The sequence below is a fragment of the Lytechinus variegatus genome, chromosome 2 (assembly GCF_018143015.1).
Source record: "Lytechinus variegatus isolate NC3 chromosome 2, Lvar_3.0, whole genome shotgun sequence".
Classification (NCBI taxonomy): Eukaryota; Metazoa; Echinodermata; class Echinoidea; order Temnopleuroida; family Toxopneustidae; genus Lytechinus; species Lytechinus variegatus.
This window is the reverse complement of record NC_054741.1, coordinates 6,055,355-6,172,186: the sequence shown is the minus strand read 5'-3', so window position 1 is coordinate 6,172,186 and position 116,832 is coordinate 6,055,355. Positions and strand designations below refer to the sequence as shown.

At 35.8% G+C, this 116,832-nt stretch overlaps 5 protein-coding genes across 6 annotated transcripts; 3 read left to right on the top strand and 2 right to left on the bottom strand.

The window, feature by feature from the left end:
* Positions 1–17,510: 17,510 nt before the first annotated feature.
* On the bottom strand, positions 17,511–31,595 carry LOC121409353. The gene is made up of 6 exons (XM_041601289.1): positions 31,322–31,595; positions 22,657–22,701; positions 20,241–21,661; positions 19,746–20,012; positions 18,826–19,320; positions 17,511–17,894 (listed from the first exon to the last, which is right to left on the bottom strand). The coding sequence occupies exons 1-6, from the start codon at positions 31,467–31,469 to the stop codon at positions 17,511–17,513; spliced, it is 2,760 nt and encodes a 919-aa protein (XP_041457223.1). The 5' UTR covers positions 31,470–31,595.
* Positions 29,981–46,724, top strand: LOC121407158 (histamine N-methyltransferase-like). Its single transcript, XM_041598101.1, has 3 exons — positions 29,981–30,138; positions 34,554–34,877; positions 45,907–46,724. The coding sequence occupies exons 2-3, from the start codon at positions 34,769–34,771 to the stop codon at positions 46,257–46,259; spliced, it is 462 nt and encodes a 153-aa protein (XP_041454035.1). The 5' UTR covers positions 29,981–30,138; positions 34,554–34,768; the 3' UTR covers positions 46,260–46,724.
* Positions 46,725–50,099: 3,375 nt separating this feature from the next.
* LOC121409373 (tripartite motif-containing protein 59-like) lies at positions 50,100–52,679 on the bottom strand. Its single transcript, XM_041601309.1, has one exon. The coding sequence runs from the start codon at positions 52,422–52,424 to the stop codon at positions 50,595–50,597; it is 1,830 nt and encodes a 609-aa protein (XP_041457243.1). The 5' UTR covers positions 52,425–52,679; the 3' UTR covers positions 50,100–50,594.
* Positions 52,680–60,942: 8,263 nt separating this feature from the next.
* On the top strand, positions 60,943–76,150 carry LOC121407157 (regulation of nuclear pre-mRNA domain-containing protein 1B-like). The gene is made up of 7 exons (XM_041598100.1): positions 60,943–61,159; positions 69,312–69,441; positions 69,678–69,790; positions 70,450–70,646; positions 71,013–71,139; positions 72,496–72,671; positions 74,621–76,150. Exons 1-7 carry the CDS (start codon positions 61,009–61,011, stop codon positions 74,771–74,773), a joined length of 1,047 nt encoding a protein of 348 aa, XP_041454034.1. The 5' UTR covers positions 60,943–61,008; the 3' UTR covers positions 74,774–76,150.
* An 8,514-nt stretch (positions 76,151–84,664) lies between these two features.
* On the top strand, positions 84,665–115,247 carry LOC121407155 (b(0,+)-type amino acid transporter 1-like). Of its 2 annotated transcripts, none has more exons than XM_041598099.1 (13): positions 84,665–84,770; positions 93,424–93,580; positions 94,571–94,736; positions 95,108–95,353; positions 96,664–96,789; positions 101,604–101,709; positions 102,551–102,595; positions 103,145–103,268; positions 106,020–106,123; positions 110,638–110,734; positions 111,256–111,405; positions 112,047–112,215; positions 112,878–115,247. In XM_041598099.1, exons 2-13 carry the CDS (start codon positions 93,473–93,475, stop codon positions 112,991–112,993), a joined length of 1,557 nt encoding a protein of 518 aa, XP_041454033.1. In that variant the 5' UTR covers positions 84,665–84,770; positions 93,424–93,472; the 3' UTR covers positions 112,994–115,247. The 2 variants fall into 2 exon arrangements, with proteins under 2 accessions (XP_041454033.1, XP_041454032.1); XM_041598098.1 differs by lacking the exon at positions 106,020–106,123 and adding an exon at positions 104,038–104,141.
* The last annotated feature ends 1,585 nt before the right edge of the window (positions 115,248–116,832 follow it).

Genomic DNA, 116,832 nt, shown 5'->3' with positions numbered 1-116,832 from the left:
GAAAGATGGTAGTATTATGTACATGGTCATACATGTCATATACCCCACTGTAAATACATGTAGCCCTTTGTATGGGGATGTCCCCAAAATTTCGAATTTTCAGGTCAATATATTGCTATCATCCCCCACCGCTCGGGCCGGATTTACACCACTGAACAGAATACTCCCGAATTTTATGCATAATATCGCGTCTTCTTTTACGGAATTACAATTAGCCAACCAAAACGAGTCTCTCAAGTTTTACTCCCCTACCCATGTGCACTTGGCATAGGTGGCGATTTCGTGAATATTTGCAATTTTGCATGGTCATGGGGGAGACTACCTTCTCACATCTATACGCACTTGTACAAAATTTGAAAATCAGGCGGGGGGGGGGGGAAGTCCCATCACCTTCGTCACCACCAATGGCCCCATTGATTTGTCCCCGGTATAAGATCAGTCCAGTGAGGTGTTGGTAGAAAAGGTTTAACGCACCTAATCGTCCTTGTTATGGTAGAATAGAAGTCGGTGGAGCATTCAGCATAAAAGCAGATTCTATAGACATTTTTTTTGTCTGTTTCTACATATAAAAATGATATCATATTCACGCCCAAAGTCTGCGACCAGCACCAAAAGCTGTAACATAAATCAGTCAAATACGTCAAAACTTGGGAAGTAATTATTATTATGTCTGGTCTGAAGATTTTAGATGCTGATCTTGACCGTTATAGAGATGTTTATATCAATGGTTTTTCTAAAATTGCTAAGAAAGATGTCGTTCTTCAAGAAGTTTCCAACTACTTTGACAACACCCTGATGAAGAAACTGACTAACTCCTTTCCAGCAGACGATCAATTTAATCTTCTCGGAGTGGGTGTGGGTGAAGGTATGTTTCTATTTTCCAAATAAAGTCTTCTCTTTTTACACCAAAGAAGGTAAAAAAAAAAGTGGATACATGTATGTATTGCACCTGGAATGTTTCTGTTATGCGCCGCGAATATCATTTCCACGAAAATGACAGGAGAGTCGTATATCACCACTTGTGTTTAGGGCTTACTTGATTATATATATATATATATATATATATATATATATATATATATATATATATATATATATATATATATATATTTATATATATACTTATACCCTCAACCCTAAATATACTGGGCTATTTCGACGCCTAAGAAGACGGGGGGGGGGGGGGCTGATTCAGCCCCCCTTATGATCTCGGCCGTCGATCGCGCGATCGCGACGAAAATTGGCACACGCGTTACCCATGGCATTATCTACAAAACTATAACATCAAATTCTGCAAAAAATCTCATGTCTCATTAATTATGCTAATTTATGCGTTAAATCATAAGTTTGCTCTAATTAATAAAATAATGCCCATGAAATGCTAATTTTTGTTTCACATACTCTAGATAGGCAACTGATCAAATTGGTTTAAAAAAATTTCAAAATCACATTTATTTTCTTATGTATTCTATTGTTTTCTAAATTTCTTATGTATTTCTTTGTTTTTCTACTTTTTGTTTTTTATTGTTTTTTTCAATGGAAATTGTTGGGGACTTTATTTTGACCATAAAAAAGATAAAATTAATTGATTTTAAGCAGTAAAAGGAAAAATAATGATGCATTTGTGAATATTGGCTAAGAACACTATTTGCATTGGATTTGTACACAAATTCATGTTTTTGAGTAATTTTGGGTCTACATGCACTTACGAAATGTTGCGTAATTTTGGAACCGCGTACCCGGGGTCACAATTTTGGTCTCAAAAGTTGCGCGAGACTTGAAAGTAAAAAGTCAATGAGCGACACGGTCAAAAAATTTCGCGCGGCGGATTTATCGCGAAAAATGTCCAGGGGGGGGGGCTGAATCAGCCCCTCCCCCAGTCTTTTTGGGGTTAAACGTCTGCTATCGGCGGTTTCACGCCCGGACTTTTAAAGACGTTTAAAGGTATGAATATATGCTCTGCTTTATATAGCATTGAGCACTTTGCACAGTCATCAGCTATGGATATATATATATATATATATATATATATATATATATACATATATATATATATATATATATATATATATATAATCTATTTATATATTTATATATACATGTATTTATTCAAAAAAGGCCTCAAAGCCGGCGGCCTTAAACTCTAAAAAAAGAAGCAAATCATTAAGGTAATGTTTTAGAGAAATTTGATGAAAAACGGAATAACGGAGGTTATGTAGTGTTAAACAGTGGTGACTCTAGGATTTTTTTTAAAGAGACTCATTTTGTTGTATGGACATGATGGATGTTGTAATGAATATATAATTAATGAGCTGATAGAACCATTTCATCTTACGGAAGTTGGTATCTGATTGTCTAATGATAATGTACCACATTGAATAACCCAATTTTGTCTACTATTTACTCATTTGATTCTTCATTTCATCCGGTTTTTTTTCGATTTGGCATTTTCTTACGGTGGTCCTTAAATTTGCCGCCGCCTCATGTTTGTTGCGACATTCTTTTTAGATAAACGTTTACAAGGTTTAACAATATACACCGGACTCAGATCTTGTATAGAAAGGGTATAAGCTCGCTTAATAGGGGCGCCAAAGTTATCGGTTATGGGAGGCATAATGCGATTAGGCAAAGCGACTGAGCTAATAATTTTGATAAAAATTATACTTGTCCTCAAATGGGGGGGGGGGCAATTGGGTAAATAATGAGGATGTAGTTTGCTTAGCAAGATTCCCTTGATTATGGCGATTTGCCATTACCATGGCGACATAGGGACCTCGGGGAAGAGCAGATGGGCTATACGTGTATTATTTTTAGCCCATCTGTAACGAGACAGTCATCCCTACGATATGTATAAGTTTTATATGTTGTATTTATATTCATTATTTATGTTATGATTCTGTTATAATTTGATCTTAAAATGAATATTTTGTTTATATTAATATATATTTATCGTGAATAAACCAAACCAAATCAAAAAACGCAGTACCAGTCAGAAAAAAATCTTATTGCCCAATGTCATCTAACTTCATGATCGGAAAATAATATAAAATCAGCAATGGTTTAAGTTTTGTTCCTAAATATGCGAAAAGACCAGGCAGATCAAATTTTGATTGTTCATTTTGATAACAGGAAAATCCCGTTATAGCTATGAGTACTACCAGCACATAATTATGGTTATAGCTACTTGACAAAACATGTCGTTATACCAACACAAACAACTATTGTACATTTTTGACAAATTATCGTTTTTTCTTATTTAACAGAGCATAATATGCATATGACAGACTCATCTCTTTTTATGTTTGCATCCAGTAAGAATACCAATATAACAATTTTGGATGATTGTAAGCATTTATTTTTAGTCAGGTCCAGATTTAAAAAAATGTGCTCAGAAAAAGTGTTTTAGGCATATTTGTGTTAATGCTGATTTATCAATTGTTTTAAGGTAACTCAGGAGTGCTGAATCCAAAAATGCTGTTTGCTAAACTTGATTCCGACGTTTTTATCTTCAAATCGGCAAAAAACAAATTGGCGGCATTTTGAATGCGGTTTCCCATATTAAAGGATTTCTATGGGTGATTATATTTCAGAAAATGGGGTCTATGGTATAATTTTGACGCCCAGGATTGCAAGCATAAAGCATCCGTTTGATTTGTCAGCCACAGCTGCTGATTGATATGAAATCGGCGCTTCGCATGTGAGACAAATTAACAATCGTGCATGGTTCCAAGGAGAAAAACTATATAACGACAGTTTCAAGGTTTTTCAGTGGTAGTTTGGCCAAAACTCATGATGGCTAAAAATATGGTTGCTGTTTCTTAAAAATATGGCTACAAAGTGCAATATCTACCTAGATACATTTTCGGTCCTTAATTCCAATGATTTCAAGGGTCAAATAATTTTAAGACGCATTACAAGGATATGATGTCGTCCATTTTGTCCAAAAATTGAAGGCTCCCAAATTTGCATTCGAATTGGCCACCATTACACAAAAATTGCAATACTTCATATAGGGTTTATTTCACAAGCAGATAAAAAGGCTCTTTTTAAAAACACCATAAATACAGTATAAACAGTTCAAAGATGACAACGTAGAGCTGCTCATCACAGAATATGTATGCATGTTCCATAATGCATTCAGGTATAAAATACACGCTAGCTAATCATTACAGTGAACAGGAAAAAAATACGTGTTCTAAAAATAATGAAAGGCTTGTGAGGCACGCCTAAAAAAACCCAGAGGCCTGCAGGCAAGGTAGCCTGAATAAGAAAAAAATAGGTATACATAAAAGAAAAGAAAACAGGGTTGGAGCAAGAGGCTGAAAAAAGGGGTCAAGTAAAGAGAAGAGAGAAGAGTCAGGAGAAGAGGTAGATGTAAAAGTAAATAAAAGGGAAAGTGAAAGATAGGAGAGAAGTGAAGAATAAAATCAGCTCCTAAGTAGAAAAGATGAGCAAGAGCGACTGGATAAAAATATGCAAATATATCATAAAATGAGACATTCCTTAAGGCCACACAAACCCAGCACAAAAACAACTACATACGCAAATGGATACCCTGATGTAATGTGCTATTATTCAATGTGACCTTTTAGAAATATATGAAGGCATTTAATAAAGGTAAATTCTTTAAGTAGGATGGCGTATCAGTTATTCCAAAGCTTTGAACCATTCACTGTGATCGAGTTTGAATAAAGCATGTTTGATTTCAGGAATGTGGCGAGGATATGTTTTTTTATGTCTTGTGTAGTAAGAATGAAAGAAGTGTGCTGTAGAAAAAATGTTGCCAAAACTATGTGGTAGAATTTGTTTGTGGTAGTTATACATGAATGAAGCCGTTTTGGTATTTAACAATGTCTAGAAGTCGTAAAATATTCAGCTGCTTATATTGAGGGGGTGTGTGAGCACGGAAATCTGCATGCATGCGTGAGAGTGCGAATGACCTTATTTTGAGGGTCGGTGTACCCTTCAAAGCTGTGGAAGATGCTCTGCCCCATGATGTTTCCATAATTTAAGTATGGCAAAATCAAAGTATATGAAGTGTTTTAAAGGTAATACATGCGACGATTTATAGATTATACAACATTATCTTGACAAGACCGTGATTAAGACTGTCTATGTGACTTTTCGAATTTAAGTTCTGGTCAATAATCACACCAAGAAATTTAATACAATTGACTCTATCAATAGTATTCGAATTAAGAGCTATATCATTATTTTTTTCTATTAATTCTTGATGAAGGCCAACATTCATGATTTTTTAAAAATATTAATAGAGTTTATTATCTTGAAACCATTCTAATATATTGGCAAGATTAATGTTAATATCTTCTGTGAGTTTTGCAGAATATTTGTTACTAAATATTAAGTTTGTGTCATCACTCATTAGCATACAAAACAGTGTCACAATGTGTTAAAGATTTAGTAATATCGTTCACATACGGTATAAAAGAAAAACAATGGGCCAAGGATTGACCCTTGCGGAATTCCGCACTAACAAATAACAGAGGGGAGAGATAACTATCAACACAACTGAATTGTCTCCGCACTTGATTAAGATAAACTTTCTATAAGATCTAGGGCGGTACCTCGAATACTATAAAGATAATTTTTTTAATCATGAAATCGAAATCTTGGGTGTCGAAAGCCTTGAAGAGATCAATAAGAATGCTTGTACAAAGTTCTTTTTTATTCAAGGCATCCGACATCCTATTTATGAAATATAAAAGTGCATGTTCAATGAAATGATTTTTACGAAGGGTAAGCAATTAGCTCGGATGTAATAACTGATTTTTTTTCAATAAAGATTATCCCATTTAGACCCATGATATTGGTGTCTCTGCTATATTTTAAGGCTCATGAAAATAGATAGACAAAGTAAGTGACATAATTAGATGGTGGTGCAACAATATGTAAACTTCCTAAAAACGATCTTTAAAAATGGGGTACACTTTTACCTTAAAAAGTACCATAATTCACTGATATTTCAAAACACGTAATTATAGTGCTTAGGACTATCCTATATGGTTTCATGAATAGGAGACAGCGGTCATTTTTACCCAATTTTAGAAGTTGCCTAAGGTTTTTTTTACAACGAAAAGGAAAAATGGCCATCCTGATTACTTGTCCCGATGTATTATTTGAGTCTTCAAACTACAATAGTATAGATCTTGTACGCATAATTATAACTATTTTTAAGTGATTGGAGTCTTTTTATACGCATTTTGAAAGCCATCTTTGAATTTTTAGGCAAAATGGACAGATCCATACCAATGTAACTAATCCAAAAGTATTATTTAACCCTTGAAACAATAGTGTAGACACAAAATCATATCTCCCAGGTGGATTCTAAATTGACTCTGTCCATTCTATAACAGAAGCCTTTTTAGACTCATTTATTGGAAGCCATCTTGGATTTTTAGACATACAAGATCATTGATTGCCCTTGTAACTTATCGCAATGTATTACTGACAAAACAAAGGGTTAGCCAACATAGTCATAATACCCCAGGCGGATATTAAACAAACTATGTCAATTTTTAGGTATAACAACATCCCTTTTAGACTCTCAATTTTGGAAGCCATCTTGGATTTTGGACATGCTGGACCACTGACGTCCTTGTAACTTGTCCTAATTTATAACTTGACCCTTTAAACCATGGGTTAAACACCCAAATCATATACCCCAGGCAAATATTAAACAATTAACTATGTTAGTTTTTAGGTAACAACAGCCATTTTAGACTGCATTTTTGGAGGCCATCTTGGATTTTTAGACACTGGAACCACTGACCCTCCTTGTAACTTATCCCAAAGTATTATTTTACCCTTTAAACCATGGGTTATACTCCACAATCAGTCATTAAACAAACTCTGTCGGTTTGCAAAAACAAGACATTAATTTATACTCCATGTTTGCATACGATCTTGGATTCTTGGACATATAAGACTGTCTTTGTTACTCATTCAAACATATTACTTCGCTTGTTGAAATCATAGGTTAGACACCAAAATCATTTTCTCCAAGGCAGATATTAACTAAACTATGATGGTTTTTAAGGTTTTTAGATAACAACAGCCATTTTAGACTCCAATTTAGAAAGTCATCTTGGATTTTGGACATACATAGTGGACCGCTGATTGTCCTTTTAACTTGTCCCAATTTACTACTTGACCCTTAAAACCATCAACGGATAAGACCAAAATTAAAGACACTGAAATAGATATTGTGAAGTTTTAGGCTATGGCACCCATTTTGACGCCATCTTGGATTTCCAGGAACACAATGGAGTGCTTATGTTCACTCTTTCCTGCGACAGTAGACTTTTAACCCCCTATACAATTTGAACGCACCGAAAAAAGATAGGGTGGATAAAAAGTCGGTTATGTTACTTTTCAGTACATGACGTATTCTTAAGCGCCATCTATGGCGCCATCTTGAAAATAGCAACTTTCCCGGTTTTGGCAGATTTTTTGCATGTTATTCTTGAGATCAAATAGTACCAAAAAAAGTTGACAAACATTTTTGTTGTAAGTTGTGGGGGTCAAAATAGAGCAAGAAAGGTGTAGAAATGGCGGCCATATCGTCCATTTAAGGAGTTTAACCTCTAATTCACGGTTGGCAAACAGCATATTTGGACTCGGCGCCCTCAATATGACTAAACACTGTTTAATTAAACACACGATTTGGCTTAAGCAGTCTACTTTTCTCAAATCTGGACCTGACTTTACGGACAGGAGAGTTTTCGCTCAGTTCAAGAACAGAGAAAATGCATAGGCCAATTGTCAAATGTCCTTCACGACAACGGACAACCAAGCAGTATTTGTCGAAAATTGGTGAAACAAAACACCAGTTTCGTCTTTGACTCTGTATGGACAAATGACACAATTGCAACTTTCCGTCAGCTCCGAAACTGAGGACGATTCTGTTTCTCTGGTTCAACAATTTTCGACAAAGACCTCACAGCTATTCTTTATCATTTGACGGGTATTTGTAATACATTTACTGTGTTCTTGAGCCCTCCCTAGTGTTGAAAGCGAGTACGGTGGTACAAATTTATTGATTTTTTAAAATGAAGACCGAAAGCCTTGCATGGGTTTTATCGCCGAGAGCCAATAAAAAAATGTGTCAAAATATGACACCCAACCCTATTAATCCATAGAAAACAATTTAATGTTCTTCGGTAGCTCAGAAATTTGATGGTAGGTTTTCTGACATGCAACAACTTTTTTTTTCATAAACCGAACAACAAAATTAATCCGGAATGGAGATAAACCTATTTTTAAAATTCGGGCAGCATTCGAGAGAAGATTATAAATGCATAACGCAAAATTGTCTTTGGTGTAACCAGACGGCCAATTAATACAGAGGAGACTTTCCAACGCTGTAATGACGTCCTGATCAATATAGGTTCTTGCTCATCTCGAACAATCCCGATTGTCTCTTCAATAATAATAGTTTCTTGAATGTCGTACGAATATTTCTAATTCATTCAGACGACATAAAATGCTCCTTAAAAAATACCATCTGAATTTTGATATGCCTTTTCCCCGTTTCGAATGTACCTCAATAGCTTTGAGAAAAACCGTCACACCCAGCTCACAAAGAGAACTTGACAATCGGAATTCTTTCAGATTGAATGTATTCGGCGTATTTAAAATCAATTGAGGATAATGGATCCCCCACCCCCACCCCCTACCACCCCCCCAAAAAAAAGTCACTCTATCCTCAATCCAATTTATTGTGACTTATTAAAAGTTATAAAAAAGACAAACCATCATGATATAGCAAATATACAATATATTCCAAATTGTACCAAGATATAAAATCATAAGGGCAATGGCATTCTTTAAATTATTATTTTTATTAATCCGATTTTTACGATTCGTCATACCATTCATGTAGGTTTTGAAATCTTGCAAAGGCAATCTCCTTACTGAGAAATTTACATCGATATAAAGAAATATATTTTTTATTGAAAACAGAGATAAAAAGGTTGCAGACATAATTATATATTTCGGTCAATGTGAGAGGAATACGAAATAAAAAGAAACGAGAAAAAAATCTTCAAATGGTTAGGTTTTCAAAAATACGATATCGTTTTGATGCAAGAAACTTTTGTAACCAAGGACCTTGAACCAATATTAAATACAGAAAGAAAATGTTCAATATTTTTTAACAACGGTACCAACCATTCAAAGGGTGTTTTAATTGGAATAAAGGATGGTTTACCTATAGATATCATAGAATGTATTAGACAACCCGGTGGTCGTGTGATCGGTATTCGATTATCTTACAGCAATAAGTTTTATTTTATTGTAAATGTTTATGCTCCGACAAAATCATCGGAAATGTCTATTTTTTTTCAGAGGTTTACTCTCATGGCTGAAAGCACACGTATACATAAAGATGATTTGTTATTGTTGGGTGGAGACTGGAATTCAGTTCAAAGTTCATGTATGGACACCCAGGGTATTAGTTATGCATATAAACCTAATGACCTGTTGCAAAATATATGTAAAAAGTTGAACTTAGTAGACATCTGGAGAAAATGTCACCCTTCACTCAAACAATTTACTTGGCGGCAATACTTACTTGGTTATTACTCCCGATTAGACTATTGGTTGATTTCATATGATTTATGTTCATTTGTACATTCCGCAGATATAAGACCCATTCTGAAATGTGATCACAATGCTGTGTCCTTAAAACTTACAATTTCATCTTCAGTCAAGGGTAAGGGTGTATGGAAATTTAACAACTCACTTCTTAGAGATGACATATTTAAACAAACAATCAGAAATATCATAAAGTAAAACTAGAATATAAAAACTATAATGATCAAATGTTATGGGATTATGCAAGATTAAGATCAAATAATATTCAATAAAATACAAATCAAAGACAATACAGAAGGAAAGAAACCAAATATATCATATCTTGCAAAGTAAACTTGAAATCCTTTCGAAAGCAAATGATGCTCACCCGAGTGACAATAATCTTACTGAACTTAACGATGTTACTACGCAGATTGATAAATTAATTGAAGATAAATGTAAAGGTGCCTTTGTGAGATCCCGTGAAAAATGGATGGAAGAAGGCGAAAAATCATCAAAATATTTTCTCAACTTGGAAAAAAGGAACGGTATAAAGAAACATCTAGACTTTTTGAAACGGGAAAAAGATGTCATTTTTGATGAAGAAGCCATTTTAAAGGAAATCTACGAATACTACCAAAATCTATATTCAAATAAGAATAATGTCCTTGTAACAGAAATATATGATTATTTGAATGATGTGAGTTTACTACCCTGTCGGAAGAAGAAGCTGACCTTTGCGAAGGTTTACTTACAGAATCCGAATGTTACAAAGCATTGAAGTCAATGAAAGGTAACAAGACTCCAGGTAGTGACGGACTATCAGCAGAGTTTTATCAATGTTTTTGGCAAGTTATAAAATATACGGTTATCAATAGTTTGAATGAAGGCTACAGAAAGAATAAGTTGTCAGAATCTCAAAAGCAAGGTATTTTAATATTGTTACATAAAAAAGGTGATAGATGTTTACTTGACAATTGGCGTCCTATATCACGTCTAAACATCGATTACAAAATTGTAGCCAAAGTCATTTGCTCACGTCTTAATTCAACGTGTTATCGACAAAATAATTTCTATGGATCAAACTGGTTATCTCAAATTCCGTTCAGCTTCAGAAAATGTTCGTTTAGTTGAAGATGTTACATCTTCAACTGATCTTTGTTCGCACCTAAATCTTCCAGGTTATTTCATTTTTTAGATTTCAAAAAAGCTTTTGATAATGTTAACCATTAATTTTTTTTTAGTTATTACGTAAATTAAAATTCAAAGATTCACTTATCAACTGCATTAAAGTTTTGTATAATGATGCTTCCGGAAGAGTGATTGATAACGGTTGGATGTCACAAAATTTCAAAATAGAACAGGGTGTAAGACAAGGCACCTCTTATTGTTTTTATTTTGCTGATGTTATGGCAAGGAAAATAAAACAAAACGATAATATCGAAGGAATCATTATTCCAGGAGAAAATGGAACACAGTGTTCATAAAAAGAAATAAAAATATCACAGCTTGCTGATGATGCAGTAATTTTTGTGAGTTCTGTTAATTCTGGTAATATTGCGATAGAAGATATAAGCCAATTTGGAGAAATTGCAGGCCCTAAACTTAATTTTACAAAAACTCATGCAATGTCCATCTTCCCTCAAGATGAAACATTAAGAGATATACAATGGACAAATGATCCAGTGAAATACCTTGGAATTTTTGTAGGTACAGATAAACGTAAAAAAGAAAGAATGAATTGGGATACAAAGTTAGTTAAAATTCAATCTATAATGAACATCTGGAAAATGAGAAATTTAACTATGGCAAAAGAGTATACTTAAACCTTTGATAATATCACAAATTGTTTATCCTGCAACTGTAATACACGTACCAAACAACCTGGTATGTGAATTAGAGAAAATGAAGTATACGTTTATTTGGGGCTCGAAAAAAGAAAAGATAAAACGAAATGTTTGAATTAAATCATTTCACAAAGGAGGATTAGAAATGATAGACTTGAATTCAAAATTATCTTCATTAAGACTTTCGTGGATTTCAAAATATTTAAAATACGATGGTCAACCATGGATGTACTTGTTTAATTTTTGGGTATCAAAGATAGGACCGATGCACTTGTGTCTCCGTTTCAATTGTTTGAAAAAAGATATGTTAATTGTATGTATGAAAAAGCAAATTCCATCCTTTTATACAGATCTATTATGTTCATGGTATGACATACGATTTACTGACTATCACAATATTAATAGTATAAAACACGAAATTTTATGGTATAACAGTCATATAAAATTTGAAAGAAACCTTTTATATTTCAACAGGTGGTTCGACCACAATATATTTTATGTTAACCAATTATTACGTAATCATGCCTGGAAACCTTCCGAAGAAATTTTTGAAATAGTAGCATGTAAATCTCTTTTAGTCGAGTTTGAATATTCAAAGCTAAAAAGAGCTGTCCCAGCTGAATGGACTGACAAATGTGACACCTTATCTCCAAAGCTTCCAGAAGATCTTTTCGAAATTAGTGGAGATATTGTAAATTTAAAGAATATGAAATCAAAAGATTTTTGTTTTACTTGTAACCCCCCAAAAATCCGATCCACATATTATACAATACTGGCAATCCAAATTAGGATTACCAGTAAACTTTGAATGGCAAAATGTTTTTAATTTCAAACTTAAGTATTTAAAGTATAACATGATTCGACAATACAACTTGAAAATGCTTCATAATTTATTACCCTTTAAATACAATTTATGTCGCTGGAAATTAGCTAATGACACATCTTGTATGTTTTGTGAAGCAGACGAAACTTTTGTTCATGTTAGATTGTAATCCTGTTGCTGATTTTTGGAAAAGGATAAAGAATTCTCTGCAATTTATGTTTAAAATCACAATTCCTATTGACGAAACGACGTTGTTCATTGGATACAAAATTCACGATCGCAAGTTTACGTTAGTTAATTTGTTTATGATATTTGCACAGTATGCAATATACAAAACCTATGTCATGTATAAGATGCATCAATTTGGTATGAGTTCAATAAATAGATACTGTAAAATTGAGATTTAAATCCAATGTTCATTTAATTCAAATGTTCGAAGAACTTTAACCTTACAGAAAAAATAAATCATTTTTATTACAATTTAGCTTATTTAAACAGTTGATGTCTATTACATGTTTATATGCAACTTGTTATGTAACTCTATACGCACTGTGTTACGAAAGAAATTGTTAAAATGAGAAAGGAATATGAATAATAAAGTACCTCTGAACGAGGAAAAGAAAAAAAGGAAAAAAAAATATATCAAGTCATGTTAAAAGAAAAGAATGATCAGATACTGATGATGTTTCATTTGATAATTATATGCAGTATTGTTTCAGAGTTATGTTTCAGTGTACAATGAATACAACAATTCGTTACTTTCAGTACAGACTTCTCAATATGATACTTTATATGAAAAAGGATCTGGAAAATTTAATATGATTCTAAATACACATTGCTCATTTTGTGAAAGAAAAGTTGAGGATATTATGCATTTTTTTTTATACATGTAACGTGACCATATTAATTTGGAATCGTTTGATTGGTTAAATGTAGTTACTCGCTGTTGATTTGAGTTCTCTTTAAGGCCCGGTCCCAGTGACATTTAGGATGGATTGCGCATAAATTGCGGATAAAATTTGATTACAGACGCTAAACATCCGCAATATTCGTAAAGTATGCTGTTTTAAGACGGTTATTTTCCGCACATGTCCGTAATCATCCGCAAAGGCACATTTTTCCGTTCCCAGGAGTTTTGGGCTGCCCAAAACTCCTGGGAGCGGAAATCATCCGGTTTATATGCGCAATGCATACTCAATGTATGCGCTGAATTTTCGCAGTTATCCTGTGATATCCGCAACGGACATGGGATTGCGGATAAGTAGCGGACTGGGATAGAATGCGAAACGAATGCATAGCGTGCCTAATACGACTTTATATCAAGCTATAATAATTCCTAAAGAATGCTTACAGACTGGTCACGAATAGTGCGTTTGTATTACGACTGTTTCGCGAACAATTTGCGAGTACACAGCAAACATTCATCGTAAACCCAGATTACTATATAAATGTAACAGAAAATGAAATTTGACCGTCATTTTAAGAACAGTTGTGTAGAATATAGGATGTTGCCATGGATCATCACAGACATTTGATAGTTGCAGCCATCCAACAACATAACAATCTTCTCTTCCAAGTTCAACGTTTGATCCAAATACAGAAAAGAAAGCGAAGGAGAAATCAAAGAGCTGTCTGGGTGAGACCTTGGATTGGCAGAAGACTAGATCTGGGCATGTACGATAGATTGATGGTGGAGCTGCATAACGAAGATCCACGTGCCTTCCAGAACTTTGTGAGAATGCCCCCATACATGTTTGACGAACTGGGGAGCGTTTCATAAAGGACTTGTCGGACGTTTTATCTGACAAGTTAAGTTTTATCCGACAGTTACTATAGTTACAGGGTTTCTCAGCCAATCAAAATCAAGGAAAGTTGTCAGATCTGACAACTTGTCAGACATAAATGTTGATGAAACACTCCCCTGGTGAACCGGCTCACTCCTCGACTGCTCAAGACACAGACCAACTTCAGACATGCCAGAGCGAACTTAGAGCCTGGACTCAAAGTAGCCATAACCCTACGCCATCTTGCCTCTGGTTCAAAATACAGGAACATGCAGTACGGTTGGAGGGTCCCTCACACACAATCAGCAAAGTTGTCAGAGAAGTATGTACAGCCATATCAGAAGAGTACCTTGATGAACAGATGACTTGCCCTACCAACGATGAAGAATGGCGTGAAATTGCCAATGACTGGTTGCAGAGGTGGAACTTTCCTCACACAATCGGTGCGATTGATGGCAAGCATGTGGCATGCAAAGCTCCCCCAAACTCAGGCTCGGAATATTACAACTACAAGAGTTTTTTCAGTATCATTTTAGTTGCCCTGGTCAGTTCTGACTACAAGGTTCTTTGGGCTGGCGTATCAGGAAACGGTTCCGCATCAGATGCTCAAATATAACAACCAAAGTGAGCTGAAGAAAGGTCTCGAGAACGGCGACATTATGGGTTGGCCAAATCCAGATCCCTTACCCAATGACACCCAAGATGTCCCATACTTCATTGTGGGCGACGATGCTTTCTCTCTGAGAACATACCTAATGAAGCCATACAGTGCAAAGGCCCTGACCAGGGAAGAACGTATCTATAACTACATGCTGTCGAGGGCCAGGAGAGTCGTCGAGAACACATTTGGTATCATGGCGAATAGATTCCAAGAAGTCCTTCTCACCACCATGCAGCACCATGCCGACACAGTCAGGCTGATACTGAAGACTTGCATTCTGCTCCACAACCTAATGCGCACCCGCTACCCAGTCCTACAGAACAGGCTTGTGGACCGGCAGCTGGAGAATGGACAAATAGTTCCTGGAGAATGGCGAAGGGGCCAAAACCTTGTTGACACAGAGGAGGTTCAAGCACCAAACACAGCTTCAAGAGATGGCAAGAGGCAGCGTAACCTCATCAAGCATTGGTGCGGTGAAGTTTAACGTACCAAGTATGCATACCCCGCCACCATCCCTGTAGATGCTCTGATGTTATCTCAAGCTCAGTGGCTTTTTCTTCCCACAAAGCTTTCTTTCTGTTTGTGTCTTTAAACATCCTACTTCCCCTTCTCCACAAAAGCTCATTTTCTGCTAACCATTCGAAGGCATTATCTTCTTGGTCGGGTTTGAGGGTAAAGCTCTTTCGTGGCCTCTTCTCTTTCTCTTTACAGCTTTGTCATCTCTAGGCTGACTTGGACCAGGGACCTCATCGGCGCCAGGGAGGTCTTCTGGAGGTGGACTCGGTGACCTTGGGGATTGTGGAGGAGGTGGTACTGGTGACGGAGCCCTCTCTCCAACTTTGCTTGTCTTTTGTTTCTTCTTTCCTCTTGATTTGGCTCTTGTTGACATGTTGCTACTTTCTACAATGTTGATAAAGATAATGACGCTGAAGAGTGGAGTGCTCTTCTTTTATATGGTCTCGATTCAAATGTATCACATTCGCAATGCGACCGTTGTTTCCGCACCACGTGCGCATTGCATTCTCTATGCATACGTAATACTTCCGCAATAATCGTTTAGCATCCTATTTTTGTCCGCAATACATGTGTTATACTTCCGCATTACTTTCGTTACATTTTCGCAATGTCTGCAATACATTCCACAATTTTACAAGCAATATCCCTCGTAAAATAGCATTCGCAAGGTAATTCGTTTTTATTCGTGATATTTCCGCTTTTAATCGTAATTTGTTCGCTGTACATCTTTTATGTATCCGCAATTTTAAAGCGGATTTTTATTTTTTTGCCAAATTTAATGCGGATGACAACGAATGACCGAAATTTGTATTCGCTATTCATGCGTAATTCAACTTCCCCCCAGTGGGACCGGGCCTTAAGTACATGTTTTGTTTGGTTTTTAATGAAAAGATAAACGATGCTTTAATCTGTGTGATTATTTGGACTAAGCAACAGTTATATCTATTTCGAATACAAAAATATCCTTCTTTCAAGGTGATTAAGCAACGGATTAGGAAAAAAGTTCACAAATGAAAGGCAAGCCAGCATACTTGCCAATAAAACTGATAAATTTGATTTAAAAATTGCTAATTTTTGAGAGATTATTGATCGTTTAGTAAGCTTCTATTTCTTTTCCCAAACCCTTCGCATTTAGTATGCTTTATTTATTGTTTATGTTGTCTATAATCTAAGTTCTAATATACATATACTACAAGATTTTTAATACCGCTCTGCACGATTTCTTTGTATGTCTTTCGATGATGTTAATTGATTATTATTCATGTTATTTGTATTGATATGTTGTAACTACGTTGTATGCAACTATTTGTACAAATATGTATATGGACTTAATTCAATAACAAGATCTTTGAACAAATTATATATACACGTAGATGCCCCACCCCAAATAATCTGATGTCAATTTATTGCGATAATCAACTCATACCTACACCAACCTGCATTTTTTCATTTAATGTCAGATATTAAAGCTCTGTGGGATGATGTTTTGTTTAAAAAGAGCATGGCTGATTTCATATTATAAAGGGTCGGCATCTCTGGTTCTACAAAAAAGTTACTTATACCTCAGTCACATTTCCCTTACGGCAGTCCAACGGCGAGTCGAAAACAGCCGTTTTAACCGGATGTTTTGACTCGCTTTAAGGCGCCGTAGAGCAAATGTGACTGAGGTATTAGTATATCATTGCATGTTAATAAAAAGGACTATTCACCGGAAAATCAAATCGATCGTAATAATACTCCTTTATGTCAAAACAGGGGAGCGTTTCATGAAAGGGCTTGTCGGGCGTTTTATCCGACGAGTTCCATTTCATCCGACAGTTATCATTGTAACTGTACTTCTCAGCCAATCAAAATCAAGGAAAATTTCACGATATACAATGTACCACCGTATACCTTTGAACATACATCGCAGGCATGGTCTCCATTTACCCACGCGGACTGTCCGCATGTTGCTCTGCCGGCAAGGTGCATAGCGAAACTCTATTATTGTTAACCTTTTGTATATGGTCAATGTCTTCCATTTCGTTAAAAAACATTGAATATGTAGTCCAAGAAGATATATTCTGTCAGAAAGAAAGTCTTTATACTTTCAACAAAATTAATTCATCCTTTTTACCCACTTGGCAACTTTTTTTCTAAATTCACGAGTACAGTAGTATATCATAATATTGGAATCGGGGATAACGGATCTAGAAACTTTGGCAAGGTGCACTTATAGACCTTCAAACAATTATGACACAAACTGTAGGCACGCAGTCATCACGGAGATTCTAAGGAGCAACTCATCATGAATATCTCCGACATATTCGTACTCTTAGTACTAAGTAGTTAATTATTCTATTGTCCAATGTTGAAGATTCACAGATTAAGGTGTTACACCTTGGTAGCAGACACGTTAGTTTTTCTCTCTCCGCGTCTTTCGAATCTTCACTCTTCTTACCCATTCCCGTCGATTTTGTACCTGAGTTACTAGTACTCCCTCCTACAGACTTTGTATCAAGGAATCTTTTTCTCCAGAGTTCCCTGACACGGCGATTGGCGGCGAAGAAGACAAAAACGAAAATTCCCTGCAGAGCGCTGGTTATGATGAAGATTGTCCAAACAGCAGCGACCTTTGCAAAGGCACCTATGAAACCAAATGACCATCCAAAGCCTAGCAGGCAAGATATCTGAAAGTTTAAAGAGGAATGACATCAGATTGAAAATTGATAGGGAGTTTAGATTTGGAATTGAAGAAACAGAAAAGTGTAATATAACCACGAAAATCTTCATTTGTGTATGGGTGTGTGTTTTGGAAGCTCCTTGGTGTGTGAGGGTGCGTGTATCGGGGAGGTGCTGTGGCCGAGTGGTCTAAGGCTATTATGGAAAGTCCGGGGTTCGATTCCCGGCAGCGGCACCTATGCCCGTGAGCAAGGCATTTAATCTACAATGCTCTTTTATCCTGCTTTCAAATAAATCAAAATTTTATATGCATTAATGGTAACTACGTGTGCACTTGTTTAAAAAAAAGTATCGTTGCATGTGTATATTGGTGTGGGTGTTTACATGAATGTATGGTCATTCAAAAAAGTCATATAATCCTGTCTCTGGCGGACCGTGACCCGAGAAGACAAAGCATTGGAGGGGCACAGTATTGTTTACAAACAATACAGTCCGCCACTGTGGGTTTGTTACGGGAATTCTAAGCATTGTCACTCGACTACTCTTGCCTATTATCAAATATCGAAGAACTTTGATACAGTTTTTTTTTATATCCACACTTTATTGCTGGAAATGAAATCTGAAATAAAAACACTCCAAAAAATATGTTTGCCCATCAATTGATCGTGGGCCCGGCAGTCACTGTGCAGTGCCAAACATAAGCGTAATAATCAATTAATCTTAGCGAAGGTTTAAATCATCGCTAAATACTTGCTCTGTTCGGTGTGATTTTTTTTATGACTTCGGAGTACATAATAACAAAAATTCTAATTCATTTTGACAAGTTTAAGGTTTGCAGCACACTTTCTGACCGCTGTATCTCCCGGTGTAACGTTTTAAACGATTTTGTTTTTGTTTTTAACGTTTGATCATTTGAAATGAATAATATTATGAACAAACCTTGAAGTGGACTAAGAGTTCTTGGAAGAGTTGCATTCTTCGCTCTTGGGTACTTTTGTGGAGTACACTAGAATCACGTTTGCTCTTGTGAACACCGTAAGCAGTTAACAAGAAGAGAACGACGTTGAGAAGAAAGCTAACGGCAACCGGTACCAAGAAGGTCAACACGATACCCTTCGCTTGGTAGATCCAGCAAGATGATCCGATCTTGCCGTACCGGAACATCGATGAGTTCTGACTCTGGATGATCAGACATGGAACGATGATGATGAGAGGAAGACTCCAGCCAATGGTAAGGTAGACAGTCATCCGTCTTGTCTCTCTGTGTCTCTTTGGTAAAAAGGACGAAGATGCAAAGTGACGAACAAGATCCCACGCCAAGATGTTCGTCCAAGTGAAAACTGCAAGAAGACAGTAATGTGTTACAATCGCTGCTCCAGAGCACACGGCGACTGAGAAGGCTATCATATTGGGAGCGACAAACTGAAGCATCACCTTGTGGGGAAAGACAAAAATGGAATCAAAAGGTCACTTTTACAACTGACAAACTGTCACATTAAACAAAAGTGACAGCGAAATAGCTTTGATGGTTTAAACAAGGATATTTTTCCGTAATTATTGATACCCGCAATGTACAGAATTTTATCGACCTGAGTTGTGTTCACAATTGATCTCATTTTGAAATGCAACTGGAAAACAAGAATTTCAAATAATACCTTGAATGTTACATATTTGTAAATTTCCCTTTGGTTCATATCACTTCTAGAGAAAATAAAATCAGTCAATTGTATGCATATTGTATGATATTCCGCAAAAAATAAATCTTATCCTAAGTTAAAAAGTAATCTTCAGGTAATACTTCAGGATTCAAATGGAGGGAGGGTAACACTATAACACATGTTCAGGTACCAAATACTAACCTGACCAACAAGGAGGGCCGAAACAAAGTTCATGATGGCAACACCTTGGAGGTTCCTCAGTTCCTTAAATATTCCGTAGGTGATTAACGTTGCCAGGAGACAGATGGAGGACAGTGTGAATAATATAATATTCAAAATATACTGGCCCTTGGTATACGCGAACATGCTGATGGGTTCTGGAGGGTCGGGTCCAGTCCAGCATAGGCGGACAGAGCCATTCCTGTAACGGACATAGCTCTCTGGTGGAAAGAAGGTTTCCTGGTAGATCTGAAGAGTAACAAGAATATTGAGTGATACAGGAACACATTGCTGCAAAATATCAATGAATTTCATATATTATTTGGTGCAATGGAATAAGATCGGTTTTCAGACTATTCGATTTTCCAACCATTACTTTGAATTAAAAAAAAAATATCGAATTCGTGATAGAGTAATTCCCAATTAACTCTTAAATGAAATGAGTGTAAACGCAAATGAGAGAAGAAAGAAACATACCACGTATGTAACATTGTCTTTCTCAGTTTCAGTGAGAAGAGAAGTTTGAACAATGATGTACGCGCAAGTGTCGACGTCAATAATCTGCCCGTAAATTGTGAATAATTGTTCTTTCGTGAACTTCCACTCTTTTGAAAGACGCCTGTAATAGGTGTCATTTTCCCATCTCAATGGCATCACAAACGTGGTCTGGTTATACAAAATATAAATTGTTCCATTGATGATCACAGGTTCAAAGAGGTTAATGTCGTCAGAAATCCAGGTTAAATTGGAATCATTGCGAGTAAATAAATTCCGTTCAATGTCACAGGTTTCATCAATTATGATGAGGTTATCCTGACAGCATTTATTCCACTTCTCATCAAGTTTGCTCTCTGTGAAGTTTTCCAGTTGGGTCTTCTGTGCCAGGTTCTTGGCCGAAAACTCCATGTAGCTTATTTTACCTAAGACGGAATCTGATATTTCTAGGTTGTAGATAGTTTCATTGGGATTGTTTCTGTATGCCTGGATCTTTAGAAGCTCGAAACCATCAAAGCACTGCAAGGACCCGTTGGTGATGATGCCGAGGTTTATTTGTCTGTTGGTGCAATCAGGCCAAGACGTGACTTCCGGAACACATTCAGTACCAGACAACCGAAGACCATTCATGCATTGAAGTTGTGGGTAGAAGTACGAAATTTGAAATGCAGGAGCGATATAATCACGTGATGTAAGAATAAGTTGGCCCGTGGTAATGTGTTCACAATTGCTAATAAGGCTGGAACGGTTTTTAACAGTCATTCCGTTACATTCTGCACATTCGACGTTTTTGTAAATACTACCATTTATCATTACTCTTGCTGTTTCGTTCCAACAGGCCACCTCTGTCCCTGTTTCAGATTCACAGTGAGATATGATATCTGGTACACACCACCGAACAGGTGGAGGGGAACTTCCATTAACTAAAAATGGTCTCTGCCCACAAAGATGGAACTCTTCTCTGTTGTCCAAACAAGGTGTAAACATGATATAAGGGGTGAGTTCCGATGGGTCCGCACCATGACAGAGGGCGCAATGCCTGTTGCGGTAGAAGATATCTTGATAGTCAAAGAAGACCGTGTCATTCGCCATTGGGTTCTCACATCTCTCTACCAAGTCTTGATCTATCCCAGCAGAAGATGGACACTTGTCTACCACAAGGAAATTGTTGAGGCAAGCCGACTTTCTTTCAATACCAAGCGTGAAAGTGGTACAACTCCAGTATTGCAGCTCTGGCTTCAGCATGCCATCTGTTGCCATGACAGATGCATTTTCATTCGTATAGCCGTAACAACAATCATCAAAATGTTCGCATTCGATATCACAATAGCAGTAAAATCCAGGAGAAAAGCTTGAGTTTGTGTCACATTGGTCGATCAGTACTGAATACGAAAAGCAGTTATCTGCATAGTGAAAGAAAAGTACAAATAAGATATTGAATACGTCTGTTCTTGTTTCTGCAAAACCGATGCAGATTCGACACGATGCTGTTAATAATGACGTTGTAAAACAGGTTTGGTATTTCCAGTCTGAGAAAGTTATCAAAGAAATAAAAATAAACTGAAAAGCATTATTGATACCATGCTGTGCAAGAGCTTTAAAAGAGTTATCTTGCTTTAGTTTGTCTAATAACATAACTACGCCGCGATCGCAGCAGGTGAGGTTGAAAAAGAAGAACCATAATCTTGGGTTCGTTTCGTAATGAGTTACAACTGTAACAACCAGGGTCCAGTATTTGCCATTAACACGGCTCAGCAGACAATCACAATCAAGGTTTTCATTTATTTTACAATAATGGCGAATTTATAATAGCTATGAGTCTTTACATGAAAATTGGAGAAGTTTTCACAGGAAAACAATGTCATGAAAAAAAAATTGTAGCTTGATAGGCCTATACAGCGTTCATTAGAGATGTGTATCTGAGATTGTTTAGAGACATAAAATCACACCCCTTTTGCAATATACTACAATCTCAAGCGCATTGTGCTTTATTTTAGCACCGGTGCGTGAGTGAGTGTGTGTGTGAGGGTGTGTGTACGCTCGCGAGCGAGAAGGGGGGGGGCCTCTCAACCCTCTCAATACTTGAATGACGCCCGGTGAGTCGATTTTAAATCGATTAAGATGGGACGGTAAATCAAATTCCTTGAATGTTAATTTCTTAATGTTTTATCTAGGTTTGAATGAATGTAATTGATAATTATGTAGATAGCTAGGGCCTGCGCCTGACACTTAACTAAAAGGGAAAATAAGCCCATAGGCAATTGAGAAAAATCGCGCAAGGCATGAAAATAATTAAGTATATATTTTTTCTTGCAATATGCCTGCATGCTTTCATGCTACAGATTAATTTCTGCGTTTTATTTTCCAAGTCAAGTCAGCATCAGTAACATGCACTTACCGTCTGGACAAATCGTGATTTCTGAAGTGAATCCATCATATGAATCTGGAAAAATAAAACAGAAAAAAGGAGCTGAATGTTCTGATCATCCGATATTATCCTTCTCCACCATGTAAAGGTTACATTTTTCAAGTAATTCTTGACAGATCAACATGTGCGCAGTCAAACTTTTGCTTAAAATATTTAAATTTTTAGATGAAGACTCTCGATTCTACGAGCAACATAAAATGAGTCAAACAGACAAAGCGTATAACCAGGAAACATCATTAGTGGTCAAAGTATTTTTTTCGTTCTATCCTACTTATCTTTGCCAGACATATTGTCAGGAATATAGTATATTAATCCCCCTTTTTTTGGTTTGTCTGTAGTTTTAGGGGTGTATATGGTTATTTCTTTTCCTTGTAACTTCCATTATCAACTAGCCCCACTGGATTTTAAAGCCGTTAAAACATTCAGGTTTCTACTTTAGAATTAAGATATAAAGTTATATTTAAATGTAGTTGTTGTTTTTCTAACCTCATGATCATTAACGATAAACATACACAATAATCATCTACGTAGATAATAATGAAGAATTGATCCAATTATATCTAATAAAATGAACACTCTGTTCTCGTGATAATGATCAGGATTGTCCTAAAAAATCGTTAATTTTTCTATTCCGGTCCGAATTTTCAAAGAAACTCTTTCTTATTTCAACCTCTCAAGTTTGTGCAGAGGGAACAGATGTACCAATAAAAATGATCCATTGCCATTCTCAATCATTTGGACTACAATAATCATTTAGAATTTCATTAGTTGGTCTGAACTTTTACCAGACTCCGAAAAAGTATCAGGATCAGCAAATGTCGGTTTTTGTAATGAGGGGAGAAAATTGGGTAAGAATATTGGGTAAATGTGCTCCATGAGGGTAATTATGTGTCAAACCATCATTGGGCATTTCTTTTATTTATCCAGTGTGATGAAAATTTTGCCCATTCTAAAGTAATTATTGCTTATTTTTTAACCTTACTGGGCAATAATGCTTCCCGCATTGTGTAATCTGCCCCAAATTGGTTGGACACATAATTACCCTCGTGGTGGTAATGTTACACAACATTTGGTTTACAGTATACGACCCATTCAAACATTGACTTAAGCATATAATTGTGATTACAACTCACCATCGTAATAATGCATTTATGTTTGTTAAAAGAAGAAGAAGAAAAAGATGAAGAAGAAGATGAAGAAGAAGAAGAAGAAGAAGAAGAAGGAGAAGAAGAAGAAGAAGAAGAAAAGAAAGGAGGAAGGAAGAAGAAAAGTTATGGACACAGCCGATCCTTGACCTGTCAATTATTGTCAATCATTCCAGACATAATAAAGCAATATCCTTCACGGGCATGCCGGATTTTCAGATCTAATAGACATAACATTACACAAGTGAAACCATTTATCATGTTTATGACGGGCCAACTATGCAACTATATATCTATATGGAGCTATGATCTATCTGAGATTTGCCCAATACATGCATAGTTTTAACCAATCAGAACACAGGAAACTATTATATAGGCCTACATCTATCCGTCTGACCCAAGCCAAGCTTGTTAGTCGCATGGTTGTATAGTAAGCGGGCCAAACTGCCATTTTCCTTCCAAATACACTGTACATCCATGCAAGACCAGCCAATTATATTTATAGCCAATCAGATCACAAGAAACTATACATCTAACCATCCCTTATTACATGAAATCATAAATGTTTCATTATGTCATACATTGTGTAAATGATGTGCATCCGTTATGATGAAATAAGTTGAGGCAATGAATAACTAATGAACTTAATCAGTTGTCAATCCAATTGTTTTAGTTCTTGGTAGAAATATTTTGAATAAACCTAATGTCATACAATAAAATACAAAAGAACAAATCAATATTCATAAAGAAGTGCCAAGAACTTTTTCACCGGAATAATGCAAATCTGTAAAATTCAATAACTTTGTTATTTGTTATCCGATTTTGATCAAATTTTCAGCATTTTGCTTTGTTAATTTTACCAAGGTCCATGATTTTACTCCATTTCTTGAGATATAAATATATCCAGCCTGGACCACCCATTTAATGTAAAGAAAAATATTCGACATAGCCTTCTACATGTCTAATATTACACAGCGCGCCATCTACTCCTGCAAGCATGGTATACACTCGTCTTTTTTTGTGATGAATATAAGGTATAACGACAATGAAATAGATAGGACAATAATAAAGAAAGGTTTCCCGTTCCACTAACTCATTATTATTAACAATTGATGGAATTTTCTGAAATCGTGGCATTTAGAAGTTCCTGACAGAACAATGGATTTCCCATCGTAATACGTTCAGTCATAGAGCTGTAATAGCTCTATGGTTTAGTCTATTAGGACCCTAGGAACGATTTTTAAATAGGAATTGAATTGAATTATTCAAACGAATTGAATTGAATTGAATTTATTCAAACCAGTCAAAAAAAGTACAAAGTACAAAAAAGTACAAAAGTACAAACAAAATAAAATGGTTACATTACAAAGAACTGATGAAAATGACAGGTTTGGGACCCCAAAGAAGCACAGCTTGTAATCAGGGGCCCCTGCATATGATATTTTACTTAAAACATAGAACTATGAGAAAAAAAATGATAAAAATTACAAGGTATTTAAAGATCACAACAGGAACATAACCCACACGCAAGCATTCGCACACTCACACAGACAAACACACACATTCACACTCCAAACATGTCACCCCCAGGTGCAACTAACAACTATAGTCTTAAATTTATCAAGTAGATATTTATGACATAATTTCCTTAACCGAGACAGGGTCAGGCGCGTACGCAAGGGGGGGTTAGGGGGTTCAATACCCCTTTTTTTTTTTTTTTTTTTTGCTTGTCTCCCCAGAGGTCGGTCTGGTCAAGGAGTTATCGGGCAAGCGCCTGATAACTCCTTGGTCTGGTTACGGACAGTTCCCCTACCCAATAATGTATATGACAGCAATAATGAACAGAATCTCATGTTTCCGACGAAAAACACAGAAAAATTTCCGCTCGCTTCGCTCGCTCCATTTTATTATATCTTTTATTTCCGCATGTCGCCGACATGATCACGGTATCGCCATTAACAAGGCCATACATGATTATCATGATGTATACTTATGAATACAAGTGAACCAAGACAAAGACATACGTTTTCTTACAAAATATGTTTTACCAATATGAAAACCAAAATGACGGAAAACGCTAAAATGTCGGTTAGCTCGCTCCGCTCGCTCGTAATAATTTATGAAATTCCATAAGTATCTAGTCTCCTGTTCAAGGCCGTATTATGAGTGTTACGAATAGAAGGACATGTAGCATCGACTAATACTTGATTTACTAACAAACTACTGACAAGAAATGTATGTTTTGACGGGAAAACGCGAAAATTTCGGCTCGCTCACTCCGCTCGCTCGTAATCATTTATGAAATTTCTTAAGTTTCTAGTCTCTTGATCAAGGCCATATCATGAGACTTACGAGCAGAAGGACATGTATCATCAACTAATATGTAATCATTACCAACAAGCTATTGAGAAGAATTGTATGTTTTGACGGAAAAACGCAAACATTTCGGCTCGCTCGTAATTATTCATGACATTTCTCAAGTTTCTAGTGTTCTGATCAAGGCCATATCATGAGTGCTACGATCCGAAGGACATGTAGCATCGACTATGATACCAACAAACTATTGACAAAAAGGTTATGTTTTCAACGCAAAAACGAGAACATTTCTGCTCGCTCGCGGGTCATGACCGCACTGTTACATACCCCATCCCCACTTAAATGTTATTGTCTTATTTGCAGCGCTGAAAAAAAAAAGAAAAAAAAAATAATCACCTCCCCCCGCTCATCACTTTTTAGAGACTGACTGGGCGGGAGATTAAAAAAAAAATCAGCTCGAAACTCCCCCCCCCCTTTTCAAAAATCCTGCGTACGCGCCTGGACAGGGTACTGCTATTTCTTATATCAGCAGGACACATATTCCATTCTTTAACACAATTTGTTCTGAATGATTTCAACGTAGCATTAATTCTAGCAAAGGGTTGGTGAATAAGGAGGTGCAAGATCTAAAGTACAATCATATCCGGGAATCATATCAAGGCTTTGGTTTCTGAAGTAATGTGCACGATATAAGCCTACATCCCCCCGGGGGGGAGGGGGGCACTTACATTGACGAGTGGATACATGCGCGACCAAAAAAAAAACACGTAAAAAGGATGTCCTTTTCACGATAGGGCACGTTACGTACGTAACGTGATAAGGGTGTCAAAAGCACAAAAATAATGAAAAAAGGGTATCTATTTCTCTAGGAAAATTACGTGTTTAGGGTCGAATTTGCGGGGATGATAAAACAAAATCAAAATGTTTTATAAAGGATGTCCTTTTTGCCCCAACACTTCGTGTTTAGAGTCCGATTTGCGCGAGGTGTAGAGGGTGGGGTCGTACTAAATCAAATAAGGTAAAGCCGACGACCGAAGGACCCGTAACAATAAAACATTCCTGTACTTGTTTAGGGGTTCATTTCAGGGAATATTTGCCAATACTTGTTAAGGGTAGGGTTTCACACGCCAATACTTGTCAAGGGGTGCATTTTCAGAATATGGAAATTACGTGTTTAGGGTGCTTTTCGAGACCCAATGGTCGCGCATGGTATCCACTCGTGAATGGAAGTGCCCCCCCCCCCCCGGGCTACATCCATAACACATACAGGGGCCGCGGAACCTGGGGGGGGGGGGTTCAGGTGATTGTCGTCAGAAAAAAATTGTCAAGCAAGGTTACTGCTCCCGAATCTTCGTCACTTTGGAGCAATAACCCCGGGCAAATGTACGCATGCAGCAGGCGCGCCGGAACACTTTCAGATTTGGGGGGGGGGCAAAATCCCGAAGGGGGCACAATATTTTTGACAGCGTGAGATACCGAAGCGATCGAGCGGGAGAGGCTGTGGGACCCCCCCCCCCCCACGGTAAGGACTTTGTGTAAAAATGGAGTATAAAAGTTGCGTTTCTAAGAGCATTCAAAAATGAATTTCTTGAGAATTAAACAGTATTGGAGTTCCTTTTGCTCCTTCTGTTTCCCCCTCTTCTGACCCAGACTGGTGTTTCTTCATGATCAGGGTCGCAGTTCCAGCAAATTACGAGCCTTATTGCAAACGAAATTGTTTCAAACCAATGTAATATAGGCCTTTGACCGTACGCAGCCGGGGACCGCCGATCGAGAGGGCAAAATTCACCAAAATTGTGCACGAAATCCTTCAATTTTATTCTAGAAAATGTAAAAAGCTCCCCCATCACAAGCCCCTCGCTCTTAAGTTTCTTCGAAAATTTAGGTCTTGCAGCCCCACCCACTCCCGGATTGTTTTTTTTTTTGCAAACGTCCATGAATAACAAAAGCTGGGATGAACCAGAGCTAGCTGCCATCTCGATCTGATTATTAACAGGTAATAGGAAGAAGTTTTGGAATCTAAAATACATAAGTGCTATATCATATGAGCTGAAATAGTATCAGACAAAACGCTTTTCAATCATGCCAATGAAAAGGAATAGAGGAAAATACGGGGCTGTGAAAATATCTTAAGATTTTTTTTCATAGTTGAGCAGTACTGTAACGCTTATTTTTTTTCTTTTATATTCTTTATTTACATTTTTATTCATATCTCGGATAATATGAGTCCGGTTAAGAAGACACTTTCACAGATGATTTTATTTTTTTCATGTCTAAACATTATCTCTAAGTTGCTTTCGAGTGGGATTCACCATTTTCACAATATGAATTATAATCCTCTACACATGATTATTCTGTGTATAATTTTCTGATAACATGTCTATATTGAGTTGAAATGACCTTGGTATGTTCTTTAGGGCACTGTCTTGTTATCAATTTATATTTAGTTGAAAATGAAATAATTGAAACAAGTTTCTCGAGATGTTATGGTTTCTGGGCTTGACAGCTATGACATAGATCTCGGGGGGGGGGGGGCACTTCCATTCACGAGTGGATACCTTGCGCGACCATGGGGTCTCGAAAAGCACCCTTAACACGTAATTTCCATATTCTGAAAATGCACCCCTTAACAAGTATTGGCATGTGAAACCCTCCTCTTAACAAGTATTGGAAACAAAACGATACTCTTAGTAAATATTCCCTGAAATGAACCCCTAAACAAGTACAGGAATGTTTTATTGTTACGGGTCCTTCGGTCGTCTGCTTTACCTTATTTGGTTTAGTACGACCCCCACCTTCTAAACCTTGCGCAAATCGGACTCTAAACACGAAGTGTTGGGGCAAAAAGACATCCTTTATAAAACATTTTAATTTTGTTTTATCATCCCCCCAAATTCGACCCAAAACACGTAATTTTCCTAGCGAAATAGATACCCTTTTTTCATTATTTTTGTGTTTTTGACACCCTTATCACGTTACGTACGTAACGTGCCATATCGTGAAAAAGACATCCTTTCTACGTGTTTTTTTGTGGTCGCGCATGGTATCCACTCGTCAATGAAGTGCCCCCCCACAGAAAATTCGTTGGCCCTCCCCCGGGACATAGATTCCATTATGTTGCTCGAGTAACTAGTGTTCACGCGCGTTAGTGATATCGGGTCCGGTCTGAGCGTTTCTGGGCGACCGCGCGTTTGTTAGACGACACAGCCAGCATCATAGAGTTATAAACCTAATCATTGGTGGACCACTATCAATTTGCCATTCACTTCTTGTCTGAAATGTATTCATTAAAAGGTTGAACGTTATCACACTGTAATAAGATGGAAAAGGGGCTTATCAAAGGTATGTTTCACAGAGGAACACTGTTCGTCAAAAGACGCGAGGCTTATTATGATAATGTATTTGCCCCGTCAGGGGCAAATTTTTTCATTTTTTACAATGGAAATGACAATTATCAGGCAGAAAAGGGCCTTCGTTTACTTTTGTCCTTAAATAATTTATCATTTTTCTACTTTCAGGGGGGCACATTGGGGGGGCAAAATCTCGTTTTGCCCCCCAAAAATTTTATTTGGGGGGGCAAGTGCCCCCCCTGCCCCCCCGCTTCCGGCGCCCTTGGCATGCAGCACCCCCTGAAAATCTTGATGATGCTTCAGCATGCACACAGTACTACTCTTCCCGGAGGCGTGTTAGTTCATTATTATCAGCACTTGGTCAAATGTGCAGGTAATATCGAATTACTATTGAAATCCATTGAATTATTATTTTTTCTTTATTCAAAATGAAATCAGATCAAAAGAAATTCAATCTACTAAAATAAGGTAATGAGGTTTTCTGATGGATTGATATATTACTTATGACAACACTCCAGCATGTCTAGTATCCTTGACCTGATATACGTTATAAGAGTAACTTTTGGAATGTCATTTTCAAAACAATTTATTGAGAGCTGCGATACACTAGTCCTACAAAGAAACATGATCGAGATTCCAAGGTAAATCATTTTATTTTTTGTTGTCTTTCATTTCATATTTTCCACAGGAGAAATATAAAAGCAAGATTTTCTTTCGCTTTATTGATATTTTTATGACAATTAACAAGCAGGCCCTAAGGTTTCTGATGCAGGATACATGAAATATGTCTACTTGTATAGCACACGTGGTTGGTGAACATTAATTTAGACTTTAGACTTTACATGCTTTTGGTAACTTCGAGAACTATATAGTGAACACAGTAACATCGGTCAACAAGCCATTTTCTATATTACGTAATAAATTATTCTGTCAACATGAAACAAGCTACAGAGGTGCATTCTACGTGAAGTAAAAGAAAGTGAGAGAATGGCAGAGGATTCAAAGAGTGTAGCCTTGGTGTAGCCTATATAAAATAAAGTAAAGTATAACACGTACCCCTGCACAGTTCAAAGAAAGAATTTCTTTAAATGGTCGCGGCTGCAAAGCGTGGAAACATATGAGCACTATATATTCAGGCCCATCGGGGGGGGGGGGGTGCTGGCGCACCCTTGAAATGTGAAAATATAATGATGCACCCTGTAGATATGCCTTTAATTGCACGCCCCGTAAATTGAGCGATGACCCTTTTTGCCATTTTTTTTTGGTGGGGGGAGGGGGTGAATTGTCCTTTATTTTGCTGATAACCGGTGTGTGTGCTTTGCCTGTCAAATTTTTCGGAACAATTTCCACCCCTTATAAAGTCCGATTCTGGATCCGCGCCTATATAACCTTCGGTCAATCGCTTTCTAAATGTATCATAACGGATCCCCTACAAATTATAGGTAAACTCTACTTTGAAGAATGATCTGAAATAAGACCTAAAAGAAAAACGAGTGTGAAGGTAAATTGTATATCAAAATGAGAGTTAAGTCTTTCAAGGGGCAACTAGATAATTAGCTTTTACCTGCGTGGTGAAGGATTTAAGTTTATAGTTAATCCCGCAGCTAATATAATTATTTTGAATAGCATAAATGTCTCTACATATACTTTCACTCTCTCATTATCTTTCTCTGTATTCCAATTTGTTCGCATATCGATACGACCCCCCCCCCCTGCGCTTTTCCAAAGGAAAGGAATCGAGAACTTGATGACCCATAATTATTTCACTCAGTATTATGGTGTGGTACCAGATAGAAAAATAACCGGGAAACATGATTAACTCACCGGCGACACTCGTATCATCTGCTGCACTGCTCTCGTATGGATACTTGTTGCCACCTTCAAGGTCACAGTAGGAATAACAGAAACAATAGAATGGTAATGACTTCATCAAGAAGAGAAACAGTATGACGCGAAAGGTAGCCATCGTCATTCAATCATACTTATGCGTTGAAGAGGCTCATCGTTGCTATATACAGCGAGCTCTTATAACACTGCTTTGCGAGCGGTGACCGTGAGCTGTGCGTTTTTAACTCATTCTAGACTCTAGGTCAAATGCCCTAAGTATGATGCTGACTCTGCCGATAACAAAAAGTAAAACGATAATAGTAATAAAATTGTAAACAAATAAGTTATAGGAACACTTGTGACATGAAAACACAATAATTATAGAGTGACTAAACAACACCATAATGATGTCGGATGATGTCGATCGCGACAGCAACATCGATGATTTTTACCAGGAAAGTGTGTATATATAGGCACTGGGCTCGATATTGGTTTAGAAGGAAAAGGTTACGCAAACAGACCGAAAGGAACGAAAATCAAGACGATATATTAGGGAAACCAGCAAACTAATACTCAAATTTGACACGTAAACACTACCATGCCGGTCAAGAGTCCAAATTATCATGCCTGTGTCAAATACTAAAGGTCAAGTTCGGCCATCCCAGAAAAAATGTTGATTTAAATAAATATTGAAAAATCAAAGAAGCATAACGGTTAAAGTTTCCTCAAAATCGGATGTAAAATAAGAAAGTTATGACATTTTAGAATTTCGCTTATTTTTCACAGAACAGTGATACGTGCAACTCAGTGACATGCAAATGAGACTGACCACGATGTCCCTCACTCACTTTGGTTTTTTTATAGTGAATTCTACAATATTTTGGCAGATTTGAAAATAAGGACCAACTCGACTGAACCATCATTAAATAATGCTAATTCCATGTGTTCAGGGAGGAATAAATCGTCGTCTCACTTGACAATGAGAATTAAAATTAGAATATTTCATATCTTATATAATAAAATACAAAAGAAAATTAGAATATTTCATATCTTATATAATAAAATACAAAAGAAATAGTGAGTGGATGATGTCATCAGTTTCCTCATTTGCATACCGACCAACCGACCAGGATAACTGTTTTGTGAAATAAAGCAAAATGTTGAAATGTCATAACTTTCTTATTTTACATCCGAGTTTGATAAAATTTTCAGTGTTATGCTTGTTGGATTTTTCTCTTTTCATGCCAATCAACTTTTTGTTGGGGTGGACTTGTCCTTTAATTTGGAAGAAACAGTCACAATATCCAGTGAATCCGCTGAGTGAATCTCTACTCTCTAACTTTAAACTCTGTATTATGCACTAAGTGAAAGCCAAGGGTTTGTAGGTGTAGACTAAACATATATAGGGTTTATTTCTATTATTGAATTGAATTGAATTTATTTTCATACTTCAAAAATTATATAACAAAATACAATTATAATAAATGTGATTACATATAGAATATGCAGAATATTATGACAATGGCAGTAAAAGTGAAATATGATGGAACCTGCATAAAAAAAGCAGAACTCGTAATGTCTGCAGGTTCCTTAAAATAATCATTAAATTAGCTATAAAGGAGACCGGACATTTACGAAAAATTCAGACTACAAATGAAAAGCCAAAGATAAACGTATAATAAAGAATGAGAGGGAAAGTGGACAAATAATGAAAGAGAGGGGGGCAGGGGGATGAGAGAAGAATGAGAAAATTCAAAACTAACTTGGTATAACTATAAAAAAGGTACAAGGTACATACATTATATTTGTTCAGCCAGTACGTCTAACAGGGTCTTAACCGAGTCCATAGCTGGACAAAGGAAAGGATTTTAATGTACATTTAACAGCTAGTTATTTCGTTTGGAAGATGATTCCAAAACCAGGGTCCTTCAAATACAATTGTCCTTTGAGCAAATAACGTGCGAGTAGGTGGGAGGTGGAATGAGACCCTTCAGCGGGTAGGATAAGAATGGATGAGGTTCTTTCTTTGAAACAAGGATGAAAACATTTCCGGTAGATCATCTTTTGAGAGTCGAAACATAGCCCCCCAAAATGTACCCGAACGAAATTTGTATAGGTCATGAATTTTCAGGATTTTTTTTTAAATTAGAAATAATGGATTATGTGTTTGCATAAAATTCTGATTGGTTGATTGTTATGATAAATTGTAATTGTAGTGGTTAATCTTCATTATGCATGACTCATTGTCGCCCAAGGTCATTGCCATACATGCCAGTGATATAGATTTCACCATAGTAGGTCCATAATTTCACTAAATTACCAGCATTTCTCATTTACTGGGTCACTAGTGACAAACATGAAAAATAACAAACGGGGATAGCAAGTTTCAGGCACCAGCTCGCTGTCGATGTCTACTCAGCATAGTATACTTTTTGCAATCTGCGGGCAACCGCCTCTTTTCTCGCTTTTCTAAATTTTCTCATGCCTTTTTATCTTATCATCATGACAATTAATTTTGGTGGCTATTTCATAAAGTTTATGCCATTGGGGGATGTAAATTTAATTTGATGTACATTTGTCAGGAAAATTATTCATGAATTCATCATCATCATCATCTTATCAGCAATGTTCAGCCCACTGCAAGGCGAAGGTCTCTTCAAGTTGAATTCATGAATTATCGAATGTTTAATTGGTATTTTGGGGTTGTGTATATTGTGCATTTATACGTTCTGAGATAAGAAGGGCACTTTGACAGTTATCAAATCATCAAGGCAGTCAAATTTCTCTGTTTATGGCAGTGCCCAACAATTAGCTGACACCTAAACAAAATATTTTCTTTAATCTCCTTAGATATAAAATGAATGTATTAGATTATGTATTCAAATGGCTTTCATTAAAAAATTGATCTCATTGTCCCGATCTGAATATTGGCAAAATAGAAAATTTCATAATCATGACAAACGAACTGATCAATGTCAAATAGTCAGAAAGTGACATCATGTATAAGAGTGTAACTTTTGGATAATAATGTAATATAATTATTATTATAGAACAATAATAATTATCATACTGACGATTATCCTCTACGTACAGTCACATAATCGTTGTATAAAATCTGAATTTACTGAAATTCTTTGAACGGATAACCAAAGCTTAAAAAAAAATTCTTTTGAAATAATTTGTTGTGAGTAGCTTTAACTTTCATGGTAATACGATCTTCAACTTTCAGGCCAACATGAACTTCATTATCTGAAGCGTCTAGGATCTTACTTCGCATCAATTCGAAATGTAGCTGTGGATCCGAATGAGGGCCTACTTGAAATATTCAAGCTCAACGCTGATAAATGGAGTTCTGAAAATAAGGCAAGGTGCGAATCTAATTGGTGGGTCGGGCAGCTCTCTGAATTTTTCGATGAAAGTCCTTTGGCGAAATGCAAGTACAACATGATCAGCGCTGTACATTCGATGTACCATACAGGTGACCTTGAGAAGACCTTCATCCGACTAATGTCGATGCTAAAAGAGAATGGAATCCTGCTAATTGTCTTGTCAGGTAGGTTTCTTTTTTATTTCATTTATTTGTTTTTTGCAACATTTTCATAATCAAAATCTCGACAAGAAAATACATATTTAGAATTTGATAAAGATAATAACAGAAATGTTTGTATCATCAAATACATCAAAAATAAACAATTTAAGCGGTAATTTCTGTTATACAATGAATAAGATGGTTGTAAGGGTCGTTACAAAAGCAAAGCTTGAAAGCGTGACAGCCCTGGAAAATATTTAAAATAACTATCTACACATAGCGTTTAGCCCGCCGGTTTAGCCTACCTCAAGCTCTGTTACAACCGATAATGTCACACCAACACATAATGTTGCAGATTGCGACATTATGCCAAGAGTGTCCAATGCATAGTGGCTTTTTAACGCATAATGTCACATGTCGCAACGCATAATGTAACAGCGGAATTTTCTTCAGGACTCGAGCTACAGATAAGATATAAAATATGCTTTCACTAAGTATTTTTAGACACGAGAAAGAGAATTAAGTGATTTTGAAATCAGGATTACTCTTTGTATGGATATTTATTGGTTTATTGCCATTTCGTCTACTGCCTTTTCCCCCACTATCGCATGGTCTAATCAGGTTGTTGCATATCCCTGGTCTAATACACTGTAAAAATGATGTGCTAATCTAGCACCTAGAGTGCTTGTATAGTGACTGCACTACGAGTGCTGATTTTCTAGTTCAAATTTGAACTAGAATATCAGCACTCGTATAGTGCAGTCACTATACAAGCACTGTAGGTGCTAAATTAGCACATCATTTTTTACAGTGTACCATTTCATTTACCATTAGTTAGTCAACTATCAACATATAGTCCAATTACCGTTTCGTATAATTACATTCTCGCCTAATAGCCAGTTGGTCTAATAGCCATTTCCAAATTATCATTTAGTCTAATTGTATTTTTCAATTGGTCCAATATCCACTTTGTTCAATGTCATTACCTTTTGGCCTAATAGCCAATTGGTCTAATAACCACTCGGTCTACTTTCATTTCGTCTATGTTCCATTTGGTCAAACTTCAGTTGTTTCACTATCACTTTGTCTAAACCCATTTCGGCTAACAATCATTTGGTATCGTTGCCATGGTCCCATTACCATATCACCATCTCACCCAGTCATCATTTCGTCCAGTAGGCATATTCATTTCAATAACGGTATGCTGGCACTAGACCCCTACGATGACTCTATGTATGATCTGATTTGAATTATGATTTTTGTTTATGTCTCTATATCACAAGTTGATTCGACAAAACTCATAATATTGTCTTTTTATTTTCGTTACTCATTTTTTCGTCATCTCATTTTTCTAAAAAAAAATCTGCTTTAAGTTTGTTCCGATAAGTAACAAGAAAGGGAAAAGTGATTTCTTTTTAGTCCAGATTAAAGGCCTGGTCACACCGCCCAAGCGTTGTTGGAGCGGTCGTGGAGCGGAGAGAAAAAATCATCACCGCTCGCTACCGTCCACCATTTTCGATTTAGATTGTTTTTATTTTGTTTTCGATTCTTGTTTTCGATTTTTCCCCAATTTTGTGAGCGAAATTCGACCCTCTCTCCCTAGTCTACAAATGTAGACCCACATCTGCAGTGTGTGTACCTCAGCTGATTCAACGAGTCTGCATAGCAGACTAGGACCCCTGTTACATCTGAGAGATTCCCTACCTCGGGCCGGCCCGGGGCCTACCTCGGGTCGGAAAGAAATCAGATGTAAACATCCCAAACCTACCTCGGGCCACCTTTTAGCGAACCTACCCGAGACCACATCCAGAGGTAGTCTCGGGTAGGTATCGGGCCGGCCCCGGTCCACCGATTTGTAGATGTAAACGCACACAAGCTTTCGAACCTATCTCGGTCCGTTCGCCAGCTGTCAAATTACGTCATAGCGCGCGCTATCCCTCCCCAACCCCGTCGTTCTTCGAATGTTTTTGCGGCATGCGACACGTGAATTGTGAATGATAGTCTTTGATTTGAGTGAAAAGAAGCATTTTAAACGTATCCTTTTCAAGTCGACCATATCTTCAACGACTGCTGGGATCATCAGCATTCTTTCCGAATCTCGGGTAACTTCAATTAGCGCGCGCGAATTATTCGGAGCCTAGATCGAGAGCGCCTTTTAAAGGTGTCAGCAATCGGATGCCGCTCGAAACAGTACAGATAGGGCGATAGGGGAGGGAATGACCACTGAGATGTAAACAGACCACATTTCGGACTCGGTCCGTTCGCGAAGCTAATCCACCAATAATCCAGTCAAGGTTGTAAGTGGACTCGGTCGGGTCTCGGGTAGGAAACTTTCAGATGTAACAGGGGTCTAGGTCTACTGAGGCTGCAGAAGTGGGTCTACAACTTCTTTGAGCCACATCCACGAAACGTGGATGTGAGGCGGAGCTTGCTGAAACCCTCCGTTGCCAGTAGATACCATGATTGACAGCAGATTTGTGGAAGTAGGGGCAAGAGAGGGATTAGGATCCAGCTGTTATGACCATTTCTTATCTTGTGGAATGTATACAAGTAGGGCCATTCTCTTTCACATTCTGGGCTTGCTACATGTATACTAATTACTATATAGGTCCATGGTTATACCATGGACCTGGTAGGTCCATGGTTATACATAACATACATGGGTAGATACATATGTGTTATACTTTGAAATATCAAGGAGCTTCTAAGCTCCTTGGAAATATCAAGGAGTGAGATGATATCTCCTTGGAAATATCTGCTATAACGGTTGCAGAGAGGAACGTGTATACAGAATATGAATATGTAGAAGATCACCACCGTCATGTAATTGGGCCTAATAAGTGACATAAAAATAAACATTGCCCTTTCTTTCTTTCTTTTCCTTTCTTTGTTCTTTTTCGTTTTCCTTTTTTCCCTTTGATTCTTCTTGATTTTTTCTTTTCCTCTTTCTTTCTTCTCTTCTGTTTATTTTCTTTTTCTTTCTTTCTTTCATTCATTCATTCACTCTTTCCTTCTAAATTTTTTCAATTTTTTTCTCTTTCTCTCTCTTTTACTCTTTCATTCTTTCCTTTCCTTCTTTCTTATTTTTATTTTCGTTTTATCTTTCACTTGCTCTCTCATTCTTCTTCCCTTCCTTAAATATCCTGTTTTTAAATGATGTATCTTTATCATTTCTACATTATAATGGAACCGATTGATTAATGTACAGAACCGTTTTCTATACTGGACCTACCAATCAAAAATGCTAGCGCAGAGCGCTAGCTCATATGCCTACTTTTTCAAAATCAAACACCTCAAAAGGGATATTTTGAAACTTTAATGTAATACACAAAGACAATATGTACAGTATTTGACAAATTACATAATGCGAACGCACAGCGAAAGCTGAAAATGTTGATATTCATACCATAAAACGGACATTTTACAAAGCACTTATGAAAAAAAATCATTTGTAAAACAAAATAATGAAAGCTCGATGTCCGAACTGAAATAAGATATGTATCTCATCGAACAGGCAATGTCAGCGCGAAGCGGGAGCGAAAATTTTACATATTTTTGTTATTTTCCCGGAGTTCCCCTGACCTTATCTTATTCTCTTGTCTTTCTTCTCTTTTTTATCTTCTTCCTCTCTTCTCCCTTCTTTTTCTTTTTTATTTCCGCCTTTTTCCTTCTTTTAGTTCTGCCAATATAAGGGGGGCGGACACTTCGGGCCCACCCTGGATCCGCCTATGAAATGATATAAATAGCATACACTACAGCCAATACAACCGGTAAGCACATATTTAACAAACAACAAAAATCTGACCTACTTTCCACAATTCAAATCCAACAAATTAATATTTGGAAACGAAATAATTATCCTTCAAACCAATGGGGCACATACATGTAAGCAGTTTGCACTAGTAAACAGGTAATTAAAAAACATCAAGGCATATACATGTAGCTCCCAGGCATAACTATATGCAACTTTCACATCTTTGGCATCGACATTGCATGTGTTGACAAAGCTAATTGTTTTCATATTCAGTTCATTCAGCAGGATTGGCTGATTTAAATCACTATGATGATTATTTTTTTCAAATCATTGCTTTAAAGGTCATATCCACCCCAGAAAAAAGTTTAATTGAATAAAAATAGAGAAAATCAAAGAATAACGCTGGAAACTACATCAAAATTGACTGTAAAATAGTATAGTAATAAAACATCTTAAAGTTTCGCTTATTTTTCACAAACCGGTGGGTGTTTAATAAAGCTGTTCGTATAAGAGCGACTTTAAGAACGATTGGTGATCCTTTCTTGTGGTAAATAGTATATATATTGGCGATGATTTATCGCGTAAGAGAGGATCATTAGTCGTTCTTAAAGGTCAAGTCCACCTCAGAAAAATGTTGATTTGAATCAACAGAGAAAAATCAGACAAGCACAATGCTAAAGATTTCATCAAAATCGGATGTAAAATAAGAAAGTTATTACAAAGTTTCGCTTATTTTTAACAAAATAGTTACATGAACGAGCCAGTGTTACATCCAAATGAGAGAGTCGATGATGTCACTCACTCACTATTTCTTTTTTTTATTGTTTGAAATATGAAATATTTTGATTTTCTCGTCATTGTCATGTGAAATGAAGTTTCATTCCTCCCTGAACACATGGAATTCCATTATTCTAACATTTTGTGCTTCAGGCAAGGAGGTCCTAATCATCAAATTCGTAAAATTTAAATATTGTATAATTCAAACAATAAAAAACAAAAGAAATAGTGAGTGAGTGACATCATCGACTCTCTCATTTGGATGTTACTGGCTCTTTCATATAACTGTTTTGTTAAGAATAAGCGAAACTTTGAAATGTCATAATTTTCTTATTTTATATCCGATTTTGATGAAATTTTTAGTGTTATGATTGTTGAATTTTTCTCTTTGTATTCAAATCAAGTTTTTGTTGGGGTGGATATGTCCTTTAAAATCGCCCTTAACTTATTAACAGCTTTATGAAAAGGCCCTTAGTTATATGGACAATTCAGTGATATGGAAATCATAGAGTCGATGATGTCACTCACTCACTATTTCTTTGTATTTGTACTGTTTGAATAATACAACATTTAAATTTTTAAGAATGTAAAAAAAGGACCCTCTTGTTTAAACTACAAAATGTTAAAACAATGTAATCCCACATGTTCAGGGGGGGATTTTTTTTTGTTCATACAAATATTTCACATTTCACATAATAAAATACAAAATGAATAGTGAGTGATGTCATCGGTCCCCTCATTTGCATACCGACAAGGATTTGCATGTAAATACAACTGTTCTTTTTAAATTAAGCAAAATTTTAAAATGTCATTACTTTCTTCTTTTAGATTGGATTTTGATGAAATTTTCAGTGTTATGCTTGTCTGATTTTCTCTTACTATTCAACATGTTCAAAGCAGCTTTTTGTTGGGGTGCATGACTTGTCCTTTAAATCACTTCCATTGGAACATCTACAAATTTGGGATTTTTTTTTTATTTATTGTTTGTGGCAGTTTTACTTTTTAAATTCAAAAGAGTAAGATTTTACCAAATTTATATCATGAGAAAAGGAATAAACCCTTTATATCTACTCATAACAATTGAAATCAAATCAATAAAATCAACTTAATCAAGTCAATCTTGCAAAACCAAAGATGTACATGTAGCCTATATGGGACCCCTACTCGACTTGTATGTATGAGTGGACTTTGTTGATAGTAAAACAGTTCTTATTTCTTTATGTCAAACTTCAGAAGTGTTTTAGAGGACAGTTTTCAAGAAAGAAAAGGACAGGAACTCTGAACTTATTAGGCTGAATCTCAACATAAATTTTGCCAGGATGGGTTATAACCTTGGATCCTACTAGAAAAAGCCTGTTCAGACATTCTGAGTGAGATTGTGCTTCATTCAGCCAGTTCACTGAAAAAGATTCAGTAAAATGTACATTTTTATTTTAAAAATGGATGAATGTTCTTGGCAAAGGGCACTAACATGACTAAATCATAGCAACTATACATTTTAGTGCCCTTCGCCAAAAGGATTTATGTTTGTACATTTTTTAGTGAATGTTTTGAATGGAGTACAATAAAAGTAAAATTCTGCAATGTCCCTGGTGACCCATTAGACCAATAGTTTATCATTTTATTCTTTTATATGTCTTATTCAAATAAATAGGCCGACACAGTAGTATAAGGGAACCCGTTTTCTTATTTTTTGCAAAACTTCTAACAACTGCCAAATACTGCAGGTATTCAAGTTGCAAGTTTGTCAAAAATTTGCAAGCAAATGCTTTGAAATAGTCCAATAGTTCCAACTATGGCTCAAAGAAGAACTTAAAGGAATTGTCCAGGCTGGAGAAATTTATATCTCACTGATTGATAGAGTAAAATTCAAAATGCTGAAAATGTGATCAAAATCGCATAACAAAGAACAAAGTTATTGAATTTTAAAGATTTCTTTTCCATCTTTCCGGTGACGTGAAACTAGGCATGTCTTCATGAATATCCATTAGTTGGGCTGATGGTGGCATATCTCCACTTGTTCTTTTTATCATAATTATATGATATTAGGTTTATTAAGAAAAGAATTTACCAAGAACTAAAAAAATTGATTTGAGAACTAATTAAGTACATTAGTTATTTATTGCCGCAACTTATTTCATCATAATGGAGACACATTATTAACACATGTATAAAAAAATGAAATAATTATGATTTCGTGTTATAAGAAAAAGGAAAGATGGGATGTGACATCATTAACCCACCAAATGAATATTCATGACGATGTAAATATAACTGTTTTTCACAAAATACTGATAAAGTTTAAAATACAATAACCTCGTTATTTGTCATCAAATTTTTGTGAAATTTTCATCATTTTACTCTATTTATCTAGACGTGAATATTTTCAGCCTGGTCCATTTCTTTAAGTTTGAATGCAGTCGGTCAAAGTTTTGCAAGCCAATGCTTTGAAACAGTTGTTCCAATTTGGCTCAAAGAACAACTTGGGGTTGAAACAAACAGAAGATAAGTGCAGTTTTCTTTAACATTATGATCTTCAATCATGGGCTTGATAATAAGATTTAAAAAATGTTTCTCTTTGGAGAATTTGAATCTCTGAGTCATGGAATTCTTCCAAATAAACTGATTCTCATTAAATGTTCAGAGTTTTAAAATGAACACCAACTTTGCAGCATTAGCTGTACCAAGACAATTCCTTTGAACCAATCAGTAGAAGCTCTCGACATTCACTTTAGACACAGCAGAAAATGTCAGCCTATTCATGGCTTTAATATTTTCTGTAAATTATATTTTGACTGGATTTGATTATGAAAAATAGTTAAGAATATTCTTAGTGGTGAAATGTATGATCTTAAAATTGATGTCAGTGTAAAGGGTTAAATTTTGGGTGTTTGCGCTTTGTTTTAAAAAAAAATCTGTTAGAAAAAATCATATTAAAATTTAAAAAATCTTATTTAAATCAAATAAATCCGATTTAAGTTTATATAAAAAAATGCCAACATTGTCATTCAGCATACTTATTGGTTTGAATTGAAAGTACCAGATTTGTCACATACATAACTGTACGTCTTTACCACTGGTATTATGGCTGGCATAAAAGCACACACAATACAAAGGTGAACGAATGTTGCTGGGCATGACAACTTAAATGATGCTGATTAAGGCTAATTAATATCAAACCGAGCTGTAAACATAACAGTAAAACAGGTTGAATACAGTAGCATGCATGGAGAAGTGAATATACATACAAGGTCCCAGGTCCAATCAACAAACTGTGGTTAGAAGTTAATTCCAAACAGGAACAAAATAATAATAAATAAATAATAACAAAATAATAAAAGCTATCCTGTTTGATTTAAAGTATGATAGTTTACAAACTTACAATCTTGAAATTTAAGATTTTCATTTTGTAAACTATCTATTATTCAAGTTCTGAACTCTATGGTGTTTTTGAGTTGGATAATATTTCGAGTTTAAGTACCATTATGATACATGTTTTAAGGAATACTGGTTTAATTTACTAACTTAAGCGTAGTTTGCTTCATACAAATCTGATAACTTTATACCATTCCATGATTCGCTCTTATTTAAAATATTGCAATACCAATGTAACCTCATATGAATTTGGACTCAATATTCAAAATTCAAAAGAAACTTAAGAATAATTACCAATTTCCATTACCTAGCACCATCCGCGCATTTATTTAAAGGACAAGTCCACCTCAAGAAAAACTTGATTTGAACAAAATGAGAAAATTTCAACAAGCATAACACTGAAAATTTCATCAAACTTGGATGTAAAATAAGAAAGTTATGGCATTTTAAATTTTCGCACAGTTATGTGCACACCTCGGTCGGTATGAAAATGAACTAATGACATCACTCACTATTTCTTTTGTATTTTATTATATGAAATACGAAATATTTTCATTTTCTTGTCATTTTCATGTGAAATGAAGTTTCATTCCTCCCTGAACACGTGGAATTCCATTATTTTAACATTTTGTGCTTCAGGCAAGGATGTCATAATCGTCAAATTCGTAAAAATTGAAATATTCTATAATTCAAACAATAAAAAACAAAAGAAATAGCGAATGAGTGACATCATTGACTCTCTCATTTGGATGTAACTGGCTCGTTCATATAACTATTTTGTTAAAAATAAGCGAAACTTTGAAATGTCATAACTTTCTTATTTTACATCCGATTTTGATCATAATTTTCAGCATTGTGCTTGTCTGATTTTTCTCCATTGATCCAAATCAACATTTTTCTGAGGTGGACTTGACCTTTAAAGGACAAGTCCACCCGAACAAAAAGGTTGATTTGAATGAAAAGAGAAAAATCCAACAAGCATAACACTGAAAATTTCATCAAAATCGGATGTAAAATAAGAAAGTCTTGACATTTCAAAGTTTCGCTTAATTTAAATTATGTGCACATCCTAGCTGGTATGCAAATGAGGAGACTATGACGTCATCCACTCACTATTTATTTTAGCGAATGAGTGACATCATTGACTCTCTCACTTGGATGTAACTGGCTCGTTCATATAACTATTTTGTTAAAAACAAGCGAAACTTTGAAATGTCATAACTTTCTTATTTTACATTCGATTTTGATGAAATTTTTTGCACTATATGCTAGTTTGATTTTTCAGTATTTATTCAAGTCAGCATTTTCCCATTTTCCTGGGGTGGTCTTGAACTTTATAAGAAACTGTCCTTATGATATTAATAAGATAGAACTCACAATATTTATGTATACGTACAAGCAGAGGTTGCTACCCATGTAGAGTTTTCAGATCTTTTTTTCAATACAGTAATCAAGTTCATAACCATAATGCCCGTTCTTCCAATAAATTTCATTTATGGTCTATCAGGTCTAGTCACGAAGCTGGGTTATGTAGGTCCCAAACAATGGAATGAGATTCCCCAAATAATAACTAATTCACAATTTTTATCTCCCTTTAGAAACAGTATACAAATTTTCTAGGAAATGATTATTAATTCTCGCAGTTGATATCGATGCATACTTGTACTGTATAGACCCCTCAACTCGTGTTCTTTGTAATGTGTTGTTGTTTTTTCCTCCCTTTTCCTGCACTAATTATTATAATGATATGACATTTTGTTTTGTATTAATGTTGTGTTTTTTACTATGTTTTGGTGATCCAGCCTCACAGGTTTCTTATTACCTTCATTGGAAGCCACGGAATTTGTTTTTATTATCTAATCGCATTATTTGATGTTTCCTTGTATTTTTATACTATTTGTGAAATAAAGATTGAATTGAATTGTTAGATATGATGAAAAGTGTTTGATAATGATAATACCATAATAGAGCTATCCACTACCATGCATACACAATATGTATTGGTTTGGGCAATGGAGCCATACATGCAGCTGCTCAGTGGAATGTCATATGTAAACACTTTCTGATGGCCTGAGCCAGGGTATTATATAATAACCCTGCTCGTGGCTCTGTGGTTAAAGTAGGGGATTATCTATACTCCTCAGGGGTCCTAAAATTTGGTTGATAGACAGATGAAGTTATCCAATGAAAGCTCTCTGAAATTTTGGGTGGGTGGGACTTATTTTGACCGTGGGAACAAGATTTCCAAAGAAGAAGCAGACTCTGAAATGGCTCGCTTCGCTCACCCTTTCAGGCTGGTTTGCTTCGCAAACCAGTAGCAGATCCCACCTCACGAGCCATTCAGAGTCTGCATAGCAGACTACTCTCTCCCTACCGCTCCACGACCGCTCCAAAAACGCTCGGGCGGTGTGACCAGGCCTTTAATGCGTAGTCCGTAATAGGGAGTTTTCGCAACCACCACGTATACGCTTTCTAAAACGCCGAGAATCTATTGTTAAACGTTCATTGTGATATGACGGGCATTTTCAATGCCTTTACTATGTTCTAAAATCCGTTACCGTGTCATGGTTGCCACTGCAAAAATTCACTACTGAGTGGTTTTGGAATGCCTTTTTATTCGAATTGAAACAAAATGGATCCCCTCCCATCCGGTCCCGGGCATCCGGTATCCCTTATTCGCCCCTGAAACCGACTTTTTATCAATATCAAAGTGACAAGGACCATTTAATGAAAGCTGTCAGCACCTGTAAGTTGCAATCTTCTGAGAGCTACCATAACAACGGTCATGCTCCCTTTACTTCTAAACTTAGGTTGTAGAATCCCAAGGAAAGTTTTCATATCTGACATTTGTCACAAGACTAGTTATTGAATTCCCTTTACTTCTAAATATATGATGTATTTGGCCGTTAATTTTTTTTAATCGGTACATCGCGCTTAACAAGAGAGGAACACTCTGTTTTTGATGACTTAGTTATTCATTAAAGAATAGCCTGTACGTTCCTATGCATGATTCTGCTTTTGTAGAAAAGAGGGGGGGGGGGGGAGAAACAATCGAAATGCAATTGCTGCCCTTCAACTTTAGAACTAGTATGTAAATTCTTGTCGCTCAATTACACCTTTTTATTTTTTTTTTCATCATGCATGTAGGAAAGAATATGATACACCAAACTCATCGTCAAAAACAACGGTTGCCTGCTAGTTATCGATATTCTGACAAACCAAAGTCTCTACAAATTTCGGAGTTGGCCAAGAAAAATGGATTTGCGATCACTTCAGTGGAGCTGGATATCAAATGGGACGTCACCGATTTATTCGATGAGAAGTCGGAGCTCGGGGACAAACTGTCTGACTTTCTGACGATGGTAGCTTACTTTCGGAAAACGGCACCACCTGAAATGAAAGAGGATTTGTTGTCTTTTTGGCGGTCTTTATGCTCAGAGGGCGAGGACGGGCGCATGCGTACACAGGCAGGAGAGAAGATTTTTATCTTTACAAAGTAGAATATAAAGGGGATAACATTGACTTAGCATGGATCTAAGAAGCTATACGAGTATATTCCTCAAATATATGATACGTTAATTTGGGGTTGAGGTTATATACGTCAAAATTCATTTATCTATGGGTGTAAAATAATATAAGGTTTGAACATTTCTTGGCATTCATATTAGTTTTATTTGGGGGATTCGTTTTTAGTTTAATATAGTTAATGACTTATTCTGTGTATGTATTAGTTAAATTGCTTATTTTGGTTTGAATAAGTTGGATATTTAATTTAGTGGAAGTAGTCGTATTTTTAATAGTAGATGGAGGAAAAAGGCGTGGAGAAGAAATTTGCGTGTTATAGAAGTATAAGAAGAAGTTAAGTAGTAACAGATGTAGTAGTAATATTATTATTTTTAGATGTAGTAGTAATAGTAGTAGTAGGTCCGTTCACTCAATAGCTAAGTAATGCCATCGATGATTAATGAAAGTATTCAAGTCAAGTCAAGTAAATAGCTAAGTAATTTACATGACTAATGAATGTAATATTTCCAGTTAGTTTCCTACTATACTTATGATTTTTAATTAAATCAAATCCAATGATTACGAAATTGGCACTGTCAGGTGTTTTTGTAATTCACGATATTCATTCAACTCAACATTTGGTTGGGAATGACTTTGAATGATAAAAAAAAGAGATTATGATCCTTTAAACTAACCTGGCTACCACTGTTATGCAACTTGTTACTCAAAATGCTCAGTATCATTTTGTTAATAAAATCTTGATTGAATTTTTAACTATCAATGAATCCGAATTCAAGTCTATTCCTAGAAACAAGAAAAAAACTTTGTCTTTAGTGAATTATGCATGGAAAAGATCCTTCTTATTTGCAGAGCTAGATCATGATAATGCGTATTCTCATGATCCAATGCAAGACAGACGATGTAACACAATTACATAACTTGCAAAATAATTCTTTATTAACTATTTTTCTCTGCATAAAAACACATTTCTCTGATATTCCTGATTATACACCTCGTTATCTAATTATATCAAAATCGTATCTTTATATACATTTGAGTTAATTGGTAAAAGCTCGTACATATTTACAGGTAGCAAAATGGAATGAAAGCTTAAAGCTAATTGATAATCATGGGTTATATTTTATAAAAATTCAACTCTGCAGTAAAAAAAAATACCCCCAAAATCATCATTATCATTATTATTCGAAGTAGTAGTATCACATCAATACAATCATTCAGATTATAATTATCATCATCATCATAAAAAAGGTAAAAAAGTTATCAATATACAATGAATTCAAATCATTTCATAATATATCGAAGCTGCGTTGTTTTTTGATGACTAACATGACCAATGTGTAAGGAAAGTAAAACGTAGCATTTCATAGAAGTGTGGATATAAATTCTAGTTTCATCTGAAGTTATCCCATAAAATGTGAGAATATCGTAATTTTTGCTCATAAAATCTAAATATCAACCGCCCACAGCTTCAGTAGTGATATTCTAGAATACATAGACAAAGTACCAGTGAATGAGTGCGCACTTAAATTTATTTCTAGAGACAAATCCCACTCATATAACATTGATTATCTTTCTACATGTATAAATATTTTTAAAAAAATGTTGAAAAAGCAGAAATAAATATAATACAACATGGAAATTAAATGATAAAAAATGTTTGACGATACAAGCCTATTCAGAAAATGATGTACAGAACTACTATCATGATAAGTTTTATAAACAACAGACATCCTACTGTATACTCACTCAGTTTATAGGAATATACAATCCACGCAGAATACTTAAACATTATCTTTTGAAACTCTTAAAGATGAAATATGTAAAACGTAATTTTTATACGACAAATTATGAAGGTCAAATATATAAGAAATGCGGAAAGTTGAAAAATTATTTTGTAACTGAAAACAAACATTAAAATCGCAGTTAAAAGAAAAGAAGAGTAATTCAAAGTAAAATCAACACCGTGTATCGAGTAACACAGAAGATAATCTGTGAACTAACTGTACACATTTCAAAAGTATTTTATCCAACATTTCAACATTTGTCCACACTTCGATGATGTATATGATAATGGGATACAGATTCAAAAAAGTAAATGAGGAATAATACGCATGTACTTCATGAAATTCAGTGTGTAAACTTTAGTATTCGGATATAAAAGACTCTCAAAATAAAAGCAAAATATACACAAAATATACCATATATAAAACAAAACAATCAAGTATAACACAATCCAGAAGTTTCGAAAACCTTCAGTAGTTAAATGACAAAGATAGAGAGAGATGTATGAGAAAATAGAATGTTAATTTAAGTTGATAACCTGGTTAGTACTGTTGTACAAACAACGTAACTCACGTACTATCTTGAATATACCATTTGTTTAGTATCATTTTGAATAAAAAATATTGATTGAATGTTTAATTATTAATGAATCCGTATTAAAATACCTTTCTAGAAACAAGAAAATATATTTGTTTTTATGAATTATGCGTGCCAAAAAGATCTTCGTATTTACAGTGCTCGGTCGTTGTAATGCAGATTCTCCTCATCCCTCAAGACATTATATAACTAGCAAACTATGTTTCCCTGCATAAAAAACACATTTCCCTGACATTTCTGATTACATCATGTTATTCAATTATATATACATGTATATAAAATGCAACTCTTCATATTAGTACATATATACATTATATACCTACAACGATGAATCAATGCAGATGGTTAATGATTCAGTATATACAGTGTCAAAGTTTTCAAAATTAACAATCCTAGAGTCATTCCATCACCAGATTTGAAATATTTCACTCGATTCAATTAAAGTACACATTTAAGTTTTCCAATTGACATGTTAATTGACATGTTAATATACAAATCAATAGTACAAAACATAATGAATATATATAAGCAACAAGGCGTAAAACCAAGAAAGCAGGGGCTTGTGTAGGAATTCATCATAACTAGACAGACAGAAAGAGGTGAATGTAAGAGAAGTGAGAAGGAAGCAAGTGGAAGAACGGGTTATGAATTAATTCAAAATGTATGAACATGATGAAGTAGGCATTTAAATCATAAATCGATTCCTCACTATTTCAACCTAGAGTACATGAGTCAACTTATTCAAGAAGGCAACTTCAAACAATACTCTATTTCACCTACTAGTTCACATAATTTCACATCAATTCCCATTAATTGAATAATGTACACTATTCCTGGGTTCACAATTACTTAAAGGGGAATCCAACCCAAATAAAAACTTGTTTTTATAAGGAAAAGAAAAATCAGACAAAGTTGATAGGTGAAAGTTTGAACAATATTGGACAAACAAAAAGAAAGATATGAATTTTTAAAAGTTGTAAATATTGGTAATCACTATACCCATGGAGATTTCAAATTGGCCGCATATGGGATGTCATAGTGATGTAAGGCAAGGACTACTCTTCCATGTACTCCAATACATATTATGGCTAAAATGTCATTTTTCCCAAAAGATTTATTTAAAATTATATTTTTCTTTCATGAGGACATAAAACAATATACAACATGGGTTATATTTAGATTACTGCCCCAGGGGGGTGGGAACTTAGGAGAAAACCACAAATCCCTGATAATAAAGTACATGGCCTATGGGAAAGTTGTCCTTGCCCCTTGTCATAATTTACTTACCCAGTTGCCAATTTGAAATCTACATACTATATAACTATAACTTTCTTATTGCTTGTCCAATTTCTTTCAAACTTTCACCATTCTTTTTAATTTATTTTTCTCCTTCTCAACACAACATTTTATGGCCAAGGCTGGATTCCCCTTTAATAAAGAATATTTAAAGAACTATAACATTTTTTATCCATGCTGATGTGCTTTAGTTTTGGTGTGAAAATCTATTGCTTTGGGGGCTTTATAATCTTTAATATTTTTTGTATATTTATGCACGTTTCTTTATTTCTGTAATTCTACTACTTCAATCAATATAATCAATGAACCATAATGAAATAATAAATGCTGCAAAACCAAAGGAAAGAAAAGAAACCAGTCAATATAACTTCCTTTAATGCATATACCATAAAATAACTAAAGAAATATTCCCATTTTAGAAACGTTTTATATGAAGCGGGGGAAATGGAATACACTAGGAAACTGAAAATCTCAGTGTTTTCTGGATAGACTATGGTCATGCAAAGTTGCAGATTATACTCAATCTGCTGTCTCAAATGATTTAGTCATTCTTTAAAAAAAAAGGAAATAAGCAGTTTACTTTATTCCATCATCAATTATTGTGACATATGTAGATAAGGCCCACATCATCATGTTTATCGAAAAATTCCATGGACAAACTCATCGACGGTAGGTTTCGTGAAAACTGACATCTTCTGGGATGTGCACATGACAAGACACGTTGGACTGAGAGAAGCTAATAAGACGGTGCCATCATCATCCATCATCACCTGTAGATCACAAATCACAATCTCTTCTTTCGACAGATCACCCCCGACATACTTCCTTATCGTAATGAATTTATCATCTTGGGTATAGGCTACGAACAGGTTGCCTTCTTTGTCAACGGCATGACCAATGTTTCTACCATGGATAGCAACCATCTCATGGAGGCGGGTTTCAGAGACAATGATCCTCTGACACTGTGAAAGCTCACAGTGGACACTCCTCACTGATTCTCCATTGGCAATCAAGATCTCAAGGTAGGGCACATCAGAGCCACCGCTTTTCCGATGGATCTGCATTCGAAGAGGCTTGTCACCATCGCGAGATGGTAGTTTAATGGTTTGTTCAGGTTCTCCTTCAATGGTGAAGCTCTTGACCCTATCCTTATACAACAGAGCAAATATACTGTCATCAGCGGCAATCAAGTGTGGTGTATCTTCTCCAAGATCGTCTTCAAACTGATCAATAGCTCCTTCAAAAAGAATCATAGAATTCTTTCGCGAGACATAAACACGACTGACATCACCATCTTCATCAAGAACTAGGAAATCATTGTCCATAATGCTGGAGAGCTGGCTCATATCAGTGACAGCAGCTAATGGTCTGATATTTGGTACGTTGCTGCTGCGGTGGTATGATTTATCAAATATTTGAATGTCATTCTGTGTGCTAAATCCTACAGCTAAATTCCCATTGGACAATTCAATGATGCTTGAAGGTTTGCAATTGGAGTCAACTCCGGAGTTGCGGTCGCAAAGAAATCTGACTTGCCCTATCATCCAGTTACCTGTATTTGACACAATTCTTCCAACTTTGCCCTTCTTCAATTCCTGCTGGAATTTAATGCTTGAAATCAAATCTGATACGTGTTGCAGTGAATCAGAAAGGGTAGTTGGCACTGTATTTCGTTTCTGTGACTGATATCCACTGCTTATTTCATCATGCATTTCCATAAGAGCATTGACACCGCCTTCCAAGATGTCTTCAGTAAGGCTGTTCAGTTCTGTTACGGTCTTAGTCTCTTCTTCAGCATCACACTGCTTTTGTAGCGCTGTTTTGATAGAGCGTTTCATATCCCACAACTGTTGCTTGAGACTGGTCTTTCTGTCATCTAGAAATTTACTCTCCTCGGCAAAGGTGTGGTTAATAGCTGCCTCAACTGCTGTGAACCTGGTGGTCACTTCTTGCTGTTTTAGTTCAAGTAATTCTTTACGTTTGCCTTGCTCCCTTTCTTCATTTTTACCCCACTCGAGTAAATCTCGAAGATTATCTTCCATTTTGAGTACCTCATCTATTGGGAATGTTTGGTGCTTTGATTGTTCACGGTGGTACTTCATACCGCATGAACCGCAAACTACACTTTTGCATGATTTGCAAAAGAACTCTGCTCTCAGTCGTATATCATGCTCGGATTGGCAGGCAATATTCAGCTTGTCTGCAAAACCAGTTTTCTTTACAAAATCCACCAGCATTTGAGCGAGGCTGTTCTTGGTAAGACCCATGGCCCCATTGCTTGGCAAAGCCGTCTTCTTCCTACAGAGAGGACATGCAACCGATCTGTTACCCTCCGTTAGTCTTTGTACACACTCAAAACAAAATGTATGGGCACATGATAAACTCCGCGGATCTTCAAACAGCTCGTGGCAGATACTACATTCGACTTCTCTCTCAAATGACGATGTAGTGGTAGCTGCAGCCATCCCGATAGTAAGTCTACTTTGACAAGCCTGGAATAAGTATATTCATGTGGGTAGAATATCCTCCAATCTGTGCACCCGATAGTTGGTAATTCCCTCCGGTAATTCACAACATGGCATGTGGGGATTCCCCAACATGTCCCTCCGCCACAGTGTATGATGGCGCTCTTCATTCTCTCCAGATAACCGTGCCAGTACCTTTCGTATCTTCGAAACAAAATTTTGACGACGTACACGTTTCCATAAGTGCACATTTTAGATATCAAATTACATTATTAACAGAGTAAATAACACGGGAGCGACGTCCGGCGACCATGAATCTTGGAAGTGTTTTTCATTCTCCTTAGCAGTGGCGTACCGTGGTTCACGGCTTGGGGGGGGGGGGCACCAGCAAAAAAATTGAGTCACTTCGTGAGGACGCGAAGCGCGCGCTCAATTGCCAGTATGCTGACTTTAAATATAGACATCTTAAGGACTGTGCCATTAAACAGATATATGTATCTCATCGATCAAATAATGCGAGCGCAAAGCGCGAGCTGATATATATATATTTATATATATTCAGACCTATGTCAGGATAGTACCTGTCTCGGTATTATGCGAGTATGCCAAACGCTTGCGGATTTTGTTAGAATTATATCTAAACACTTGTCGTAGTCATTGTAATCATAATTAACATATTAACATACACATCTCACTAATCAAAGATTGCGAGCGCGAAGTGCGAGCTCAAAATTCAGACCTGAAGAGAGGCATTCTAAGGCTTGTTTGTAGGAATTCACTAAGACTATACGTATTTCACTAATGATGCGAGCGCGAAGCGCGAGCTGATTTTTTTATATTTACATCAGAAGAGGAAACATATCTCACCAATCCAAGAATGCGAACGTGACCACGGACAGGAAACGTTTTATATGCAGACCTTGAAATGGGACAATCACTTTAAGAAGTCATGACAAAGAAGCATATATCACTATTATAAAACAATAATAACTCGAAGTGCGAGGAAATATATTTGGTGTATATTGACTTGAAAACAGGATGAGCAAATTATATTTTATAAGTTTTTGAAGAAAAAAAATTTCTTATGCAACATAATGTACAGCAATTTCTTCATTCCCACTACTTCACTCTTTCTCTTTTTCTCCGTTTTTTTTGCCACTGCTCCTAGTCACATTTTCTTTCGTCATACCCAGGATCATTTCCAGCTTTCATCAATGAGGGATGGGGAATATTTTCATCCAAATTTTCCAGTCGCGGTCCCTCAAATCTGATATCTTTTCTTTGTTTTAAGGGGTTTTCCTATCTAAATTGTCATTATTAGAAGCAACATAAGGTATTTCATGTGGCCTGAATATAAATTACCATGCGAGCGAGAGCTCAAATTTTTTGGTTATTTCATATTTTTTAATAGCCCTGAAAAATTAAAGCAGATTTTGTTATCATTGTGGGGGTTATCTAACTAAACGATCCATGCGAGCGCAAAGCGCGAGGTGAATTTTTTAATATACTGGCCAGCAAAAAGACTTGTTACAGACTGTTTAAAGTGATTAATGAAAGAATACATTTCTCTCCCATCTAAAAAAATGCGGAATCGAAGCGTTAGCTGAATCATTTTATATTTCGACCTGAAAACTCAATTGTAACAATGAATAGGATGTATATAGGGCCTATGAACCAAACAATAACTGATGCGAGCGCGAAGCGCGAGGTTATTTTTTTTTCTGACACTTAGAAAGCAGTTTTTGTAACAATATGCATATGTAACTTATCAATTCCTGCTATCGCAAGCTAATTTTTTTATTAACTGTTCTGAAAAAGGACATATTGATTATCGGTTTGCAGTAAGTTAATAATAAAATAAATTTCTCACTCATGAAATATAGTGAGCAAAGCACTAGTTGAAAATAAAAATATTCCGACCTGAAAACTGGACATCAGTTCTAAGTGCCCTTTCCAAGAATAATATGCGTACATAACAGTTCATGCGAGCGCGAGCTGATATTTTTAATTAACTTTTCTGAAAAAGAACATGCCCATCAATTGTTTGCAGTGACTCATGAATAGAATATATTTCTCATTTATCACATAGAGCGAGTGCAAAGCTCGAGCTGAAAGTTTTGCGTTATTGGACCTGAAAACTGGACTTGTACAAGACATTTTAAATAACGAACACAGTAAACAAGCGCGAAGCGCGAGCTGCAGTTTTCTTCAAATTTTGAACTAAAAAACAGAATTCAGTCAAAGCAATGTAACCATGAAGAATGAAGGCATAGAACTAAGCATAGAATTTTTCCCCCCGACGGCAGCGCTGATTTACCGACGATATCCAAATTAGTGTGTGGGGGGTGTCGCACCCCAACCCCCCTTACGATCCTGCATGTCCGCTCTGTACTAGGTTTATATAACTCTATGGCTCTGTGTACCTCGAGCTCTCGTCAAATCTCTCAGAACTGTAGTTAAGTTATGTTGCATTTTCATTATGTTTAAACAATTATCAATGGTACTTTCTTTTTATATGAAAAATGAAAATGTTCTGTTGCTTGTACGATGATAGTTGCGTTTTTTTTGGTGGAGAGCAATGGCGTAAATCTGTGTTGATGGGTGGGGGGATGACTGAAATATTTTAGCATTTTTTTTTCAATCATATTTTTAGATAAGCAACGAATTGTCATTAATAATTATGTCCACAGTGGCGTACCGTGGGTCCCGGCATTGGGGGTGCGGGGGCACCAGCAATTTGAGTGAGCGCGCTCAGTTGCCAGTTATACTGACCTAATAGAGATATTTTAAGGACTATGTCATTAAACGTATATGCATCTCACTGATCCAATGATGCGAGCGCGAAGCGCGAGCTGAATTTTTTTTATATTCACACCTAAAAGGGACACTGTAATCAAATTTGTGTAATCATGATAGGTATCTAGCTGTCTCGCTAAACAATGCGAGAGTGAAGCGGGAGCTGAAGTTTTCGTATATTTTGACCCCAAACAGCGAGATTTTAAGGAATACATTTTAGGAATCCATTAAGAGTATGCATATCTCACCATAGTCATTTAATGCGAGTGCCAAGCGCTTGCTGATTTTATTAGAATTACATCTGAACAAATGAAACACTTTTTGTAGTCATTGCAATCATGATTATCATACGCATTTCATTAATGAAATATCGCGAGCGCGAAGCGCAAGCTGAAAATTTAGATAATTCAGACCTGAAGTTGGGCATTCTAGGGTTTCTTTGTAGGAATAAACTAGGACCATACTTATTCCATTAACCAAATGATGCGAGCGCGAAGCGCTAGCTGAAAATTTTTGATATTCAGATCAGAAGGGACATTTTAAGGACTGATTTTAGGAATTCATGAAGAGCAGACATATCTCACCAATCCACTAAATGCGAACGTAATTACGAACAGGAAATGTTTCATATATACGGAGACCTTAATATGTGGCAATCACTTTTTGAGTCATGAAAAAGAAGCATATGTCACTTCATAAAACAATGATAACTCAAGTGCTAGAAAATATATTTGGTTTATATTGACTTGAAAACGGGATGTTTTAGTACAACCGGATTATATCTCGTTAACAGACAATGCGAGCACCAGGAACAATAAAGACGTAGGCCTTGGGCAAATTATGTTTCATGAAATTATGACAAAAATGTAATGTAACATTAACATAATTATGATATAATAGTACATTATAATGAATAATATTTTCTTCTTTCCCACTACGTTTCTCTTCCTTTCTCCCTCTTCTCCTTTTCCCTGTTTTTTTTGGTCAGCCGATTTGGGGGGAAGGCCACATGCCCCCGTAGTTACGACACTGTATATGGCACGCTCATAGGGAAACAATTAAATATATATTTCACTTGAAAAAAATATGTTTCTCTTCCACTAAACCATTTCACTTTTAAAAATTGTATTCCACTTTTGATATAAAAAAATATATATTTCACTTTTCAAAAAAAGTATATTTCACTTTTCAAAAAAATATATTTCACTTTTCAAAAAATATATTTCATTTTTCAAAAAAATATATTTCACTTATCAAAAAAAATATATTTCACTTTTCAAAAAAATATATTTCACTTTTCAAAAAGATATATTTCACTTTTCAAAAAAATATATTTCACTTTTCAAAAAAATATATTTCACTTTTCAAAAAAATATATTTCACTTTTCAAAAAAATATATTTCACTTTTCCAAAAAAATATGTTTCACTTTTCCAAAAAATTCATTTCACTTTTCAAAAATTTTTTTTTTTTTCGACGAAGAATCATTCCAATCGTTACATTTTAATTTTGAGAGAAATCAAATCCTTTCACTTTTTATATACAAATCTATATATCTGTCTCTTTATCTATCTCTATCTATCTATATCTATCTACATCTAACTATCTATTATTCAGGGGCCGCGGAACGGTTTTCAGAGTGGGGGGGGGACCATGCAAAAAATCACAATCATATGGTCATTTTTACGTTTTTGTACACGGTTTCGGAAAAAAGTGGGGGGAGGGCTGAAGCCCCCCTCCCCCAGTTTTCGCGCCCCCTGTTAATATATCTATCTTCTATTAATCTATCCACCTATCATTTATCTCTCCAGCCATCTATCTATTTATCTATCTTTGTTATATGTATCTGTTTGAATATGTATGTCTGTTTGTCTATTTATCTTTCATACTTATATCCACTCATTTGTTTAAATAATTATGTATGTTTATCTCTGTATCTACGACAGACCATCTAATTCGTCCGCACGACGAATTAAAATCTAATTTCACTTGTTACATATTAAATCTGAGATAAAACAAATCCTTTCACTTTTGTTGGATAACACGTACGGCTGCAGTACTGAGACGTAAGTAAATTTCGTTCTTCACGTAAATATCCATTCCTCTCGCTACGAAAAACATTTCACTCATGTTGCAAATTCATTTCACTCAATTGCAAAAAAATACGTTCCTCTTTTTTCTCGGCCTGTAGGCGGCGCACACCATTGTTGGTGGGACGAGGACAATGCACCACGAGGTGGGCCCATAAACACAAATCGTGAAGTTTGAATTTGTCGCTGATAATACACAGCTGCCAGGGCAATCAGCTGTTGCATTCGGCCCTACGATCAATCACTAACCTTAGCACGGTCTGGCAATGCGTTTTGTAGGCATGAGGCATGAATACTTTATACATACACTATCTACGGAGCTGGATGGTCAAGGTAGAAGTGTTGAAATTTCCCTTTTCTCCCTTTCGTCTGTCTTTTACTTCATTGACATACGATGGTCATAATGATTGATGAAATGAAGCTTACAAAAAGCTACATTTCACTGGTCAACTCGCTTGTACCTGCACTGCAAAACCAAATTCTCTCCATTTTGTATGAGACATGAATGGGGGTCACCATTCTTAGAACAGACATAAAAAGTGAGTATACGGGACTGAAGTAGGGTAATGACATCATGGCCATTCTCGGCTAACACCACAGAGATGTATACTAATTACGCGTTATAAGTATCTCTATGGCCAACACCAACTTTTTCGGGCTGAGCGATGACGTCATCATCCAATTTCAGTCCCGAATACTCACTTTTTATGTCTGTTCTAAAGATGGTGACCCCCCCTTATCATGTCTCGGACAAAATGGAGAGAATTTGGTTTTGCAGTGTAGGTACAAGTGAGTTGACCAGTGAAATGTAGCTTTTTGTAAGCTTCATTTCATCAATCATTATGACATCGTATGTCAATGAAGTAAAAGACAGACGGAAGGGAGAAAAGGGAAATTTCAACACTTCTACCTTGACCATCCAGCTCCGCAGATAGTGTATGTATAAAGTATTCATGCCTCATGCCTACAAAACGCATTGCCAGACCGTGCTAAGGTTAGTGATTGATCGTAGGGCCGAATGCAACAGCTGATTGCCCTGGCAGCTGTGTATAATCAGCGATAAATTCAAACTTTACGATTTGTGTTTATGGGCCCACCTCGCGGTGCATTGTCCTCGTCCCACCAACAATGGTGTGCGCCGCCTACAGGCCGAGAAAAAAGAGGAACGTATTTTTTTGCAATTGAGTGAAATGAATTTGCAACATGAGTGAAATGTTTTTCGTAGCGAGAGGAATGGATATTTACGTGAAGAACGAAATTTACTTACGGTCTAAGTACTGCAGCCGTACGTGTTATCCAACAAAAGTGAAAGGATTTGTTTTATCTCAGATTTGATATGTAACAAGTGAAATTAGATTTTAATACGTCGTGCGGACGAATTGGATGGTCTGTCGTAGATACAGAGATAAACATACATAATTATTTAAACAAATGAGTGGATATAAGTATGAAAGATAAATAGACAAACAGACATACATATTCAAACAGATACATATAACAAAGATAGATAGATAGATGGCTGGAGAGATAAATGATAGGTGGATAGATTAATAGAAGATAGATAGATATATTAACAGGGGGCGCGAAAACTGGGGGAGGGGGGCTTCAGCCCTCCCCCCACTTTTTTCCGAAACCGTGTACAAAAACGTAAAAATGACCATATGATTGTGATTTTTTGCATGGTCCCCCCCCCACTCTGAAAACCGTTCCGCGGCCCCTGAATAATAGATAGTTAGATGTAGATAGATATAGATAGATAGAGATAGATAAAGAGACAGATATATAGATTTGTATATAAAAAGTGAAAGGATTTGATTTCTCTCAAAATTAAAATGTAACAATTGGAATGATTCTTCGTCGAAAAAAAAAAAAAAATTTTGAAAAGTGAAATGAATTTTTTGGAAAAGTGAAACATATTTTTTTGGAAAAGTGAAATATATTTTTTTGAAAAGTGAAATATATTTTTTTGAAAAGTGAAATATATTTTTTTGAAAAGTGAAATATATTTTTTTGAAAAGTGAAATATATTTTTTGAAAAGTGAAATATATTTTTTTTGAAAAGTGAAATATATTTTTTTTGATAAGTGAAATATATTTTTTTGAAAAATGAAATATATTTTTTGAAAAGTGAAATATATTTTTTTGAAAAGTGAAATATACTTTTTTTGAAAAGTGAAATATATATTTTTTTATATCAAAAGTGGAATACAATTTTTAAAAGTGAAATGGTTTAGTGGAAGAGAAACATATTTTTTTCAAGTGAAATATATATTTAATTGTTTCCCTATGAGCGTGCCATAACTGTATGTCCATATGGCAAATACCCCTCCAATATTATTATCTTTTTTACCCCATGATGGTTTAATGGTTTTGTAAGAGATTACATTAAAAAAAATGACACTCCATTTTAATCTCTTCCCAAAGACCCCAACATTTGATGAATTGGAAGAAACGGGGGTTTCTCTTCAATGTTATAATAAGGACATAAGTATTTCGTTTGGAAATGGTAACTGGCTCTTTATTTGCATTTTATGATTCAATAATATTGTTTTAGTTGTTAAGCTGTATTTCAGGAAGAATTTTCACCAATAAAACAATTATCTCTTGTGATTTTTTTTCAATTTCTTTCGTAAAAAGTGGGGAGGATGTTTTTACAGGCCATCCCCCTCATCGAAAAGTGGGGGGGGGGTATATCCCCCATCCCCCGGGATTTACGCCAGTGTTAGGGAGAAATAAGAAATTACTTTTTAAAAATTAAGCAATCACTGATCTCAAAAAACTGTACACGGTCATATAATATTCACGGGCATGAAACAAGAAATAGTCTGTTTAACTTTGTTGTACCTATGAGAAAAGGTCAAATTGGCAACACATTTTATTATAATGGAATACATTTTTGGAATTCCCTCCCTAATCATGTTAAATCGGTTAAGATTTTTACACAATTTAAAAGAGTATTGAAACAACACTTAAAAAATGTCCCCACTCTGTAATGTTAAATATTCTTTCTAATTTCATGTGTATCATGTAGTCTTATATATAACTATTTAGTTATGATTTATTTTGATAATCAATTTGTTTTACATTATTTCATCATCTTTTGTTGTTTGCGTGAAAGTTTGATGTCAAACTTATTTGTACTTTTTCATATCTTAGGTTTTACGATTCATGAATCTTGTATTAGTTACGATGCATTTAGCACTATTTAAAAAACTGATTATATTATAATTTTCATATGTAACCTCGAAGTAATGATCGTTTACTCAACCTGTTTTACAATTATTTTAATCATATTTTGCGTAAATGTTTTTCATGGCAAACTTATTTGTTTTTGTCTTTTTATATATTAAGTTTTACAATTCTTCGTGTAATTTAAGTGGTCTAGACTTAATTGATGTAGTTTGTATATTTCTATAGGTGTTTTTCATAGATGTACATTGTTGTCAATTACTGATGTAAGGACCCCATTGGAAATAAGCCATCTCGGCTTTCATGGGCAATCCTGTCAAGGTATACACTACTGTTCATATTTTCATTTACTTGTTCACAGTTACCTGACAAATAAAATCAATCAATCAATGCAAATGACATTCTATCTTTTTTTTCTATTAGAAGTTTCAGGGACACCGTCGCGTTTTGTGGCTCGATCGACCGGCGCCGGCCGTAAACGTCGCTGAGTAATCTGATAAAGTCAGAATAATGAGCTCTTTTACAGAAAAGGCGCTTTCCGATAAGTTAGCAACGCTAACAAATACACAGCAGAGCATCCAGACCATGTCCTTATGGCTGATTCATCATCGGAAACATGCTAAGAAAATAGTAACTGTCTGGTACACACTGCTCGTGAAAGGTAAGACGAACACTGGGGCAGGCTCCCTAGGCTGGTCGGGCAGGTCACGGCCCGGCGCCACGGCAAAGGGGTTGGTTGCAAGATCTGCCGACCGTCAGCGGCCGGCGCGCGGCGGTAGCCTGGGGCCGATTGCACGAAAGTGTCTTTCCAAGGGCAAGGACCGCCTTTTGTGTCGCCCATCTTTTATGATATGCTATAGGCGGGTTGTTTCTGAAATTTATGATAAAGAATGAGATTCGTTAGTTTGCTTTTAGGCCTAAATCAAATTTTATACAATTTCATGATATATCACATCATTTTATAAAGGCAGTGTATACAGCCACACGCGTGTGTCTTTACCATCCAGCCACACGCGTGTGGTTATATCCAGAACACCTATCTGTGGATACCGCCACACGCCGCCAGTAATAACAGTAAAACACGTATGTAGGTCTGACCGTCTATATCACGATCAAAATAACCTCATTTCTTCATTAAATTCTTACATTCTAAACCCCTTTGATATCCTTAGATCGTTTCAATTTCATTCTCACCATCTTCTCTCCTTGCTTTTCTTGTCTTGTTACAAACGGTCGTCTGTTTAACAGCAAATTCTCTTTTTCTACTTGTGTCGATTCTGGCTTCCTTCGCGGTGGCAGACCCATACAGCGTTAGCGCAGCGCAGTAGTAGACATACACAGTTTGGGTTTCGTACGTACGCGCACATAGCCTAGAGTCAGTAGAGAATCGACACAAGTAGAAAAAGTGTGGAAATTTGCTATTTAACAGGCGGCCTTTTGTAACAAGACAAGAAAAGCAAGGAAAGAAGACGGTGAGAATGAAATTGAAACGATTTAAAGAAATCAGAGTGGTTTAGAATGTAAGAATTTAATGAATGAGGTTATTTTGATCGTGATATAGACGGTCAGACCTACATACGCGTTTTACTGTTATTACTGGCGGCGTGTGGCGGTATCCACAGATAGGTGTTCTGGATATAACCACACGCGTGTGGCTGGATGGTAAAGACACACGCGTGTGGCTGTATACACTGCCTTTTGTAAACAAATAGGCCTATGTTGTTTAATTTAACGGACGAATGAAATATGTTTGCAGATGATTTATTTAAAATGCGTTTCACATGGCGCATCATAAAAGATGGGCGACACGAAAGACGGTCCTTGCAAAGACCCTTTCGTGCAATCGGCCCCAGGGGAGGCGTCTGGGGTACTAGTCTTGTCTCTTGAGGACGCAATGATGACTTTTTTAAATCCTGTCATACTCATACACTCCTTCATCATTGACGTCTTGAATCTCTTTCCATAGAGCCTGAAGTTAAGTTAAGAGAACCAAGTAAATACAGATGGATTCCCCTTGGAAATCCATCTTTTTTATTAAAAATTACGTACTGAAATTGTTGGTGATTTAATTTATCTCTAGGCCTACACCTAATGCATAGGAAGGTTTAAAAAAAAACAGAGATGCTAAGTTCAAAGACCAGCTATGCGTGAGATTTTTTGTGAATCTGAGTGAGATCACAGACATTGTGTACAATGTGGGGATAGGCTGTGAGTGTGATAGTTGCGTGAGACACAGATTTGAGGGGATGAACAAGAGTCCAAAATGCTCGAGTCTCACGCATAATGCGTGAGACTTGGTAGCTCTGAAAAAAGGAAAAAAACAAGTTGCTTGAACCTTGGCACAAACGGTGCAATTGCCAGACGAAGGCACTGGTGCAAATGTTCACTGGTCAAGCAGGGGCCGCAGAAGCGGGGGGGGGGCTTCAGCCCCCCACTTTTTTCCAAAACCATGAACAAAAACGTAAAAATTACCACATGATTGTGATTTTTTTGGCATGGCCAGTCTCCCCCCCCCCCCCCGCACGTTGAAAACCGTTTCGCGGCCCCTCTCAATGTACTTCGGTATGAGTTAGTTCTTTAAAAATGTTAATTGTGGAAAATGCACTTTCGCACCTGGATGTAGATCCAAACATGGTGAGAACAGCGCTGGTCATCTAATAAGAAAGTAGATCGAACAGACAGAATAAGTCCACTAAACTTTGTTTAAAAGTCAATTGATTTGACTGCCATTACTTTTATTACGGTTAGGTCTACACAATGTAACCATATATATTGAGCCATGTTACATATTGTGACTTAAAAGTGATTTTAAAAAATCCAGCAGAGTCTCGTGGGCCGGATTGGGAAGCTCTGCGGGCCGGATCCGGCCCGCGGGCCGTAGTTTGAGAACCCCTGCCAGGGGTTCTCAAACTTTTTCTTTGAAGGGCCAGATGAGACACCAAGTAAACCTGAAAGGGCCTGGGTGAAGTGGATACAAAGAAAAAATGTGCGCCAAGCGCAAAGACCCTTGTGGTCGGGATCCTAGATGCTCTCTTGTGCAATATGGACCTTATTTTGGGAGCATTTAATCCAACAAATTTATAACAGTTTCATATGGAACGCAGGCAAAATTAGAAAAGACTTCAAAATACAGCGAGAGTCAATATTAATGATAACAAATTTGTAGAACTTTGTTAAAAGGAATCTAGATTGTACCTGTAAATACCTGGTATTGGGGAGACAGATAATGTTTGAAGTAACATTATTTTTTTGAAAAGTCAAAGAAGAATGAATGATAGAGCATGTCTATAGTAGTCTCTAACAAGGATGTCAGTCTCCTAATCACTTTCAATATGGAAAAATTGACAGTCTGTCAGCAACAAGTTGCTTGAACCTTGGCACAAACGGTGCAATTGCCAGACGAAGGCACTGGTGCAAATGTTCACTGGTCAAGCAGGGGCCGCAGAAGCGGGAGGGGGGGGGCTTCAGCCCCCCTATTTTTTCCAAAACCATGAACAAAAACGTAAAAATTACCACATGATTGTGATTTTTTTGGCATGGCCAGTCTCCCCCCCCCCCCGCACGTTGAAAACCGTTTCGCGGCCCCTCTCAATGTACTTCGGTATGAGTTAGTTCTTTAAAGTGGTTAATTGTGGAAAATGCACTTTCGCACCTGGATGTAGATCCAAACATGGTGAGAACAGCGCTGGTCATCTAATAAGAAAGTAGATCGAACAGACAGAATAAGTCCACTAAACTTTGTTTAAAAGTCAATTGATTTGACTGCCATTACTTTTATTACGGTTAGGTCTACACAATGTAACCATATTGAGCCATGTTACATATTGTGACTTAAAAGTGATTTAAAAAAATGCAGCAGAGTCTCGTGGGCCGGATTGGGAAGCTCTGCGGGCCGCATCCGGCCCGCGGGCCGTAGTTTGAGAACCCCTGCTCTATGGAAAGGGATTCAAGACGTCAATGATGAAGAAGTATATGACAGGATTTTAAAAAGTCACCATCATTGCATCCTCAAGACTAGTCTGGGGAGTAAATTTATTTGTACTACGTAGGCTTACTCCCCATGATGCCTGGCACGGCAAGGCATTGGGCCACACGAAGGTGAGTTTTTAGAGAAAACAATGTTGCTCCAAAACAGGCAGTCCAAAATACTTGAATTGTTTAACTTGCTAGCCACACAATTATGTAAATGGAAAAGAAGTTCAAATACCCCATTACGTATATTTAATTTTTTTTACACAAGAAATATTAGAAATATTAAGAACAATCATGTATGATGTAAGAAGATGAGCAGATACTCACCGATGATCTTGTCGCCATTTTTCTTCTTTGTTCGTAGCCTAGTTACAAGACGTGGCGTATAGGAGAGGGCGACGATATGAGCGGTGCCAATTTAAAAAAAAAATTCAATCGGCTGATGAATATCGTGAATTGAAAATACTTGCATTAGCCAATAAATATTTATGAGCTAAATTAAGTGTTTAACAATTCACGATATTCATCAGCCGATTGAATCTTTTTTTTAATTGGCACTGCTCATGATATCGTCACCCTCTCTTATAGTTACACGCATCTTGTAACTAGGCTACAAACAAAGAAGGAAAATGCAGACAAGATCATCGGTGAGTATCTGCTCATCTTCTTACATGATTGTTCTTGATATTTCTCGTGTAAAAAAAATTAAATGTATGTAATGGGGGAATTTGGACTTTTTTTCCATTTACATAATTGTGTGGCTAACAAGTTAAACAAATCAAGTATTTTGGACTGCCTGTTTTGGAGCAACATTGTTTTCTCCAAAAACTCTCCTTCGTGTGGCCCAATGCTTTGCCGTGGGAGGCATCATGGGGAGTAAGCCTATGTAGTAGAAATAATTTTACTCCCCAGACGCCTCCAGGCTAGGAGGCAGCGGGACTGTGACCTAGGTCCAGTCAGACCGCAGGTCCCTATGCTAATGAGCAAAAAGGCCAGATTCATCCAAATCATCTCGTGGCTGAATCCTCCTTGCAAAATCTCGTGATTCGTGAGATTTTTTTCTCTAAGAATTTACCCGTTTTAACCTCAAGTTAAATGAAATATTATTGCACCATCAGATAGAGTAAAAGTTACTCTCTCATATTGGTCATTTATTTTGTATACAATATTTTGTTAAATAAGTAAATTTCTGGCCTGAAAGTGTGCCTCATAACTGAATTTTCTTCCTCTGTTTTCTTTTGCAAATTGTGCTAAACTTTTTATTTTGAGCCTCAATGATATCTATATCATCATAAAGCTGAACTTCTGTACTTTCTCACAATGCCACTCTTGATGTGCGGCACCTTTTAATTGGGTCAAGATCACACTTTTCCCACCAAGGTACAAGACGAGATTTCTGAAATTTTGTACTTGCATGAATCAAGAGTTCTGATTGGCTGGATAAGGTGCACCTGTAGAACAACAGGCGCGGGGTAATTGAGGAGATTACCACATGGGAAGTGTGACCTTCCCACGAACCCAGGCACTGGAGCCATTGGAATTTGCCACTGGGTGGTCTCTTTGACCAATCAGAGTGCAGTATTCTTGTTTCTCGAGAACTCCAGGCATGATGATATTTTTTAATATTTTGACATATACTTCTTCATCATGGAGCCTTGAACCGCCTCCCATATATGCATAAGGCTAAGCGAGACCTTCAGAGGCTCCACCCCCGGATGGATTTCCCTGACCTAGGCTAAGAAATCAATTTCAGAGGGTGAAAACGGAAAGGGGAAAAAATAAATTCTGCACCCACCTGGTGATATGGATGAAGGTCTATCGCAAGACACAGAATCCTGACATCGAGGCACAAACTGGACCCTAAAAAAAGGAAAAGTTAGACCTGTTGCATTCGGTTCTTGATATCGATCTAGTCATGAGGACGCCATGATGATGACTTTTATTAAAATCCTGACATATACTTCTTCATCACTGGCGTCTTGAATCGCCTTTCAATTCATAGAACTAAAGGAGAACCATGTAAACACAGATGGATTTCCCTAGGAAATCCATCTTTTAAGACAAAAATCATGTAAAGTTTATGAATTTTATTGATTTTTACACCTTCCTACGCCAAATGCGTAGGAGGGTTTTTAAAAATGTTAGATATAAATGTAAAAATGAAGGTTTCTTACCTAACCGATGCCGCGTAGACCCCTCGATCCACATGTAAACAATGCAAATACAATAGCGTCGACCCTTGAACCGCTTATGTATGACGTACTTCCGATTAGCAATGCCGTTCTGAAGAACAATTTATAGATAAAAGTTATTATTTAACAAATACTAGAATTTATTACGTGATTATAGATAATTAGTATAATCACGTAATAAATTTCAGTATTTGTGAAATAAATTCATATTTTAATAACAGTCATCATTATGGCGTCCTCAAGACTAGTATAAATCTGCCGTTTTGTTTTCAATTTTGACAGAAGGAGAACAAACGAGACAGAACTTTTTAAGAATTCATTACCGGTACTTTGACTTTGTAACCCAAACTTTTTAAAAATTCATCACGTTGACTTTGTAACCCGAAATGCCCATTTCCATTCAGTTGCAATTTATTTTTAATTGGTAACTGGGGGAATGGGGGTCACTTTTGTATTCACCAGAGCGCTCAAAAACTTTATTTTTTGCATATTTTTGTGCAGGCCTTGTAGGGTTGCAAAATTCCCAGGAATTTTCAAGAAAATTTGGGAATTTTCTAAAAAGTAACAATTTTCCAATATTTTTCAGGAATTGAAAGGAATACCCTAGCAGATGATTCTTGATTGTGCTTTGTCAGCAAGTTTCATCAAGCCAAATATTATGCTAGACAGTCAGACGGCAGAATTTCAATGAATTTCATGTAAAAGTAGATTTACTGTATTAGTGTCTGAATGGTACGTGCATTGGCAGTACATGTAGATGTACACTGCAAATGCTTGACACAAGGGATATATTTACATTGTTCATGGAATGGTGACTATTGGATATTCTGATCTTTTTACAGATGATGAAAATCATTCTAACATTGTTGTTATTAGCATTATTATTATTATCATTTCTTTATTTCTAATTTATTTCTGCATAGCAGAAGTGAGAACTTGGTGCTGTTTGCGGTGTTAATTTAACATTTTTCTTTCCAGGACCTGATTTTTCCCATTTACCCAGTGCCTATGGTGACCCCTGCTTCTTATGGGATTAGTCTGCTCTGCAAACCTAGTCTGCAGGCACAGACCCTGATTGAAACTTTGATCAACAAGTGGGTCTCCATGCAAAGACTAGCACATAAAATGTTGCTGTTTCCTGAGTGAGAGGGCCTTCGGTACACAAGGCATGAGTAGGCTGCACATTCATACCCTTAACCAAAGTGAAGGCTTTGCACAGCAGACTAGTGCAAACAACTCACTAAAGAAAAGTGGTCTGAATAATATGCAGACTAGAGTTTCTGCCAATGACTTGTGTACAGAAGGTCCTTTCGTTCAACAGAAAGTTGTATTCGTGCTAGTCTTGTGAGAAGACCCACTTGTGGATCAAAGTTTCAATAACAGTCTGTGCATGCAGACTATATGTAGGGGGCAAAGTTCTCTTAACATGTTATTATATAATGGCATGTTCTCACGTAAAGAAAAATAGTGTAATGCAAAGTGTTACTTTTTTTCATGTTGAATTGAAGCTTAATTTGTCCATAATCATGTTACTGGATACATAATACATGTACAATAATGTATTTATGTACATTTTGTTGTATTTTATACCCTGGGCAATTTAAAGAATGAAGAATAGTGTAAATACAAATGGAAAGTATAGTATTTGAGGATATCAATGTGTAATTTTGTATTTAAAACCAGAACACTTTTTGTGAAAAAATGAAAATTCCTGGCAGCTGAAAATTCCCTAAACTTTCCATGGAAATGTTCCAAAATTTCCGGAAAGTTTCCAGCCCTTTGCAACCCTAAGGCCTTCTAACCTCTATTGATGGAAAGTAAAATTGCAAGAAATAGTTATTCAATAATCTCTTTTTTTTATTTAGAAAAAATAATTAAAAGAAACCAATTTACGAACATGTAAGAGCCAAGTTTTATGACGAATAGTTGTAGTGAAAAGTGACAGTATAAAAAAATCAAGCATTTGTCCTCAAGAACAAGAGAAAATAAACCAAACATTGCCACCCATGGAAACATTACATGCACACAGAAAATCTGAGGCACCACGCATCCAACACTTCCGTGGCATTGTGTGGCATTCCGATGCCTAATCACTTTCTTAATGGATTTACACTATTGTATTTAACTTGCCGAACGATATGAAGTCACTTTTCTGCTGTTTATCCTTCTCTTGACTACATCAAATCCTTCTTCTTGATGTTCACGAGTGCTGCCTTAAGCAAGTAAGCAAGTATATTAGAAGTGATATAGAAATTATTCGTCTGAAAAGCTGAAGAGGGCGTGCGATTTATATTCATATCAACAACACTACATGGGAAAGACTAGGCACTCAAACTGTTTTATACGAAAATCGATGCAAAGTGTTATGCGAGTCAGCGAAGTTGTCAGTCTTTTCATTGCATGAACTTTGGTATACCATTTGTTGACAAATAGATAATTTGTACTGCTGGTTTTGTTCAAGATGCATAGAATTCTTCTATCAATCATGGGCTCAACCAACAGTTATCAAAAGTTCAAAACCACCTCTGTGAATCTCCTGCCCATCGTCTAACTAGTTTATGAGTATTCAGACTAGATCTGAACACTGCTTCCATTTTATCTTACTTGCTATGAAATTTATCAGTGTATTGTGTGTTCTTCTTTGAGCAGCAAAGCCTTCTCGAAAACTGGGATTCATCTATCTTGCCAATGATGTTGTCCAAAATAGCAAGAAAAAGGGGCCGGACTTCAACAAGGAGTTTGCAGGCGTGATGCCTACAGCTTTTGGACATGTGTATGAGTGAGTAGTTATTCTTCCTTATCTGTGTGATTCCTGACCTTAAATTTCAATATACATGTATTTCAGTCAAGGCCCATATTTTCATGGGGCACTTTTTTATTGCAGCACAAATGGGGATAAAAAGGTTAAATGCCATATGTTTAAACCATGAACTGTTTGGTAATACTGTTTACAAGGTATGCATCATTCATAGTTGTGTTGAATTTCTTTTATCCTTTTCACTTACACTTATGTAGTACCACTTCTGATGAAAAGACTTATGCTGCTCTACAAAAAGTACTCAAGGTCTGGCAAGACAGAAATGTCTTCGACAAGGATGTCCTTAAGAAAATAGAACAAGAAAATAATGGTATGTATGGAAGGTCTCTACACCTGAGGGGAACTTGCAGGCACTATAAGTCAATTGTTTGTACCCCATCAAAAAGGGCTTAAGTGGGAATCAGCATACAGTTGGTCTGTCAGTTGGTTGGTCAGCCTATTGGCAAGTATTCAAATCAAAGTACTTCCTCAGTTTTCACCCAATGCTCACAGGACTTGGCTCATACTTTGGTCTTGGAGTGAAGGGTCGCAAAACTTAGGGGCTTTTTTTTAAATGTGCTGGTACTGTGTTTCCATGGTAATTTTGTATTTAGGGGGGCATTTTTTTTTCAATTATAAAGCAATCTTTCCTTCTCTGAAAACCTGTAATTATGTTTCAAACTTGATCTGGAATGGGAATTCTATTTTGTCATAGAATATTTACACATCTAAACATAAATTCTCTTTTTCCAAAGGTAAATCCAATGAATTCTAACATGGAAATTAAAGAACCAAAACAGAATATCACTGTCCCTACATATTATGTTAAATAAATCAGAAAATGTTGCAGAATCATACTTTGATGGTCACTTCATTGGATAATGCTTGAACACATTCTTAGATTGTCGGGCTTACCAAAACTGGCATTTATGCTTCTTTAGTTTAGATTCTTTAAGATAATTTGCTGAATGTTACTCTGTTTGATTGTAGAAGGTGAAGAGCTGCCGGAGCCGGATGTAGCAGAGGATGATGCTGATACCCCTCCGCAACAAGACGTCGGACAGGAAAGTAAAAGAGAGCAAGAAGACGAGGAGTCTGCTCCCGCTAAGAAACCCAAACTAGAAGACCTTCAACGTATTCTGCATGAAGAAGAAGAGGAATTGCAACAGATAGAAGACATGCCTGATGTAAGTCATGTAAAAAAGAGACTTTGAATTGTATTACACATTGCATGTGCTGCAGATGATGTTGTCGATGATGATGACTATGTTGATAATGCTAATGATAATAGTAGTAATAATAATTATGGTATTAATAATGACAATAAAAAAAATTGGAAACATGGCCCTCCTGCCCTCCCCTACTTTGATGTTGATATCCTAAGTACTGCTTTATCAATTTATTTTCTGTTATATATTCAAGTAAGCATTATCCAACATACTTAAATTAGTTCTTTTTAGATATCATGCTACTATTTATTATGGATAGTGAGATTTGACATTAAATGTGATGTGAACTTGAATGAAATATTTACTGAACATGTTTTATTGTAGCCTGATGAAATGGCCCAAGTCTTGAGAGATCTAGAACACTCTGCTTCAAGTGATGCGTCTGTCAGAGAAAAAATAGCCAACCTTCCACCTGAAGTACAAGATGTTAGCATGCTAGAGAAGATAAAAGGTAAAATAAAAACATATTGACCACAAATAGAGTATAGAAAGTATTACAAATTACCCTTGTTCAGATGCAGTGACCTGGACCGCCCCATGTATGTTTATAAACTTCAATCTTTTCTGTCAATTCCTCTTGATAGAAAAGATCATTATCCATATCCTTAAAAGAACAAGTCCACCCCAACTAAAGTTGATTTGAGTAAAAGGGGAAAAATCAACAAGCATAACACTTAAAATTTCATCAAAATCAGATATAAAATAAGAAAGTTATGACATTTTGAAATTTCACTCAATTTAACAAAACAGTTATACATTTATGCACATCTTGGTCAGTATGCAAGTGAGCAGACTGATGATGTCACCCAGTCACTATTTCTTTTGTATTTTATTACATGAAATATGAAAATTTCTCATTTGCAGAAATAACCAACAAAACAAACAAGTTGGTTCTTACTGTCAAATCTGTAAAAAATTACATTTTGTGTAATTCAAGCAATAAAAAAGATAAATGGTGAGTGAGGGACATCATCGACTCTCCCATTTGCATATCACCGAGTTGGGCATAAGACTGTTTTGTGAAAAATAAGCAAACCTTAAAAATGGCATAAGTTTCTTATATTACTCTGATTTTGATAAAATTTTCAGTGTCATTCTTAAGTGATTTTTCTTTATCGATTTAAATCAACAATTTTCTGGTATTTACTTTACCTTTAAATTCTGTGACCGGGATAATGCAAATTGACTATGAATGGTGCCAAACTACTTGATGCACTGATTCTGCAAACCGCTTAGTCAAAAAAAGTAGCTATGTTGCAATACTAAGTCCGTAATACTGCTTTTAGTAACTTGCTGGTCCGGACCAGGCCCAGGCTATTTTTGTGCTGCTTTTGGTGATTGTAGAAGTAGTGCAGTTCTGCTATAGTTACTGGATGCAAATTTTATTGTGTGGTGGAGACTACTTTAGTGCGAGCCTGGTGTGGACCAAACAAATCTTGAGTTACTGAAAACAGCATTAGTTACATTAGATCCCATCATAATGGAATGTACAGGGAATGAAGTATAAAGAAATACATATTGTGAATTTTCAGCATAATGCATGTGTCTGCATACATTCGACAGGCAATCCAGAAATTTTCTCAATGAATTATGAAAAAGTAGATTATTTATAGTTATTTATATGGACCAAGCTCCTTCAGCACATTATGTGGAATTGTTGCTTTATTAATAAATACTCTGTATTAGTTTAATTATTTTCATTCCTGTTTGTACGGCTTTTTTTTTATATTTGAGTATTCAGAATTATAATGATAGTTTTTAATATCAATATGAATTAATTTGATCCTTTTTCGCTTGGACATTACAGACAGAGATGATGCAGAGAGGCTATCATCAGTGGTCAATGAAGCTGTATCGATGTTATCAGATTATAACAGCAGGCTATCCTCTGAGATGACCCAACGTGAAGAACTGATGAAAATGCTGACATCGTATAAGATAGGGCAGCAACATCATCTCAGGACATCTCTCAAGAAACTAGAGGTAAATGAATATTATCTTCATTTGTGGTGTATGGTGCTAGACTAGACAGCTGGGAGTTGTGGCGTGCACCTGTAGGCCAGGTTTCATGTGAAAGTTACAAATTGATGCAGAGGTTCAAGCCCTGGGCCCCTTTCATAAAGGACTTGCAACTGTTGTATAGCTTTGCCATTATGGCAATTACCATGGCAAAAGGACTCAGCAGCCAATTATTATCAAGGTTACCATGATGGTGTCATAATAGCAAAGTTACAACAGTTGCAAATCGTTTAAGAAACATTCCCTGGTCTTGTGGATGGTGACGTTAAATGTCCAACAAGGACATAAATAATCATGTCTTATTATTTAAAGTCTGTAAAAAAACTTGATTGCACAAACACAAACATGAGAGTCAGGGGTTCAAAATCTGGACATTGCACTTTGTGTCATTGAGCAAGGCATCACTCTTGAACATCTTTTAAATGGCAATGTAAAACTTTGGTCACAGACTTGTGTGACTGAATTCCCACTTTAGCTAATTTTCTGTGTTAAAAAAAAAAGATTCTAAATAACCGCTCTGCATACTTTCCTGAACATGCGAAATGAAATAGACAGATGTTTAACAAGTTTAGCTTGGATGGTAACAGAGCATGGGTACGGGTAATAATAAATTTCTACTCATAAATGAGGCAAGCTACTACTTGGTTCTTTAATGTCCTGATTTCTTTTTAGGAAAATCTATATGAAAAAGATTTGTACAAATTTTGGGAAATTCAGTCAGTCAGGGTTCAAAGCTGTATTTTATGTATCTCTTCATTGCTTCTGTGCTATTGGATATTAGGAGGCACACAAAATGCTACAGTTACTCCAACACAACTGACTTCTTACCGACTGATGGTATGTCATTGGTAATAACGTAATTGGACTGGGTTGGTTTTGCCAGTGTGGCTGTTGCATAACTCAGCAAGGCATGCTATCCAACACTGCTTACACTATACAGAGCTGCCAACTATTAAGAAAAAGTAATAATTTTTTTATAATTTTCAATTTTCATGTCAAATTGCGCCATTCTGCTTAATTAATACACACATATTAATACATTGTGAAGTGGTTAATATGCTTGCCTGACGAGGCAAGCTAGTGCTTCACGAAAGCTAGGATGAATATTCCGACAAACATGTAGGGTTGGCAAAACTTGGCAATATGAATAATATATATATATATTACCTCTTTAAAGAAATTGATAATACAGCATGGCACGAATGAAAGTACTCTTTTTTATCACAGAATATATGACTTTTGAACTTCTTGATTACTACTTTTTACTTTAAAAGGTTGGTGGCTCTATTGCTTTGCAGTATTAAGTTACAGTGCGCCATCTTGTGTCCAACAGCCTGTAGTGAATAGGGTGATGATTCCATGGGCTACGATCACAATGTATTCCTTTCAATATTGTAGCAAATTTAATGGGTTTTTTTGTTCAATAACATTGAAGCTTGGATAATCCTGGAAAGAATCACAGATATTGTAAAAGATAACTTTCAGACTAAGATCTTTTAACAAAATTTGAGTAGTTTTGTTAAGGTGTACGTTGCAGGACTGGTACAATTCTGTTAGCTTCTGCAACATACAGTGCATTTTTATCTCTTTGAATGTATGTTTTTTTTGTTTTGTTTTTTGCGTGTGTACACAAAGAGGAGAATTTATAGTCATAAGAGCACATGACATTTTCCTGTATACCGGTACATAAATAAATGAGTGTTATATTATATGAATGTGTGCAATATAAACAGAATGTTGATCAATGCAAATGTATAGATTCAAGGATACATGCTGTTTTTAAATCATAAAAGAATACAGAAAATTATAACAGTAAAGGTACCTAAATTCCTGAACCTTGCAACAAAAAGAGATATGATTACTCTAATCAGTAGTGATATTATGATCACTGTCTTTCATCTGATTTTGTGCAGGAATATAAAGATCGTCTAACGCGAGTAACGACTGTGAGAAAGGAACTGAAATCGCACATCCAGAATCTTCCAGATCTATCTCTGTTACCAGACGTAACTGGAGGACTGGCCCCACTACCTTCAGCTGGGGATCTCTTCTCAATTGATGTGTGAACACACTTTCCTGCATGATAACATTTTGAAATTTGTATGTGAACACTCAGGTTGAGATCTCTACCCTGTTATCATAAGCTGTCACAGAAACTTCCTGAAGAACAGTCATCAATCATTGTGTGAACCCAGTACCTTCAGCTCTAGATCTTTTAATTATTGTGTGAACGTGTCACTTTCATATGGACATGCCTTCAGTTTGATGTCTTTTCTTGAATGATACCTGATTACACTACTTTCAGTGGGAGATTTATTCCCAGTTGATGTTAAATTTGCATCATGTTCTTTAAGACATCATATTTGACGATAAATAGTGTGGTCTTTACGAGAGGATAACACTGTTGGCTTCAGGTTGGTATACCCTTTATTGTTGCAATACTTCTTTATTTCTTAAAAGTTAGTGACATACAAAATACCATCGTGCTGAATAGAACAAAATGTTCATAAGATGGCAAAATTCACCTTTTCACTCTGTGATAAAAAAGCTTAAAATGCAAGGAATTAATCTTTGTCTTAAGTAACTTGCCAAATATAAAAAAATCAATTCACACCCAAATGGAATGTGATCTGTAGACAAAATACACAATGTGAAATCTAAAGTTCCTTTGGTTGAGTTTTGAATATTCATGTTGCATTTTAATGAAAACAATTTTGTTTTTAATTGCAAGTTACAGGATAAAGGTAAAAGTTTACAAGGTCATGGAGTGATTTGTGATCCCAGTGATCCCAGAAAATGTCTTTTTACAGTTAATGATTTAAAACTGAAGCAATTTGAGGCAATTGACAAAAGTGTAGATGTTTATCTTGAAAGATGGAGGAATGAGATAAAATGATTTTTTTTCCATGCAACAATCAAACATACAGCATATTAGTAAAAATAACATGTCATAGTATCATTATAACATTAATTGCGAGAGAAGAGAACAGTTGAAAACACAATGGCTTGATGAAGGACGACCCTCAAGAAAGGACTGAAAGATCATGAGATAGTGGAATGAATGTGGGAGGACGGGTGAAAGGTCACCATTTATGAAAATCGTGACATAGAAATATGTTTCTGTTATAATCTGACAAAGAAAGAAGTAGTATAAATCACCCTTTACTTTAATATATTCATAGTATGAAAAAGGTTTTCATGAATTCACATCCTTTATGTTCAAGGATCATTGATAAATGAATATTTTACAGAACTTCAGACCTAACAAGGTACCATTTGGCAAAACTTTTAGTTGATAATAATTATAGACAGTTCTTAAAGGACTTTGATATTATTACCATGGCTGTAGCTCGAGCAGCCTCCCGGCACTCAGTGCATTTCAAGGAATAAATTCCTGCCAGGGACCCATTCACCTCACCTGGGTTGAGTGCAGCACATTGTGGATAAATTTCTTGCTGAAGGAAGCTATGCCATGGCTGTGATTTGAACCCACAACCCTCTGTTTCAAAGTCCGGAGACTAATCTACTGGGCCACAATGCTCCACATTATGTTTATCAACATGCAGAAGTGTTGTGCATTAGTGGCTGACCCTAATACTAATATGTTTAACCTAGTCACCAAGAAGTGGGGAATTTTCTTGTTTCTTATTTTTCACAACTTTTGTCTTTTGAGTAAAGACACTAGACTGTCCTTATATGAGTATGTAACTCTATTTGCCATTTATTTTTAACTGTGAATTTGATATTTGGTATTTAAGTGAGGCAGTATTAACCCGTTTGGGACTGAGCCTGCATATATTCAGATTGAGGTCTATGGAACATACTTGGTTATACTTGTATAACCAAGTCATTCTCTAACAGGTTAAAAGCCAAGTCAAACCTCAATTGGTTGATTTCTATATAAAAAAGATAAATCTTCTTCACCAAATTAAATTGGAGTATAGTAGTAATCAAAACCTATCAAACTGAATGGGAAATTAAAACAAAAATCATGGCAGTTTAATTTTTTATTTATTTCAAAGGAATACAAGGATTTATTCCATGTACACAATCTGCAAGTAAGGAAAGGGATACAATAGTGTGTCAGACACTCGCTGTTTGTTTTGAAATATTTATTATTTCATTTATGTAAAGCCTGGTCTGGTTCTACAAGTAAAGTCTTCACTATGATCATTTGTGATTGAAAAGAGAGCTTCTTGACAATGGTTAATTTCATGTCATAAAATGCAAAATAAATAATGTGTTGTTATTTCAGTAGCTTCCTCTCTTGCATACATTTTGTATATCTCTGTTTAAAAAGAAGCGAAAATTTAAATTGTTACAAGTTTTTCACTTACCTGGTATACTTTACTTTGGTAATTTCTTTGTTACGCTTTTTTATATTTCTCTATTTATTTAAACTGAGATTCAACCAAGGAAAAAAAAATTAAATAGCAACCAGATGGTGTTGTGATTATGATAATGGTTGAAATGGATGATGGTAGCCTACATGATTGTGGTGGTATGGTACAGTAGTGGTGCTATTGGTTAGGGGGCACTACAGGGGAGGGGCGACCCACACCAAGTATGTAAACACAGATATTAATTTGACACAAATGACAAAAATGTACCATGTCTAGAGTGAGTACTAAATTCCAAATTCATTGGTCTGTATTCTGAAGTCGGGTTTTACCCTTATCAAACTGGGGGGTCAATTTGACACCCCCCCTCGACAATATTCATCACTACGCCGTCGCACAGAGTTTTTTTATCGCTCTGCTCACTGACTTTTTACTTTCAATTCTTGCACATCTTTTGAGACCAAAATTGCGACGCCCGGGACGCGGTTCTGAAATTACGCAACATTTTGTAAGTGCAGTTCAGACCCGAAATTACTCAAAAACGTGATTCCGTGTACAAAGTCAATGACAATTGTGTTTTTCAACCAAAAATCATAGATGTATGATTATTTTTACTTTTGTTGGTTTAAATGGATATATTTTATACTATTTATGATCGCAGAAGGTTCTAACTCTGCTAAAAGTATGGGAAGCCAAGCATTTCAAAATTTTTATTAAGTTGTTGGTCTATGTTTCTTATGTTTACTGTGCTCTTGACTTTCTTAATTCAGCAATCAAGGCAATCATCGTTTTATACTTCCTAGACAATTAAGAATGATTTGAGAGGCAAAAGAGCTGAAATATATCTACTGTTAGTGATTTATGTAACAATTCGCTATCCATACTTAAACCACGACTTTAAACCTGGGTTTAATTTAAACCCGACTTCAGAATATGGGCCTCTGTATTTGGTAGACCAGCAACAGATCATGAGTGAATGATAATGAATCTAGTCTCTTACTTCAGACTTTGCATTGCACTATGTGAAAATAAAAGGTCTGTGTCTGCAGACTAACCCATACCCCTATATGATTTTCCAAGAATTTGTCCAAAAAATAAAATAAAAAAGATTTTAAAAATGTATGAATATGAAAATAAAATTAATCAATCCCTGTATATCAATTGAGAAAAATAATTAGGTGATCATGCCTCAAACTTACAAAGGTCGAGAAGAGCAGGGGGGGGGGGGGCTGTACAATGGGATGCCCCTACATTTTCACAAGTACATGTAGTGGAAAAAAAAGAAGAGGAAAATTAATGCCCCTGTAATTCAATTGTAAAAAATCAATTAAGTGGTCTTGCCCCTATTAAAACACCAAGGTACCACCTTTGCCTGTGATCATAAAAATGGAAGTTTTCGTATATTCAACGTTCTTGTATACTATCTGATATTGAAGTGTTGACACCATGCATACTTTTGATCGAATGTACATTGTAGGTCACGTATTCATGATTATCATGAGTATATGGAATGAAGGGGTGGAAGCACCAACGTGATATGTGATCATTAAATCATTGTTAAACCAGCCTATATTTCTTTTAATTGTAGATGGCGCTTTGGGGTTGATAGGAATGCGATATGCTTTTTAAAGCGACCCCCAACAAAAGAGAGGGAGAGGGGGGAGAATGAGACAAAAAATAAGGGATAAGAGACCAACCAATAGGCAAGACAAGAGTAAGCAATAAAAAATATAGATAAAAACAAACAAAATGGAAAAATTGGAAACAGTATAAAATAATACGAAAACCATATAAACAAAACATGTTGAAGATAATGCTACACCCCTATATCTTGCAGCGACAAATCCGAGATTCACCGGTAGGAGGGGAGGGGGCACTTTTTCCACAAATTTCAGACAATAAAAAAAGGGTTTGCACTCCTATCACACCTTTCCCCTTGACGCCTAGGGGTAGCGTGATGTTAGATACGCCGTCTTTAAAAAAGTACATCACATTAGTACCCATGGAAAGGGGTCAGGTCCCCGCCCCCGGATTCGCCACCTGCCTGCTATTCAGTGTTGATTATTAACAGCTCCTTTGCAAAGCAGGACATGGGACTCGATGACACAGCATGTTCCTTGCTTATATATATTTTTTTTTTTTCAAATGAATATCATGAATACACTGTTCTTATTTTGAGTGAACCCGCGCTGTCCGATATCCTGAATCATAGTAAACATATACATTTTACTAATCGATCCATGTTTGTGTTCAAATATTTACTGAAGGAAACATGAAAATCATGAGTATAGTATTGTTGGCTTATCACTTTAACTGAAGACTTTGTATGGTGATTTAGTAGTTGATCCTCTTTCCTCCATCTCCATTTTCTAGTGGATACCCCCCCCCCAAGTCGGTAACACAACATTTTGCTCTTACAGCATTGTTCTTATGTTAATATCTATTGATAATGAAAGGTGGGAGTTAGGGCTACGAGAAGGTGTTCGGTTTAGAATCACGTGAAAATTAGGAGCGAGGTTTAGTTGAGATTTGGAGCTTGGATTTATGTCTTTCTTGACGTTTGCATTTTCAGAAAAATGTATATTGTCGCAGGAACATTGTCATGGAACTCCCTCACACTCCTTTTGATTCTAGGTTTATGTGGGAAATCTGGAGATGGGAGGGGGATGCTTCCCCGTATCCACTACTGTGTGTAGTGCTGTTTCACAAAAAAAAAATCGTTGACGAACCCTATTGTGTAACGAAATTATAGGTTTGTCGTAGCTGCATGGCTATTGACTTAAATTGATTATATTTGCATGAAGTGCAGAAGTAAACAAAAACGAACCCTGACCGAACTTTATCACACTGCTTATCTCCATTAACATACAAGATGCAATAAAAATGTTAAAAAACTGCATTGAAATAATATAGTATTCACAATTGTATTTATATGATCGGGATATAGCCCTGTGATTGGTGATAGGTGTGCCGCGTAATATTCAAAGTTACTCATGAAGTTGGCGAATGATTTTTTTATTCAAATACTTTTCATCAATTACTATTACATCACCTAAATATTACTCAATTTACAGCTGTAAAGTTGTGAATACAGGAAGTTACTACTGGGGTTCATCAGTTTTCATCTCGTAACTATAGAAGATAATAAAGTCAAGCGTATAAAACAGGAATTTCATTCACTGTTTTATAAATGGACATAAAATTACTACGTTTAAAAACAAACACGACTATACAAAAAGGTCTATTGATATACTGATCTTTTATGTCACCTTTTCGCCCCACCCTGCTAGAATAGAGAATAGTCGCATGTTTTGGTAGAATATATTATATAATATCGCTTGCCCCTCATGTTTGCACGTCTGACATCCATTTCATATTTATCATTTGACTTATGAGAGTAGAAAAACTTAGAAATAATTCAAACGTTTAATGTTTGTTTAATTCGGTTTACATGGTTTATAGTTATAGCCTTCCGATTACGAGAATAGTTCTAAATGGGGTATCCTAGCATACTTAAATGACAAACATGTGCACCCCCCCCCCATTTCATTAAAAATAGTAATAAAGTACTCAAGGAAAAGGTAATATGTAATTTTTTATCATATATTTTTAAAAGTTTGTGAGACGAAAAGTCCGTTTGACAATGATATGAATTTATGCTAGATTTATTTCGACAGTGTTTTATCTGGTATTGAATACAATAACAACAAATAAAATTCTGAATACATTTCATTTAATTATGGATGGATTTTCAAACGAACCGTCTTTCTTTTCTCCCACAGTGATCCTAACGCAATGCATACCTGCAATCAAAATTCAACTTCAAAGCCACTTTTTTTTAATTTCAAAAGCTTGATGATCTCGATCCTACCTCTTCGGTGACACGACATTTACTCCTATGAAATTTGCTCTGGTCCCCGGGGGGGCCACTTCCATTCACGAGTCAGTGGATACCATGCGCGACCAAGGGGTCTCGAAAAGCACCCTAAACACGTAATTTCCATATTCTGAAAATGAACCCTTTAACAAGTATTGGCGTGTGAAACCCTACCCTTAACAAGTATTGGAAACAAAAACGATACTCTTGGCAAATATTCCCTGAAATGGACCCCTAAACAAGTACAGGAATGTTTTATTGTTACGGTTCCTTCGGTCGTCGGCTTTACCTTATTTGGTTTAGTACGACCCCACTTCTACACCTCGCGCAAATCGGACTCTAAACACGAAGTGTTGGGGGCAAAAATGACATCCTTTATAAAACATTTTAATTTTGTTTTATCATCCCCGCAAATTAGACCCTAAACACGTAATTTTCCTAGCGAAATAGATACCCTTTTTTCATTATTTTTGTGTTTTTGACACCCTTATCACGTTACGTACGTAACGTGCCCTATCGTGAAAAAGACATCCTTTTTACGTGTTTTTTGGGTCGCGCATGGTATCCACTCGTCAATGTAAGTGGCCCCTCCGGGCTCTGGTCTGTATTTCGTCTAAGATATAGGGTAAGGGTTGCAATAGTTTTATAATAATAATGATAATTATACTTGCTTATATAGCGCTCAATACTTACTTTGTCAGAAGTCTCTAAGCGCTCTACAGTATATGCAACATAATGTTATGTTTATGTTTGGTTTAGTGTTAGGTTCAGGATATGGGGTTGAAGTTGGTCATTCCATTAACGTGTGGAATTTGCAGCGGAGCATTATTGTTGCCGTAGCAAACGTCGTGGAGCCGAAGATTTGCAATTAACCTCAATTAAGTGTTTCCTATTTGATTGTTTTATGTTTCTATTCTAAATGCAACCTTTTCTTATTCTTCTGTACATTGGTTTTCCGGGTTCACTCTGTTAATTATCATTTGTGTTTATCTGTTGTACAAGTTTATGACTTCATATCTCAATTTCCATAAGCTTTAAGGCCACCGCTCAGCTTACATATATACGACTGGTCCACGATCCGATTTTTGTTTAAATCGAATTTAGCTCATTTTTCTGAAAATGTAAATGAAAAGTATCTTTTTACTTGAGGTTCAAAATGAATAAGATAACACAAGTATAACAATTTTGAATTATTACAAGCCTTTATTGTGGAGTAAATGCTAAATTTGTTTCAAATCGTAGCCAATCGTATGATTATTAAGACGTCATTACGACTAGATATTAAATTCGCCTTCATTCTAATAAGGATGGTATCATAGTCACAGATTTGAACATAAGTATTTGCATGATGCACAGTAAAATATTCCATGCGGCTTCAAATTCTGCTATATAGGTTTATATTAGAAAATCGGCCAGGTCGCAAACCAATCGTATTAAGTGTGTGATGGCAGTGGGAACGAGGTTCTCACTGTCATGTGATCCTTTACCACGCCTCAATCGGCCTTTCGTAACTAATCGCGAAATCTGTTACCCTTTCCAAAAATTTCATACGATCAATACTATTGCCACGACTGATATGATACAATCACGATATACTCCACGATTAAGACCACCGTGTCAATCGTGGCGCAAATCAGCGTGACAGTGGAAACGGTATTACAGGAAAATACGACAAAACTACGAGACTACTCAGCTTCACTTTGATATCAATCAAAGAGAATAAGTTAATAGGGTCACTGTCGCATCATTACCCATTCACCCCTCATGATAATTAGAAATTTACATTCAATTAAGTTCGAAGTGGTATATAAATATATTTTTTCATAAAAATAATATCGAACATACATGTAACTAGCAGATGGTATAGATAATTCGTGGCCGGGCGCATACTTTTTTTTTTGGGGGGGGCAAGGCACATACAAATTTTCGAAGAAACCAGAGCGCAAGGAGCAAAGCGACCACGATCTTGTCTTATGACGCTTTGTATTCTCTAGCCATAAGTGAAATTGAAGGATTCGTGCTCAATGATTTTAGTGAATTTTGTGGAAATTTTCAGTAAAAAATACATGTTTTCGAAATTTCTGGGGAATACTGCCCCTTGCTGCGTACGACCTTAAGGTAACATAATACAAAGGCAAAAATATTTCAATTAAAAACACTGCTAGTATTTAATCCTTGAATCCTTGAATAAATTATCTAGCAAAGTCATCCTGACACTTCCACGATACGATTAGCATGACGGCATGCAGTGTACAAGTTCAGCAACCGATCGAAGGACATGCCATATCACGCGGCTTATTCGTGCAGAGGATAAACGGACTAAAGGGAATAATGACTTTCTTGTCAATTTTCTTCATTAACATAGATAAATTGGATTGAGAAAGTCCACAGGGTGGACGGAAGCTTAACAATTATTCAGTTTATCACCCCCAACTTATGAAAGTTAGTTCACAGTTAACCTGGCTCCCAAATTTTAGAGGTGTACACAGTGGCGTACCTAGGATTTTCCACAGGGGGGCCAAACCGTCCGCCCAAAAATTTGACAAGCAAAAAAAAAGGTCTTCAAGCTCGTCAGGGGGGATACGTCCATTGCATGGGTTGTAACTTGCCAGGGGGACTGCGCCCCCCCCCCCCTTAGGTACGCTAGTTGATGTACAGGTTCGAGTTCGTACCTCAGCTTTACCTTATACATTCTTCTGATAAGATCCAGTTTGAAATTATCATGCATCCGGTATGAAAATGATCTCGTAATAGCAACTTAATCAAAGTGTTGTGGTAATAAGTCACGAGACTGAACCACGAAGACTTACAAACTGAGCTTCGAGGTCTGAGGTTCGAATCCCAAGGAAAGACTTTGTGGCAAGATCGAAAACTCTCCATTCGAATAGATACCCAAACAGCTGTTAGGATACTTATACCCTTTTCATAAACCTATCCTCCAATTAGCCGCCTAAGAGTAATGCGGATAATTCAATAAAAATTGCGTTCATAAACTCCGAAAATAAGCCGCATTATTTTTACGAGCGCCCGTCCTGAAAAAGGGGGATAATCGCCATGACAACTGGACACGCCCCCTCCGATGCGGTTGTGTTGGAAAAGGGTGACCTTGTGACCGCACCATGGCAATTATCCGCATAATTTGGAAATGCGTTCATAAACTCAAAATCTTGTCCCGATGCTGCTATTATGCGGATAATAGCAGCATCAGAGTAATGCGGATAACTCTTGTCCTCCTCCAATTTTACGACCAAATTATGCTGCTATTAGCCGCCTAATTCATTTTAATGGGGTTTATGAAAGGGGTATTATTTTGTATAGTGGTTGTCTGATATTAAATGGGGAAAGGTTGGAATACTCCCCAGGAAGTGGAGGATGCAAAAAAATCGCGTTCAAATAATTTCAGTATTTATCTTTAACGTTGAAGTTAGGTTAACGAATATCATAATGAATATAGGCCTTTAGACCCTACAAGACATTTTGGTTGTAGATCGTGGTGCAAAATGATTACAGTATTAACTACTCTGCCTGGTCATGGGCTTCAGTTCGAATAAGCCCCCTTTTGATTTACCTATTTAATTTCATTAATTACTTTGCTCAACAACCCATACCTGAACCCTCTGCCACTGGTGTATGTATTCAGTGATGCAAACTCCCGGTGTAAACTAGGTCGCTGCTCCTGAAAATATAGTCCAAAGTACATCCAATACGCCCATCGGTGACCAACTCATTTGTTTGCAAACATTATTACTTCACACCAAACCAGCAATGATTGTGGACTAGAGGTAGACATATCGGGAACTTAAGGGAAGTTAGTATATTGTGTAGGATCATGTAGGAAAGATTTTTGTAAGTATAGTTCCTTTTACCTCTTTCAACCATCTACATAATTTATCATTTCAGCTGCTTAGTTTTTATTTTATTTTGATTACTATAAGATTATTTCTTTACCTTGTTTTCAACATAGACTTTGGGAAACAGTTCTGTCATCAAAGCGAAAATTTGACATAATTATACGTACGAGTTCCTTGAAATGGTTCTTTTATGTGTTGTATTGAAAAATATATTCTGAATATTTTGTTTTCCATCACGATAGAGAATTGAATTGATCAAAATCGTCATACTTCCTCCAAGCTAAGTGATCTACTCTCTCACCTTGCACAAGTTAAAAGATATGCAGTATAGTAACGAATTTTGCTCGCATCGTTGCTCGCTACGCTTTGCAGAATAATCGAACAACACGATACAAATATCAAAACTATTTGTAGTCGTGGAGTCGATGTCATGAAAGTATTGTGAAACAATCAATAGCAATGTTTTGTAATAACCGGTGTAATTTTTTAACGAAATAACCCTTTAACCACAAATTATCGCATACATTCGTAATTCCGAAGGTTCGTCAATCCGAAAACGAAATAAGGTTCGTAATTCCGAAGGTTCGTCAATCCGAAAACGAAATAAGGTTCGTAATTCCGAAGGTTTGTTAATCCGAAAACGAAATAAGGTTCGTTAATCCGAAAATTGAACCAGGTTCGTATTTCCGAAAATGAAAAATTATTCATTTTGGTAACAAAAACGGTGTTGTCATTACAAGATTACACGATATTATGCAATGACGATCGATGATACATGCATGTGTTGTGGCCAAAAGCATGTATTTCATTAAGAATAGGCGCCCTGATCAAGCATAGGCTAATTTCGATTTTATCTGAGCAATTGCTGCCTAAGCAAATGGTTTTAAGATGCACGGGATCAAGTGTGTTGGTCATGTTGGTCGCGTTCGAGTAACCTCTAGATAAAAGGATTTGTATTGGAGGGGATGTCATTTTTAATAACAGCTTCTGCTGGTAATAAAAATAATACTATAATAATGATCCTTGTGAGATGTTGAAAGCGCGAATCGCAAGCTCAAACTAGTAGACATTTCATGTAACAAGACGTGAACTTAAACATTCTGAGCAGTTTTTTAATCGTGAGAAAGATGTGTATCTTTCTAAAGAATTAACTCGAGGGCGAGCTGTAATTTGTTTATAGTAATCTTTTAAGGACTGCATTTAGTGACTCATGAATAGAATATATATCTCACGAACTAAATAATGAGAGCGCGAACCGCAAGCTTAAAATTTGTGATATTCCACCTGAAAACTGGACATTTTATATTTTTTGTAACCAGGAATAGAATGAGTTCCTCAATAAACAATACTTGATGCGAGCGAGAAACGTGAGCCAAAATTTTCTGATTTTCCAACCTGAAAACTGGACATTCTAAGCATTCTTGTAAAAAATAATAATAGCTGGGAGAACAGTTTTCAGAACTGAAGTGGCTTCCCTGGGTAAATAATATCTATATCATTATTATCATTCTAGGCCTACATGAAATTTCCAAAAGTTTGAGCACGTGATTCGCTCGCAACATCTCACAAGGATGCCCTTTTAACAGTAATTGACCAAAAAGGCGAATTTTACATCTTCAGATTTGATTTCTTTCCCCCAAAACCGCTTGCTCGCTACGCTCGCAGAAATGAAACGTAAATATATAATTTATCAATCAGTGATCACTTAAATTTTTTTGCTCAATTCAATTACTACAAAACACACAACCTCTTTACACAGATGATAATCTCATGGTGAAAATATACGTTTGCACCAAATTGCCCCTATTGGCCCCTTTTTTTGGCTTTGCCCCCCCCCCCAGGAAAATATATTCCGCCGCCACTGGTTGAAACACGCATCGTCTTCATGGCTAACTGCAAAAAGTTCTTTAAATGTCCCCTTTAGATCAGGTCAGAGCTTATATATTTTAAATTTCTGTTTGCGATCTTACTCGCAGTTATTATCTAAATTTAGTTACATAGGCATCTCGTTTTGAAGATCACAAACATATTGCCCATCATATTAAAAAAAATATATATATAGCTCGCGCTCGCATTATTTAAAAATGGTTTATCATGTTATTACATATTTACTTTATTTTATAAGTATAAAGCTAATTATTGACTGTTAGGACTACCCTTTCAAAGAAACAAACAAAAATCAACTTTAAGCTGCCGATCGAGGAAATGTGGCTGAAAAAAATATTGCCCCCCCCCCTATTTGACGAAAGTTGGATCCGCCGGGAGGGAGGCAGGGGGCACTTGCACCCCAAAAATGAAATAAAAAAACAGGGAAATGAATATTTTCCAAAATGGGAAAGTTCCTTTTTCAAAAATAAATATGCGGTTTTTCGTGTTTTTTCGAAATAAAATACTCTTTTTAAAGTATACAAGTTAAGTTTTCAGGCTGGAATATTGCAAATTTTCAGCTTGCGCTTCGCACTCTCATTCGATTGGTGAAATATGCATCCTAAAGAGGTCACTAAATGCTTTCTTTAACAGGTTCCTTTTCTGGTCAGTATGTTTAAGCTGCGTTTTGCGCTCGTGTTAATTTTTTAGTTAGATGCACATCTTTTTAATGACAGCAGAAATCTGCTCGGATTTTTAAAAACTTATTTTCATTTTTTATTGAAATACCCTAAAGTTTTAGCTTGTGATTCACGCTCGCAACACCTCGCAATTATGCCATTTTAAGAATAATTGACCCCAAAAAACGTTTTACAACTTCACCTTTGAATTTGTTTTACCAAGCCGCTCGCTCATTACACTCTCTCCCGAAAAATAAAGCCTAAATATACGTTTTGCCATAATAATAAATCACTTCAAAAAAGGTTTTTCTCTACTTAATCATTTCAAGCAGATGATAATCTTGAGGGGAAAATATCACCAAAGTGTCCATTTTGACGTATGAGTTTCATTTTTTGGCTTTACCCCCCAAACGAAAATTCGTTCGGCCGCCCTTGCCTTCCCATCCTCATAACAATTGAACGGCAACAGTGTCCCCGCCCCCCTCCCCCTTGCCTCTGCTTTCCCGGTTTTCATTTTTCGGATTAACGAACCTTATTTTGTTTTCGGATTAACGAACCTTATTTCGTTTTCGGATTAACGAACCTTCGGAAAAACGAACCTTATTTCGTTTTCGGATTAACGAACCTTCGGAAAAACGAACCTTATTTCGTTTTCGGATTAACGAACCTTCGGAACAACGAACCTTATTTCGTTTTCGGATTAACGAACCTTCGGAACAACGAACCTTATTTCGTTTTTGGATTAACGAACCTTCGGAACAACGAACCTTATTTCGTTTTCGGATTAACGAACCTTCGGAACAACGAACCTTATTTCGTTTTCGGATTATCGAACCTTCGGAACAACGAACCTTATTTCGTTTTCGGATTATCGAACCTTCGGAATAACGAACCGTCGGAATAACGCCACAAATGTTCGGATTAACGAACCCTTTTTCGTTTTCGGATTAACGAACATCGAGGTATAGGCAATTTACGTGTTTCGGAATTACGAACCTTCGGAATAAAGAACCTTCGAAATTACGAAGCTTCGGAATTACGAAGTGTAACCAAAATTATTTCCCCTTACTAATTCTTCCTGCATGAACACTGCAAACTTTGTATAGGACAATAGTGGAAACTTTGAAAACTTGAACAGGTTGTAGTATTATGTAAACTGGCCAAAGGTAGAATCTACACTCAAATTTTAATTAAAGATAATGACTGTCAACCAAGGGCGCCGGAAGCGGGGGGGCAGGGGGGCACTTGCCCCCCCCCCAAAAAAAAAATAAATAAAATTTTGGGGGGGCAAAACGAGATTTTGCCCCCCAATGTGCCCCCCTGAGAGTAGAAAAATTATAAATTATTTAAGGACAAAAGTAAACGGGGCAATTACATTATCATAGTAAGCCTCGCGTCTTTTGACGAACAGTTCCTCTGTGAAACATATTTTTGATAAGCCCCTTTTCCATCTTATTACAGTGTGATAACGTTTAACCTTTTAATGAATACATTTCAGACTAAAACCGAATGGCAAGCTATTTTTTTAATATCTAAACCTACAAATTATGAAAAAGATGGATATCTTCTTAGATAAATGATTTGATTTTATATATTTCGATCTAAAAAGAGGAAAAAAATCAAGCACGTTTTGAAATAAAGAGATGGCTGTGTATTTATGCAAAGCGCGAGCGATTTTTTTATTTTTATACTATGACCTGAAAGTTTTCTTTTTTCCAATTATTCCCCTCCCTTCCATCATTCAACTTTCTTCCCGGTCCTATCTCTCTTCTTATTTTTCGCCTCACCTTCCGCCGCTTCGCCCCCTTGATCTACCTATGATGACCCCTCCCACGACAGGAATTTTGTGTAAAAATGGAATATAAGTCTCGTTAATAGAGTGTTTAAAAACAAATTTTGGGGGATGAAACATAGTTAAAGTTCACTGTGAAGGATAAATCATAACTCATGAAAACTATTCTTTATACTGAGTACACGAACAATGAAAATATTCTTATATTCCAAGTAAATTTGGAATAAAGGGAAAGTGAATTGGCTTAACAAAGGTATGATTTTACTGGGTATGGAACATTCTCGTCTACCTTCTATGCACTAAATTTACTTATAAGTATCCAGAGGCGATTTTCTTTTTTCTTCATTTTTATTAGTTATGAAATTGACAATGGCCATCGATGTCATCAATGTCATCACTCTTTGGCTGGCATATAGGGCTAGATGCGAGTTCGAGAATAGTTGGGCCGGTATGCCTTTTCTTTTCCTATCCAAGTTCTTAACAAAAACTATCTGTTTATATATATTTCGAAATTCGAGGATACATGTGTATAATTTCGATTTTAAATTATGTATTTTTTCCATAATAAAAGAGCACAAATAGTAGGGGGACATTTGATATTATGTACCCCCTTTCCAAAATGGTAGGGGGGACGCGTCCCCCTGTCCCCCCTGGGATTTCCGCCCATGGTGATTGGGGAGATTTTGCATTTAATTTCTAAAATAAAATTGAAAGATTTCGTGCACACGTTTGGTGAATTTTGTAAATTTTGCCCTCTCGATCGTCGGCCCCCGGCTGCGTACGGTCATGTTTGTCATCTTAAAATCTTTAAAAGGCCTATATTACATTGGTTTGAAACAATTGAGTTTGCAATAAGGCTCGTAAGTTGCTGGAACTGCGACCCTGATCATGAAGAAACACCAGTCTGGGTCAGAAGGGAGGAAACAGAAGGAGCAAAAAGAACTCCAAGACTGTTTAATTCTCAAGAAATTTATTTTTTAATACTCTAAAAAAATGCAACTTTTACACTAATTTTTTACACAAAGTTCTTACCGTGGGGGGGGGGGGATCCGACACCCTATCCCGCTCGATCGCTTCCGTATCTCACGCTTTCAAAAATATTGTGTCCCCTTCGGGATTTTGACCCCCCCCCCAAAAAAAAAACTGAAAGTGTTCCGGCGCGCCTGCTGTCAACTGTGTACGTACAAATACCTTTTCAGTCATTCCTATATAAATACCCCTTTTTTCGAGTTGCATTTTTGACCGGCACACATAGTGAGATATATACGATTATGTTGTATTATTCATTCATAAATCACATGATGTACTTTTCATGATGAAATTACACTTGTATCATTTGCAAGTTAATTAAGAGATGCCATTTTTTTCTTGTTTGCGCTTACTCATAACATGGAGTGTGATGTTTTGAAAAGAAAACGAATGCGGAAAAAACAACTGTTGAATAAAATTTTGGGGCAAGGTGTACAATGTTTTTTAGAAATCAAACAAATTAGTCGGCGGGTGGGAACTGAATTTAGATTCTTGGTCTAATTCTTCGTTTTTAAACATGTTAAAATGCTTATTTTTGCATGTGAAAAAAGGCTACTACTTGTGGTGTATGAATGCCTTGCATGCTATATCAAAATATCTTATAAAACACATAGGGGGTTACAAAATTTTGGACCAGTCAGAAGCCAAAGCAGAACCAATTTTACAATAAATTATGAGGTGACAGTAATGCGGACAAAAGTTATCGTATAGCTATAACTGTAATTTTTTGTAATGAAGAATAAACTTAACAATTAAAGCAAGCGCGAAAAGCGAGCTCATTTTTCTTTTTATATTCACACCTAAAAACGGAACATTAACTCTAACCGCTATTTTGTAATTATTAAAAGGTTCCATGCGAGCTGATATTTATCATACTGACCTGAAAAGTTGTTAGACACGTATAGGAAAATTTCTATGCGCACACTTTTGTCAGTAAATGAATCAATCGAAATTGAATGCCAAATATATGGCCTACTGTGTCACACTGCCCCCACACTTAATTTTTATTTATTTATTTTATTTTATTTTTAGTTATTTATTCATTCATTATTATTGTTATTTATTTTATTTTTTTTTTTGGGGGGGGGCTTTTTCCCCTGTCCCCCTTTTCTGGCGTCCAGGTTGCCTGTCGCAAGTTCTTCAAGAATACGATGAAAGAGCTGAGTTATAAGTATCTAATCAAAATAATCTTTCATATAGATTCTCTGCATTATGTTCATACTGCATGAAAAAAAGAAGTATAGCAAGTAAACAAAATTGAAAACAAGCGGTGGAGCAATGGAGCAAGTATTCAACATTTTCAGGAGGCGGCACTAGCGTACCTACGGGGGGGGGGGGCAGAGGGGGCAGTCTGCCCCCTCTGCCCCCCCCCTGACGAGTCACAACCCATACAAAAGACATATCCCTGCCCCCCCCCCCCTGACTAGCTTGAATACCTATTTTGCCCCCACCTGACGAGCTTGAAGACCTTTTTTTTTTTTTGCTTTTTAAATTTGTTCGGGTACGATTGAAAACCTTTTTTTGCGGAAAATCACAGGTACGCCACTGGGAGGCGGGGTAACTTTGTACTGTTGATATTCCCTATACGTTACTATTTTCGGACACAGTGTATAGAAGTTAGAACACTGAATATAATCATCTTAATGAGTCCATAAAATAGATCATAAAAAGAGGTTTGTTTGCATATGTACCAATAAAATAAAACTTATCGAGCCTATTACTCTGTTTTTTGAAATTGACATCGAGGTTTCTGTAACAGGATACGACATTCAAATTACGGAAAAAGAATATCGTTTCTAAATCATGACATCATAATGTATAATCAGGCCATGTCCGTCTATCAGTAATGGCTCACATAAATATACACCTTCAGAAATAATTGAACCAAAGCCTAAATTATTTCAATTAGTATGAATAAATTGGATGATAATTCCAATATTCTTATTTACTCATAAATTTTCAGTTACTGTGATTTGTTTCATTTTTATAGATTTAGCGACCTCTCTCGTGGACATTTTATTTTTCCTAGGACAGGTATAGAAAGTTTATTTGATTAACAGGAAAAATAATCCAGCAAGCAACAATAATAACACTTAAAATATCATCAAAATCGGATGTAAAATAAGACAGTTATGACATCTTAAATTTCTCAAAACAGTAATTATGCACATCCTGGCCGTAATGCAAATGAGCAGACTGGTGACGTCACCGACTCATGATTTCTTTTGTATTTCATTATATGAAATACGAAAAATTTCATTTCTCCCCATTGTCATGAGACAAAATTTTATTCCTTCCTGAACATGAGGAATTATCATTATTTCAATAGTCTATTGTAATTAAAGTCAAGTAAGTCTTTATTGTCAAATCTGGAAAATGAAATGTTGTATAATTCAAACAATAAAAAACAAAAGAAATTAGTGCGTGAAGGACATCATCGACTCTCCTTTGCATTTCACTGAGTTGTTCATACAACTTTTTTGTGGAAAATGCCCGAAACTTAAAAATGTCAAAACTTTCTTATTTTACATCCGATTTGGATGAAATTTTCAGCGTTATGCTAATTGTTTTACTTTTCTCTATCGATTCAATCAACAATTTTCTGGGGTGGACTTGACCTTTTATAAAGGCCTAAATCTATTACATAGGTATCCTAAATCTTCGACCCCTTCTTTATACTCTTAAGGAAAGTTTTGAGTTATAAAAGGAAGCGAAAAGAAGTAGCGGGGAAAGGGGGGGGGGGTGAACCCAATGAAAATTTTGGCAAAATTAATTAAACTGTCGTTGGTTTTTTGGTTGAGTCTAATGATTGCAGTAACATATTTTACTGTATACATCACAATACACTTGAATGTTTTCCAATTCGAACATATCTCATTAATCATGTCAATGGTGGGTTATCGCGTTGTTTCCTAATGATCACCTCTTAACATGCATCGTTGTTTATACAGCTATACCCCTCGCACTTGTCACGAGCACTTATAACCCGTGACTGATAAGATTAATTGTTCAAGACAGATGTATAATATCTCATTAAGGGTGTATATTATACTGGAACCAAGCCGAGGGTATTGAACTCATATTAGACATCCTAGGAACAATACCCCCACACTCTTAGTGTCAGTGTCACACTTGTAACACTGGGTAGAGTTAGCACCTTAAAGTTTAAAATTCTACCCAAGACCCTGAGTATAGTCATGTCCCGTACCTTTAATAATACTCCTCTTGACGGTAGTCATTAAGGTGTAAAGTTAAACTTTCATTCACTTTATACTTTGCAGATGACTTAATATTGCATCATCAGAAAAAGAATAACGCCCATCCGTAGTCATGGAGACGAGGGAGAGAAAAACAAATAAAACGAGTGAAAACTCGGAGAAGCATGAGGAGAAAATGGGAAACGGAGACGTGACAGAACAAGAAGAAACAAAGGGCAAGGTGAGAATGTGTATAACTTTTGATATTTTCAGTAAGTATTGCAGAGCTCTAACAATAATATGGATTAATTTAACTAAAAGGCATATATGGAAACTTGGTTTTAATTTGGCGGCTTTTAATATTTGTATGCAACGCTGAAAATAATGTTAATTTTACAACTGGGGGCTGAATATCAAGTTATACATTTCTGATCCACATGAACATTATTTTTGTGAAAGAAATTGTAGATGCATTTTTCTGATGATCAAATAGGCCTTTTGGGGAAACGTTCGGCACCTGAACCTGCCTGATCGTTAAACTTTGGGTGTATGCGCGGTAGTGTAAAAGAGAAGGAAAGAAAGAGGAGGAAGAAAAAAAGGAAGAAAAAGGGAAGAAGAATATGGCAACAAAGACGATGAATTTATGAATGATCACCGGGCATGGTGGCTCAGCGGTAGAGCGTCGTGGGTTCGATCCTCGGCCGAGTCATACCAAAGACTTATAAAAATGGGACCTTCTGCCTTCTTGCTAGGCGCTCAGCATTTAGATTGGAGAAGGGTAATAATAACATGTTATGTTATGCAGGGCCCGCTGGTAGAGCAGTTTCCTAACTGAAGTGGCTACCCTGGGTAAATAAAACGTTATTATTATTATTATTAAGGAATGGACAAAGGAATGAATGAAGGAAGGAAGGAAGGAATGGATTAATTAATAATGAACGAATGAATGAATAAATGAATGAATGGAATGGGGGAGATAAGACGAAATTAAGAAGTATATTAAAATAATCTTAGGGTAGTTCCCCCTTATTGTTGACCCCTGTGACGCTGCACCTGATTGTCACAAGTAACCACACTGGTAGTGCATGTAGATATAAGCGAATTTTACTTTTTTACGGAAAAAAAATCAAAACTAGACGATGATAATGTCTGCAAAGAACCTCAACGACATTAATTTAATCTGTATACCAAACAGTTTTATATATTGATGTATGTATATTTGTGTTTAAAGGTGACCATGAAGAGGCAAGTTAGCCTGCTAAGTGGTATCGCCCTCATTGTTGGAACTATGATAGGCTCGGGTATCTTCGTTTCGCCGAAAGGAGTTTTAAGTCAAACCGAGAGCGTCGGTATGAGCCTGGTTATATGGTTCCTCTGCGGCGTTCTCTCTACTATAGGTAAGACAATTTTTTTTCACTTTCCAAATCAAAATGTTTTCATCATCTCCCATTCTTTGACTTCATGCCTAACACAGGGGCAGCTTCATGGTATAGGCTAACCTTGATAGGGGGGGGGGGGGGTGACTTTATGAACATCGTTGCCTTTTGTTGTTGTGTTTTGTTTATACTCATCCGCAGGCGAATTACAAGACGAAGAACAACTTATATTTGACATTTTACTCAAATCAGAAAGTTGAATTACTTTTTTTTAATTATATTTCTACGACATCTCGCCAGGAATCATAATGTAAACTGTTTAGATGCTGTTCCCGTCAGACCAACCCCCTACTTATTTATTAACTGAATTCCCTTTTTATTCTTTCATCAAGGTGCGCTATGCTATGCCGAGTTAGGTACGCTAATACCTAAATCTGGCGGTGAATACTCGTACATATTGGACACGTTTGGGTCTCCCCTGGCCTTCCTGTTCGCCTGGGTTTCAACCCTTCTCATCAGACCGTCCTCGGTTGCCATCATCAGTCTCAGCTTTGCAGAGTACGTAGCGGCTCCGTTCTTTGGAGGGGAGTGTGGCGCCCCTGACGGCATCATCAAAATGCTTGCTGCAGTGTGTGTCAGTAAGTCCTACACCGGCTCCTACATTCTCTACCAATTTGTAGTCTGTTGTGCAAACCCTTCATTCGAGTTAAGGGTCTAAATGTGCAGCCTACTCATGCCTTGTGTTCCGAAGGCCCTCTCGATAAAAAGCAAGTTTTGTATGTGCTAGTCTTCGCGTGGAGGCACACTAACCTTGATGATCAAAGTTTCAATCAGGGTCTGTGCCTGCAGAGTAACCAAATTACGGAGGGTCCATGAGGCCGATCCTGCCATATTGCATTTTCTTTTATCAAGATGTTTGTCTCCGTCAATTCATATTTGCCTATTCTTCAATGTAAACTGGAATATAACAAATATATGCATGATTTACAAACAATCTGACTAAGTTATTAGTATGAGAACTTGTAGTCCCGTGGAAAGACCCCGCCTAATTAGCCAGTTCGGACAAATGTGCAGATGCAGATCATTTTGAAACTGAAATCCAAAGCACGCTGACAACTCCTAGATGATTACCTGATATGGCAACATTCAAATCATGCAAACTGGTATTCCAAATGATGAAAAGCGAGTTCATGTAATTATTTGTTTGTAGGTACTCTAAGCTGTAAGTTACATGCAAAAATTGTAATATATGGTGCATCCTATATTCAGATGGAGGTTTCCATTTTGTCGAAATTGAATTTTGACAATAATTTACGAGGCACCCCAACACCTGCTCCCCCCCCAAAAAAAAAAAAAAATCAATCCTCCGTAATGTAAAATATCTATGGATATTCGAGGTCATTTGAGACATGGTCTAACTACGAACTTGTCTATCATGACATCCGAGCTTCCTCTCTCGGCGATGGTTTTGTTATTATTCAAAATAGTAATTTTAGCACTGACTTTACAAATTTAGTGCTTGGATATTTTGCCAAATATTATATCTTGGAAATTTCAGCCTAAATCCGTGCTTGTGAAGGGGTTTTACATAAACATGCAATAAATACGCATATAGCTTATTATCGGGCACCGAATCAAATTGAATTTTGATATAAAATCGGTAAAGTTATCCATTAAATCACATTTTCAGTTTGTACCCTTCATACCATAAAAGTTTACGATCTAGAAATGAATTGGAATAGTGACAAAATAAAGATAGGCTTAAATATTTAGGCCTACATGTACACACACAAAAAATGTTCTTAATACCAAACCAAGCAGGTTTGTGAAATACTTTTTCCTTTTGCTAGATAATGAAAAGAAACGTCATTCACGTTTTTGTTTGAGTGATTACAATTTTGTTTGTTTCTTCATTTATCATTTTTTGTTGTCTTCTCTTTTGTTTTAGTTTTGATCGTTTCTATCAATTGTGCCAGTGTCAGATTGGCGACGGGCGTTCAGAATGTTTTTACAGCAGCTAAGCTTCTGGCTTTAGTTATCATCATTATTGTTGGATTTATTCAGCTGATACAAGGTAAGGAAAACAATTTCATGATTATCAAGTTCTTCAGTCGGGATTCAAAATTTTGTTACAGTAGCAGATTTTCTCCAGCTGGGTATATAACTAATTTGAATATGGGCAGTCGAGATTTTTACAATTTTAGTATTTTTTGTTGTAATGTTGAATAGTTATTAGACATATTGTTATAAACTTTTGTTTGAGTTTTGAATATTTTCGAATATTAACAATGCCAAAACAGATCCCCCTCCACATACCACCCCATATACACACACACCCCGTCTTACAAAGAGTTACGATTGATCCAATCAATCTTAACTCTATGGAAATCCATCAGTGTCATAATTTTTTGTACAGGAAATGTGCAAAATGTCCTTTGTAAAGAAAGGAGAACACCCCGAACTGTCAAGAAATCAATGAGTTTATGGATATACATTCATATCTAGAAAAAAAAAACTTGAGCAAACATGCATCGCAACTATGGAAAGCCAGCAAAGTCAACATATAAACGTCGGCCTTATGCCAAAAGGGCCTTAACCCGATTTTAGGGGTTCTGAATTTTTTATAATAAATTTAACACATTTCATGTAAAACTTAATAACTTAACACGTTTATCGAAATTGGCTTCAAAAGCAAAAAAACGACCACAAACTTTTGATTATTAGAGAGGCCAAAACCTTTATAAACGCCATTATCTCGGAATGGCCAAAAGCAGTTAAGGCCCTTTTGGCATAAGGCCGACGTAAAATGCATGTTTATTAAAAAAAATTCTAGATATGAATGTATATCTATCGATTCATTGATTTCTTGACAATTTGGTGAGTTCTCCTTCATTTACACAGGACATTTTGCAAAGTTATGACACTAATGGATTTACATAGAGTTACGATTTATTGGATCAATCGTAACTCTTTGTAAGATGGGGCCTATAGGACATCAGTAAAAACATCATTTTGTTCATTTTATTCCAAGCAATCCAGGAGCTCTTTTATTACTATTATTATAATTATCATTATTATTGTTGTTGTTATCTTATTATTATCGTTATATAATGATAGGAACAAATAATTATACTTTGTACATTTTGTTCATTTTTCGTCCGATCTGTTTTATCATTATCCACGTTTTTGCAATTACAGGCAACGCCAATATAAGAATATGTCTTTAGCAATCACTTTAATCTATTTTTTTCAGATATACAAAAGAGGCAAGCATAATAATGTATTATGCAAAATGCGTTAGTAGCTCCATGAATACAAAATCTATAAATGGCAATTCTTGGAATATGTAAACCTCGAACTGCAATTCGTGATTGTGTCAAGAAGTAGTATATAGGCTAGACCCATGCACGATGACCATCGACCTATCAATTAAGTGACCATCAAACCTTTAATGATGATGATCTTAAGTAAATAGCTCTGTTTACTTTTTATTTGATAAGTAGGATGACCTTTGCTATGTCCTGCATTGTTTGGTGGAGACGTAACTAGATTTAACCGGTTTAAAATGACTTTATCTACCAAAAGAACGCATGGCAGAATAAATACACCTGAAAGACAATAGCCGTATGTCAAACTGTCACACCATGTACTGTAAAAACTGTGGTGTTAAAACTGACATAAAACTGACACCAATTGGTGTTAATAGAGGACCACACCCTGAGGTGTTAAAATTACACCCTAAAGATTGAACATAACACCAAAGGGTGTAAATGTAACAACCAAAGGTGTTGTAATAACACCTATAGGTGTAAAACTAACACCACCAATTTAACACCGGTGTAAAATAACTGGTATGGTCCTCTATGTACACCGGTTAACACCACAGTTTTTGCTGTGCGCAATACATTAAGTGTAAAATACTATCGATTTTCCTTTATTTCTGGAATTATACGTATAACTTCTTCAGAATGTTACTGACTGGTGACCAGTTGAAGTTTGGCAAATATTTAATGAACCTTGAAGTACATTGAAGAACTAAAATTCCAACATACAATTCACTTAAGAGAGTAGTAAATGTTCTATAATTTTTAGTTTTTTGAATATTTAGAAAATTCAAATTTTGCCATTGAGTCAGATTAACTGACATTCGTGATAAACTTTTTTTTCTTAGAGTAGTGGCAGTTTGATCTTTTATAAACAAAAGCAATGGAAAACGATAGTATCCTGATATTATGGTTTTGCACCTAAAAGACAAAAAACATTAATGATTTATTGATTGATTGGTAAAGATGATGGATTGAATATTTAAGTAACTGTTTGATTGGTTAATGGATTGATTAATAATTGATTGAGTAATTTATTGAAGAATTTATTAATTGATTTATGCTTTTTTTTTTTTGGGGGGGGGGTAATTGTTGATAGATCGACCGAGTGGTTGGTTAATCGATTGATTGATTGTTTCAATGTCGTTTTTTTAACTCAATTATAAAATGCATTTGTTTGTCAACTTTTTTTAACATAGGCATTGGTCCTCCCAAGAGTCCTATTATACAATATTGGGTTATTAAATGCGGCTGATATTATTATTTGGATAATTTGGATTTATGGATACACCCGTCAAGACCTGGATCAAACACATCTACACAACGCGAGTTTGTACCCCCCCCCCACATGTGCATATCCAGCATCAAATCCTACAAAGTATTTCATGGGCCAAATTGTCTGGGGACTTTTTTCTTTTTTTGCTTGTCAATTTTTTTTGGGCGGACGATTTTGCCTCCCCCCCCCTTTGAAATATCCTAGAAAAACTGAATAGTACTAACAATAATAATGATAATAATTATAATAATAAAGTGAAAAATAATAAATGAAAAATACATAGATGAAAAGAATAAACAAAACGTGGAGGAATTGTTGCATAACGATTATGCAAATGCAAGGCGAGTGAATGATAACAGAAAAATCTTTCGAAGAGCCTATGCTATAATAAATACACGTACAAAACAAATGAATCAAGTTCTGTACAAGACATTTCTTAGTAACTGATGAGGGATTTCAAATTTTTTACAGAAGGGATAAACAAATTTGATATAGGTTGAATTACTAAAACGTAATATAACAATCCATTGTAATAAATGGGGTATAAAGATTTTTTTTTTTTAATCGCCACTCCAGTTCGAAAATTGCTCTACTAGCGGGCCCTGCATAATTATGTTATTATTACCCTTCTCCGATCTAAATGTTGAGTGCTTCACGAGAAGGCAGTAGGTCCCATTTTATAAGTCTTTGGTATGACTCGACTGGGGATCGAACCCACGACCTCCCAATCATGAGGCGGACGCTCTATCATCGAGCATGATGTAGCTCTGTGAGTTGTCCTTCGTTTAATCAGTGAAACGTAATAGAACAATTAAATGTAGTTAATAGGCCAAAGTTTCGAGAATCGACCTCTTAAATACTCATAAAACAATTTAAATAGTGGGGAGTTTTGTTCTGATAAAGACTGTTATGTTACTTCTGTGCGAAATGTAAGACAGTGTATCGCCACTGATAAGCAATTTTATACAGAAGAAAAAAAAGATACATTCAGAATATGACCTTAGTTGAATCAATAGACATAATAGGTCAATTAATGCAGTTAACACCCCAAATTTTAAAGAATTTTAAACGGTTGGAAGTTTGTCAAGCCTGGACCTGTACAATGATTGGTAGTATCGCTTGTATTTTTTTTATCTTTTTATTCATTTCATTATTTGTTTATTTTTTATCTATTTTTTTTGAGGGGGGGGGGGTCATAAACAAAAATAATCGAAATGTATTTCCATCTCCTTTTCTCTGCTTGTAATTGATATATTTGCAATATGTTCAGAAACGAACAGAAAACAATGATACAGTCAATGTTATTTAACATACAGTATATCATAATTCTTACCTTCTTTTCTTTAGGGTTTTGAATTATTCGTATTAACATAATACTGGAATATAAAGTTAGTTGCCTGCATGGCAGTCTCTTCACTCCATTTTTCAAATCGTAATTTGGTATTTTTCATTGCGTATCAATCTCATAAACGTTATAACCAACCTATCAGATTGATTAACATGTGAACCTATACCCCATGAGTGTCGATCCCGTTGGGGGGGTTGGGGAATATATTATATTCCCCAAAATATTCAGTTGTGGGGGTGGCCTGTACAACCACCCCCAATATTTTGAGGGCATCTCCAGAAAAATATTCGATATACATTTATCAAAATACATAAAGTCAATAAAGATTGACATCAAAGAAATACAATAAAAAACAATCCGTTCCCAAAATCATTTAATCCTAACCTTTTTCTGAAATTGACAAGTCTGCTTTGAAAACAGTTAACGCACTCATCTGTATGTCATAAGTGAAATTGCCGATATAGTGTAATTTTATGAGCCATGAATAAATGCATGTTTAGGCCCTCTCTCATTTCGATGGTGCATAAAATCAAAGAAAGTGAAAGTGATTGTAGTATGCTCTAAAATGCGATTTTCGCGTGTCGATTTCTTAAAAATTCCCTACCTTGGAAGGGGGATACCTCCCTCCATACCCTCCCCCGCTCGGTCGCTTCGCCCCCTCGCCCGGACTCAGACACCAATCATTTCCCTAATCATCACAAGAAATCGACACCTATGACGTACTTGTTGGTTAAAACCTGCCTACCTACCGTTGGTTAAAACATTCCTAATTGTTATGTACTCAACTTTCTTAAACCAAAGATAAATTGTTCATGCTCGACTGTGAGAATACATGGTAACTCGGCACGTATACAGCGTAGACTCTGCCAAAAAAGACACAATGTTGTAATTATTGTTCTTTGTCATAATTATGCTCGATATTATTATCATCATTTCTTTAGGTAACACCCAATATTTGGATCCAAAGATCTCGTTTCAAGGTTCAACTGCCAATGTAGCTGCATATGGGATTGCCTTTTATCAAGGATTATGGGCCTATGATGGCTGGTAAGACAGACCGATCTTTTCCCTTTTTTCCGCCCCCGGAAGTAACGACCGGGGCACGTACCCCACTTGCTCCTTCCTAGATACGCCACTATTATCATGCTCACATTTGAAGAACCATATATACTTACCCTTTATTTAAGATTATGTTGCGAGAAAGTTAGCAAAGAGCAGGGGAGCGTTTCATCAATATTTTCATCCGACAAGTTGTCAGATCTGACATCTTTCCATGATTTTGATTGGCTGAGAGGCACTGTTCCTATGGTAACTGTCGGATAAATGGGACTTGTCGGATAAAACGTCCGACAAGTCCTTTCATGAAACGCCCCCCTGGAGTCCGTTTCATGAAGACTTATACGATAACTTTGCCATAACGGTAAACTACTGAAAAACCTTCATTGTGATTGGCTGCTGAGCTATAACCACGGTAGATGACATAATGACAATTAGGTATTGTAGTTCTTCGAGATTCGAGATGAGATTGATTATGTGAATCTGCAAAATAATATGGCATAACATATTATTTGAATTAGAGTTATGTGTTCATGATAAGGTGTGTTTTTTAAATAGTTATCGAATCATATTTTTATTTATAAGGATCATTAACGTCAAACGTTAAATATTACTATATAAATGGCATAGTTTTCAGCACTGTTTAGAATATTTTTCGTAAATATATCACAAAGGTCCGTGCTTATATTGGCCTTTAATATAAGCATAGATTTTTTTTAAAAGAATGGAAGTCATCGAATATGAATGAAAAGTTTACGAAAGTATTTCTTTGATTTTACGAAATTTATAATTGTTTTCTCAATACTTTTTTAACTTAAAAACTCAAAAACAGGAATCAACTAAACTACGTCACAGAAGAGCTTGTCAATCCATACAGGTAAGCAGTCGAAGTGTTTCAAAAGTATACCTGACCATTATGTAATTTCTATGTACTGTATGGCCAAATTTGATAGTTCCTCTTAATAAAAAAAACATATTTCTAACAAATCCTTTGGAATGATGAAACTGAATTCAAAATTTTAGAATTGTTTATAATAAGTGAAGCTATATTTAGAAAAAAAAAACTGTATATCTATATAAGATATGTGAAGGTCCCTACTGTCTATCTTTGTATCTGCTAACCAAACGACAATACAATTACGTAAAAGAAGATGACATTACAAGATGTGATTAACACTAATATGCACAGATTTATACATGATTAAGAATATAATGTATCGATTTATTACGCAATTGTTTTTAATCAATCATTCAGATCATCTCAAGGATAGCACATTGAATTTCCTCAACAAATTCATGGTTTGTAGAATTCTCGGGCCTTTATGAGTATCTGTTAATTTCTCTACTTTCTTTCAGATTTCCCATCTTAATAGTTGGGTCTTTGAGAATTATTATCTAACTTATTATTTCTCTACCTCTCCTTCAGAAATCTTCCTCTTGCCATCATCATCGGGATACCTCTTGTTACAGTTCTGTATCTCTTGGTCAATATTTCATATTTCACCGTCATGTCACCGGAAGAACTAATGCAATCCAGTGCAGTGGCAGTGGTAAGATTTTTTTTTCAAATAGTTTATTTATTCAATATTTCTTAAAAACGATTATACAGGATACAAATCTAAAATGTGAATGACACATAACGAGTCATAATTTATAAACAAAATAACAAAATGTTAAATATCTTTCATTATAATTATTCAAGAATACTCTTTCATAAGCTTTAATATTTCATAAGATTTAATCGATGTTAAACCAAATTACCATTGTAAGATTTGTAGAGAGTAGCTCATCAATTATCACAATCTTTCCCCAGTTAGCCTGTGTTTTTAAAGATATAATTGTAAATGAATCTGATAACACCAACTACTACAAAGACAAGATTAAGTTGATTAAATTGTTTTTATATGTATTCAATTCGGATTTACGGTAGCTATTTTCCCTACCAAAATATTTACAGTAATTATCTCTATATTGACACTTTAATTAAATCCATCTAAATTCGATTCAGTTCAGTTAGTTGAAGCGATCACACATTTCAAGACTAATTCAATAAACATAAAATCAGTGTTAAATTAAATCTTTCATGATGATGAAGAAGAAGAAGATGATGATGATGATGGTGGTGGTGACGACGACGACGATGATGATGATGATGGGATGATGATGATGATGATGATGATGACGATGATGATGATGATGATGATTGAATTTGTTGGTATACGAGTAGCCTTCACCAGAGCCTTTTCGCCTATTGATTCTACTCATGAATACATATCTTTCTTTTCGTAAATCTTTATAAATGCTATCATGCATCGACAGACGTTTGGCCAGCGAACATTGGGTGTTATGGCATGGATAATGCCATTCTCAGTAGCATGTTCTACATTTGGTGCTGCAAACGGAACACTTTTTACGGCTGGAAGGTAGACTACTTGTGACAATCGTTGCCCAAATGGAATCGTTCTCTAGTTCAGTTACCGTACCAGTAATGTCTATATATCGTAATCCATATTAGTTCATCTGTCTCTATATATTACGATGTTTCATCATATTTTGTCCCTTGTTTTTCTTCTTAACGAAATGGCTTCTAGAATGACACTACAAATCTTAATCGGATGTCACACTGTCTGACCATAATTATTTGGGTCCACTTCTCGTGATAGCCATGGTTTCATTTGGCCATTTCCAATTCCATTCTATAGTTGTGCATCCTTCGTTTGGTTTACATACATCAGTCGTGCTTCCTGCTAGTTTTCATAAAAGGCCTTTAGGTTGTCAATGTAGCCTTTTTTCGATTATCGTTAAATCTGTATGGGTGAAATGGGTTCTCTTTGAATTTTATTTCCATTTTCACATAAAGTTTATTCTTAACAATATTTTAGTTAACTCATTAATCGTTTATGTTATTTTTTAACATTTGAATGAAAGTTCCTCTCCTTTTTAAGTACCCCCAGATAATAATTTTTTTTTCAAGTAAATGGTTTATTATTCATTATCTTGTTTGATTTTGAATAGACGTTGGATGGTCGCATTTTGGAGTCATTTTCTTGGACCATACATGCCTGTGTTTGTGGCTCCATACATAATATAGCCCTTCATAACTGTATGTGCATTTACATACAATTATAACAATATCACGATCGAGTTTATAGCTGTTCTGGAACGAATGACCGAAACCCTTTTTTTCGATTGATTAAAAGAATCATTCTTCTATAAATTCCTGTAAATTATCATTGACAGACGTTTGGTCAGCGAACGTTAGGTGTTATGGCATGGATAATGCCACTATCAGTAGCATGTTCTACATTTGGTGCTGCAAACGGAACACTATTTACAGGTGGAAGGTAGACTATTTTATCATGCTGCAGTGTTGTGAAAATTGTTGCCAAAATAAAGTTGTCGTTTATCATTTATTTTGTTGCTTGTCGCATGGGGCGGCGCTGAAAGGGTTCATGGGTCCGACTCCCCCTGTGTTCTTTTTTAAAGTAGTTAAAAAATGTAAAGGGAATTCAAGAGGAGAAAGAGGATAAGGGTATATTAAAAAATATCTTGGTCGTGTTAATCTAATTATTACCCTGCTAATCAGCTGAAGAATGGTTGTATTGCCCATCCCCCTGCACCGCGCCTGTAAAATAGCCTTGCGCTCCGGGCTTTTCTTTTGTATAACCTCGTCTGTCTTTATATCAAGTTGTTTTAATCGTTGTGCTTCTGCTTCTTCACATCAAAGGTAAATAAGAGCGGAAAAAGGATCATACAGTAATGCTTCATAATTCAGTATAGTTATATCACAATGTCTGTGTAGCTAGTCCACTTCCCGTGATGTGTTTTTGACATCTCATCTCATCATGTCTACGTCAGTCGAGTTTTCACAAGTTTACATAGAAGCCGAATTTGAAATATGCTTCCTCTATAATGTCCCAATGTAAATTTCACTGCCAAGGACTGAACCATGACTGAGACCATTTAATATTTATATATATATCTGTGTGTGTCAGCCCGATTGAGTTAACAATTCGATTTTCGATTGAATTTCATTTTGTCGGATAGAAAGTACAATGTTTCAGTCATCTCATTAATCGTGTATGTCTACATTTATTTTGTGCATCTGAATAATAGTTTTGCCCTTCACTAAAGCAGGCAATCGGTAATAGGCCTACTGTGGATACGAGGTACCACGATCACCATGATGTCTTCTATAACATCACATTTGTTAGTCATCCCGACACTTATTAAAAAGCACACCGTTTTTTTTAATTACCACCATGCCTGTTGTATTGTTGTTGTTGATGATTTTTGCATAGACGTTCGGTGATCGTACCCTTGGAGTAATGTCTTGGATCATGCCTGTATTTGTGGCAATGTCTACATTTGGCGCTCTCAACGGCTCAACATTTGCAGCGGGAAGGTATTAGATGACCACGCCCATGCATGCACCCCGCCCAATCACCCATGCTTCCCTTCCGATTGTTCGCATTACCGATCATCAGTCACCGTCAGGGATTGGGGCGAGGCTGCATGGCCTTGCCCGACCTTGATGGCTTGTAAAGTCGTTGTTTTGGGGGATAATATTCTTTATCCTGTCGCGGCCTTGTCCTAAGAGACCCATATACCTGATTATCTTTGCGCATCTCCGTAATTAGTCAGTCATAGCAACAGATACCACTTTGCACCCCTCCCACCCATGTACCAACCCCTCCTCCAGTGACCCTTTATATTAAAATTTACTCTTGTTTATATGGTCCCACTCACATAACATTTTATCTCAATGTATCATTATTTTGTAATTATAGTTTTACTCTGTGTGACTCCGTGTTCTTGCTTCGTGTTGGCATTAATTTGTTTCATTCGTTTATGTCGTGACATCATCACATTTTTTCGGTTCAAATGATATGGCTGTTCTTTTTGCTTCATTTCTTTTCAAAATGGAGTTCTTTTTAAAAACTATTTAAGATGTTTTACAAGTCGATGTACGCTGACATCATTTGTAGTGAAAATAGCTCACTTTAAATGAATCAAGGAAGAAATTTTTCATTTGTCAAAGTTTCTGCTAAAAATGTATGATTTAACTTGGTTAATTTAAACATACATTTCACTGATTTCTGAATGGTGCAAACGTGGTTTATAACAATTATAAACATTTAGAATTGAAATAAATGTAAAACTTGACATTTTACGATTAACATTCGTTTTCTTATGGCACATATTTCCCCCAAATACTTTCGTAAATGCTTATAGTAATACGAAATTATCAATATTGTAAAATGCAGACGTACGCAAACCGTACACTTGGTCCCATAGCTTGGATTATGCCAATATTTGTTGCTATGTCGACGTTTGGGGCAGCAAACGGGACGATTTTTTCAGCAGGAAGGTAATATTTTCTATCAAAATTTGCGCTCATATATTATGAAATAAAGGATGATCTTAAAAAGAAATGCAAAAAAGAAAATATCAACGCTTCTCTCTCATGAATATCGATATCAAACAACTTGATATACATATACATAAGTATTTGCAACAGATATCTAAAACAAAGGTCTTTGAATATTGTTCTTTTTATTTTTCACCTCTTTGTTCTCTCTTCTCAAATGAAAAGGACTGTATTTGTTCAAAATAATATTTCCAATAGTTAAATGCAAATCATGCAATCGTCTACATAACGTGAATAATATAACATGACCTAAATCTTACTATGAGTATTCATGTTTTACATGTTTTTTTTCTACTAGTATCCTAAAAATAGTGGAAATAAAGCACCTTTGCAACTCATAATTCAACGGTCCCGTTGCGAAAAGAGTTACTATCAAGAGTGTATAAATTTTGCTATAAATGAACTTTGTACACAATCTTTGTACTGAATAAATGAGAAGAAACATAGGCCTATTGCCTTTGAAATGTCAATACTCTGAAACGGGATTGGTCAAATAGCCAATACGGTGTTGGTTATTGTGTCCGACCGATAAAAAAAATGTTAAAATCAACCAAAGTAATGGTTAGAATCTACCAGAATTTAGGTGATATTGACCATTTTTTAATCGGTCGGACACATTAACCATCAGATTGGTTACTTTGACCAATTGTGTATTAAAAGTATTTAACTCCAGAGACTGGAGTTATTATAAACATTTTAACGATCAAAAGTATATCATGTCCATAATGTGTTAAAGGGCGGCACACCCTCGTATTAGAAACATTCAATCACTCCTATCACGCTCGTTGTATCACACATAGTTTAATCAAATAAATTATTTCTTGATTATTTCTGTTTGAGATTGTAAATATGCAGATCACTACATTTTCAGCACAATGCAATCAGAAATCATTGTTATGAATCTGTCATACGCTATGTACCTAAAAATCATTCAATGCCGATCCTTTTTCATGACGATATTTCATGCATGCAAACACATAATCATGCTCGGATGTTCATAGATGTTACGAATCATGCAATTGATTTATATATGTGTTATTTCACAGTTTTCAGTCTTTATTGTAAAAATTATTTTCATCACAAAATTGATGGATCAAAAGGCGTACATTCTTATGACCATTCACCCTAACATATACCCGAGAAGATCCTCTAACCTAACATGTTATTTTTTTATGTTATATGTATGTTTTCTATCCCTTGACCAACTTAAATAATAACCCCTTCTCCTCAGCTATGCTATATAGTTATTAAATAAATGGAAAAATAAAATGTTTGCTTATTTTTTTCTCATTGGACTCACTATCTGAAGACGTTAGGAAATCGAACTCTTGGTTTGATGACTTGGATTATACCTGTATCTGTTGCCCTGTCAACATTTGGCTCAGCTAACGGTACTTTGTTTACCGCGGGAAGGTATAAATTGTGTCTAAACTGAGTAGATATAAAGCAAAGCTTAGATCGGTAAATTTCTAAACTTTCTCTCTCCTTCCAAACGTAGCCATTATTACAGTGGTCTTCACTTTTATTCACTCTCTATTTCTATACAGCCACCTAAACTCAGCTGCTAGTGATCTAATTGAATCACTTTCTTTTCGAAATTGAACGGAAGAATAAAGAAGTGATTACGATTTTTTTTATGATGTTGATGGAAAAAAAATCTATGCTGATTATCTCTTGTTGATTAATTCTTATCTATTTTGCTCCCTATTTTATTGCATCATTTAATCCATTCATATACATTTTAAAACACTACAATTGTGTTCACGGGTCTGTCAAGTTATGTAACGTTCATACTATATAACATAGCGTAAGTGTGTTTAAAAATGTGTGTGATGTAAAAAAAATTGTGTGCGCTGTATCAGCTTTTGTTGTGAAATATTATGTGCAATCGTCTCTTTCATGTAATGTCTCCATGCAGTATCAAATTCATTTATTCACTCATTTATCTCTCATATTACATTATTGCTGTGTCATTTTGTCATACAAAGAAGAAAGCTTGATATATATGTTTTTCCATAGCAATGCATGCTCCATCTTTTATTTTTCAAAGTAGCATAATTTGACGTGGGTTAAAGTTTGTCGTATAGGCACTTAAACTAAAGTCACATTCACCAGTATAAATAAAATTGTACATGTATATGTGTATTGGCTCTATTATTTGTTTAATTAACCTGCCCTGTCAGTTTCTTTTATGAGGCAAACTTTCCATAATTATTTTTTAAGGTGTAGGGAGGAATCAATCGTCTAGCTAATTAACATGAAATGATATACATCATGCAAATTAAGCAACCAGCTTTTATTGTTTGAAATTCATTAAAGGCATTGTCATGATGCTGATATACATGTAAGATTGAAAGCGTATAATTTAGCAACTATTATAGAAGTGGTCTCCACTTACATGCCGTAGGATAACAATTTTATTTATTTTCTTTTATTTTTTACATTGATCTGATCCAGCTGTAAAATACCAGAGACTGTACAGATTGTATACAGAAGAAAATGAAGTCGAGTCAAAGCTGCAACAAAATTAAAATTAATCCTCATTGTTGATTTCAATAGAATGTACAAGTTATAAAATTTGAAATGATGTTTTAAACTGGTACATGTAGCGAAATGATTACTAACCCTTCTTTCGCCTCAGCACTTCAAGCTATTGTAATGTAGTAATCGATAACAAAGTCGGTTTTAGTAAGCAAAAGGTTATACTTTCGAAAGTTCATTTATTATGTAGTGTTTTATTATAGCAATGCTTAGTTCATATCTTCTTTAGATTATGTAGATTATTTTTACCAGGATACACTGATTTTAATCACAATGCGTGACCTATTTCAACGACATGAATTTAGTATATAATTCCTCACTGGATTAATAAGGCAAATGGCATATAGTCATATTTCAATAAAGAGGGGTAAGAGATATATAGGCCCATACAATAATGCTTGTCAGCATAGTGTTTATATTAAATAAGCATCCAAAATGATTTTCGCTCGAAATGTATTCGAATTTGCAAAATGTGATAACAATTAACCATCCCAAAACAGTGAGATTTTTGCTCTTTTCGGGTTTCCGTTTTAGATCCAATTTCCGTCAAAAAATTACAAACACATCCTTCGCCTTTCTTTTGATTGAAGTTAATTTGATCTCATACCAAAAGTGAAGAAAAAAGGGCGAAGTATCTAGTCCCTCTGAATGTTTATTACATTTAGGAAATATAATTGCTCAGACATTTCCAACATAAAGAAAAATAATGACTTGCTCCTCAGGTTTTCAGCATTTAAAACTGGAAACAGATTATTTTTCATGTCACGATATCAATAAAACTGGAAATCGTGAATTTTCTATCATCTTTTTTTTTTCAGAATTTTGCCCAAAGTTTAGAAACCCAAGCAGCTTCTACCTATATTTTTTTTCAAGAAAATATGCCCTAGTCTATTTTCAAAATTTATAGATTTATACACTGAAGATTTATTTAATTGCTTGATTTACAGACTTACTTACGTAGCAGCAAGAGAAGGTCATATGGTGGAGCTATTGTCCATGGTTCATGTTAAGAGATTAACTCCTTTTCCTGCTATGATTTTCACGGTAAGATAATAATAATTAGGCTACTCTCAAGCGATAAACTTTGATATACTCTATACCGTCCCATCGCCATTTATACGCTCTAGAAAAAAATGAGTATAACGTGACCCGTAGTAGAGGTGCCGTGGCCGAGTGGTCTAAGGCGCCTGGCTATACATGGAAAGTCCGGGGTTCGATCCCCGGCCGCGGCACCTATGCCCGTGGGCAAAGCATTTAATCTACAAAGCTCTCTTATCTTGCTTTCAAATAAATGGAAATGCTATATGCATTATTGGTAACTAGGTGTGCACTTGTTTTTATTAAAAAAAAGTATAACGTGACCCAATGTTATTGCTCAACGAAACAAACAATGACAAATGTTACTTAAGTTACATAACAATAATAAAGAACCTGCAAAAAACTGTCAGGTTTGTGATTAAATCGTATTTCAGCCCATCTCACTCATTTCGCAATACTCGCCAACAGTCCATATTTTGATTTATCGTTGTACTTTACTTGAATTAATTTATTGTGATATCTTTCAGACGATTCTATCCATAGCGATGTTGATACCCAGTGACTTTGATACGTTGGTGAACTACTTCAGTTTCGCAGCTTGGATGTTCTACGGTATTACAGTAACAGCACTGCTTTACCTCAGATATAAATGGCCTGATGCAAAAAGGCCAATAAAGGTATTGTAAATAAAGTTCTTTTGATGATTTTGACGACGACGACGAACAATAATAATGATGATGATGTTGTTGGTGGTGGTGGTGATGATGATGATGATAATAATTGTGGAAATACTACTAATAATAATTATAATAATGAATATATAAATACTAATAATAACGATAATAATAATAATAATGATGATAATAATGAAAATAATGATAATAATGATAATAATAAAAATGGCATTACTGATTGAATTGATAATCATCAATATAAAATATAATCACAGGTGGTAGTTTCATAAAGCTGTTCGTAAGTTAAGAGTGACTTTAAGAACGACTGGTGATCCCTTCTTGCGGTAAGTAGTATATGGAATCGGCGATGGTTTAGCGCATAAGAAAGGATCACCAGTCGTTCTTATAGTCACTCTTAACTTACGAACAGCTTAATGAAAAAGCCCCCAGATGTTTTATATACTGCTCTTATTACCATTCCTCGCCTGGCATCCATGTGACTCTCCATTATGTCGCTCTTTTTGTCCTTCAATATGTTATGTTACACAATTAAGGCAGAAAAGTATATGCGCTGTGCTATCTCTGAAAACTAGGCCTATACGAACAAGGATGTGTTACTGATTTTTCTTTCTTTTTAATGACAGGTTCCGATTGTGTTACCTATCATTGTATTGATAGCGGCAGTATACCTTGTGATAGCACCTATCATTGACGAACCTGCTCTCCAATATCTGTATGCATTCCTCTTCATTCTATCTGGTCTCATCCTATATCTCCCGTTCGTTTACTACAAGAAGGAATTAGGATGCATGAGTAAGTTGAAGTTGAGTCTACTGTGTTAGGAGAGGAAAGAATGGAGAATGAGAGTGTGGGAGAGAGACAGGAATGGGGATAGAATATACGGAGGGGTGCAGATTTCCTTTGTGCACAGCAAAAACAACTGTGGTGTTAACCGGTGTACATAGAGGACCACACCAGTTATTTTACACCAGTGTTAAATTGGTGGTGTTAGTTTTACACCTATAGGTGTTATTACAACACCTTTGGTTGTTACATTTACGCTCTTTGGTGTTATGTTCAATCTTTAGGGTGTAATTTTAACACCTCAGGGTGTGGTCCTCTATTAACACCAATTGGTGTCAGTTTTAACACCACAGTTTTTACAGTGTGGAAAAGAGGCACATGCATGTACTGTTACCATTGTTACAGGTGTCTATATATATGCAAAAGCTCACTTCGAATAAGGCGAGGATTCAAGCTAAGGCAATATGATGAACCTCTTAGTCGATTTGATTTCGTTAAAGTCGAAGTTGGATTTGTAACAAATCTTGCAAATATTGGTTTATCCACGTGAAAGTTTCATGTCATAGGTTTAATACATTTTGGTTAAATGATCTTTATATTACTTTAATATATCCATCAGCTGCCTACATTATTCAAATAACTTTCTTTCTTATTTTCACTCTTTATTTCAGAATACCTTACAATATTCTTTCAGTTGCTCTTTGAAGTAGCCCCCTCTAGGTTTGTGGCCCCTGAGGAAGATGTCAGTCAGGAGGAAGACGAACAAGCCATTGTTGTGGAATCATGATTGTCTGTACATAACACCAGTTTAACCATTCAGCCAATTTAAGCAGCAATACTATAAATCGGCATGGTTGATATTTGGTAAATGAACTTTTATATTATTGTGGCCTTTTAAATGTAGCCATAATTGTGGTATAAAAAAGGAACTGGACGCTACCAACTATCTCAAATCATGTACCTTTAAATAAATAAAATCTAACTTTTCTGTTATATTGTGTTAATGGGACTGTATATGGCAAGTGATGGTACTTAAAAAAAACACGTTGAAGATGACCCTTGAAACCTAAACCAAAATATATCAACAAAACTGATATTCACTCGATGAAACATTCCTCCATTTTTGTTAATAATCGCTAGAAAACTTATTATTTTTTGAAATTTATGGTTATTGATTTCTGTATTGTCTTAAGACATTGGGATTACTTGTAATGTTTGTTATAAAGTCTTGACATGGCCTCATGCAGTCACAAGACGATTCGAAGGATAGTGTAAGAATGTATCCAATAACACTATTAAAAGGGACATTCTTCAGTGTTTGCTATGTAAGATGACGCCTTATAATCTAATATTGTGTGAAAGTGTACTCATGAAAGAAGATTTTTACATGATATTTCACCCAATAAACACACATGATCCCTTCTTTTTACTAAATTATGTTTGTTTAAACTTTTACCTGGCCATTTAAAATGTAAATTACAAAATTATTCCGATAGAAACAAGCATCATTATTACAAAGAGAAAGGTAAAATTCACAATCAATCTAACTCGTGTTTTTCGACTATATTTTTTTGTATTTTATCAACATTTTGATCGAAGAGTGTGATGTCTGCATTGTAATTGTTTGAATGTTCAGCAATCATATCAATCAACAATTCTTATCATAAAGACGCTTTTCAGTAATTTATCTGGATGACGTTTAAAAAAAACTTAACACAAATTGGTAAGCTTTTAAAAATCAGAAAAAATTGTGGTATCAATTCTGTTAAAGCATTTCAGACTATGATTATTGAAGGCTGACAGTGAGAATTAGATAGATCGATGGTCAGTATGCGAAATACTGAATTCCTTTAGATTTCATAACCTTTATCATATGTCAATGGCACAAAAAGAAAAGCATGAAGTCTTTTTTTACTTAACGATCTGTTTACTTTTTTCTCATCTAGCTGTCAGTAAGATATTTTTGGTTTGTTTTATTGTTCTCTCGACAATCTTATTCCGTATAAAAGTAAGGATTGTTTTGAGAATGAACAAGGATATTTGCCTTTAAGTTCGATGATGAGATGAGATCACTTTGTTTTCACTTGGTCTACGAGCAACTGGATTTCTTCCCAGATAGTCTGATAGCATATAGACTAAACCCATTTGGCCTATACTACACACTGCACTTAGATTAATCGTCATTTAGTCTAATGCTCGTATGGTCTAATTTCCACTTCGACTATACTAGTACTTATTATCATACACATTTTCGAACGAAATTCGGTTCATAAACGATTCAAGTGGTGTTAGATGCAAGTGGATATCAGATAAAATGGGTATATACAACAAGAAATTAGTAAAATTATAAATGGGCTAAAAGGTATTTAGACCAAATGGTGAGTAGACACACTTGTTGTAGAGGAAGTAGAATTAGACCTTCATAGGACGAGACCAAACCGAAAGTAGACATTGCGGATGTAGACCAATTATCAATACGTCACATTCGTTCTATATTTCACTTGTACATTGTAAATACTTATTATTAAGAAGAAAGTATGTTTAAGTTTTGTCGTTTAAACAAAAAAAAATAATATTGCTGTCAAAAATTGGCTTCTGTAATGTAATTTTAATCAATCGCTAGGCAGTGAACGGTTCTTGTGTGTTTACATGTCTGATCAATTTTTTTTCATTGCATTGGATTAAAAAAAATATAAATGTATTAAAGCTATTTTCGCTGTATATAATATATGTCAATGTAAATTTTGCCATTAATTGTTATACTTGCCTAACAATATCGCACCGGGAGTTTCAGTCATATAGCAGTTTTTATCCAATATGCCTTCCACTGCCAGTAAATAAAGAAAGAAGAAGAGAGACTGATTTAATCAATAAAATATGACTACTTATCTAATTCCAACAAGAAACAAACGATTCTAATATAATGTTAGAATTACTAAAAAATCATTTTGTACATAGAAAATTAACATCAGTTTTATTAATAACAGGAAATATCTGAGAATATCAGTGTTGAAACGAAAAATATAAAAGTCTTAATATACCATGCATACGTCAGAATTTGTGTCTGTTTCCCGCGTCATGTTGTATGAGAGGAAGGGGTGAGAGAGGGAGAGAGAGGGGTAAGGCAGAGGGAGGGGGGAGGAAGGAAAGGAGAAGAGAGATAAAGATAAGTAAAAGGGATAGAGGGATAGGAGAAATAAATGGAAGGGGAAAGGGAGAGAAGGAGAAGGGACAGAAATAGGGGAAAGAAAATTAAATGGGAACAGAAAGAAAGAGATGCAACAGAATAGAGAGTGAGGGGGTAAATAAATGAAGGGATGGAAAGAGAGAGAGAGAGAAGCAAAAGCGAGGGGGAGATCATAGAGTCAGGGGCAGATGTTATTTTACCCCCATAAAATTTTAAATCTATATAGGAGCCTAAAAACTCTTGCCTCCTCTTAATTGTGTCAAATAAAAAGATCAGGAATTTATACGGGACGATATAGGTGGATCCGAGGGCTGGAGCGGCTGCCATACTATTTTATTGGCGGCGCAAAACAAAGAAGGAACGGGGGGGGGGAGAACAAGGTGCAAAGGGGAAAATGATAACAAGTAGAAGAGGAAGAACAATAAAGACAGAAGAAAAGTGAATTAGCCAATAACAAACCTCTCATTTCCCTTTATGAAAATACATTTAAAAAATTCCAATAGCGCTTTTCGATTGTCTGTTTAATTATCATATTCAAAAGGGTTTCATGGAGCTTAAAATATATCGTTTTAAGTCAATATAGAAGAAATCAATTTAGTTCGCTCTCTGCATATTCATTACTTAATTTTAAATGCACTATATATTCATTATTACAGAAGGTGTTTTAAATTTCCCATTTACAGTCTTGAATATAAATAAAAAATGACTGGCGATTCGCATTCACCATGTTCACAAATTATGTACTGTGATACGCATCCTCTTTATTAATTTGTGCAGATAGTTCTTAAAAAAAAAACCCTCCTAGGTTGGTTTATTCCTTTAGTGGCACTTATCGCATTCAGTTCATGATTGCAAAATCCGCTTAAAACTTTCGGCTACATGCATCAACTTGCAATCCAACCCTTTATTGTTTGTACAGTGAGATACTATCATATTCATGCTTACATTTTTTTTATCAAGCCGATATATGTGACCTTCCACCCTAAAGCCAACAATAAGTCGTTAAGGAAGGTCTGTAAATAGCCAGAATAATATTCTGGTTTTCACAACTAATAGACAAATATCTCATTATGTGAAGGAGTGATTGTTCTTCTTCATAAGGGCAACATTTGAAGTTGTGAAGTTAAATAAATAAAAAAATGCTTAGCAATCATTTTACTTTTTTAATGATTGATTGCATTACTGCTACTATGTTCATCGTGAAAGTCACAGATGCGTTTAAAAAAATGGCTAACCTTTTTACGGGTGTATTATCGTACTGGGTACAACAGTCGACTCTTACAGGAGATGTGGACTCCAAACAAACAAATCTGTCGGCAAAATTTCTGAAAATTATGATTTTTGTATATTTTTGTATAGAATACTTAATTGAGTAAATCAAGAAATGAGTACTAATAATCAAAGTTATGATTTATAAGTGTAATTGTATGTTGCATGCA

What these genes read in the sequence shown, in the direction of transcription:
- LOC121409353 (XM_041601289.1), bottom strand. Translation starts at nt 31,469, where the DNA reads ATGACGATGGCTACCTTTCGCGTCATACTGTTTCTCTTCTTGATGAAG. An exon ending in AAGACAATGTTACATACGTG is followed by an intron (nt 20,013 to 20,240) that starts GTATGTTTCTTT and finishes GTTACTCTTCAG; the next exon opens with ATCTACCAGGAAACCTTCTT. An exon ending in AACTCTTAGTCCACTTCAAG is followed by an intron (nt 17,895 to 18,825) that starts GTTTGTTCATAA and finishes TTAAACTTTCAG; the next exon opens with ATATCTTGCCTGCTAGGCTT.
- LOC121407158 (XM_041598101.1), top strand. Translation starts at nt 34,769, where the DNA reads ATGATCAGCGCTGTACATTCGATGTACCATACAGGTGACCTTGAGAAG. An exon ending in CCTGCTAATTGTCTTGTCAG is followed by an intron (nt 34,878 to 45,906) that starts GTAGGTTTCTTT and finishes TCATGCATGTAG; the next exon opens with GAAAGAATATGATACACCAA.
- LOC121409373 (XM_041601309.1), bottom strand. Translation starts at nt 52,424, where the DNA reads ATGGCTGCAGCTACCACTACATCGTCATTTGAGAGAGAAGTCGAATGT.
- LOC121407157 (XM_041598100.1), top strand. Translation starts at nt 61,009, where the DNA reads ATGAGCTCTTTTACAGAAAAGGCGCTTTCCGATAAGTTAGCAACGCTA. An exon ending in GTACACACTGCTCGTGAAAG is followed by an intron (nt 61,160 to 69,311) that starts GTAAGACGAACA and finishes TTCTTTGAGCAG; the next exon opens with CAAAGCCTTCTCGAAAACTG. An exon ending in AATAGAACAAGAAAATAATG is followed by an intron (nt 69,791 to 70,449) that starts GTATGTATGGAA and finishes GTTTGATTGTAG; the next exon opens with AAGGTGAAGAGCTGCCGGAG.
- LOC121407155 (XM_041598099.1), top strand. Translation starts at nt 93,473, where the DNA reads ATGGAGACGAGGGAGAGAAAAACAAATAAAACGAGTGAAAACTCGGAG. An exon ending in AATCCAGTGCAGTGGCAGTG is followed by an intron (nt 103,269 to 106,019) that starts GTAAGATTTTTT and finishes ATTTTTGCATAG; the next exon opens with ACGTTCGGTGATCGTACCCT. An exon ending in ATGCAAAAAGGCCAATAAAG is followed by an intron (nt 111,406 to 112,046) that starts GTATTGTAAATA and finishes TTTTAATGACAG; the next exon opens with GTTCCGATTGTGTTACCTAT.